This window comes from Coloeus monedula (genome assembly GCF_965178545.1).
Source record: "Coloeus monedula genome assembly, chromosome: 1".
NCBI lineage: Eukaryota > Metazoa > Chordata > Aves > Passeriformes > Corvidae > Coloeus > Coloeus monedula.
In genome coordinates this window covers 11563897-11708075 of record NC_138781.1, presented here as the reverse complement: position 1 = coordinate 11708075, position 144179 = coordinate 11563897, and the positions used below count along the sequence as shown (strand labels likewise).

The window sequence follows — 144179 nt, the reverse complement described above, 5'->3', positions numbered from 1 at the left end:
GCATCAAATCAGGCTGAAGGATGACTGAAGGATGAGGAGGGTCAGGGGAGGGGTAAGTGGGCCTCTTTCTCAGAAAAATGTTGATTTCTGCACATGGGGTTTTTGACCATCATTATTGTACCCGAGTGGGACGAAGTGAAAGGACATGGGTAAAACAAGAAATTATTCACAATACTGTATCTTCCTTTTTCTGCGATGAAGGACAGCTCTCTGACATGCAGAAAGCTCCCTGCACAGAAGGTGTTAACCTTTTGCAGTGACCCAAAATGGGGAAATGACTAAGAAAGGCAACGGATCTTCCCAGAAATTATAAATGTCACTCTTTAATGCGCATAAAGAATCTCTTTCTTTACCTTATTTTGCCTTTCATGATCCATTTTAGCAGCAGGTGATACTGAATTTTTTGGAAAGCAAAGGACTCCAGGGAGAGAGATGTAACAGTAAGAAAAACTGCAGATAAGCCTGTGAGTCACATTTTCTGTTGTTCGAAATCACTGTCATTCCAGCTGCCTTCATTAGAGATACACTGATTTACACAGGCTGAGGACCTTGCCCTGTATTTCCAGGAACTAACAAACAGTGATTCAAAAATTTGTATTATAGTTCTTATGTTATAACTCTATTCTATTTTCTGAGGAGGAGGAGAAGGAGGAGGAAGAGGGGGAGGAGGAGGAGGAGGAGGAGGAGGAGGATGGCTTTGTGTACAGTATCTATGTTGATCCATGATTATCATTAATCGTCTTTTGGTACACGATACCTCTCTTCTTAATAGATGAACTTCCCAGCTGTAAATGTCAAGATAAATTGATTGACCAGCTGGTACTTTGGAGATACAGTATTTCTCTAAAGTATCCAAAGCTTGAAGTGGGGGGAAGGGATTCATTCTGTTTTAACCAGGTTTCAGCATTTCTTCATACAAAGAGGACTATCAGAACAAATCTGATTAACACATCTAGGTTATGAAGAAAAAAAAGGCATTTTCCTTTAATTGTAGATTCTGACTTGCAAAACATTTCCTCTCCTCCTCCTCCCCCCAGCACACACACAGTAGATGTACCTTTGGTTTACTTTCACATATTTTATGAAAAATGCATGGTGTGGAGTGGCAGCGGGCAGCTGCCATCTGCCGGCAATTCCTCAGCCTGGGAGAGGGGGCTGTGCGCTGACATTGATCCAGACATTTCAGAGGTTACTACTGCAAATCAAAGTACACTTGGAAAAACAGAACAATAAAGCAAAATTATCAGAATCTAATCTGGGTGCAGTCTTTAGATACACCCTTATTCACATTGCAATTCCCTGTCAGACTGACAGCAATCACAGTGATCCTGATCAAAGAACTTTGGTCTCCAAGCAGAAAAACAGAGAACCGAACCACGAGCCCCGAGCAGGAATCCTTCTGAAAACTGTTTCTTTTTTTTTATTTAGAAGCTGGGAGGAGAAGTGATGGGGGAAGGAGAGAGGCTGCATTTCTGAAATTCTTTCTTTGTGAATCAGCAGATAGTGCTTCTGGAGCTGGGAATGTTTCCTCTTGGACTGACTCCATCTCCTTTTTTGGTCTGCAAACGCTTGAGGTTAATGGTTGGGGTTGAAGAAGTTGAAGCACATGGTAGTGCTTTGAATATGAAAAGAAGAATTTGCACAATATGGGTGCATTAGTCATTTGCAGTTCACTAATTATCTGTTTTATGTTAATGCTAATGCTCCATGTAAGTAAAGTAAATTAACACAATAACATAAAAGAAGCAATTAATGGAATATATAACATTTGTAGCTTTAATAAAACCGATTTCATTCCACACACAGAGAAAGTGGCTATTTAGGTCTCTGAAATAAATGAGGAGCTTGCTGAAACCTTGCTGCTCTAAGTAACACCAAGGACAGACTCACATGACATAATATTGTTGCCATGGTAACAGGGATGTGCACCAGCGGAATCATGCCCATATATCATTAATTTAGTGCTCTGCTAAACACAAAATAATACCTCTCCTAATTATATTGTGTCTTTGATTCTTGAGAATGTAACACCATTATTACCTAGAGTCAACAGTAGGACATTTGAGGCACAATGGCTATCAGAACATAGAACTTAACCAGAACATATAGCTTGTTGCACACTTTCTTGGATACAAAAAAAAGAAGGAAAAAAAAAAAAAAAAGAAAGAAAAAAAATCCCCAAAGAATCCACATCCACAAGTCTTCCATATCCACAAGTCTCCCCTAATTCTCCTATATATACCACAGAGGAAGCTAATTGGATGTGTGCCATTTGGCAACATCCTTCTTTACAGTCTTCCTGAGGCTCTGTGATATCAGCCACTTCCCAAAGCCTGGAGGCTCAGCTTGATTTAGAACCGCATCTGGTGCTTTTGGGAAGCGCGTTTGATATCAGCAATCACCCTGCACACACACAACTTCCCGAATATCACATCCATACCCAGAATACTCATAGCAGCAGCCAAAAAAGGGGGAGGAAAAAAAAACCAGCATAAAAAGCTGTGACTAAATTTCCTGATGAGAAAATGCTGATGTTGGTGAAGCCACAGGATGACTTGAAATGTTAGTAATGTTAAGTCACCTTAGAGGAAATCACCCTGCAGACTAATGTAAAGAAAGGCTGTTTTATGGCACAAAGGGTTTCATTCTGGTGATGAATAGTTTCCAGAGGATTCACGAGTTTCAGGAGGTTGCAGGATTTCAATTCTGTTACCTTAATTCTGTCACTCACTCTAATTCAGTCAGGTATTTCAGTGCATGTAGTGGAAATACACCATGTGGTCTTGCTGAAAGGAAGAGCACAACTCATCTCCACCAACACGTCAGTGTGAAAGTGCCTTCTGCATTTGGAGTCACAGTGTTTTATTTTCCTATACCTTGGTCCTCAAGCACATCACACTGCTTCCTCCTAAGTGGGTTTGCATGATCAGCTTGCTCATTTTGAATCTCAGCTTCCTTCTGATTTGCAGAAGAAGCACAGAGAACCCTGCTGAATGACAGGTTAATTTCACATCTCATTTCTCAGGATGGAAGAATTGTCCAAGAGCCTGCACCTCCCAAGTAACCCTTCTTACACTTCAGTCTGGCTGACCCATTTTGCAGGACAGCACCCATGTGCATCTCTCCTGTAGCCATCTTCTGATATTCCCCCCAAAATATGTATATATACTTTGACTGATTTTCTGCTTTTTCCACCAGGAGAGCTGGAAGGATTTTCCTCGCCACCCCTCCCCATTAATCTCAAACATCTTGTACTTCAGAAAAAAAAAAAAGTAATGCTGTGGGGGGATGGGGGAGTGCTGGGCGTTTAATATTCTTTTCTAATATGAATTCAGTTCTTAACCTCAGTTAAATACTTCATTCTCTTGAGGTGAGAACATAATAATCGGCATGTTACTTGTATGTATTCAAGTTCCATTTTTAGCACATTTTAAACTCACGGTTTTGGGGGTTTTTTTCCTGAAAAGAAAATGTAATTTGTATGCAGTTTTCCTAGTGATTATACTGGGGGACATTTTTCTTCAAACGATGATTACAGTCCTAACAAGGTTCAATACCTCCCGTCACTTCATGGCATGGATTTCGAGGACCACACTGTCACCTAGTGGAATGCTCCTGCAGCCAGCCCGGCACCCACTAACGGGGCTGCCCGGCAGCTCAAATCCCTGCTGCTGTGCTGTGCTGACCTCTGTAAATGCAAAAAAAAAACCCCAAAACTATATAAATAAACAATTGTTTAAATAAATAAATAAAATCACAGACAAGCTGAAGAAAGCCAGTAGGCAAAATCTGGGACTATCTGTTACTGTTGTTATCTCTAAGCAACCAAAAGCATCACTTGTATAGCTCCGTTTGGAAAAAAATATGTTGTTACACAGGGACTCGTGTCATTCACAGCACTGTAAATAAGAGCTTTATGCATGAATGGGTAGGAGTCTCTCTCTAGATTGCTAAACGCGAATCCACTGCAGGCAAATGCTAAATAAAATTTAATGTCATGTACTTCTACTTTCAATGCCTGCTTCCATTGTACACAGTATAGAAACAGCATGTGACAGAACTAAGTAACATGCTTTGCTTTCATCCTATTTTAAATTTGATTACTCCAGCTTTTATATTGCTGACGCATAGCAGGCACCTGATTTATAATATGATATTAAAAGGGAAATTACTCCTACAAGCAGTCTTAAGCAGCACTTACTTCTAGCCTCTGCGTCTTCCAGACAGGAGCCTTCTGACAGACCCTGGATTACAAGATGGATTTGCCTAAAATAACCTCTGATTTAATAAATCAGCAACAAGAATAATCAGCAGCAAAATTAGGACACGAAAACACTGTATTTTGGACCAGACTGTCCAATACCTGGCTAGATAGAGTGCTGTCAATGGGTACATGAGGTTCCTTTGTCTAAGAATCTGGTTGAATAATTCTCGAGATTAATCTGCGCAATTTTTTGGCAAGGGGAGAGCACAGGGACAGACTTCAGCTTTATTCTCATTAACTAAATGCAGGGACTGTACAAGAATCCTCCCAGTTCTTAGTAGAAGACAGATCTGCTTTCTTTGGTGCCCAAAGGGCACAGAAGAGTTACATTATTCAGTGCTCAGAATGTTCCCAAAAAAACCCTAATATGTCCAGTAGTGTTCAGCCAGGCTGTAAGACTGTTTGTGCCCAAGCTCTCATAAAGTATCCTCTGGAGACCACTTTTGCCTTCTTTAGAGCTCTTTTATACCTTAAGGATGGCAAAGAGAAGCACTATTATGAGGGATTATCTGTCCTTTGTCAGTCTATGCTGAGATCCTCTGGATGTGACCTGAACAGTAAAGCACTGGGTCACCATGTTTTCTGGAGTCTGGTAGGTACAATTCCTGTACAGCAAAGAAGAACTTCAGGCACTGAGGAAGGACAATATATTGCAAACAAAACAAAGTATAGTTTCATAGACTCTTTTTCATATTTCAGAAATGATTAATAAAGTAGTGATTAATAGTGGCGTTTATTGCGATTTTTTAGGCAAATGCAACAGAACTCTTAGCAGCACCTCAGCCATAGCAAGGAGAAGCAGAACATATTATTTTTCCAGAAGAATGAAGGCAAAATGAAGGGATACAAAGAGACAAGTGCTATAAATTTAAAAATCTTCCAATTATGCCATCTTGCACAAATTTCAGCTTGGGTGTGTGCCACAGCCAAACTTTTCCTCTCATTCTTTCAGTATGCAGCAAGACCCTAATGAGGGGTCATGAGGTAAAGATACCTTTTATTCTAGAGTTCAAAATTGCTTTCTGTGAAGTGCCTGGAAGAGAGATTCACCAAGTAAACCTCAGAGTAGACACTGGAGGACATCATCATCCACTTGCAAAAATTTCTGTCAACAGAAAGAAAAGCTCTATTTTTCAAATTGCATACCCTCTACAAATTACTCCCACAACTGTAATTAGGAACATGCCCCTAAGTACAAATAAAACACACTGTAAAAAGCAGAATTTCTCTCTGGCATTTGACAGGGGCATTTTGTGAGAGACTTATTAGGTTTCTTTGTACTTAAACTAAAAAATTGGATCCACACTAATACAGACTTGCTGTAACAAATTAGCCACTGAGACCTGGTTTCCTATCATAACCAGCTGAATTACACAATCATCTGCATCATTCCATATGAAAATTAACAGTCCATCTCACAGATCATAGTGCTGTTAATTTTATTTCACTCTACCTATAGTCTGCCTACATAAAATCCTTTTAATTGCCATTAAAAACTGAGTATCACCATCTTAGGACTGATTGTGCATGTCTGCTCTTCTGTGAAACATGATGGTGCTGCATGATTTTCTCGTAAAGGTTGTGGTTCTCAAATATTCTTTTTAGGCCAGTTCCAGCATCCTGCAAAATCAGTGGAAGTCCTTCCTTTGATTTCAGTTGGGTTGGATAAGATCCGTAATTTATAAATTACAAAAGCAGCTGGAATTTGAGACAAGCCCTCAGACTGAAATATACAGACGTCTGGGATATCTTACAATTACAGTATCTGAGGAAGGGTAACATGGGATTTTACTGCATAGCATTTCCCCTAGGAACTTACAGTGAATTATTGAAATAAGACATATGGTTTTGAACAGCGTTACATTCAGCATTTCATATTCTGAACATTTCTGGGTTTCAAATAAAACAGTGTGACATTAAACAGACATGATGTATTTTACCAAAGGGTCTTACAATGCTTTGGAAGCAGCAATTAAGCTGGAAAGGTATTTAAGTGGGGCTACAGATGGTCACTAAGGCACAAAGACATTTCCAAGGTCACTCAATAAATCAGTGACAGCAACAGAGCTAAACCCCAGGCATGCCTGTCTCCCCACTGCAGCCACATGTAGGGACAGCCTGTGCCTCTGCTCTGTGGTTTCACTGTCCCACACATTTTTCTTTTTTAATTTCTTGGAGGTTTTTGTGAGTGTTGGATGTTTGGTTATAGGAATCAGGCAAACTAATCTGCTGATGTAAATTGCCTGGATTTGATTGACTCCTGAGCATTGTATCATGTACAATGCAGCATTTACATTTAGCTTTGATACAGAATGATGTGAAATATGACAGTTTGATGCAGCTGGCTGCCATCATCCTTGGGTCCTTCAGGTCTGATTTAAAAGACACTGCCACTGACTTCATTGAAGCTATGGCAGTTGAAACCAGCTGAGGATCTGACCCAGTAATCTCCTAAAACCTTTGAAAAATACAGAAGCAGATAGAATTTCATACAACAAGAGTGCCTGATATATCACAAATCATAGTTGAGGACTTTATACAATCAACAGGCTGTTTAACTATTTAACTGAATTTAAAGATTTGGAATGCAAATAAAATAAAAAAAGATTGATGCCTTTAGTTTGATATATATACGTGAATAAACAGAAATGGAGACTTGTTGAACTCAAAGAAGCCAGGAGTAAATGAATATTTTATACTAAATGTTACTTTTTGAACAGTAGAAGAACACTGAAAGCATTCTCATAATGCCCTGCAATGAGACAATTTTAATTATCCAGAATAAATGTTTAGTTTAGATGAGTAAAGAAAATTTGCAAGGGGGAAACTGAGACTGAGAGTTGATGACCTTGCCTCTGGACACAGAACAGGTCAGTAGTGGAGCAGTGTTTAGATGTTACCATTCTTTAAATCCCCATCCTGCATTCATTCCTCCAGAGCCCAGGCTCCTAATTTAGGAGGCATGTATGTAGCGACACACTGTCAAAACAAGTCATCATTTTTCAGGAAGAGATAATGTGACTGGAATTTACAAGCACCAGAACCTTTGCCATGTTTGATCATCAGCATAAAACTCTGTCTGCCTCCTACTGCCAGATTTCCTCAAACCTGAAACTTTTCCATAAGCATGATTGCACAGCCCAGTAAGTCACCATTTCCTAGGTCAGCTCATCTGAGGCTAAACCCTCACCCACCTTCCACTTACAAAGAAGAAAGGGAATGTCTTTGTGGATTTTTTTACAATTATTACTCAGACATACATGTTTACCTTTAAAATCAAACCTAATAACATATAAAGATTGCTTTAAAAAGAGAAATACTGTGCAAAGATTATGGCCTTTCACATTAGCCATAAAAATACCTTTAGTTTCTGACTCATGACCAGAATATAACATGTGGCCATATTCTGGAGAGCAAGAGAATGTCTAGATGGTAACCAAATGTTATCTCATTCTCATACTATTTTAAAATTCTCATTAATGTGAACCCAAGCTTGTAAAATGGAATAATTATTTTAGTATTTTTATCATCATTCATAACATAGCAATTGCATGCTAATAAGCAAGAAATAGTCTCATTGCAAGAAATAGCCTCATTGTTGTAAAATACCTGAGAAAAACTACAGGAAGTTGAAACTAACTCATTTCAATGAAACTGTACAAGATAGACTGGAATAAACAAGAAAGCATGTGATGGTTATATAAAAATATTCCCTTGTTGAAGATTTATATTCTATTAAAGTCAGTTACGTTCTTAGCTCCTCATTCAGAGGAAAAAGGGTGAGTTCAACTTCAAAGCACCTTGACCTCATTATGATAGGAAATCGTTTCATGATAGAAAACCCATAAATATCATTTAACTAATCTGCTTCTAAGTACATCTGAGCTTCTAGCATCTATAGCTGTAAGGAAGTAGATGGCAACTCAACCTAGGAGTACATGAAGGGTTAAAAATGAAAAAGTCATTCACTAGAGCAGAATTATTCTTATGTTTATTACCATTTTACTTGAAATGCATTACCACCTTTGTAGACATGGTAAATTTTTCCAGACATGTTTTCTGAAACCAAACACCCCTTTTAATTTTTCCTTCTAATTCAGGTTGTTGATTCTAGATGCTGTGGGAAAAGAATTCTTGCAGTGATTTAAGCAAGCACCCAGCACCCATGTAAACATTTATCCTTCCACAAAGGGTGTTGCTATTGTTTGCAAACATTTCCATCTCTTTTATGTTCCTTGGTGCTAGGCTATTCAGTCCCATATGATTTTTCCCATTTTCTCTAAGGCTGCCGTCACTTTTTATTGCAGTCAGCAGTTTTGTTTGATTTGTAGGATGAATGCTCTTAGAACTTGGGGTATCATTCTTGGATTTAAACTTCACAAAATGTACGCTGAAGTAGGCTTATTTCATTGTCTCTGGTACAGAATTTCCCACAGTCTTAAAGAACATAATCTATTGGAGCACCAAAACTCCACACTTGGAATTCTATCTGGAGATTTGATCTCCAAGAATTGATTAAACAAGGAGTTAATTGGTTTGAGTAATTAAGGGAAGTTCTCCACTTAAATACCAGAAACTGAACTGAGAGGCTCAGCAAGAATTCAACATATGCTTAGCATTCCACATATTAACATGGGAGAAATGAAAAGTTTGAAGACTACTTTTGTTATTTGTGAGATATATGTCCTTCTGTAGGATGACCATCACTCTAAAAGTGAAGAAGGCTTTTGCTGGGTTCTCAAGTTGAATGTTTGAATTATGCCTCTTTAGTAGACACAAACAGCTTTTGAAAATCAAGAAAAGTTGAGAAAAATAATGAACACAGAGAACTGATGAAAGATTTTAAATAATAATTATTCTATGTATAATGCCAGACTTGAACTCATTTGCTTGCAGGGTAGTCAAACAAAGGAGTAATAAATGACAATTAATCCACAACTAATGTGAACCACGACCGTGTGTTTGAAGACCTCACTATGTACAACTTGATAGTGGGAATTCTTCACTATGCCATGATAAATGTGATGCTTGTTTACCATCACTGCTTCCTTTCACTCTATATTGACTTCACTCCACTGTAAGTAAATTTGCATCTGGCACATGGATTATAATGAATGGTCATTAAACCTTAATTATCATCTGAATCTTAATTATCATCTGTTTATAATAAAAACTTTGGGACAAGGCAGTGCTTAAAGACCAGGATGTGCCAATATTTCAAGTCTGAAGACTTGGCTAAGGTGAACAAGTGGTGATATGAACTGCTTAGGAATTCACTGGAACAAGCTGAGTTGTAAGCCATTATAAAGCACAATAGGGAAGGGAAGGTGTGGGAAGGTGTGGGAAGGTGTGGGAAGGTGTGGGAAGGTGTGGGAAGGTGTGGGAAGGGAAGGGAAGGGAAGGGAAGGGAAGGGAAGGGAAGGGAAGGGAAGGGAAGGGAAGGGAAGGGAAGGGAAGGGAGAAGGGAGAAAGGAGAAAGGAGAAAGGAGAAAGAAAGGAGAAAGGAGAAAGGAGAAAGGAGAAAGGAGAAACATTGTGGAAGAGAAGTTTGCAGTTCAGTGTTTAGTAAAGAGGAAGGGACAAAGAAGGAGAGACAAAATTTTGAAGAAGAGGCATACTTAGACATAATTCCTGAGCTTCTGAAGATCTCTATTTATTGTTCAAAAGCTCAAAGAAAATTCAGAGTAATAAGACAAGAAAATGATTTGAAGTGTTTCATTGCTCTGAGCAAAAGTTATGAATGACTGGTTTTGGAATGGTGCTTGTTCCTAGTGGAGAATTAGAAGACAATGAGGACTTGCCAAAACTGTCTGTCAAAAAGGCCAGTGAGTACAGGAGATGACTCAGAGGAGTTATGCCTTATGTCCTCTACTTGTCAGTATCCAGACTGCTCATGTCCAAGGTATATGCTTACATCCACTCAGATGAATCCGATCCAAGGTGCTTGCTACATATGAGCCAAGCATGTGAGACCCAAGTACAGCAGTCAGTCAAGTGCCCAAAGGGAACACTGCCAGGGCTGGAATAGTATAGACTGTCCATTTAAAATGTCATCTCAGTTTTAGTGCTCTTGAGAGAGTGAAATAATTCACCTGTTAATTAAAACGAACAGGATCTGACTAATCCCTCTGTACTTCTTTGCAAATCCAAACCCCCATTTCCTCCCACTTTCAAATGCTCACAATTTTATAAATCTATAAACCATGTTCCTTTAATATTGGGGTTTTTTTAATTTTAATTCACAGAGGCTGGATTTTTTAAATTTGGTCATATCCTTGAAAATGCATGATTCATGATCTGTGTATTTCAGAATATTTCTATGTCTTACCCCAACTTATGCTCTGCATTTCACTCTTTCTCCCTCAGAGATGCCTAAGTAAATCTCTCCTCCTGCAGCCCACAGTCCCCATGATCTCAGCTGCACCACAAGACTCATGACCATGAGTCAGGTTTTATCAACTATAATCACCTCCCTGGGAACAGGAAGGAGTGAAGGCTCAGGCCTTGGAAGCTCTAGTTCATTACCAACCCAGCTCCTCAGTGGTGAGGAACAAGCACTGGGAGGGTGTAATGGGATCTCAGGCTCTGTACCTGCCTGTAGCCTCAGCCAAAGAGTTATTTATATAATTCTTTATAAAACTTTACATTTTTAGAGTAAGAGCCTCTAAGGAATAAAGGAAACTCCTTAAATATCAGTATTATATTAAAAGACCATTTCTTCTCATAGGAACATCAGCCTCACTTGCAGACCTTTCCCAAGGAATCACCAGAAGCAGGTGGTTAACATAACACATAAAAACATAATGCCTGCCAGACAGAGTCCAGAGCTATGACAGATAAAGATTGTAACAAACCTGTGGCATGAAGCTTATTAAATCTTTCAGAATTTATATTATCATTCACTACTGTAGATGGGGATATTCCTGGGAACTATATAAACATACAGCTACCTTTTATCTTACTAAGTCTTCAGCCTTAAAAGCATTCTTTGCAAGAAGTTTTAATATTTACCAGCTCTGTGCAACAATATATTTCTTTTTATCTGTTTTGAATTTGTCACCTTTTAATTTCATAAAAGCCCCCATATTGTTGTGTTATGAGACAGGGAGAACAGATGCTCCTGATCTACTTCTATACTTTTTATTATTTCGCATTTTTTTATCACATTCCCTTATTCGTCTTTTTTATCCCAGTGCTTTCAATCTCTGTTATGAGTTTCTCCACTGCTCTATTCATTGTATAAATGAAGATTAAAAATGAAATAATTTTAAAATACTTAAATCAGATAAAATGGCTGAAGCATACAAAATAATAAAATTATAACCATTTGTGTTTGTGTTTGTGGTTTTGCTTTTTTTTAAAAAGGTTCCAATGATGCAGCAGACAGAAAATGGTATTAACAAAGTATTCTGTTTCAAACAATGGCCTCAATAAGGAAAATTAATCTTGTTGTTATTATGTACAAAAATGCAGATAAATATATAAACCCACTTATTCATATAGAGAGATCTAAATACATAGATGTACACATGTTCATAGAACATGTTTGACTTACCTCCAGGTATTATGAGTCCTATGGCCACAGGCCAATGAAAAGTTTGAATTAGAATTGTGGGTACAAAGATTTGACAGTTCATGATACACCTCAACATGCCCCAGACACTGATATTTATTTGCCAGACTGTTTTAATAGAACTGACATTAATATGACAGAATTCTAGTTAAAATATAATATTCATGGTGTTATACAGCAAGCAACACGGTGCCTATAAACCTGTTCTGTTAGTGGGAAAATTAAGGATGGATCTTACACCAGCTGCTGAACCCAGTCTTGCAATCATCACAAATAAGTAACTTTACTCAAATGCATTTATCTTGGCCATGTTAGCTTTCTCATCTTTAATCTAGGCCCCTGCTTCATTTGATTTATTGCAATCATTACCCTCTTAAATCACAGCCTGAGACACCTTTTGGAGCTCAAATAGATAAATACTCTGCTTTCCTACAAGTAACCCCATATATTTATTTATTTTCTTACTCTGCAGTTGTCCTTTTATGTTATAAATGACAGTGAAAGCACTGTATTTGAACAGTAAAACTGTTATTCAGTCTAGAATTTCAGCTTCCATATGAAACATGGATTATAACATGGTTTACAGCACAATCCTTGGCCACATTAGTGTCTTAAATCACCAGCAGCTTCCATCTGTCTCTATTTGATCAACACATAGAGAAAATGAGAGCCAAGATATAACAAGCATTTGCTGAAACTTTTTATGAACATGTCCAGTTTATTTTGCACTTCAAATAGATAGAAGCAAAACTGGGAGTGAGGAACACAATCTCATGTGATTTAATCTCAGTTCCCATCAGCATTCAGCAACACACTCCGTGTCAGTCTGCACACCAGGTTCATATTTGCTGAAGCAGAAATGAGCTCAGGAACCACTGTGAGTACACAGCCTGGCATTGATTCTGGTTCTTCCACACAACCCTGTGAGAGTTCAGCAGGAGGAAAGCTCCCTTAAAGAAGACCAATGAAGACCATATTTGCATTTATTCACTATCTTGTCTAAACCAAGGGACAGCCCAATGGTTTCTGCTGTCCCTGCTCACTTATGAGTCATTGGGCATCCCCCCCTTGACTTGGGCATCAATATTCGTGGAATCTGCTGAAGTCAGGGCACGATTTCCCAGAGAAGGAAAAGTCTTTTCTCTCCTGCTCTGTTCACCTGCACCACAGTCAGCACAGCTGAATTAGTCAGCAGTGTCTACCCAGCATCTGCAGTACAATAACTATAGCTGAGAAAAGACAAATATAATCTTTTCATGCCCAATGGCAGAGGAGATAGGACCAATTCCTTAAACTGCAAACTAAGAATGGTGGAAAACCAATACCTTTCTGTACTGCAGAGGCACCTCCTTGACACACATTATCTCGGGTTTAGCTGGTTTAATGCAATGCATGCTGACTTACACTCCATGATTATAGAGTATCTAAGAAGTGAGAATGCTGAAAGGAAAATAATGTCATATACTATATGAATACTATATGAATTCTAAAGATTTCCAAATGAGACCTGAAAATTTTTCTTTCCTTTACAGAACAGAAAGCAAAATGTTTTTAAGAGTCAAGCAGCTGCACAATTTTCATTCTCCACTTAAACAACTGATGACAGTTTGTTTCATTTTGGTTTATAAATATTTACAACAGAATACTTTTATTTTTGAAAGTTCTTCAAAATGAGATATACTCTAAGAGTGAGTCAGTTTTAATTTTTCTTAAAATACTGAAAAATTCAAGTCCAGTTCTGAAGATGGGAGGACTGATTAATTCCTTACAGACAACAATGGTTATGCTCATGAAATCAAGTGCAAGGTTTCAAATATACCTTTATATCACATCAACTTATATGGGTATGAATTCTTGAAATTACAGGTCTAGCCTATATCTACCTTACCCACAGTTCTTATAAGTCCAACTATTTCTGCTTGTGTGAGGAAGGCAGGTTTGTGTGCAAGGAAACAGTGCATGTTTCTAAAAAGATCAGTTTTCTCTCAAAGCCACATTCTGTCAATATACTTCAGGATGGGAAAAGTTGAAGATAGGCAGATGTGTCCTTGCTTGCAGATTTGGGGACAGCAAATTCAAGTCCTGCTTGGATCCACTGACAAGGGGCTTGACAACAGCAACAGCACAGCAAAGAACCTTTCCTTGCATATATGACAAAAGGAAGAGCTTGACTCTAAAGAGCCATTACTGATGTAGCCACTGAAGATGATTTTTTCTTTCACATGAACAACCTGCAGTAAAATTCCCTCATAGAAAGGAGTTAATTCTAATTTAATTCACCCACTTCTTTCTCCAGATGCTCAGCAGAAAGGATATCTGAAAGTCTGCTGGAAGCTCAGGGTCTGAGCCAATGCCCAATAAAGCCAGGAGGTTACTGCCCCAAACCAGAATGAATCATCCATCTTGCAGCATTTTCACACTTATGAGTTTGCCCAGTTGGTATCAGCTGATCAAGTCAGGTAGCCAAGTATTTGTCACACCCCACTCCACCCAGCCTGACCGCCCGGTTGCATAACATGTCTGTGCTGCACAAAGGAAATGCTAAAGCCTGAGAAGTTACTCCAATTCAGGTTTCCGCTATCTGAACCAAAACTGCTGGCAACTGTTGTAATAAAACCTGACAAGCTGTCACTCTGCCTACAGTGAACAGAGAAAAGCTGTGGTTTTACACAAGGACCTGTCCAAATGAAAGAAAACAAACACTGAAATCACACATTTAAGATGTTGCAGTGAAAACTGACTTGATAATTAAAAGAAACTTCTCAATTGAACAAATTATGCCACTTAGAGCTTTGTTGCCAGCTATTAAAATTCCTCAGAGGGACATTTTTAACCATGAATTTTAGTGTTTTCTGTAAGTGGCAGCTGGATACACAGAAGACCAAGGCACAAGGCCAGCACAAGGGATATGGGAGCTGGCTGCCTCTAGTGCCCTGCTCTCTCTTGACCAGGCAGACAGCTGACCATTAGAAATGAGTGCCTCCAAGCCTGTCCCATCCTGGTCTCTCTGTCTGCTGACATTGCCAGAGGGTCGTTTTCAGATAGAGACAAGAGTGCATCACAAATGCATAAACATGTCAAAATGAGACTGTTTAAAACTCTGTTTTATTACACTGGAGCTTGCAGCAGTGATCAGGAATGAGTGATGAGTCTGGGTTTCGGGTTTGAGGATGGCCAAGTTTTCATTAAGTTACATCATTTTTGGCCTTGACCATTTGCTTTTATGTTTTTAAACTTTTTTGCTGGCACAGGCCTTATTGATCCCCATCCAACTACCCATCTCAAAATAGGTTTACCTCATGCTTTTCAAGAGAGGTTTTATTAGCATTGTCTAGTGGTGAGAGGAAAGCTCAAAGAGCCCAGTTTAGCTTTTAGTCAGAAAATGCCAAGCCACTGATGTATTAAAAAACACTGCAGTAAGTCAGAGGAACAAAAAAGGGAGAAAAATAAGAAATAATAGTGATAAAAATAAGAAATGAAAGAGTAGATTCTTCCATAATTAATAGATCACAGAGCTCTTCACTATTACTATAAATTCAATTCAGCTACCTTTGTGTCCTGGACCTTCTTATTCTGTGTATGTAACTGTTTTTCATTATTAGCTGTTCCATCAAGTCTTTATATAAATGCTTTCTGTCATGAACCCATCTTACTCTGTGTCCTCTAGGAAACATTTGCTCATTCTAGGTGCAGAATGGATAATGAAGTCATCCATTACAGGCTCTGGTCTACTCTGTCATACTCAGTTTATTCAGCAGAGCAGTGGCTCATGGATACAGGCAGACTCTCGCACTCCTTCTAGCAGGAGAAACCGTCCTGGCTGATGGTATTTTTGTTGATAAAGTCCACAAGCCACATTCCTGTAGGTGCCTTTGCATGCTGCCTGCAGGCCTGCTACCTGCCAGCTCAGGCACAGAATGACACAGGCACTCCAGGAATCAGTTCTCAGTACAGAATCCTGTGTATCTCCCCAGGCTGGATGACAGTGCACCCCAGGGAGCTCGGGGTCAAGGGTCCTGCTCTGTCGATCTCTTTGCAAGGTGTTTTTCCAGAGTGCTATGCCCCAAAAGCTTTCCCCTGCTCCTTGCCTGGATCCTGTTTAAGCTAATAGCTGGAAATTTTGTTTTGTAACAGAGGAAAAACAGTTACTCTCCAGAATCCTTAAAAATTACATATTCTGTGTTACAAATCCAGACAGAAAGTCCAGCTATGGAGGTAAATTGGAAAAAAAAAATATTCCTGAAACCCTATAAATACTCTGCCTTCATTAGAAGTTGCAGTTTAATACTTAACACCAAAACAAAACTAAATGGATTTAGTTTCACTTGGGAATGTCAATAATCTGTATTTAGAAACTTTTTATTCTGTGGAAAATTTTAACTATAGTAATGGCCAAAAATTCATGTTTTAAAAAAAGGACTGAAATGAAGGGGCTTCCCAGAATATGGAAGATCCAATTTTCATTTTGTTCTAATTTCAAAATTCACAATTAAATCCCAAGAGATTCCTATCTGGCATAAAAGTCCCCACAAAGCTTTAGTGAAGGATGATGTATCACTGGTTTTAACTGGTTACAAGCATTCAAAATAGCTGACAAGTTCAAAAAGCTTCATAACAGAAACAGTTCCTATCACAGTAAGTTGAGAAGATGACTGAAGAGAGCAAGCAAATGCATTTGGAATTTCAATTCATGTTCAAAAAACCACTTAAGTACGTGCTTAGCTTTCAGCATGGCCAAGCTAAAGTTAAGTTAAACATGGTTAATATGCTTTCCTGAAGAGAGATAATTTTCTGCATCGGGTTGTTAATGAACAAATGGTAAGTGAGACTTTTTTTTCCGCTACACGTACAAATGAATCACAGTAATTTCCAACCAGCAAGTAATAAAACTATATTGTGAGGAATACCTTGCTAAGAAAAATCTACTATGAAATGTTATATAAAAATAACAGATTGTTCTGCATTTGATTTCTCCAAATGATCTCATTTAAATGTAAATTTTAACTAAGTTATGCTTCCCTTGGTGGTATTACTGTTTAAACTAATTGCTGGCTGTTAGAACTCAAAATCGTGTGTATGCAGCTGTGAATAATAAATTTCTATCATCTCACTAAAGAGCTCAGGTTTGTCTCTCTTGATATCTCTTTGTCTTCATGGCATTACTAGAACTAGTTTTTACACCAAATGAAATTCAAGAAAGGTAACACAAGAAATCTTAAAAAATAGATTTGGTAAGAGATTAGGTAGATCTCTTCCAAGGGAAACAGCCGTAAGTTTGCACAATTTTACCTAGAAGTCCCTCCAAGATCATTTAGACCTGTCAGCACAAAAAGACCTCTTGCAAATCTTTGATGCCTTGCTTTTAGTTTCCTTACACACTTTTTTTTTTCTCTCTAATCAGAGCAGTTTCATTTTTGGCAAAATTTACAATATGAGTAGAATCAACTGAACAGATTATGGATAAATGGTATTACTATGCTATATCTCTTTTTTTTTCCTATCAGATTCCCTCCAATTTGTAGTAGGGAATGCTGCACATTCATGGCGTGGTTCTGATCCCCAGGCCTGTTTGTGCCTTACAGTGGTGACCATGTGCAGAGACCAAGACTTGCCCCAGACAAACACACATCCAAAAACACTCCCTTCTGAGGTTTTGTACAGCTGTGAACATTCCACCTGTCCCCAGTACTTAGCTTGCTCTTCGAGAGAGCTACACAGCAGTTCAGTGGCTGCCATTTGTGCAGAAAATAAAAAAATCACAATATATAAATGATTTGGCATAGGAAAGACGTAGGCAGGAAGTGGCAGGTGATATAATCTTTTCCGAATTTATAGTTCTCCAAAGGGGGACCTTGGAGAATTTCCATTTTGTATTATGATAATTTATTTAGAAAATTACTCAAAAAATCCTAACAGGAATGCTATAAGTGTAAAAAACAAATCTTGTGAGGTACTTAGATAGTATGGTCACAAAAAACCCAAACCAAACAAAAAAAAATCCAAAAAACTAACAAAACACAAATAAAAAAAACAATCCACAAAAAATGCAGACAGATAAAACTCCAATGAGAGCATAAAAAGAAAACAAAGTACAAATTTTAGCTACTTCTGAGAAATAGGAGACCTTAAAAATAAATCCCTAGTTACTTGAAAAACTAGATGGTCTGACTGGAACACAAGGTACAGTTTACATGCACTATTTAAAAGCCATACTGCTGGTCTTCCTTTACGAATCTCTAGCCAGCAAAGCTGAAATATTTTACTTTGTCCATTTCCTTTTTTTCTGCCAATGCTACAAAATAAATTAATTCATTCATCCTGCTGTCACTTTGCTTTAAATGAGGTTTCCAAATATTCATTTAACTTAAAATATGAGCTGAAGATTGTAAGTTTTGACCACAGGTGGGAGTTTTAATGATTTCAGAAACCAGCAACTGGACAGAATCTTTCAACTTTGAGTACCTATTAAAACCCACTCAAAGTGTAAACTCTCAGGGGCTGGTTATGAAATTTATTGACACCTTGCACCTCATTCTTTGAGCAGGAAACCACTTTGTCACTGGCACTTACTGGGTTACTTGTTGGCAATCCAAGCAGAAGTTTTAAGATTTGAGACATTTCGAAACTGAATCTTTTTCCAGGAGTTGAAGAGTGTGCAAGATCCTTCTGCTGCTGTAGGTGACAGGGTGTGCTCCCAAGCTGGAATTGCTGGGAGTCCTTCCACTTCCCACATGGGCTTAAGTTCGCAGGTTTAAAGCCCAACTTCAACTTTTCTTGGCACTTTCTCTGGGACTGTTACCAATGACAGTGTCATTACTTTATCACTGTAGCTCATTTGCTGGTGGTGGATGTATTTTAAGGCTCCTGCCCATAGTGCTAGGAAAACACAGAAATGGATCCTCCCACAAATGGTATAAACTTTATGGTTGCCAAACCTAACACCTGTACTTAACACACCCATAGACAGTCAAATTGCACCCCAGTAGTTACCAAGTCACCATAGAGCTACAACAAACTTAAAGTGCTGCACCCTTTTTTATGTAAGTTCATGATCCCCCACATTCAGAGAAAAAGGATAGTATTTTACAGTAGCATCTGGAAAAGGTTGATTTCTCATGGTTGCTGCTGGAACATAAACTGTGATTATTGCAGTCAATCGAATTACATTTTATTTATACAATGATTTTTTTTTCAAAGTAAATTAGAACACTTCAATAACCATATATTTTGCTCTGCTTTCTAGTCTCCTAAAACAAATGGAAATTACATTAAAGTGTATCCCAAAGATATAAGGATAGTTTGGAAATTAATCAGAGAATACAAAACTATGGTTCTGACAGCAGACATTATATTTTTCACCTTGCAGAATGTAGTTGCTGCATAACTTGTTTCACTCACTTTAAATCAGAGTTAAAGCAGCTTAGATGGAAGTTTTATTAATGTTAACTTAAAACATGCCCATTGAATCTTCAGTAGCTTGGTAAAAATCTAAAAGAGATTTTTATTTTATTTGTTCTTGTTCTTGGGAAATGAAATTACATAATTCTAACAAAAAATATAGACTTTGTCAAAGGAGACAGCGTTTTTCACTTTGTAATACTGTCTTCATGGAATCAGATTTATCAGGAGAGTCAGCAATTGCTATATTATAAAATCAGAAAAACAGTGTAGAAAATCCCTTGAACAGCATAAAGCAGGATCTGTAGTGTGGAAACTAAACCTCAGCCCTCCTTTTGGAGAGTTGCTTGAACACTGAATACTTTTTTACTTGCTTTTGTGGACTGCCTATGCAGCTATGGAACATTAGTTAAATTGAACCAATATAGATATATCATTTTGTACTATTGAAGGCAATTTTCTTTAATTAGCATAATAAGAGGGAAATTACATATCTTAGCAAGGGCCACTTGTGTCCTTTCCCTGAGTACACAGGTCTTTCCAGCTGATTGTTTTCAATCAACCTAGAAAGCATCAGTGAACAAAGCTGCTGCAGTGGGGTAGCCTCACTTCCAACGTAATCCATTTCATACATGACATTTGCAAACAGGGTTTCTGAGATCCAGACCACATGAAAGGATTTCTTCTGACTGTTTCAGAAAGTTTGCGGTCTATCTGTTCGCTTACAGTCATAATGGAAAGACTTATTCAATGACTGCATGTTTTTAGTGGTTTGGATTTTTTTCCCCTTTTCCATCTTGTGAGACAAGATGAAAGAAGAACCTAATTACTGTAGGATTAAACTTCTTTATATGAAGGACACTTTGCTGTGACTTTGAACATTAATACCACTAGAAAACACAGAGACAATAATTCTCATTTACCACGCAGGTTCAGATGATGCAACACACTGAATGAAAGGATGTAAAACTATAATTATCTATTTATATATACACACACCTATATGTCTTGTCAGAAAGTAAAAGGAATGTTATAATAGCTGCTAATTAACTTTTACAGCATGAGCAAAGTTGTTAAGGTATTTTGAATTATGAGAAGGTGAAAAGCCATGCTGCTTCTGAACTGTGAAAAAAAGTGACATGAGCACTTTTGCCCCCAGAAAGATCACTAAAAAAACAGATAAATTTGTATTTGAAACTTGGCATGTGAAAAATGGCTAGTGATTTTGTTCTTTGAAGCACTGTAAAAGACTTGGTTGTCAAGCAACACAGGGTAACTAGCAGCTACAGAGGCATAGCTCTGAACTTCCAAAAATATGTTGTCATATATGCACATTAATAGTAAATCTAAGGATCTGTCACTGAAAATGTCCTATAGCAGTATTGTTTTTCATTTATTATAGTTTTTTTCATTTTCAAGAGAAAACTTCATTTTTGTTAAATACAAGAAAGAGAGCAATTTAAAGGAAATAAAATTAATTTTTAAAAGATTCCAGAAATTGAAAAAATGTAAATTTTTGTTGATATTTTAAGCTTATCACTAGACCATATAAAACACCAAAGCTTTTTTTGTAATTTTTCATCATTCCTTTAATTTTGTGTAGATGAAAATGTAACTTTTCTCAAACAAATGCAGTAGAAAATAAAGAAACTTCTGATAAAACACACATACATATATATATAAATACCCATGTAGCCATGATTCATAAGCTTTTAACAGTAGAAAACTAGGACATGCACATCAGGACAAGGAGCTAAACTCTGTCTTTGGCTAAAGGTTCTCATGCAGATAAGCCCTAATTACTCACTTAGAGCTTGCCTGATAACTTTATCTACAGTGAACAACGCCCAGCTTCACCAGGGATCTTACGAAGACACTGAAGGAATGCTGACTGAAAAGAAAAATATTAATATCCGCCTTACAATATGAATTCAATCAAAACTTGTATGTACCACAGCCTGCATTCATTTTGAGGAATCTAAGTTAGATGAAAACCGAAAGTCTTATTCGTGTCACTAAGTATTGCCCAGCACTTCCGAGCAAAATGTTAGTTTTATTTTAAAATGGCCTTTCTGTAAAAAACGATTAAAAAACACCAACAAAACAAGACAAAACAAAAATCACCAATGAAAATTCCATTTGCAGACAATTTTTGCAGGGGAACTTTTGCTCTACTTCCAATTTTCAAATCTCTCAATTGTTTTTAGATTTTTGGAGTCTTCCTTCTGCCCTCACGTGAAGGACATCACTCATTGACAGTGGGCTCATCCAATTTTCCGTATTTCAAGCAAATCAATTTTTTTCTTGGCACAAAACATGCAGGATTATTACAGCTTTGCCCAGTACCAAAGCAGTCCTGCCATAAAGCCATGTGTCACTCACACTGCTTACTGCCTGCAATCCTGAGGTAAGCTGATGTGCACTTCACAAGCCTTTGAGCCAAATCTTTCTGTTACTCATTACCGGGCTTTCCATTCTCTCCAGTACATGTGCAAGATTGTAACATTTGAGGAAACATACTATTTTCTTTTTATAATAATCAATATCAACATCCCCTCCAGGTTGCATCCTTTTCAAGTAAGAGACTCACAAGGAACAAATAAATACCACTTTATGCTCCATTAATTAGCATTTATTTTGCAATGGCCAAAGGCAAGGTCACGGGGACTTGGAAAGAAGCTGCTTTTATAAACTTCAACAAAGTTAGTACCAATGCTTCTCTGAACAAATCAAAAACAAGCCGCTTTTTTGCCTAGAATTTTAAAATGTGAATTACTCACAAAAAGCTTCTCTGGCTTTGATTCTCCATTTGGATTACCTGCAACTGCTTGCAAGCACTTAGATGCAAATAAGCACCATTTCCTTTCAAGATCAAAGACTTATTGGATGTCAGATTTTATCTCTGACAATCACAACTCTATATGCATAAGCCTAATGCTGTATGTTCGTGCAGTCAGAGTTCTGCATTACTGTGTTAAACAGAAAGTAGGTCATTGCCACATAGTAAGTGAATGAGCATAACAGTATAAGAAATCAATAATTCTCTCTTGAGGCCTCAACAAGAGAAGTAGGGAAAGAGATTGGATTAATTCTACTGAAACAGTGTGGTTGGTCATTATTCTTTATGTGGATCAATATGAATTGAGTCTGAGCTATTCTAAAACATACTGTTACTTTCCAGAAGGCAGGGAGCTATTTTGGTGATGTGCTCAAACCATAATAGTTACATTTGTCAGATTATCCATTACACCTCACATCTCCATAGAAATTCTCAGTGCTCTGATGTGCTGATGGAATAATCTTGGGTACTTTTACTCGAAGGTGAGATAACATAGCTGGGGCTATTTTGGGCAATTTTTTAATGATCTTTACTATCTTAATGATTCTTTAAAAAATACTGAGGACAATTTGGTTGTAATTATCCCTAGCCATTTTGGCTATTTTAAAAATTCATTTACTGTCTACTCTGAGTCTATTAGATTATGACAGGATTAGACCTTCAAATATCAGATGCCACCTTAATACTAGTAACAAAGTAGTAACTGCTCAGGTTTTTCTGCCTCTTTGAATCGTGCTTACTTTCTTAGCACCAGAATTCTGACAGATACCCTAGATGTATGAAATCCCAGCTGTCCCTTGGGAATATGTTTCATGGTGCTGCTGATACCTGCTGATCTGATCTTGTAACAAACGAACAGCTTCTGGAACTGTTAAATTCCTTCTTCTAAGGACTATGATTTTTGCAGGGGTAAACTGTTACTGAACCAAGGAGAAAGACTTCAATGGATCTACAAGAATTTAAATCAGCTAATGTTTTGCCACCACTTTCATGATTTCAGAAGGAGTTGCAGCCTTTCAACACCACATTGCAGGATGAAGCCCTGAGGAATAAAAGTTAAAAATCCCCTTACAACCTCTATCAGAGGGACTATGTGCTCAGAATGTATATTCAAGGAAGTGTTTAGAGCTGCATAATATATGCCATGAAAATGTCCTTCCTCCTTTTGACATTGACACAGATTGCCTCAACTCGTTGCAGAATTCTTCCCACTTACAGATAACTTCTTTTTCGTTTATTATCTTCCCTGTATCTAATGATAGTGGGTGCAATGTGCAGTCATTTGGACCAAAGCAGTGTTCTTATATTCATATCCAGTAAATGGGAATGAAACAAGGATGTCCAGAAGCAAAGAAGGACTGCAAGAAAGATATGGAGGGCACTGAAAAGTCAGCTTTTTGAAGGGAATGCGTAAGGAGATTATTGTAATCATCTTTATATGAAGATAAAGCACTTGACCTTTATCTTCACTGCAGCATTTAAAGGACGGGTGAAGTGTTTTGGTTTTTAATTCAAAAGACATGAAATAAAATGTGAAAAAAAGCACCTATTTTCAGTGTTAGCGACACAAAAAAAGTAAAACCCATTTTCTCATATAGTGTTTAGTAGACAGAGCTGGTCAGCAGATATCACTCAAAATGAATTAAAAGAGTTATGAACAGTGGCTAAAAATCTTTTCTTCTCTCATTTGTTCAGATTTCAATCTCTTTTCTCTTGACATGTCATAATTTCATTGTATCTCCAGTTACTATAGTGTTTTTTGGGATGAACAAGAGCTGAAAGCACATTAAAGAATAATAAATGGCTAAGCAAATAGAAGAAAAGACCTTTTTTTTTCTTTTTCAAAACTATTAATAAATGAGACTTTTGTTCCTAAGAAAATAAATACAATGGATTAAATTAAAGCAATGCTGACATTGTGACTGGAAAATGCAAGGGCATTATTCATTTATTACTTCCCACTGAGTCACAGAATTTAGAGAATGAGCACTGCCCCACAGTGTACTACTTAAGGTCCTTGATTCTGCTAACATGCACTTAAAACATGGGAGTAATTTCATGTGACTGCAACGGAGAAACTAGTATGCTTAAAGTTAAGAAGCTGCATATGTCTTTGTGGGCTGGAAACCCAGATGGACAAGGCAGCTGATATGAGTACAAAAATTAACCCAAATTTCTGCATACTAGATATGGAGAAATGGACCTTGAGTTTACTTCTGCTGGAAGTTTATAGGTTAATTTTACCTTTTGGATATCATTACACAAAAGGGATACATGAAGATTAAAACAATATATTAAATTTGCAAACTGAACCCCTTTAAAGTACAGAAATTCCAGCAACAGTGCTGCCTAAAGGCAACATTACACACTTCCTCAACATATTTGCATTCAGACAACAGGAAGTGGAAACAAGCAAAACTCCTAGGAACCAGGTCAGTGAGGCAAGTGACTGAATGTGGATTTGGGATTAGAATTTTCAACCAAGTTAGATCCCTCCTCTGCAACACTGTCCTCAAACCTAAGTGACTTAAATGACTTAAACACGTGAATCTTACTGCCCCTTCCTTTGATCTGCTGAAAATCCTAGTCTAGCATTGAAAACCAGGTCCCATGAAGGTCCATAAAAACCCACTCATTTGATTTCAACTGTGTTCCAGGATTTCACCTGGAATGTCTAATTTATCCACCCTAGGAACTTGTTTCTTTACCCAGTAATGACTTCATTTAGCACTAGACCAAGCCAGAATAATTACCTTGACTTCAATCCAACTTGAGGTGAACAATCTTTAAGGAAAACTATCACACAGTGACAATAAGCCATGAACAAAATAGCCCCAATAAAAATCACAAATTTCTGCAAGGACATGGGGATTTATGATGCTTTCTATGGGCAGAAGGCAGTATTGTTGATCTGTGCTGCCACCCTGTGTCATTCAGCACTCTGCCTGGTGATTTCAGTTGCTAACATATGGAGTACTTTCTGTGCAGCTCAAAATCCCTTACAATATTGGCCCCTTTTCCATTTCCTTTCTGTTGAACTTCGCCCACAGAAAACACCCCACACTAGATTCCATCAGTGAGTGGGATGTATATTCCAGTTGGACATATCTGATATCACCCTAGTTCCAAACACGTGCATGCATCAACCCTTAAAAAGTAAAAGCTTTCATCCTACCAAAGTCAAACTGCTATTTATTTACCACTAGGGACAGACACCACTGCGTGCTAATTGTCAAAGAGGTTATGCTCTGATTTAATTGGAAAACTGCAATTGAAAATGATGGAGAATGTTTTCATTGCATTTTTTTTCAAGGCGTTGCTTAATCGTAGTTCATAATGGGGAAAAATTTCAACTGGATTTCCTTTGGCCTGTCTGGGGACAAAAACTATCCTTTCATTTTCATGTGAAGTCCTTTAGGCAAGAAGATTTTGATCTTTAATCATGGCCTTTAAACATAACCACAATTAATAAATACATAGTTTACATATGTATACATATTTAGCTGGAAATTATAACTTTTAATTCTGTGCAGATGTACAGCAGCTTGAATGGCCATGGGAAAACTGAGTTGGCTGTTCCCCCATAGACAATTAGTTTCCCTCTGTTCAAGGGTGCAAAGGGCAGAAACATTCATTCCTTTCAACCACAACCTTCCGGTTCTTTAAGAAAATATTGTATATAAAGAATCCTACAATATATTTGTTAAAGTTAGCTGCCAGCCAACCACACAGTGTCCTCTCCCTTGGCAGACAGGAAGAGTTTTAATTAAAGAATGATGTTTTGCACAGGGCAGTATTCACTGATCAGTGAGTGCTTAAACTTTGTTTTCTTACATCTGAAGCTGAGAGGCCTCCACTCTTTTTTTGTTTGTGGTTCCCTTTGGAGCTGTAACAGCCAGGAAGTTTTACAGAGACTCTGCAGTCTTGGCTTTGACTCTTCAGGTTGTTTCTTCATAATTCAGTCATCTTTCTTCTGGAGTACTCTTGCTCAGACTGCCAAGTGGAATATTTCTCGTAGGTCCTGTCTCCTTTAGAGAAATAGGCATTAGGTACCAATCTTTGCATTTTATTTCACAAAACTAAGTTGAGAAAGTTCAAGTGGTACACAAAACCCAGCACAGAGAAAATATAAGACTGAAGATTGTTAACTAATTGTTAATTGATGAATAATGTCTTTGATCACGCACTGTTTTTTCCACAATGTTATTTAGTGCTGATAATAGCTATTACACCATAAACCCATATTCCTGATAACTGTCAGGACACTCAGCACTGTGACTTTATTTACTATGTGGTGTTTAAAGCCAAACGTGCACATAGGATGTTTCATTTCCTCATGGCCTTTGCATGCTATAGTCATAGCTCCATTTTTCACAAGTATTCATTAATTCCAGGTATGTCTGCACCAAGCAGTGGAGTGGTGGACAGGTCAGTCAAAAAACTAAAAGCATTACAAATGTATCAGTGTCACATTGCACCTTGTCTTAAGGAGATGTTTTTGCCATGGAATGAGGATCCCACAGTTTCTGTAACTCAGACAAATACCTCTGCACGGGAATGTGCTCTGCCCTTCAGCCGTACCAAACAACTTGAAGCTGGCAGAGGGATCTGGAACACGGTGTTGTCTTGTATCACACAAACATGGCCTTATCTTCACTCTGCTGTGAGAAACGAGGTATTGTTCTTCTTGGTTTAGGAAAAAGACTGTTTTTTCTCCTATAATGAAATACCTTCAGCTTGATTTTTCAGTGATGGCAGCACTTTTATGTAACTTTAAAATACACTTATTTTTCGCTCCAATTGCAAACCTAGATTTTGCTTCCAGTTTCAAGTTAAAATAATGGCATTGCAAAGCTTTGTCATGGCATAACCAGTTTTCTAGAAAGGTAAACAATGAAAACCCAGCCTAGACCACCTATTACAAATTTTGTATAATTTCAGAGGAAATCCACATCTCAACCGAGATCATTTAAAACAGCAAATCATAAACTGCACATGCAGTAACTGCCTTCACTTTTCAGACAAGGTTGTGAATAGCATCAGAGGAGTTTTATCACTTTGCTGCAGTGTCAGATTTTAGCTTTAGAATCTAATCCCACCCACCTAATGAGTTCTAAGTGCTCGGCTTGTCTCACTGCCAACTGTGTCAAACAAAAGCTCCTCCTGGAGGCAGCCCAATCGATAATGCAATTGGAGCAGCAAAAGGAGGGAAGCTAAAACAAGCAGGGTGACTGACAAGAAAGTGGAGATTAAGCCAAGACTTTGCCATAAAAAAAGGGTGATAGCATCAGCTTTAAATAAGACTGGGGTAGAAGCAATACTGCAAAACAGGAGTGAATCCTGCACCCAGGAGGTTTTAAGACCTGAAAGGGAGACCTCTTCCTCCGGAGGCCTGGTGACCAACAACCAGCCCTGGCTCTCTTGGGCTCACAGACCCTTCACTGCAGCTCATGTGTGAAAAGGCTCAGGTCATGGAAATTCCTGGGCTGCAGGGATGATGGGCAGGGCTCTGTGTGGTCTCAGAAGCTGTCCATGCTGGTTTTGGCTGGGACAGAGTTAATTTTCTTCCCAATAGCTAGTACGTGGCTGTGCTTTGCATGTGAGCTGAAACAGTGCTGATAACACACGGATGTTTTAGCTATTGCTGAGCGGTGCTTATAGCCAAAGCCTTTCCTGCTTCCCATGCTGCCCCACCAGCAAGGAGGCTGGGGGTGCAGAAAAAGGGGACAGTTGGAGGGGACAGCTGACCCCAGCTGACCCAAGAGACATCTCACACCATGTGACACCATGCTCAGTGTACAAAGCTGGAGGAGGAAGGTGGTGGGGGGACGTTCGGAGCGATGGGGTTTGTCTTCCCAAGTCACCATTACACATGATGGAACCCTGCTTTCCTGGGGATGGCTGAACACCTGCCTGCCCATGGGAAGCAGGAATGAATTCTTTGTTTTCCTTTGCTTGCACATGCAACTTTTGCTCCACCACTATAAAACAACCTTTAATTTAACCCATGAGTTTCCTTGCTCTTACCCTCCCAACTCTCTCCTCCATCCCACTGGGGGAGGGTGTGTGAGCAGCTGTGTGGGGCTTAGGTGCTGTCTGAGGTTAAACTCTGAAACTCACGGCAGAAACTCCTATTGGTCTAAACACTTAAGCTATCTGTAAGACAATTTAGGAACTTCTTGAGCTACAAACTTGAAGACTGTGACTTTCCTGGAACAAATCAGAGCAGGTGTCATTTTTCAATACCACTTCTTGAGCATTAAGTCTGACATGATCCTCAATCTCACTTAAAACTGATGTTATCACCCTTCCCATGGCGTAGCCTCAGTTTAGCTTTCCTCCCCTTCCCTGTTCTCTGTCCAGCTTAAATTTCCCCATGTGTGGCTCAAGTATCCACCAGCTTTCTCTTGCATTCTATTAGTTTTCTTTCTACCTTCTCCACAGTCTCTAAAGGTGTGGAAGATGGGGAAGTTTTTTAACTTTTCACTAATCCAACACCTGCTATCATACCAACCTAAAATTCTCCCCGTCAATACTGGCTCCTTAAAAAGTGAGCCATTAATATGTGTGAAGAAAGCAAAACTGTCATCCAAGGAATGGATTGGGTATAAAAAAACCTGTTTGGTTGTCGAGGACAAATAATTTTTTCATGGTTCCAAAGTCACCAAACTAAAAGAGTATTCCCAAATACATTAAAGCAATGCTAAATGGATCATTTAGCAGAAAAGTCTTAAATATGCATGGCATGTAATAGCACTTTGGAAGCAGTTTGTACTTTTATTTTTGAAAGATGTGTAAATTTGACCAGCTTTCCCTAAGGTGTAAATTTTAAGGCTCTGTTGAATTTTAATTGCTTACTAACAACATTATGTAATTCTCCAATTAATCTTCTCTCAAAACAAGCTTACCCATGAGATATTATTTCAAAGCATATTTGTGCAAAATTGGTATTTTTGAAAACGAAAATGTATTTAAATTCCTAGCTGGACTTAATATCTTCTATTTTTGAACAATGTGTTAAGCAGGATCAGAAACTGTAACTGTTCAGTTTTGCAAATGAATGCAGTTCTTCCCATGATTTAATTACATCAAACCTGCCTCTGAAAAAAAAGACGGTTTGAGGCCAACACTAAGAAAGTAGAATCTATAATCTATAATCTGAAATCTATAATCTATAATATCGAACTGGCATGTTGCTAATTTATTTAAATAGTTTGCACATGTATGACGTACATGGGTGTTTGATACATTACAAAGCCAACAGTTAAACAGTTTATTTTAGCCAAACACAGTTATCTGAAGGCAGAATGTGAGTTTGGTGAGCTCTATTTTTAATAGATAAATTACTGAAAGAAGGGTATCTGTAAGAAGGCCTGGGGCATGTATATTCAATGATTTTTGCATGTATGGTGATTTTTCTAATGGTTGGTGTTGTATCTGACATTCAGGATATACATTATTCCATTTATTGAAAGCTCTGTTGGTTCTGTTTTGAATGGCAAACTGCATGTGCTTGAGTTAACCACAATAGAAAGCTTATCATAATAATGGCACACAAACTGCAAGAGGGCAAAACTTTGGCCCATAGCAGCGCTTCTGTATGCCAAGGTTAGACATTGCCTCATCTGAATGCAATTGCACCCTAAGTTATGTTTAAGAGTTGAATAAGTCAAAGTTATTATCATGTTCACTTTTGTGCTCAGTTGTCACTCTAGAGACACAGTCTTCTGACACTTGCATGCTGCCTGGCCTTAATGTTTTTATTGGATATTCATCTTATAAGGAAAATTTAAAAATTATATTTGATGCTCCAGAAATAGGTGACTTTTTCAGATTTGTTAAGTACAGAAATGTGGAGTATATAGAAAGGGTAAAGTGAAAAATATTATATTTTATTGACAGTAAGATTTGGAGGCTCCAAGGATTCAATATTTCTAGCTATCCATTTTTTAATTAGAGTCTTCCAATTTCTTTTTAGTTCCCTTTTGTCATAGCCTCACAACTTCATGCTGGAATTTTTCTGTTTGTGACTATATACTCCATTAGTCATAGTTCAGTCCAGTTTCTCCTGATAAAATGAAAGGACAAACCCGTAAGTGAAACCTTGCTGTGCTAACCCTGTCTGCAGAGTGGTCCTTGATTTGATCAGCATTTTTTAACATCCTCTTCATTCTGCATTTGTTTGTGAAAGACATGGGAGATGACATTGCAAACAGATGGAAAGATGAGTGACATGTACATTCCCCATACATATGGATGCAATCCACACTGAAATGCTGCTTGTTTGTTTGTTTTAACAATGCAGGAGCCTGTAGCTACAAAGCTAACATCAGGAGTTCTTTTAACACTAATTTTGCTACAATTTTGGTCAAAATGAGCAAAAAGCAAGCTTTGGGGAATTTGCTGCTCTTGAGAAAGATTCACTACTGAATTAGTTTTCATGTTGCCAAGAAAACTAACACAAAAAAACCCCAAAGTTGTCAAAATGTATAAAATCACCATAGAGGTGACTTAGAAGTCTGTGTTCAAACCAGATCCATTTGTTTAGGAAATCCATTTATGCAAAATACATATTTCAGAGAATTGCCTTGTTTTGAAAGTCATAACGAAAGATTAAGAGCAACGCCTATCTGAATTTCAAATAGATACAAATAAATTTACATATATGTAAAAAGTGTGCCAGCTTTCCTGGAACTCCAGAAGAAGTTTCACCTATATATGTCAACACCTAGGTGTTCTATAATTCCGAGAAAGAAATTAATATTGTTTCTGAGTCCTACCGATCAATTAATGTAATTCTAGTATATAGAAAATGGATAATAATAGCAACCTTAACTCATGATTCCTCTGAGAAACAGTGAAGAACAGACAGATTTGATGACTGAAGTAGAGATTATAGTGATGCAGTAGTCACCATTAACCTTAGCAAGGTCAGGGTTTCTTTTTGAAAGTCACTGGCAAAGTTAAAAGATTCCTGGAGTCACGACATCCAGTCTTCAGTTTTAATAACACTAAAGCCATCAAAAATACTAACTCAATTTTCGTATTATTGGTGCAGGCAGTCATCCAACACTAAGCTTCTGTAGTAGGCTGCCTTCAATTATTAAGCAGTAAAAGGTGGCAGGTCTTTATCAGGAACAGAGATGAAAGAGAATACTCTGCTTTAATACATGAGGAGAGAGACATGTTGCTGAACATAATGAACTGTATATACTATGTGGAGTACATCATAATGGGCTTTTTATTTGGGCTACATGTGGAAGATGAAACAAATATGTTCATACATTCCAGAGACATGTTTTCAAAACTTCAAATCATCTCATTTCATTCACTCTGGATAGCATTTTACATCTGACAAAGCATGAGATCATGCACAGATTAGGTCACATTGCCTATTTGAAGACTTTATGGATTATTCAAAGGAGAGAGACTTACATGTCCTAAAAACTGTAAGTAAAAGTGAAATGTGCGTGATAAAAGCCCTGCCTCAGTTCTGCAACCTTACTTAGGTTTAGCTCCCAGGAGATTTACAGGAATGCCTGTACCCTGCCAAAACCACAAGGACTGCAGAAGCTGCAGCTGTCTGTCAGAAGGATGCTTTTCTGGTGGCAGAAGTATTTGTGCACCTCTCCTTCCAGCCAGCTGCCATTATAACTATAGCTATGGAGAAAGCAGCATAAAGAATAAAAGCCAAGGGACAATATTGCACTGGTCTGTGCTTCATGAAATGCTATTTATTTCAGTATATGACTGACTACAGCATATGTAAGTTAGCAGAAATTGTTTGACCCATGAGACTTGAAGATTAACTGAAAACAAGGTTTTTGAGAAAATTTTAAAAATTATGCACAATCTTCAACATTCCTGAAGTGTTTTGACTCCAAATCTTCAGAACAATGACCCACATTTTGAAGTTTAATTTCAATGGTACAAAATGATGACACGAAAAAGACACTTAACGAGTCTTGAAATTGTGTCTCGTGTCTACAATGTGTTTATAAGAGCTGGCCAACTGCACCACCATGTAGACATTAACAGTAGAAGATACAGATGGTTTCTGCTTAGCATTTGTTTGCAATAACAAAGTGTAAGTCAAGTTGCATTTTGTGCCGCATTTTAAACAGCTGTTTAAGACCCACTACAAAATCTAAAACCAAGTATGACTTAGAATATAAAATGCCTTACTTTTCTCAGAAAGAGACAGTGAACTGGAGGATGTTTTGATTACTTTAACTGGATATGATTTGTACATCTTGGTTTGCTAAGAAAATTAGACTTGCAGCTCATGCTTTTCCTGCCTATCATTGAGATCCCCTCTCTTCTGCCAACTAATTGCAATGGATCCTGATGAGAGCAAAAGTCCCAGGGATATCAGATTCCATGTTTTGTTAAAAGAGACAGATAAGCAACAGAAAAGCTGAGTGCTCAGATGAGGGAAAAGCAGGAAGAACATATCCATTATATATTCAGTTTGCTGAGCAACCTACCCGTGCATCACTCCAAATCAGCTACAGCATATGATTGCCCAGGTGGCCTACATGGTGTTCAGGTAGCCAAAAAGGCCAGTGGCTTCATGATTTATGTTGTGGTTTTACCCCAGCCAACAAGGCCCACACAGCTGCTCACTCACTGTCGCACCAGTGCAATAGGGCAGCAAATCAAAAGGGTAAAAGCTGGAAAACTCGTGGTTTGAAATAAAGACCCAGAGAAAGCAAAAACTGAGAAAAGCAAAACAAGGAATTCGTTCAGTGCTTCCCGCGGCAGGCAGGTGTTCAGCCATATCTGGGAGAGCAGGGCCCCATCACACATAACAATGACTTGGGAAGACAAACCCCAAATGTCTCCCTTCCTGCTTCTTCCCCCCACTTTATATACTGAGCATGACGTCACATCGTCTGGAATATCCCTTTGGTCAGTTGGGGTCACCTGTCCTGGCGGTGTTTCCTCCCACCCTCCCAGGCACCCCCAGCCTCCTGGCCACTGTGGCTGTAAGAAAAGCAAAAAAGGCCTTGGCTTTGTTTAAGCCCTGCTCAGCAATAACAAAAACACCACTAAATTATCAACCCTTTGTTCATCAAAATCCAAAATACAACCCCATACCTGCCACTATGCAGACAATTAATTCTGCATCAGTCAAACCCAGCCCAACTTGTGAGGCCAGCAAGACTAAGGAAGTTATAATTCCCCCGTACTCCACACTGGTGAGGCTGCACCTTGAATCCTGTGTTCAGTTTGGGCCTCTCCTGACAAGGCAGGCATTGAGGTGATGGAGAGTGTCCAGAGAAGGGCAATGGAGCTGGCGAAGGGTCTGGAGCACAAGTCCTGTGAGGAGCAGCTGAGGGAGCTGGGGGGCTCAGCCTGGAGAAAAGGAAGCTCAGGGGAGACCTCATTGCTCTCTACAACTCTCTGAAAGGAGAGTGCAGCCAGGTGGGGATCAGCCTCTTCTCCCAGGGACAAGACCTTGCAATCTGGTTTAAACCCCGAACAGCAAAGAAAATTAAGTGTCTGTCCATAAAACAGAAAGAACTTTGACGGTTCAAATTATACTCAAAAAATGTGATTAAAACGAAACGAGGTTAGGTGTTGGTGCCAAAAAATTGATTATGTTTTATTTAATAGTAAAAGAGGCAAAGAGAAAGAAAGAGAAAAGAAAGAAAGAGAGAAATAGAGAGAGAAGTGGGGGGGGGGAAGGGGGAGTGAGGGGAGACAGAAAGAGAGGTGACAGGGGTTAGGTGGAAGCACATCATCCATCCAAGGGTCCCAATGACATCTTGTTGCTCCCCTCCATCTGGTCTTGTGCTGAGGGTCCCCTGCCACCACACGCTGCCACACGCCGAAGAGTACAGAATCCCATGGATTAATACACACTTTGGGCAGGTGGGAATGCCCACACGTCTCCCCTTCAGGGGCCCAGTTTGACACTGTCCCTTGCAACACTGGGGATTTGTTGCATCATCTCTGGTGCTCTGGTGCAGGGTCGGGAGACCCCTTTGTTGGGGGGCCTTTGATGGGCCATGTCACAGCCTCTGTCCTTCATGTGGACGCAGCTTCTCCCCGGGTGAAGGGGCCCCTCAGCTGGGCTCCTCTGCACAGCTGAGGACGGGCAGTCACTGTGCCTCTGACCAGAGGCGTTTCCAACACACACTCAAAGCCTCTCTCCGCCCACCCTTTGGTGCGAGGGTCTGTGTGAGCCTGGCAGCTGATAGTCCTGGGGCTGTGGTCTCCACCCTGAAGATGCTAAGCTTGATCCTTCTGAATGTATTCTTCTGCCCCAGCCCAGACCCAAGTCACTTTCTTTTCTCTCCATCAGCAAGCAGTGTAAGGCCTCAGTCAAGGCATAGTGGTCTCCTCTGCAGCTTTTGTAATACAGTTCTGAAAGTCCTTAATGAAAATGTTTAAGTCATAAACCATATTTCAGTTTCTGACACAAGAGATGAGAGGAAATTGCCTTTAGTTGGACCAGGGGAAGTTTAGATCAGATATTCAGAAGAATGTCTTCATGGAAAGGGTTATCAATCATTGGAACAGAGAAATGGTTGAGTGACGAGTCCTGGAGGAATCTGAAAGACATGTAGATGCACTGCTCTGGGACATGGTCTAGTAGTGGACTTGGCAGTGTTAGGTTAATGGCTGGACTTGATAATCTTAAAGGTTTTTTCTAAACTTCATGACTCTATGGTTTTACACTGCTAGCACAGGAAACAAAAAATCAGAGTAGGGATTAAGAACATTGCAATATGGGGACAGATAATGGGGAATGGCTTCACTTCAATGTAATGTACACAACTTATGTAAGCACCTGTCTTTTCATATTACAAACTTCTGGTACCTTAAGTAGTCACAGATATGCAAATATGACATTTTTACTGTCACTGCTACTTCTGCATATCAGAATTCACCCAGCTGAGTACACTAGGTGTTCAAACATAATAAGGAAAGCTGAAGATCAGTAAATAATTGCTCCTCTGGGTATTGGAGTACAGACTCTGGCTATACCATCCCCTGGTGGTTCAGATCATATAAACGTTCATTCACTCTCAGGCTTTTGAAGTGAATAACCTAGTTATGGAGGTATTTTGCTCAAAATTATGGAGATAATTTGCTCAAAAACCTTTTCTAAAAGGCAACTGGAGCAGGACTTTACTGGGTTAGGCTGCCATCACTTTACACCACCTGTCAATTTAATCCCAGGGTTTTGCACTTCAGATTTCTTCAAGGCCCTTTTCCCACACACAGAGGGATGCAGCATAGTATCATATTATAAAAACACTGCCCCAGTAAGCTGTATTACAGCTCTCTCACTATTTCAGGTAATTTAAACTGAAATCCCCCTCTCCTCAGTTATATCATAGGGCCACAGAGGGACCTGAGGAGACCAAGGGCCAAGTGTCTTAATTTACACAACCTTCTCCAGCTTTGCAGTTAGAAGATGCTTTTCATTATGAGAATGCCCTGTAACACTGACACTTAAGTATGCAAAAATTGCAAGAAATGGGAGGACTAAATACTTTTTCTTTGCCTTCAGTCCTCCTCCCAAAATGAAAGGTAAGAGATAACATTAAAAAAGTATTTCCAGACTGTGGCAGTTGAAAGGTAAATAGATGCAGAGCAATTTTTCATCTACTCTGGACAGCATCAGACATGGACTTGATCTCACCTTCCCCCAATATATGTTTCACTTATAGTAAACCAAGGCAAGCATTTAATGTTTTTCCCATTACTGCACCTCCACAGGATCTAGAATGTGACTTTGCAGATATGGGCAGTGAGTTCCCTTTGAAAAAGAAATTTTTAACATACACTCTACAACTCCTTTATGCAGACATTGTTTTTCCCACACACAAAGAGTTTGCTTTGGCCTGTAGCTGCGTTATTCATGTATCTGCACTGCTAAGGACTTAATAAAGGCTCTCTGTCAGCAGAGTGACAGGAGCAAGACTGATGAACCTTGTTAGAGTTATGTGAGAGACCACATCTGCACAGCATTAATCTCTACCCTGGCTTGTCTCACTGTGGTTCAACAAAGAAGTTGACAAATTAAATATAATCCAACTAAGGTTAAATGAAAATTCACAAAATCTAGACTGCTCTGCAGTATTGAGAATATATTTATCGTCTTCTTGGTGTTGTGGACTATAATTTATGAACAGGTCTGTGACAACAACAGTGAAACTTCTCAACAGTGAGGCTTTTGGTTTTTTTCTATTGTAAAAAATGGACTTTGATGTAACTCATGATAATCTATGTTAGAGCTACCTTCCTACAGCAAGTAACATTACTAATGTTAAGTGGAGATATCCCAAAACATTTCTAAAAGGATGAATGAAAAGTCTGGTAAGAACAGGCAAGCCACATAGCCAAGTCTTTCTGGGTAATATAAGCAAGCAGCCAAGGAAAGTCCTTCCAAATAGAATAATACTCCTTCAGCTGTCGTTGTTAACAAGTGACTCACACAGAGTTTGAATATAGCATTAAATTGCAATTGGAGGCAGCATTCAAGTGGTGCATGAAGTTCTGCTTAACTCCTGAGAAACTGATGTGTTGAGCAACTTTCCACTTCTACATTTCTGATATTCTGTAGCGATGTTTTTCATTTATTCATTTATAATATCCTGCTTTGTGTAAATAACATTGATATGACTTTATGCGACCTCACTTGTATGTATGCATAATATTACAGGACCACATAATTTTTGTCAACTTTGACCCAACCCTTATTTCCCCTTTACCCTCCTGTCCCTGAATTCTTTACTGTCATATTATTTGTTAGCAGAAGAAGCAATCAAAATATTAATATGTTAAGACTTTTAAAGAGGATAGTAAAATTACTTGAAATGTAAACTATTAAGTGAGGTTTTTTCTTGACTGTAACCAGGTATTCTGGTCTGCTTACAATAACCCTAAAACACAGAAGCACTTCTGATAAACTACATCATCCAGGCTTTTAGCAAGGCACATGAGTTTCCTTTTCTCCTTCTTTAAGTCATTGTTTGGGAACAATTCTGCTCCTGGCAGTGTAGCAATGGCAGTATCCGTGTTCTCTGACAGGACAGTACAAAGCAGGACAGGACAGTACAAAGCACACGCCAGCTGCAGTCCTGCATGGCATCACCTAGCCCAGTGCAAAGCCTATTACCACCTCATGGGATCCCTTGAAATAAATTGTACAAAAATCACCCCCCCTAAACCACCAAAACCCTGGGCTTTGTTTTCATTCTGTTTTTCTACTGCAAAATCTTTGTGGGGAACATTCCTCTCTCTTTCACACTACCATGTATTTGTTTCATAATCTTCCAAATGCTACAGACAGGAGGCTGCTAGCAGGCAGACAGTCCCTGGGAAAGCCCCAAATCCTAAGTTTCAGGTTAAAGAGACTATTGTGAAGTTAGGAAGGAGGCAAAAAAGCACCAGCAGTACAACTATAAGCTTCTGTCTCTGCCTCTTGCAAACTTCTCTGGAAAAAAATACAGACAGGGTAAATGAGAAGGTGTGCTGAGGCATGGGGACGTTCCTCTCCACATGGCTTTGTAAAATGCTGATTTCAATGCCCCACTAAATATTGTCTGACAATTGTGATACAAAATCCTTGGCTGGCTGATGTTCTGTCAATGAAGAGAAAGATATCTATTAAAGATACAAACGAACATTCTTAAAGGGAGCCTACAAGAAAGCTAGAGAGGGACTTTTTATAAAGGTATGTAGGGGTAGGACAAGTGGTAATGGCCTTAAACTGAAAGAGGGCAAGTTTAGATCAGATTTTAGGAAAAAGTTCTTTACTGTGAGGGTGGTGAGGCACTGACATGGATTGCCCACTGAACCTGGGGATGCCCCATCCCTAAAAGTGTTCAAGACCTGCTTGGATGGGGCTTTGGGCCTAGTGAAAAGTGTCCCTGCCCTTGGCAGGGGCACTGGAATTAGATGATCATAAAAGTCCTTTCCAACACAAACTGTTCTATGATTCTATGACAAATTCCGGAAACAAAATTGATACACAAAGGGTACTAATAAGATTCTGTGATGCTCAAGGTACAGCTGAAGCTGGGATCATGCTCTCATCCTCTCAAAAACTTATTATTTAGCAGACCCTCTCTCAGGAAGGTGCTGGGTGGTGATTGCACCGAACTGGGGTAGAGAAGGGCTGCCATCTGGGATGCTAAAGCTCATTCTTCTCAACTCACCAGCTAACACCATTGTCACTAACTCCCTTCACTTCCTCATGGCCTTCAGAAAAAGGCTGGCAGGCAGAGAGTCTCTTCATTAGTTTGCTCGCTGACATGGGAGGGTTCTCTCATGGGAAGGTGAAACAGCCACAGAGGAAATAATTTTTATTAACTTTAGCCCTGAGAAGATCCTAGAAGGAAGGTGGACACAGTCTACACTCTATGCTGGGAGAACTGTTGTGATCTAAGCATGCTTGGTAGGAGACACCACAGAGAATACGGTTTTCCTGCCGTAACAGGCATCTACTAAGTATTTTTCACAGATTTTAACCTGGCAAACTTTGCACCTTATTGTCTGTGAAGATAAGACACACTTGTCAAGTGGGAGGGACAAACCTCTGCTCCAGAGGATAAAGAATGGAACTTCTCAGTTAAACACAAAAAAGCATTTCCATTCACGAACAGATGATGTCGAATTTTTTTGAAAGAAACAGCTTGTGTAGGCATGGGACTTTTTAGACCAAATATCTAATTTAGATAAACATGTGATTGAAAACAAAATCTTCTGAAGGAAAATAACACTAAGTAAAAGTAACTCTAATCAAACACTGAGAATTAAATTATCATCTCATTCTCACCATTGGAATAGCTCATTTGATGCAATTGCAGTTACATAGAATTTGTTGCTAAATAACTGAAAGCAAAATCTGGTCATGGTAATCAAAAGGGTTTTATGTCATTTATCAAGACAACTCAACAAAACTAATTTTATACCTGCTACAATTTTACATGCAAGTGGTTCTTCTGAATTACTCTTTTCTTAAGATGCAGAAATCATGTTACATATATCCATATATATGTATGTGACTATTCTTCACAAGGAATATAATGTACTACTCTTAAATTATCAGTGTAGCAGAAATCTTATACAGCAAGAAAATGGAAAAGAAAAAGAAGTAGTGTAACATGCCAGTTTCTGTTTTGTTTCACAGAAGAAAAGCTTTGATGTACAAAACATATGAGAGACAATAGCAGAAGAAAGAAAGAAAAAATATTTTAAAGTTGTCTAAGGGATAGTATAAAAGACTTCCATCTTGTGATTAAGTTTAGGAATGATGTTTGATGTATTTTGAAACTCTGATTGCTCAGACTGGTTAAGTTTGTGAAAGGTTGCCTGTCAAACGCTATGTCAGTGATATGAAAACAGACAGCCAGAAAATCATCCTTCCAATATAAACATCAACTAAAAATAAATAAATGTCTGCAGCAGAATGCCAGCCTGATGTTCCATTAAGATGAATGTTATAAACCATGAAGCAAACTAAATATTGATGACAAGAAATCTGTAAAGAGAGACAGTAGCTTATGGTCAGATTAGGAAACTGTTAGTAAACTAAGGAACTGAACAGTCAACAGAAACAACAGTATAGCCTTGAATACAAAAATTGCTGCAAGTTAACCTTACTGCGACCAATAATAAACCATAAGCATATGAAAACATTCAGAAATATTTGAAAACTAAACCATGGAGTGTGAACTCATGGTTCTACACAAGGCTCAGAAATACTTCTTTTAATGTACTCATTCTTTGGAGAACATTGTTCCTTATATGTTTACATCATTTAGTTTTAGTTTAAAAAATAATGTTGAAGTTCCTATCATGACTGGTTCTTCATGATGTTAGACAATTTCTGGAAATATATGCTAAAACATATACTGAAAATAAACATATAGTGGAAGCAGGTCCTATGAAAGGGGTGTGATTTGAACCTAATCTGAAACAAATACAGAAAAATAGGACAAAAGACGTGAAATGGTAGAAGGCAGGGAAGAAATCAGATAAAATGAAAATAGGGAGCAAAAATATGGCATTCGCTAGTATCCAGAATCTAAGCTTTACATGAGCTACTGGATCTTTGCACTAACCCTAAAAAGAATGAGAAAGATAAGTAATTAAGATAGATGACAGGTTATATGGGCTAATGCACAACATCCAGACATTAACTACGGCAAGCTATTGGCTTTTTTATTTAATTTAAAAATTAATGAAATGGGAAAATTACACGGAAAACACAAATGAGACAATCAGAGAAAATGAAGGGTCTTGGAGCAATCAGGAGCCATGTGGGCAGCGGGAAGGTGGCGGATGTGCCTAGGACAGCGTGCCGGCAGCAGGGCAGGACGGCAAAAGGGCAGTCAGGAGAGGGTGATAAAATCCCTACAGTGACTGACCGCAGCAGCAGCTGGAGGCAGGCAACTGCCTGCCAAAGAAGAGGAGGAAGAGATCAGAGACGGTGGACACAAAAATTCCTGGGATACTATAAATTCCTGTTTTTTTTTTTTATAACGTCATAGCCAAAGAATCGAGGACAAGCGGCGTGAGACATGCCGAGCACCTGCCCTTACTAGGTTTAAGATCCCATATACTCTCATTTGGCACCAGGCTTCTTATGCCTAAATAGATAACCGGACTCTTATATCCGGGAACAAGGGATGGGCAATTTGGTGGCCATACTTGACAGGTGCTGTCCTTCTGGGCAGCCTCATAAGCATGCAGTATGAAATCAAATTTCAAGTTACTGTCTCAAAATCCTATTCATTTGCAAAACAGAAGGAATAAAAGCCTAGGCACGTACAAGCACTTTCCTGCTGGGTACGACATCCTGTGAAGCCTCAGTGAGGACCCATTCCGACACTAACACGGGTACTTCCAAGCCTATCGGGACCGTGCAGTCCCTGCGCAGAGGCTTTGCGCGGCTGCAAGGGCTCTGCACCCGCAAGGGCTCTGCACCCGCAAGGGCTCTGCTCGCACAGGCACAGCCGCAGCTTACAGCGGCTTTAGTTGCTCACTCACTGCTGCTCACCTTGCCCATTTTGCTCACCAAGTGTTTGCATTAACCTATCGATGCACTGGCAAGGCATGGGCGAGCAGCGATGCAGCCCTTGGAACACACTGAACTCAGGTATTGTGTTTTATTTTGTTGTTGTTTTCTTTAATTTGGAAAAGCAAACAATAAGCTCTGCTCAAAGGTCGCTCCTTTCACAACCAACGACGCCTTCCATTGTCCTGAGAACTTCCTGAACAACGCAAAAGCATTTCCAAGAGATTCCCCTGCCACCGAGGCCAACCCTCCCCAAAATGGTAAACGGAGCCCTCACAAACGCGGCCCCGCAGCCCCGCTGACCGCAGCCCCCGCGCTCGGGGCGGCTCGGGGCGGCTCGGGGCGGCTCGGGGCGGCTCGGGGCGGCTCGGGGCGGCTCGGGGCGGCTCGGGGCGGCTCGGGGCGGCTCGGGGCGGCTCGGGGCGGCTCGGGGCGGCTCGGCTCCGCCCGGCGCGGGGCGGGGCGGGCGGAGCTGCGGAGCCGCCGCCAATGCGGGCGGGGCGGCGGCGCCTGCGCCGGTCCTCGCTGCGCTCTGCTGTGCGGCCGGGCCCGCCGGGCCCCGCGCAGCCATGTGGAGCCGCTACCGGGCGCTGCTGGGCCGCGGCCGGTGAGCGAGCGGGGAGCGGGCGGGGATCCTCGCCGTACGCTGCCCTGGCCCCTGGCGCTCGGCCGAGGGACGCGGGACTCCGAGCCCCTGCCCGGGGCACAGGGCCCTGCTCCCCGGGGAAGCCCTCGCTGGAGCCCCCGGGCGTCAGGGCCGGTGTCGGTCGCGGCTGTGGCACCGCCGGCAGGAGCGCGTTTGTTTAAAGGGAATTGTGGCGTTTCAGGTCCTTGAGTCGCAGGTCGTGGAGGTGGAAGAGCGTTGCCGCGAACGAGAGAGCGCTGCAGTACCGGGTGGGCGAGCAGATCCACGGCTTCACCGTAAAGCAGGTGAGCGTCGCCCGCCGCTTGCGTTTCCTCTGTTTGTGTGTACGTAAACTTCCCTGTGGCTGGAAGGCGCCTAGGTGAGGCCAGGGGTCTGCAGATTAAATACTTTGGGTGGTAAGTCATAAAAATGATACAGGAGTTCCTTGTAGTACTTGTCCGCAAATACTTTAGGTGCCATTATAGATACAATACATGTAATAGTATATAGGATAATAATAATATATATATATATAGGTATAGGGAGCTAATTCTAGAGTAAATAACGCACCCCAGGAGCTTGTGTGTCTGCTGCAGATGTGACCATTTGGTGTGGCCGTCTAAAAGTCCTGGCAGATAACAGAACTTCACAGTGATCGCTAGTGACAGCGCTAGTGGTTGAACAGGGTCCTTGCTCTTTTTTTTGCTGACCTAGCCACTGACATTTGAACATACACCTTTTCTTTTTGTATTTCTGGTTAAATTTTTATCTATGCCATAAGAATATGTTTTTTTGTGGTAGTATACTTTCATTGGGTTATAAATTTTATTTTCTATTTGCGTAATTACTTTTTCCTCTCAAACCATAGGAGCAAAAACTTACTTAATACTGTATAAGCCAGTATTATATTCAGGATCAACAAACTGAACATTGCTATATTATGCACAATTTATTTGACCTAGTTGAAGTCGCACTGAAATACAGATGTTTTCTTCCAATGTAGGTGACAGCTGTTCCTGAGCTGTTCCTGACTGCAGTGAAGCTTAGTCATGATGGTACAGGAGCCAGGTATTTACATGTGGCTCGGGAGGACTCCAATAATCTGTTCAGGTAAAACATTAATATAGGTATTATACGTTCAATCTCAACATCACCTTGTGTTTTTTCAGTTGTAATCTAGCATCATGGTTGGATTATTCTGTGGTAACAGGGAGGACAGTACTTCCTTTGTAGGGCTTCTTAGAATTTTTCAGGTGGGAGCAGATGTCGTGAAATCTGTTGTTCAGTCTGCCCCTCAAAACAGGGTCAGTATTTAATTCAGATGCAGTTGCTGCCTGGAAAACTTTCAAAAACAGATTATGCAACCATAACCTTACATGAAGTTTTTTATTTGAGCCTTTTGGGTAAAAATAAATGTGTTGACTTGTGTGCTGAAAACTTCCGGTCTGACTCCAGAGCTAGAAGAGCAGAAGCTGTACACCCTCTGAAAAAGATGGCTGAGCACTCAGGAATCTAAAAAACTCAAATTCTGCATCCTGGTGTGTGCCATGTTAGCTGTTAGCCACTGATGATACTCCCATAAGTCACAGGTGCAGGTAGGAGTGGGTGGACTTCTCCTCACAAATGGCTTCATCTCTCTCCATGCTCTCTCTGCAGTATCCAATTCCGAACCACTCCAATGGACAGCACTGGGGTCCCACATATTCTGGAGCACACAGTGTTGTGTGGTTCCCAAAAGTATCCCTGCAGAGATCCCTTCTTTAAAATGTTAAACAGGTCACTGTCCACTTTTATGAATGCATTCACAGGTAAGCCCAAAGGAAGTAATACCACTTAAAATGCATGAGGTTTTATTGCAGTAGAGCTGTCTGCTGGCTCTCCTTAAGTTGACTTTGGGGAGCCATTATTATTAGGTGTGAATGTTGTGCGTGAGATATTAAAAAACTTAACAAGGCAAGACAACAAAATAAATCTTGTTCATTTGTCAGTTGCAAAGTCCCAATAGAGCTGGAGCTTTATAGCATTCAACAATACATTTAATTATTTATAGGGATATATGGCTGAAGCAAAGTTTTCATGGTAAACTAGCTGCAGTGTCGAATATCTGTGTATTCCTCAGCAAAAATATATTTCATTTAGTACATTTCTTCTCTTCCCGTTATTTATACGGATGAGAAATTAAAAATCACTGAGGGTAAAATGCATCTTAGACTTTCTAAAATTCTGATTTATTTTTATGTTTATTTATATGCAGCTAGTGATTACACACTCTATCCATTTTCAACACAAAATCCCAAGGACTTTCAGAATCTCCTGTCGGTGTACTTGGATGCAGCTTTCTTTCCATGTTTACGTCAACTAGATTTCTGGTAAGACAGTTTGAGATGTACGCAAACTTTAAATTAAAAAAAAAAAAGGCCCCCCAAAATCAACAAACCCTTCAAATTCTCAACATTTGCTATTATTAATTTTTTCAGGCAAGAAGGTTGGAGGTTAGAACATGAGAACCCAGCTGATCCTCAGACACCTCTAGTCTTCAAAGGAGTTGTTTTTAATGAAATGAAAGGGGCATTTGTAAGTTTTGTGAATGTTTGGTTTAAGATCTTACAGATGGTGAAGTAGCTTCAGCTGTAGGTTATCAATGGCATTATTGCACCAGAGATTCCTGTTCCTCCTTCTGAAAATTTAAGTCCTCAGTAAAGTCAACAGTGTTGCATAGATTTTTTTTTTTTAAGTTAGCCTGTCAAAAGTTTGTTTATGTATAAACAAGCACCTTGTTAATGGATTTATTGTGAAATATTCTCTTACATTACCATGGAAACATAGGTAGTTCTATTAAAGTACATGGGACTACATGCTTATGTGAAGAGATTGTGTTACTGTTATTCAATAACAAGAGATTCTTGTTATTGAATGCCTTTTGTCTTTAAAATGTGTTTTGGTGGCTTTCACTGAAGTGTGGTGTTTTCCTATTAAGACAGATAATGAGAGGATATTTGCACAGCACATGCAGAATAAAATCCTTCCTGATCACACTTACGGTGTAATTTCTGGTGGAGATCCGTTATGTATTCCTGACCTTACATGGGAGCAGCTTAAGCAGTTCCATGCCACACATTATCATCCAAGCAATTCCAGGTATGTAAATTGGTGACTAACTTCCTAGGTTATTGAGTTAGTGCTTTGTTTGTATTTTTGTGAGGAGAAAACCAGCAGCACAATGTTTTTATCCACATGGCCAGCAATAAAGATAACCTGTGCCCTACGGCAGCTAAAACAGCATGGAAGCAAGGAATTTTTATTCTAGGAAGAGCAGTGAAGAGTGAATTGAAAGCAGGAAAGAAAGGTGGCTAGTTTCTAAGGTGTGTCTGTTTGCTTGATCATGAGTATGTGTTTTGGAGATTTTTGATTGATCTGAACTCATATGAGCTGGGGGAAAGGGAGAATACTAGTAAGTATTTAGCCATAATGTTAGGGGTTAAGATAAAAGTGGCGCAGATGAAGCTAAGTCCTCTTTGAAGTAACACAGGTTAAGTTAGAAGTTACAAATGAATGATTTCATTTCCTCCTGCATCACATATTACTGTAGAGGGTTCTAAATAAGTAATTTGATTCAGGTACTGATCTAGTTGGTATTAATAAGGTATTCAAACTGGAAGTCAATTTGAAAGTTACGTGCAGGGAAATAATTGTTTCTTCTGTACTATTTTTGTGGCCAGTCTGTTACTCTGATTAATTCACTTGTGGAACATCAGCTTGTGTCATAACAGTGAATTTACAGTCTGTTGATTTTTCTCATCATCCCAAGTATTCTGCTGTACTTGTGCTGAGATTTTAATCAGGTGAGGACATTTTCCTGAGGCATACCTTGTGCTCATATTTGGCCCAGTGGAAGTCCTGTAGGTACAGGAATGTGTTTGGTGAAGTGAGCCACGAAACCCAGCCATGTTTTATAGGCATACAAAACCTAGGACATGGATCACTGTATTTTATACTTAAAGCGTGAGGTCTGTAAGAATTTTGTCTTCTGAAACTTAGGAGCACACGGTTTCTGGCTTCAATGACTAATTTTTTTTTTCTGGAGCATTGTATATTCCTGCAGCTGAACAAATTTGAATATAATAAAACCGAATGTAATGAAAATAGTAAGGTGTTTCGTGGCCCACAGGCTGAGAAATGTGGATTTGTATCAGGAGATCTGAGTTTTATATACGTCGCAGATTGTAAGACCCCTAGGTTGAAGACCACCAAACTATGTTCCACTCCAGATGTAACAATTACTAGAAAACACATGAAATTCAGAGTATAATATAAGTAGCTACTATAAATTTCATAATAAATCAGATGCTTAATCCCAATATTTTATTTGAAATGCAGGTTTTTCACTTATGGTAATTTTCCACTGGAGCAACATCTGAAGCAAATACATGAGGAAGCATTGGTAAAATTTGAAAGAATTGAATCAAATACTGACATCCCAAAACAGAAACTCTGGGCAAAGCCTGTAAGTATAAAAAAACACACTAAAAGCACTAAACCAAAAAAACCCCGGATTAGAGTTTTAACCCAACCTGCTGGAGTAACTCTTTTGTTTAGAATTGTGTAAATGATCTGAAGTATTTTTATTTTTCATTACAGTGGGGAAAAACTACAGTTACTTTTGAGTTTCAGTAATGTAATGATTGCCTGCAGTTGTTTGGGTTTTTTTTATTTCCAGTTTTCAAGTCCCTTGTCATTTGAAGCACTGAAGAACTTATTAATGGAAAGCATTCAGGGCTAATGAAAAGAAATACTAAGACTTAGTGTCAGGAAATATGCTTTCTGATGGTATCTAATCTTCCAAACATTGGTGTCAAAAATAGTTCTCATGTTCTCTCCCTCCCCTTTCCTCCTTTTCCTCCCTGGTTGTCCAGAAGTGTAAACATTTATTTGAAAAACATCTCAGAATGTTCTTTATGGCCAGACTTTATTCAGCCTCTCCTATATTGTCCACTTTTAAAAATTGAGATACCACTCAGATTTTTCAAGATATCCTGTGTTTGTGTATTTGGATCAATATGGATCTTGAATTTACTCATGAGAATCTGTAAAATTATTTTTAATCATTGGAAAGATGATGCTGTGAAGATGCAAGTAGTCATTTTTTGTTTGTAACTTCTGCTCTGAGTTTAGTGTGTATCCTTTATTATACTTTATAGAGAGAACACAGGGTAACATGTGGCTTAGACTCCTTTGCTGCCGATCCTTCCAAGCAGACCACTGTCAGTGTCAGCTACTTGTTGACAGAGTAAGTATATCAAAATGAAATTCTAAATAAAAGGTTCATTTTAGATCTTTAAGCAAGGTGCAGGCATGTTGCTTGTCTCCAATCCCTCGTGATAAATGTCATCTTTAAGGGAAATAATGCCGTGGAAAAATATACAAATCTTGCTTTAGTAAATAAAAGTTTAATTGCTTAACAGAATTTGCTTTAGCAGACAAAAGGAAAATCAGGTGTTACTTTACAGAACTGTTCAGTGCATGAGACATTTGAACATCGTTTTTCTTTTAATGCTCTGCCATGTGCAATCTGTTCTGTATGACCTAATACTAACTTACTCCCCTTGCAGCCCATTTTGAATTGCTTTCCTGGTAATTATAACAAGTGGAAGACACAGAGCCCTCCTAGTTCCCTAAGGTCTGATGCAGGGTTCATAGGTGACAATTATTTCTCCCTTGCTTCCTCTGCCTTTGTTTTCTAGTTCTTTTGAAATGGACTCAGTGATACTGGGTGTCACGTATGGTTTTTAAGAACTAATAGTTTTTCTTCAGTATTACAGACACTTTTGAAACGTTCACCCTAAGCCTTTTGTCTTCACTGTTGGTTGATGGGCCAAATTCTCCTTTTTACAAAGCCTTAATTGAGTCTGGAGTTGGTACAGATTTTTCTCCTGATGTTGGGTAAGATTCACATTTCATCACTATAAGCAATACAGAAAAGCTAAAAACCACTATTAAGTTGGAAGAACTCATCTCTCATACAGGCAATTTACACCAGAATATCTTATTTTAATATTAAAACATCTTAAGAGTTTCTCCAGGTGAACTGTAAAGCATTCTCAAATGTAACTTTTGGCTTGTCAGAGTACTTAGAAGCTAAGTTGGTTTAACCAAAGTTGTATTGTTTGCAGCTTACGAACTATAAAAAGGGTTAGATGGAATAAAACATGGAATACCTTCAGTGCCTTAATTTACTTGGGTTTTTCATCCTGGACATGAAGTATTGCTCAGAAGAGTTTGCGAGCTCTGTTCTGTACCGTGTTGCTTTTTTTGCATTAATTCTATGGTGTAGTAGCAGGTAGGTTTGTCAGAATGCCCCTTTGTGTAATTAGGTGCTGTTAACTTGCCATCAGCTCAGTACAGAAGGGTGTTTCAGCTGACACTTGCGCAAACTGCAGCTCTCAGCCCTTGCTCAAACTCCAGCTCCCAGCGCACCTCCTGAGCACACTTTGCACTGCAGGCTGAGCATGGGCGCATTGTCCACACCAAACTTGGGCTCAGCTGCTCATCACGTTTTCCCTTTTTTGTCAGCACAAAGAAAGAAGTGCCTTAAGAAGGCATGATTCCGCTGACTGATTTTTAGACTTGAGGATGACAAAAATCATGCCTTTTTTTCCTGTGACTCTCTCAAGTGTTCGAGTGGGAAACATTATTATGCTCACCTGTGATTTTAGTGTCTTACTCTGCCTGGCTCAACTTCCTTTACATGAAGTAATTGGCTTCCTGCAAGTCCTGTCTCATGCATGCCTGTGCCATGTAGATGTCTTAATATTCCGGAGCATGGCAGTAGAAATCCATCTTTAGACACTGACGTAGAGATTGTTGTATTTTTTGTCTTACGGGCCTCTTCCAGGTTAGCTGGATTGATATGTGGTTGAACTGTTGTCTTGGGGTGACTTCATCATGTGTATCTATCTTTGTTTCCCCTTACGAAAAAGAACAGATTTTGTGGGGTTTGGTGCCTAGCCAGCTTCAAACCATGACAATTGTTCAGTGAGCTGGCTTTTATTTGCCTTAGTGACTGTACTGATGAATCTACAAGAATAAGTTTGAGTCCAGAGATGAGTATTGCGGAATCCAATGCCTGAGCCTGCCATTGAATTCGTTCTGTGATTTTTAGACATGGAATTGTGGTTGTTTATGAGTGGATGACCACCTATTGCTTTTTTGTTAGCTTTGGTTTGAACTGCAGGGTGTTCTGTATTTCTGCAAGTGCCAATTTGTCTCTAAAGATGAGCTCTGTGATTGACCCTTGCCTGACAGCTTGGACACAATTGTCTTTATGCTTGTAATTTTTTTTTAATACAGTTGATAATAATTGCAGCAAATATGGAAAACTTCACTTTAACCACTTTGCTAATACTGCTTTAGAAGTACCAGTCCACTCACCTTAAGCAGAAAGTATATTTGCTGTTACATGCAGCTAAAATTTTCACCTTAAAAAGAGAGACTTCTTTACCTGAAAGAAATTAGATGAATGGGAAGATGAACAGAAAATACTAGCTTTACTTTGTAGCTGTTTTTCTTAAACCATATGCTGTATGTTTTCTTAATAGTGGCTACTACTACTGAAATTGAACAAAAAATGCTTTTAAGTTCTATTTCTTGCCTATTTGGTAATTATTTTACTTTCTATCTAGCTTTTAAAATCTTGTGTGTGTGTGTATGTGGAAATGGCAGGTTTTTCCCCTTCTCTTGCCTTTGTTGGTAGCTTTAATGCTTAAGTTTCAGTACTTGTCACGGAGCTGGGTGTGTTTTATTCTAGGTTTAATGGCTCAACAAGAGAAGCTTATTTCAGTGTGGGTCTACAGGGTATTGCTGAAAGAGACATTGATACTGTGAAACAGATAATTGATAGAACAGTCGATGAAGTTATTGAGTGAGTAATGCTGAATTTTTAAGAATACTCTTAGTTAATGTAATAATATGTAGGCATGTAATAATACAGACTTGCATATAATAACATGCCTTAAAAATCTAGTTATATTATAATAAAGGCACCAAATATTACTGTTCAATACTCTTTAAACTTGCATCTGCTGCTTCCTTTATTGTAGCTTATTCTCATCAACATAACCTTCAGAAGATAAATGATGTTAGTTCAGTTTCTCTGAATGACACAACATAAGATTATTTCATATCAATTTAATTCAGTGTGAAAGACATTATTTTGTAATGCTGCCTTTATCGATATAATAATTCATTTTCATAACTTCACTTAAAGTGGTCAGTGTTAATGGATATGATTTTGTTCTCTCATCACTCCTTCCCAAAGGAAAGGATTTGAGGAAGACAGGATTGAAGCTCTACTTCACAAAATTGAAATACAGTTGAAGCATCAGTCTACAAGTTTTGGACTTGCCCTGACATCTGTAAGTCTGTGTGTGGTTTTTTTTAAGAAGGGTTTAAAAAAAAATCTACTACCTATGTATTTATAAAATATGGGGTCATTTGTAGGCTCTTGATATGTAAAACTTTCCACTTAAGGGCTCTTCTTTGTCATATTGTGTACATATTTCTTCTTTTCAGTAGCTGTCAGACTGTCTGTGGACTTCTCACTGTACGAGTTAATCAGGCAGTGAGCCTGTTGTCTTTGCCTGAATAGCAGCTTTGATTGCAGTTGCACTGGTTACTTTTGTGAGGGGCATATCATACTGGCTCTGGGAACTGTGTGTTTTGGCTAGATGCCTGTGTATTTTCTAAAAGCCAAATAGGACTGTATTTTTCTATGGACTTTAGGATTGTACTGCTGTAAGTTAATTTCTAGATTCACAAGGGAAAATGTACACTAATGCAGTTCTTGGCCTCAAATTTTGATACCAAACTGTTACGAAAAACGCATTACACAGCAGAAGGTTGTGTCTTGAAGAAGTCTGCAAGTCATATTTGGAATAAGTGAGGTGTAGTATTTGCAGTCACTGTGGAAATCAGGGTCTCCTGGAGCCACTCATTCTTTAATCTCCTCTGCTCCTTTCTGCTCTGCAGCAACCTCAGTTGCTTAGTGGCTCCTCTGCTTTCTGTCTCTTAGGTGATGCAGATTCTTTGCATGAGCAGGATTTCATGCCTAGTTATATACAGTTAGGCAAAGAAGCAGAGCCCTGGAGTAACCGGAGGTTTGTAAATGGAAGAGCACAAACAAAAGCTGTTTCAAACCAGATTGCCATGCAGCCAAATAGGCAAATTGTGGATATTTAAGTGCCTGTCATGTTCATGGTAGATCTGGGAAAATAGGCCTGACTTTGATAGCCAGTACTTTCTGGTATGTCTTCAGGTATTGGGAGTAATTCTGTCTGATGAAATATTTATGCATATAACTTTATCTTTCAACATTATTTAAGTCCTGAAGTTGATTAAACTGCTATGTCTTCATTCTGGAACAGAAAGCTCTTAAATACTTCTTGCTTTTAAACACCAGTCTTGCAGCATTTAGTGTTAATACTCCCACAGAGGAGAGTTGTGTTTCAGTTTGTTTCTCTGAAGTCATGTTTCAGAAGTTGACTTTGAAGAGGGCCTGAAAGGGACCTAGTTATAACTAAAGTGATCACAGAATCATAGAAAGGTGTGGGTTGGAAGGGACCTTTGAAGGTAATCCAGTTCCAACCTCCCTGCTATAAGCAGGGCAATCATTCACTAGGTCCAGTTACTCAGAGCACTTCTGACATGTCCTCAAACACTTCCAGGGAATGGGGCACCCACAGCTTCTGTCAGGAACCTGTTCCACTGTCTCACCACCCTCATAGTGAAGAATTTCTTCTTTATGTCCAGTCTAAATCTGCCCTCTTTCAACTTAAAACTGTTGCTGCTTGTCCTGTCTGGACAGGGTGTGGTAGAAAGTCTCTCTTCACATAAGCCCCCTTCTTACATTGAAAGGCCCCAATAAAGTCTCTCCAAAGCCACGTCCTTCTCCAGGTTTAACAACCCCAAGTCTCTCAGCCTGTCTTTGTAGGAGAGGTGTTCCAGCTCTTTGATCATGTCTGTGGTCCTCCTCTGGATCTCCTCTAACAGGTCAATGTCTGTCTGGCACTGCAGGCCCCAGAGCTGGATGTAGTACTTCAGGTGGGGTCTGATGGGAGTGGAGTAGAGGGGACAGAATCACCTCCCTCCCCTTGCTGGCCCTGATTCTTTGGTGCATCCCAGGACACAGTCTGTTCTCTGGGCTGTGAGCACACATTGTGGTCTCATTTCCAATTTCTCATCTACCAATATCCCCAAGCCCTTCACTGCAGGTCTGCTTTCAAATCTTAAACCATGCAATTTGTACTGATTATTGGTCATTGCCCCAGGCCCGGTGCAGGACCTTGCACTTGGCCTTGTTGAACTTCATGTTGTTCTTGTGGGTGCACCCCTCAAGCCTGTTCAGGTCCCTCTGGATTGCATCCCTACCTTCCAGAGTGTCTACCACATGTCTCAGCTTGGTGTCATCTGCAAACGTTCTGGGTGTGCCCTCACTGCCACTGGCTGTGTAAGTAATAAAGGTGTTGAATAGTATTGGACCCAGTACAGACCCCTCAGGGACAGACAGCACTTCTTACTGATCTCCCTTTGGATGCTGGCCATGGAAATGCAACTGCTTGCATGTCACTATCCAGCCAATTCCTTATCTGTCCAATAGTCCATCCATCAAGCCCTGTCTCTCCAGTCTAGTGATGAAGGATATTGTGTGGGACTGTCAAAGGTCCTGTGAAAGTCAAGACAGGAGTCATCAGTGTTGATATTAGGAAAAAGCTGTTCATGAGAGGGTGGTCAAATGTTGGAACAAGCTCTCCCAGGTGTCTGGGATAGAGTTAAATCTCTTCCAGTGGCTGGAAGGGGGCTGTGTTCGTGGTTTGTGCTGATAATGTGGGTGTTTTCAGTACTGCTCAGTGTTGGCACAGTGTTGAGGCCTTCTCTGCTTCTTACTTAACCCCACTCCACCAGCTGGGAGGAGACACGAGGGGACAGCTGACCCCAAATGACCCAAAGGATGTCCCACACCATGCTCAGCAGTAAGAGCTGAGGGAAGAAGAAACGAGGGGATGTTTGGAATGATGGTGTTTGTCTTCCCAAGTCATCGTTACATGTGATGGAGCCCTCCTGTCCTGGGGACGGTGAACATCTGCCTGCCCTTGGGAAGAAGGGAATGAATTCCTGTGTTTGCTCTGCTTGCACACAGCTTTTGCTTTACCTGTTAAAGTGCATTTATTTCAACACATGAGTTCCTTTACTTTGACCCTTCTGATCCTCCCCCATATTCTGCTGTGAGGGCAGGGAGTGAGTGGCTGTGTGGAGCTGAGCTGCCAGCTAGGGATGAGCTGTGACACCAAAGAAGTGGTCATGGCCCCAAGCCTGCGAGTGTTCAAGAACTGCTTGGACAATGCTCTTAGATGTGTGGTTAAACTTTAAAGTTGCCCACTGCGAACCAGCACTGAATTGTTGTAATGACCCCACAGAAGCCTCAAATAAAGATTGAATACTTTTATTTCAAGGGAACTTGAAATACTCAAGCATGTTATAAAAGTAAACTATTTTTGTATCATATTAGGGAGTTTCCACAGAATAGATAAAAATAGTTATTACTAAAAAATGCTGAAGGCTTATGATACCTGCTTGTAATTAAACAGATAAGAAAAGAGAAGGTGGGTTTGGCAGTTAGAGGCTTTTTTTTTTTTCATATGTCTTGGGATTTTTATACTTAGCTTTGGTTTTGGTTCTTTTCCCCATTCATACAGAGTAGAAATGGAGGAGCTTTTGTTATCTTACACTTGTGTTTTTGGAGCACTTTTGATAGCAACTTGAGCCAAGTTTATAGTCTGAAATTAGAGAATAAAAGAAATGTCCTGGGGATATTTCTGGTTATTTAGTATTTTCTTTCTCCAAAGTCCCATCTGTTCTACTATGTTTTACATAGTTTACATGTTTGAGTCACCTTCCTATACATCATTTCATGTAGCTGATATAAGACTGTAATATATATGTACTGCTTTGCTTCTACCACCTGTTTCTGTTTTCCTTCTTTCTTGAGCTGAAAAATTAATTTTAAATGTGAAGGAGTAAAGAACACTAAAGTATGTTTCCAGATATACACATGTATGCAAAAAAAAGAGTAATAATAAAAAAAAATGGTGGTTTGGTATGATGAAATTAGAGGCAGGAATGGAGAGAACAGGACACAGGAGATGATGGCATAGAACCTTATTCTGAACAGTATTTTTCCCCCTACACCTGCATTAGCACTACTCATTCTGTGTCTGCTAGTCAAGTATAAGTGATAAGGTGCTTTTGGAACTCAGACGCTGTCAGCTAGAGAAATGCAGGTGGATTGTCCTGCTTACCTAATTCTTCTTTCCTGTTCAGTACATAGCATCGTGTTGGAATCAAGATGGGGATCCAGTGGAGCTTCTGAAGATTGCAGATAAAGTCTCTCGGTTCAGGCAGTGTCTTAAAGAAAATCCCAGATTTCTTCAAGAAAAAGTTAAAACGTACTTCAAGGTAGGCCAGCTTATGGAAAGTTATCTCATATTAATTTTTAAATCACAGTTTTGTATTTGAAGTTAAACTGAAGGCTAGTTTTTTATTACCATATTGCCTGTTTCTAGGTGTAGATTGAACAGGGGCACATTGAAGTGAAGCATGTTAATTCTGAATGGTTCAAGTGAAAACTTTTCGAAGTGGAAAAAAAAAATCTGGTTGGCACAGGCCGCTGTGACTGGAAAAGGAACAGCACTGGGCCTCCCTGAGTGTCTGCTGTAGGTCTGGAAACTTCTAGGGTTCCAACCTATGGCTCAAGATCCTCAGGAGGGGCTGTCAGGCCACCACACACAAGCTTGCTATCCCCAGAGCGATGTTGAGCAGGATCACAAGTGACTGAATCCCCAGCGCACTAACCGAAGGCTGAGAGATTGAGAGGGGTCCTTTGTACAGGTTCCAAAGGGTTTTGTTCCTCAGAGGGTCCAGGTACAAAAGGCATTAACAAGGGAGGGTCCAGGGGTTTTAGAGGGATACAGTTCCCCAATCAGGTTTGGGCAAAGGAGAGGAGAGAGTAAAAACTGACTAATCTGGGGGAAGGTGGGAGGGAGCAGGGAGAGAGGGACCAATGGGTTATTGAAGAATGAAGAACTTTCTAGAACATATACATTTTCAACAGGGTGATACATATTAAAGAATATATACATAAAACAGGAAAACTATTACATAACAGGGCAAGGGATTGTGGGTGCTCATCATAACTCTGGGGGAGAGTTTAGACCTCTGAACCAGCCCACCAGGTACTCAGGGCTGCATTCCATCCCTGTGGCTCACCTGCCACTTGAGTGGTAGCAGCAACTGCTGCCACATCTGGTAGGTCATTTGGAACCACACTGGATAGAAAACTAATTAAATGCTAATATTTTACCAAACTGTGATTCCTGATGCACATAGGTGTTTCCTGATGAGAAGTTCAAATGTGAACAGAGAATTGCAGACCTAGTTATGTGTTCTTTAATATTGACATAACAAGGTATATCGCTTTTTCCTTGCAAAGGGTTTGGTTACAAGTAAGATTGTCTTGGTTCTCCTCATGTTCATTGAACTGCTGTCTGAATTTTGCTGTCAGTGCCAATTATTTTCTGCTCTTTTTCTTGTTTTCATCTCCATATGTTCTTCTGGAGTTTTTGCAGAAATAAAAAAAAGCAGTAAAGGCATTATAACACTTAATTGTTCTGAAGCTTTGAATTAGTTAATGCCAGAAAAAAAATCCCAGTGATAGCAGTGCAAAAGTGGTGTGGGTTTTTTGTTGGTTTTGTTTGTTTTGTTGGCTTTTTTTTGTTTGTTTGCTTTTTTTGGTGGGTTTTTGTTTGGGGTTCTTTTTTCCTAATCAACTTGTTTGAGTTGTTTTGAAAGGCAGATTTATTATAAGCAACTGTCACCCTGATTGGAGTAAATCTTGGTTCTAATATACTTAAAAGCAACAAGAGACAGTGGCATCAATTGAAATCAGTTTTCCTAAAGGCTTTCCTAGTGTCTGGGGGTAGTAGGGAGCTGTTAAAGTTTTGGCTTCTGTAGGGAAGAAAGGCAGGTACAGTATTTTTACGCATTTTCTTTACAGTTCTGTTGAGGGGGCTGAGGCAAAAGCATAACCTGGTGGGAAGTGATGAGGGTAGCTGGATGTTCTTACATCATAAGATTATGCACTGTTGTACCTTGTGCTGGGAAATTATTAAAGCAGGCAGGCAGGGAGCAAGGGAGAGAATGCCATTCACCCTGTCTGTTTTACTATGGCTGGTTAATTTTGCATTTCCCTCTTTAACTCTGTAGTCAGGTTTCTATAGTCTTTTCACACAGGCACGGGGAGATAAGCTCATAAAACAGAATCTGATTACAGATTACCATTGTCCCAAATTGTTGGCAGTGTCTGGCAGTGGCAGATGTTGCTGTTTGACTCCTACATTGAAATGGACAGTTTTTCAGGTCACTGTCTTTTGACTGGCCTACCTTTCCTATTAAGGAAAATGGAAGCTGCTTGAGTAATTTTGATATTAAGATTCCACAGTCTGGTATAAACAAGAATTCAACAGCGGTTGTGACTCTTGCATAATGCGTGGAGTTCTGTGGCAGCAAGGCTGATGTGGAAAGCATTTCTGAGCAGGATAAGGCATGCACATTTTACATCATATGGAATCTCTGTGCACTCAAGCTTGGGCAGGTTGAAAGAGGTGTTTAATCAAACCCTCCTGCATTTAACAAAATTGCCCATCTTAGAACACTCTCCAGATAAAACTTAGAGCATGTAGCTCTGTAGCATTATGTACAGTTGTTTAACCTTGATTTAATTAAACTAATGAATACTGTGTGCTGTTGACGGACTCTGACTCCAGAATGAAACTTTGGAGAAGGCTGTTGGTGCTTGTTCTTGTGGTGAGCTGCCTCTTCCCCACCCATGCAGCATCTTCTCCTGTATGAAGCCAAGGATTCAGTCTGTGTGGTTGGGATACTTTTGATAACCTGTAAGCCAAATGATGCACAGGCTGTTTTATTCCTGCTGATGGAGCAAAAATCTAAGGCAAGGAAGTTGTCCTCAGAATTAATAATGCTTTGTTTTGGGATCTATTTCTGCAGGATAATCCGCACAGATTGACTCTGTCAATGAGTCCGGAGGAAGACTACCATGATAAACAAGCTAAAATGGAAGCAGAAAAGCTGGAAAAAAAGGTCAATGCACTTTCTGAGGAAGAAAAAACCCAAATATTTGAAAAAGGTTAACTTGCTTTTTCACATTTTTATTCGTATAACAGTTTTTTAGCTGGAGTATCTTAAATTCTCAGGCACTCTCCATCATTTGCTCTGAAAGGGATGGGGGTTTTTTATTGAAAATTTGTGTACATGTGTTACAGGGCTGTGCAGTGCTTACACTACAGTGTATGACTGGTATATTCCATTAGTTTTAACACTAAAAAATGGAATGATCATTGTTTTCATTAGGGCAGAAGAAAGGAAGTTGTTTTAAAATACCAATCTGCTTATGCTTTCCCATGTTAGCTTGCGCTAACTGGAAGATGAATTCAGAGAATCCCAGAATGGGTCAGATTGGAAGGGACTGCAGTGGGTCATCTCCCTGCTCAGGCAGGCACATACCAGAGCATATGGCACAGGAGGCTGCCAGAGGGTTCTGGAATATCTCCAGTGAGGAAGACTCCACAGCCTCTCTGGACAATCTGTTCTGGTGTTTGGTCACGGGGCAGTAAAAGTTCTTCTGCCCGTTCAGTTGGAACATTTTTGTGCATCAGTTTCTGCCCATTGCTTCCTGTCCTTTTGCTCAGCACCACCAAGCAGAGCCTGGCCCATCCTCTTGGCACCCTCCCTTCAGATACTTACATAGCATTGTGTACCTTGAAGCTGTTAATTTATTGGCATGAGGTCTGCTTCATGCTCCTGTAAAACTTACATTTTGTAGTTACATTTCTTACATTTTCTGGTTAAAAAGCCAACTATAAAAGTAGTACTGTGTTTAACTTATTCTGGAGAATAACTTACACTTGAAAACCGTGGGCAGTCATCTAATTTTGTTACAGCAGTGTCTAGTAACAGAAATCCTCCAAGAATGTGGCGTTAATCTTCTGAAGCTTTGGTGTGTGACAGGAGATAGGGGAGCACGAAATCAGAGGAGGCTTTCTACTTACAGAGATAAATTGGAGAGTACTCAGAAGTGACCAGCTAGTATCTGAAAGGCTGAAATGTGAAAGTAATCACAACAATTCAGCTGCATCAGTGTTCTTACAGAGCACTTGAGTAAGAACTGGAGCAGACTGGGTTAGAAAGAAGCTTCTTATCTGCCAGGTCTGGGTTGATGGTTGCAGAACTGAGTGACAGGACAGATAGACAGGTGTCACTTCTTCAAAGATTAAATTACATGTTACTGTAGACAGGTTGTGAAGAGGGGATTGGAAAGAGAATCTAACAAGAGTGTTCTGTTTGCTGTTGTTACATGATAATCTGCAGAATTTGCTTTAGTAGAATATTTGCAAAATTGCAGATAGAAACTTGACTCTTGAGTTTTTCTGGTCTGCATCATCTCAGTAGGTTTTAGGTTTTGACAGTACTTTCACTACAAGCTGAAAATGACAATTTGGTATTCTCTCCTTACTAGGTTTGGAATTAATTGCTCTTCAAAGCAAACCTCAGGATACCTCTTGTCTCCCAGCTTTAAAAGTATCTGACATCGAGCCCAAAATCCCCTTCACTGTGCTGGAGACAGCGCTCACAGGTTTGTCTGTGTCCCAGAGAGCAGCACTATTGGGCTGTTTCCTGGCTGCTGGCCCAGCTGTGGCCCCTTGCCCAGTGCATGGACTGGCTTTGTGGCCCATAGCTGCTCCTTTTCCTCCAGCCCAGCCCGTTTGGGCAGACACGGCTGTGGATCCGCAGGCCCATCACTTCCGAGGGGCAGCATGGGGCAGCCTCCCGGCCTTCCCAGGGCTGGCAGGAGCTCCTGATGGCAGCTCCCTGCTGCAGGCACACTTCCACCTTGCCCTGCAGTCAGAGGAGTCTCTAGGAGGCTCTTGAGCAATCTCCCCACTTTCCAAAGGCTTACCCAGGTTGCAGAACTCCTGGCAGCTGGTGCAGCAAGCCTTCCTTACTGCAGTCCCTACCCATTTTTTGTAGAATATTATATACAGGAGCCATGGGAGGAAAAAAAGTTACTGTCATTCCTCATAACTTCAGTGCAAGTTTTTCCCTGCTTTGCTAGGGGTTTCCCTGATTGATAGGAGATGGTAGATCTGAATTTCGTTACGGTTCTGTCAAAATTTTGTAGGTAAATACCATTCTTTAATATATTTCTAACAGACATTTTTCTTCAAAAATTACCAGCAAGTGTGAAGACTGTATAATTCTGATGCAAAAAATCACCTGGTTTTGTGAAAATTATAACTTATATATTCTAATGTCCTGGCTTAGGAAGAGTGTACAGTGCAAGAAGCTGCTCTCCTCAGCTTTTGAAGTGATGAAGGCAAAAATAAGAGGGAAAAACTTCTTGACTTGTTCAGAAGCAAATTACTACTTTTTTTATTTGACTGTTACCTCTAAAATATGACCTCTGTTAGAAGAATTCTCTTTTCAAATTGTCCAGGTGTCCATTACCTTACCACGGACAGAAACAATAAAACCCCTTTGGTCCACTGTTCAGTATAATGTGCAAAATTTAAACAAGAACTGGCTCTGAAACACCAACAGAAAATTATTCTTAATGGGAAGTTCTTGTAAGAAATCATTTTGCTTTTGTGTTTTTGTACTAGGAAGCTTCTGGTTATTCTTTGCTTTTGTTTTTTTATCCCTAGCTGATGAAATTCCTGTCCAGTACTGTGCTCAGCCAACTAATGGGGTGGTTTATTTCCGAGCTGTTTCCAGCTTGAACACACTTCCTGAGGAGCTCAAACCTTATGTGCCACTCTTCTGCAACGTCATTACCAAGTGAGAGATTTACTTTCTTACACGCTGGAGCAACAGGCTGTAATACAGCTTGCCAAAATACTAATATTGCCTTTAATAATTTCAGCATCTGTTCGTAATATAAAAGGGAAATGATGATAAGTTGGTTTCCTGCAGAAAATTGTCTTCTTTGTTCCCCAGAGTTGCCAAATTGTTTCCCTTTCTCATTCACTCTCAGCATTGCCTTTTTGCCCAGTGTCAACACAAGCGTTCCCTCAACAGATTGGAAAATTTCTATAAATGAAAAATAGCCTAGGAGAGATTAAAGTTTTCACTTGAACAGACTTCTGGTCCAGTTTTGCCGTGTGGGGACAGAAACAGTGACCCCATCACAGGGGAAAGAGGAGCAAAGAGCAGAACAAGTGACCTGGGCTTGGAGGAATGTATTGTTTTTATTGATGAGAACAGCTCATGTGATGTTGTTAATGTAGTTCATATGGATGTTGGTAGCAAGCCTGCACGTAAAGCGTGCTTTTTAATACAGCATTTTAAATTAACAGGATGCCCTTATTGAAAAGCTTGGTGGAAAGCATTTATAAGGCATGAAGTATTATGTTTGCTTGATAATGGCCCAAATTGTTTAGTTGCTAAATTAGTATTGTCCTAAACAGACTACTTTACAAATGCTACATGGATTTTGGTTTTGGTATACACTGAAAAGGGAAACAAATCTCTTGTTTTTCTCAGGATGGGATGTGGAGCCCTTGATTACAGGGAACAAGCCCAGAAAATAGAACTAAAAACAGGTGGTATGTCTGTCAGCCCACATATCATTCCAGATGATTCACACCTGGATGTGTATGAACAGGTAAATTAATCATAACCTTTCAGATGTTACATTTGCAGTAACAATTGTGTAGTTAAGGGTCAGTCCAGGCTTCCAGGGAGAGGGTCAAGCTCATGTGCATTGAAAACTTGTGTATGAAAGGACTCCTGCCTTTTTGGTAAGATATAAATTAGATAATTACAGTAGCTTAGTACTTTGTGTTAAGGGGAGTGTTTGATGTGGGTGTTCTATCTAAGGCAGTGCTTCACTAGCATCTGTCACCGTATTTTTGAGTGCTCCAAAATATTTTGGAAGCAGAGGGCAGAATGGTGTAGTATTGCACTCAGAGATTGCTGTTGATGTGTTACATCACTGTTTGCAGCATCATTAAATCTATGTGTTGGGCATAACAGTTCTGGCAATATTTCTTGGGATTTTCTCAGATTTGCTGGGGGTCTGCTCCCTATGGATCCTGGAGTTAAATTACGGGGATTCCCTGGAGAAAGGTGCACCCCAGAACAGAACTTGTACTTAATGGGAAAAAATGTGAAATTTTGTTTCTCAACTGCTGCTTTCTGTTGAGAAAAAGGAATTGAGGAGTAGCCAGGCTTGCTATGCTAGAAGAGCAGTCACATCTAATGTCTGCTCTGATTTCAGTAGCACAGCCTGCATTAGAGTGATTTTGTGATGTGTAGCATTAGGTTGGCATCGTTACATCACTTCCATGAAAAGTTCCTGTGCATTTCTTGGGCCAATGCTGTGGTTGTCTTGTGTGAAGTGTTTTTTGTGTTTTGTTTATTTTTTCCTTCAGGGTGTGCTCTTTTCATCTCTGTGCTTGGATAGAAATCTGCCAGACATGATGCATTTATGGAGTGAAATATTTAACAAGTACAGTACATTGGGTTTTGTTTGTGGGTTTGCATGTGTTTTGGGGTTCTCTTTTTCACTCTTCCCCCAACTAGTCTCCTCTTCTTAGATATCCTATTTTGGGATTTATTTTCATGATTCTATCTCTAATGTCTTTCTTTTCTGTCTTTTCTCTTACGTATTGCATCAAGAGCATGACTATATAGTGGATTAAATGGACAACCAAAAGTTTAAAAGCACTTTGTTGAACTTGGGATGATGAATGATTCAGTATAATAAATTTCATTGGTGTCCTTTTGCATGAGACCTGCTTCTATTCTTTTTCAGCCCAAGATTTGATGAGGAAGAACATTTCAGAGTACTGGTTAAGAAGACTGCCCAGGAGCTGTCAAATGGCATTCCAGATTGTGGGCATTTATATGCCTCTATTAGAGCCAGCAAAAACCTTACACCTTCTGGAGAGCTGCAGGAGATGTTCAGTGGAATGGATCAGGTGAGAAGTTAATAATGCCCTTCAGCAAGGTCCAAATCCTTGACTGTGGAGTTACAGGCTCGTTTTTGTTAATTCTTCCTGTTGCTTTAGTCTGTGGTCTTTCTGCCTTCCCTTCGTGCACAGGTGAAGTTGATGAAGAGAATAGCAGAAATGTCTGATATTAAACCAATACTACGTAAACTGCCACGCATTAAGAAGTATTTATTAAATAGTGACAACATCAGGTGAGTTCCAGCTAAAAAGAAAAGGGACATTTTGGTTAAAGAGGGACCATGGCCTTTGAATGTGCTTTTCTCAGTGCATCTCATGGTGTACTGGGGTTTTGTGAAATGGGATGTCTGTGGAAAAACTACACAAATGTTAATTTAAATTCCCCTTGCTTACGGAGTGGTAGCTATGCTAGCTCATTTTGTTCAGTTTTTAAATGGTATGAGAGACTTAGAGCAAATTTCATAGGTGACTGTTGTACCCAAAGCTTGTAAGTGATCTGTGCAGTTTTACAGAAATAGTCAAAGATCTGCCTTTTTTTTCCCCTTCAAGGTGCTCATTAGACAAATACTGTTACATTGTGTTGTAACAGTTGAATGTAGTTTGCTTTTGGTTTTTGTTTTGCTCCTAAAAGGAAAGCAGTGACATTCTGAAACCTGCTTAATGCATATATTGGAAAAAGTAGAGGTCACATTAAGGTGTTTAATGTCAGATGCATTAGTTCCATAAATGGGTCTGTTTGAAGTGACAGCAGTTGCAAAATTTTGTTTTTTGAAGTATGAAATGATAAATGAACTTATGTAAATATCTGTACTGTTCAAAACTGTGGTAGGGCTGCCACTACAGAGAGGATACAGAGGGCATTATTTTCCTTCAGAGACATTTTTATTTGCAAAACTGAGCTAGTCCTGTCTTGTGCACCAAAGTGGTTTGACAGCTGCTGCTCAGCTTTGGTCTGAAAGTGTTCTAGGTCAAGCAAAAGAAAAGCAATTGGACTGTAATTTTTTTTCTTTTTCACATCAGATGCTAGATTGAGTATTTTGCCTTTCTCTCTGTTAATGATTATCAGCAATCACTGACCTAACATTCTGATGATTTAATAGAAAATGTTTGGAAAGACAAAGTGGTACAAATTATAAAAGAGTCTCTGAAAACACAAAACCGTATTTAAAAACTTGATACATATTTTTGACAGATGTTCAGTGAATGCAGCACCTCAGCAGATACCAGAAGCATCCAAAGAAATAGAGAAATTTCTAAAGGGCATAGCTAAAAGTAAAAAAGAGCGAAAACCTGTTCGTCCCCATGTGATTGAGGTGAGAAATTGTCATTTGTGATTAGGGCATCAGATACAGTTGGCCTGATAGTGTCAATACCATTGTGCCACCAAAAGTTTGACCTCAGATACTGTGTCCATACAAAGATGTCTGAAGAAATCTGGCAGTCATCTCTGTGCTCAGCTGCTCTGTGTTTTGCCGTGGACTGTGTTCACTGCAGTGAGTGGACAACAGAAATGCTGTAGGTCAGCTGTTAAGCCTTACTCTGGGGTTACTGCTTTGGCGTGGGATGTGGAAAAAGGTCTTCTTCCTTCCCCTGTTGCATAAAACTGTAACTTCTTTTTTAGCTGAGCTTTAGCTGAAATGTTGGCCAAAAGCAAATAGGGCATGATGTGCAGTTCCTCAGTTGCATAGGAATTTGGTTTGTTATCATGGTGTTCAGGACATTTGGCACAAAATATGCTTGGTTCAGTGGAGCTGACAAAGGACCTGCTCTGTCACTATGCAGATTTGTCTTAATTTCTGATGAGACTGGAATAAGGTCCCACTTCCCTACCCATGAATGAAATGATAGTTTGTAACTTTATGGGCCTCCTTTAATGTGGGTCTTGATGTCTCTCAGTGCCAGATTACTCTTGGAGGGAAGTTAATTTGGCAGTTGTTTCAGAAATATAAAGAAGGAATTTAATACCTTGTTTATGTTTGTGAAGGTGTGGTTTGATGATTGCCTTAAACAAGTTTGAGTGGAAGGGGTTGCATTTGTGGTAGTCTTGGTCTAAATTGTTAAATCATCTTGTAATATGAAGTCTCTTTCTCGTAGAAATCTTCAGAAGTGAAACCTGTGGGAAGTGAAATGGTTACTGGTTTGCAGATCACAAGGAAATTAGTTAATGTAAGTACATTATTGGTGGGGGATATTGGTATTTCTGGGCTGTTGCTGATGTAATGGTCCATCCTAAGCTGTTCCAGAAGTACAGCACTGAAACATAATTCATGCCCTTCAGTTCCACAACTGACCATCAAACTTAATCACTTCCAGTTAGTCTCTTCCTTTCCTTGGTCCCCTCTCTAAATGATTCTGAATGTGAATGACACCTGACAGAAGAGAATTAGTGAAAATGAGATCTCTATTTGGCTACAGGAAAGAAAAGTACACCATGAGCTCTCCTTTTAGAAGAGAGGGGCAGGGAGAGCTCAGCCCAGGTTTTGCCTGCTGACCAGTGCTGTAAATACACTGCTCTGCTTGGCCCAGCCAGCCAGAGTTGTGTGAGGGGCTGGGGATGGGGTTTCTGAATTTACGAAAGGATGGGAAACTCTGAAAGGGCGCCACTGGAGGTGTGTAAGGGTCTGCTTGTGCTTAAGTGAGCACACCAGCAGATGTACGTGTGGAAGAGGCAAAGGAATGAGCTCTGCAGAGGCCCAGAGACATGAAGAGGAGTGCAAGTTTGGAAGTGGGGTTGTAATGAAGAATTGAGTCTATTGCAGGGGGTGTTTGAGCAGGAATTTATACTACAGCTGCTGTCATAAATAGTCTACTTTTTCAGTGAGTTACAGTTTCTGACTCTGTTTTCAATGTCTAGAACTTAGTAGATGGATTGGGATATGATGTGGTGACCATGTTATGTGTGTGACACAAATGGAGAGTTATGAACATGTGTTTCAATCAAAGTAAATCCATGGCCAAATCCAGACTCCTTGGTAATGATTCAGAATGCATAGCACTGAGAAGTGAGGCTGCAAGGATGGGTAGCTGATGTATAGTGTCCCTTTCCTGTAGTTTTCCAAGGCAGTTCTTTGTACTGAATTGCTCATACAGGCACAAGCAAAATGCCACTGGTTGCAGGGTAGGATAAGTGGCAGCTTTAGCATTTGTGTGTCTGTATGTTTGGCAGAATTTCGTGGCTCTCAGAAAAGAGAGTTCTCAGATGGATAAATAGTCTCCTCTGCTAACTGTGGCAATAATGTGTTCTTCTCTTAGGATCCTACTTTCAAGCCATGCCAGATGAAGACCCATTTTGTACTTCCCTTCCCAGTGAACTATATTGGGGAGTGCATTCGAACAGTTCCCTACACAGCTGCAGACTATGCCAGGTGGGAAGCAAAACATCAGGGAGCTTCTCTGTGCACTGCACAGCACAAAACAAAATGGAAAGGGTTGGGCTGACTGAAGAAAATGGAGTGTTGGTAGAAAATGATTTGCAGTGCATTTGTTACAAAATCTTTATGAAGCAACTGTTGCATGGCTGGGCCCAGAGAAACCCTGTAAAGGCTGAGATAAAGTAATGAGGGGCTGCTATCCCCTACCTTGGAATAAACAGCCCTGCTTACTTGGATATGTCCTGAGTTGACAATCCTACTGTATGTAACAAAGTTTAGTGCTGCTCTTACAGTGATGTGACGTTATTCAGCTATTACTAAATACTGAGTATTGCTATCATTACTGTTGTGGATTGTAAGAAGCAATGCATTGCAAATGGGGATCTGAGTGAGCTTTAGAGGTAGTTGAGACCATTACTGTTGTCCAGTTCACTTCACATCTTCGCTGCTTCTATTTCTTTCGTTCCAGCCTTCGAGTTCTTGCACGGTTGATGACAGCTAAGTTCCTACATACAGAAATCAGAGAGAAAGGAGGGGCCTATGGTGGAGGTGCTAAACTTAGTCACAGTGGCATATTCACATTCTACTCCTACAGGTAACAGTGGGTTTGTTCTTGGTGGCTGAGGGGATCACTGACTGCATTTGGATGTGTCTTATTCTTGACTCATTGTAGCAGTCTTTCAAGAAGTGAAATAAAAGGGATGAAATTAAATGATTCAGTGCTGATGAAGTTAGATTGCCTAATAAACCCATCCTTGCTTTCTCTTGTTTGTGTCCTTAGGAAAGCTTAATTTATCTCTGCTGGTAGCAACCACTGCTGCACCTCTGCACTTCGGTGTTTACTGTCTCAGTATCAGATTTATGTAAAACTGGCTTTCACTTGTTTATTTCTGGGTTAAGGAGGCCCTAAAAGAAGGAAATTCAAGACTACTCTAAATTTGAGACCATGAAGTAGAATAGTGATGTTCCCTAAGGTTCTGAGTTTGAAAGTATGCAGCTTCCTTCAGCGACTGGCTGAAATCATCAGAGATTCAGCAGAAAGCATTGCTGGTGATGAGCTAGAACTGCTCGATCCTTTTTTTCTATTCCTCTTCTTTGCCAGTCCAGAACAGTTATCTCATATTTGGCATACCAAGGCACTTTCAGATGAAATTTGAACTGGAGGTATTGTAGTTGCAGTTCTCACTAGGAGTGTCATGTGGATGGAGTCCTGGCTTCAGTCGTTTTCCTAGCCCAAAGGTAGCCTGGCACAGTGCTTGGTCACGATTCCTAACTGAGGTTTGAGCAGCCTGGCCTTTCTGTGAAGCTTTAACATGGTAGGACTTGTCCTGGCAGTAGTCCTTAACTTGCCAGTAGTAGTTAACCTGTGGCACCTGTTTTACAGAGAGTAAAAACTGGTGTGGCAAGAAAAGCAACTGAGAGAAGATAGGGCATATCATAAATATTCCTGGGGTGGGCAGTAATGGCAGTGCTGCTTTCTGAGCCCACTGTGAGCAGTGCTGGCTTACCTGACCTGCTCCTTTTACACCACTTCTCTCTACACCGTCTTGGAACTATTCCAAATCTGCTTGGTTTGTAACGCTATTTTCTTCTGGAAAAGAAATACAAAACCAAACACCAAAACCTCTTCTTGTACAAAAAAGAAGTTTATAATTTATTTTTTCCCATGTATGTTTGTATGATGCATAGTAAATTATAAATGAAGTGAGAACAAAGGAATTCTAGTTTTTCATTTTGTAAGACTGAAGTAATTAATTTTTATGTTTTCTTTTTCTTCTAAGAGACCCAAATTCGTTAGCCACTTTGAAAACATTTGAAAAAGCAGTTGAATGGGCCAAATCTGGAGAATTCACACAGCAAGATATTGATGAAGCTAAACTAGCAGTGTTTGCTGCTGTGGATGCACCAATAGCTCCTTCAGATAAAGGTACCTTCTCATCATCCTCCCAGGGCTGTCAATGTTTATTTACTTTCTAGTTTACATTTAAAAGGAAGAAAATAGTTTGCTAAACCATGTCAGATGGTAAAATTTGTGTTTGGCAGATGAGAGAATGGCAATTTCAATGAATCAGTTGGTTCCTGTTGCTACCTTTCAGAAACACCTCATGCACTCGGGCTCTGCTGAAGTTTTGTGTTCATACTGCTCCTCTGCATCAGATGGAGGTAGATTGAGGAAATTACTTTAGGTTTGGAAAGCATTAAATGCAGACAGATGAAAAGAAATACTGGTCTTCTGATTCAGAAAGAGCTGAGGGATTGTTTCCTGACTCAAGCAGGCATAATTGACTGTGAATGTCACTAGCCTTTTGTGCATATGTTCTCTGAAGAAGTTAAAGCACAGAAGGCTGTCTGCTGGGATGGAGGGTGTTATCTTCTTTGCAGATCTGCACACTCATGATGCCTTGGTAGTGTTTTCACATCTTTCCAGTTTACTGATACATAGCTTTGCTTTCCTCGCTTCCTTATCTCCCTCATTCTCAGCTGAATTTCAATCCAAAACTTGCCCTGATAAATTCGTTTCCTTCCTATACACAAAGGAATTACAAGGTTAAGACCAGCGTTATTTTAAAATGTGCTTGTAGTAACACTGACTTTTTAATCAAGAGCACTTCAAATGAAGCTGACTTTTACCTGACAGAATCTGGTTTTGGTCTGGGTAGTTAAAAAGCAATCAGTGTGAGGTGCACATGAGTGCAGTGCCTGCCTGCTGGGTGTTGGTGTCAGTGAGGGATGACAAATACTCTTTGGCATTTGAACACAGATCTTAACAGAGCACTGAATAGGAGAGCTTTGTTCCAGAGGCCTGGGAACTGGTGCAAGGAACACCTTCATCCTTTTGAGTCACTGGGCCCTGCATATGGATATGAAAACCTTACCTGGCTGGGAAGTCAGCCCTGCCTTGGGCAGGAGGTTGGACTAGTTGACCCAAGTCCTCCCAGCCACCTTTATTTCCCTGACAAGCAGCTTTTCTATTACTATTTTGGAGTTCTCTGGTTGTTCAACAAGCCATTATATTAATTTTAGTATTAAAATGCTGTAGGCAAGTATTTCAACAAAAGCATTAAAGCATTTGTGTGCAGATTTCTGTGTGTAGTACAAGAAGGTGATCAAACCTTCACATTGCACATACATGATTGGAAATAAAAGTTCTAAAAATAGAAGGTTCATGAAATACAGTTTGTTTAAAAAGTTGTTAGAAAGAACCCCCACTCTTCAGAATGAATTACATCTAAGTTTCCTGGACCACCATTATGTTCAGATTTTTGACAAACTAAATCATTTGCCAAAATAATTTGGTTTTTTCCTAAATAGGAAACCTCACCCTGGTTTTAACTTAAAATGCTTGATTCAGTTGGATATTCTCTCAGAACAATGGTTTGATGGTAGTCTGTCTCTATTCCTTTCCAGCACATGTTCCTATTGTAGTTTGCTCTTACTCCTGCATGTCACTGGGACAGATTCCAGTGCAGTGTGTGGTTTTGTCCTCTTTTTTGTAGGAATGGGTCATTTCTTATATGGGATTTCAGATGAAATGAAGCAGTTGCACAGAGAACAACTTTTTGCTGTCAACAGTGCTAACCTGGTTGATGTATCAAACAAGTAAGCCTGTGCTCAGTTGTCATATTTAAGTCACTGGATTTCTTCCCTTGGCCTTTCTTACTACTTTCAGTATTTTCTTCTGTAACCTAGAAAAGGATATGTTAATTATATCCTGCTTATTGCATGTTTAGCAGATGTAACTCCCTCCTGCACTCTGAATTTGTGGGAGATTAGGTTTGATTTACTTCAGAAAGGTCCAGAAACTGTCTGGAGCATGAGTACACTCACTGTATGAGCTGGTTCTACCCCACTGGTAGCATTCTGAATTCCACTGTAAATGTAAGAATTCCAGTATGGCCAAGTACAAGGTTAAGGAGAGACTGTTGTGATGACTGGGCAAAACACAAGCTGTATGTAGCAAAGGATGCCTTCCTGAGATGGGAGTATTTTTAACCTGTAGAGGAGAGCTATGGTTAACTGAATGTGGCAGCTTCTCACTTGTTCATGGATTTTTTTTTTTTTTCCCAAGGTACCTTGCAGTTGGGAAGAGCACTCGTGGTCAAGCTGTACTTGGCCCAGAAAATGCAGATATCACCAAAGATCCCTCATGGGTCAAACGATGACTTTGCAGCTGAACATCCACAGAAAACAAGCCAATCTGTGTGACTACAGCATTAGGGGTTTTTTAGTAACTTTTAGCAGTGCTATGGTCCAGCTGCAATACTCACTGCTGTTTTTTAACAGTGTTCACCAAACCAGTTAGAAGCTCCCCTTCTCAAAATAACGATGTGAAACATTTTCTAACCATACAGTATTTGAGAGCAAGAATTACATGCTCTACATGGCAAAGACAGACCTTAATCTTTCACTGAAGCCTCATTCTTCCAATCGCACATGGATACTATATAAATGAAATATTTTTGTATATGGAAAAGTCTAGTTTTAAATGGTGTTTTGTTTGAAATCATGTCTGCAGTTGGATAAATAAAGAACTGTCTCTCATACTGACAGATTTCATTCTGTGGTGTGGTAATTCCAGCTGTCTTTGCATAAGCCTGACCAGTCTGTGACAGTACATTCCACCAAGCTGAGAGTGCAGTGCAGTGGGCGAATCCCTATTCTGTATAAAGTTCAGTTCAGCTTGACAGTTGGGCAACATCCAGTCCGATTTCAGTATGTCATGACTTAGTATTTACCTTGTTGTCGTGGTCCAGGTAACATAAACTGGCATGAGAAAACATTTTTGGCTGTTTGTCAGCCTCATTACCCTTTTTCATCAGTATGGGAGGGGGGTGTTAACAATCTTGAAGAAGCTCTGAGAAAAAGGAAACATAAAGCAAGGGCCAGGTTACACCCTTCTGAATCTCAAGTTGCTAAAGCTGCTCCTCCCCATTCCCAAATCTGAGAACTGGTTTTATCATTCCTGTAGGAGGAGAAAGGATTCCAACTCCTGGCCTAATCCTGAAGCAGCAATGAAAAACACTTGCCCTGGTGTGACTACTTCCTGCAGGGTTAGGGAAGGAAAAGGAGTGTTTCTTTTTTCCTTCACTGGCTTGTACAGACAATCCTGAAAGTGCTATTCCCCCAGTTGTTTAAAAGCAAATGAACACACATGTGATGTTTGCAACAGTATTTTATTTCACTTCAGAAACATTAAGCACATCCTGTAACTCAACACAAAAACTAGCCATCTACACTTATTTTTGGGGTGTAAGTACTCTGAAACAAAGTGCAGTAGATGAGTAACTTACGGAGTGCATAGAACGGTGTTGCACTTGCTTGTTAAAGGGCAGTATCAGTAACTGGTGTTTTCCATTAGATGCAAGGGTTTGTTTCAAACATAACACACAAACAGGACAAAATCTGTGTGACAGCTGAACGTCTTGTTTCACGTAAAGTGCTGGAACAATAATTTAAATGTTACAAAACAAAGCTGTAACAATTCTAAAGCATTGTTACTCACAATGTGCATCTATGACAACAATCTAAATGTGGTGTGTTTAGATGGCTCCAGTCTCAGCCTCCTTTGGGAGCATGGCCACGTGTTCCAGCTGGCCTGAGTCTGACACATCGTAGCTGGTCTTGTACTTGGCCAGGATCTTCATCAGTGGTCGCAGCTTCAGCCACCACTGCTCCTTGGGAATCCTGTGTCTGTGGGGAAAAACAGGGAGGTGAGATACATGTGGGATCAGGCACTGCCTTCCTGGAATGATGTAAATGCTGACCCAAAATGAGGAGAATCAAGGACACACAGTCCCAAAGGAATGAACAGATCTTACTCGAAGGTGTTAAACATAATACCTAATTTGGGACAAAAATGCTGCCCCACTGAACTGAAACAGAAGTAATTCTAGGCATCAGGGCAAAGGCAATCACATGAAAGTTACTTAACAGGACAGCAGAGTCCCAGATTTCACCAAGAGACTCTGAAGTGTAAGGAGGATGAAGTAAAAGCACAAAAGGAACACAGAGAAGTGAACAATCCAAGTGGAGCTGGGAGAATGCAGGCCCAAGGCAAAAGCAGTAAGGTGGGGGGAAGTGTTGGAAGTGGCGCAAGGCAAGCTGTGGTGAGGGTTCACCACCAGGCAGTGCACACGTACATGAAATCTGTTTCACTCTTGAGCTCAGCCACGGGTTGGAAAACGAGGTTGCGTCTCCGCATTCCCAGCAAACAGACTGAGTCATCGGTATTGGCAAATACTTTTCCTAAAAAGAATGAAGTAATTCAGCATCTTTCTTACATGTATAAGGGCAAATACAATTTTTCTGTAATTAAGCTGAATCAAAAACTTACAGTAGCTTAATTTCAGCTACTGATTATTTAACAGAATGATAAAACATCAAATTAGTGCTTTAATAGGGTTAGATCTTTTTAGCCTAACTTTGGTGATTAGCAATGAAATTGTAGTGCAATTAAGCAACAAAAGGATTGAATTTTAGCATCCAGTTTTAGCTTAGATTTTAGGAAACAGTGCTTTTCAGAAATTCCCAAAGAAGACATATTACCTTCTTCTGTCTCCCATGAAGGCAGCATGAAACAAAAAAGAACAGATGTAACTATACAAGCATCAATTCCTGCATGCATGAAAACCTGCAGTCACACTGGCTATTTTGTTTAAGAGGATGATAAAACAGCTATCTGAATTATTGACCTCACTCAGGTGGAAATGCTCATACAGCAGGAAGCACAGCAAGGCACTACTGAGTAATAAAACACCAAGAGGGGAAGAAGAATGTTGACTAACAAACATTCGTATGTTTGCAAAGTGGAGTAGTCTTATATACTGATAGACAATCAAAGACAGTAATGAGAGACTGCACCAAACATTTCTGCACCTTTCCGGTAGGTTTCTTTCAGTTTTTTGGAGATCCACTGCATAGCTTTTGCTGAAATTTTTGTCCCAAAATTTCTATCAAACGGTGAAGGTGCTCCACCCTGTGCAAAAATTGAATTTTGGGTTAGCTTATCAAACCAGGATTGGTGTCTTGTTTTATCAGTTATCTCTGCTAATGGCCTGTTCTACCTCTTATTTCCATTTCCCCCACTTAAAAAACAAACCAACCAAAAGCCCCGCCCCATAAATCAATCTAAGGTGTTTAAAATTTGTGTTCAACAGCTGTAGTATTCTCACAGAATCAATACTACTTCTCACTTAGACGAATGGAGGGGACTGTACACTTCCCTCCACCTCAGCCTTGGTGATGAGTGTAGCCAAATCAGGAACTCCCTTTGTCCACTAACAAGCTGCTTAGTGAGATAAAAGAAATGCAGGTAACACACGCCAAAGGAGTAGCTGACTTCTGTCTCTTCCACAAAAACAGCCCTTTGCACAATTTTCTTACTGAAATCTCTGCTCTTCCAGGGTTCAAGAAGCAGATACATTATGGATGGGCAGGTCAGTGTATTATGAAGAAGGTATTACAATTAATTATAAGACAAAAAGTTCAATATTGATTTATTTAGACAGGAGAGGATAAAAATGAAAATCATAAAGAATCTAATGCATTTTTTCCCTAGATTTTTCAAAAGGGTTTGCAATAAAAAGCTAAAAAAACCTTTTGAGTTGCCTACAAACAAAAATACACACTTTTTTCCCTTGAGTCAGACTTGTTTGAAATACTTGAACACTGTATGTACTTTGTGCATACAAAGTCTTGTCTCTAACTTTAGGGTTTTATTTACCTGCTGCATATGACCCAATACATTTTTTCGACAGTCAAACACTCCTTTTCCTTCTTCAGAATACAGCTGATAAATGAAATCAGTTGTGTAGTTCTCATTGCAGTTCTCATTTCTGTAACAATTAAGGCCAGATAGTTAGCAAATTTACTATAAAGTACTGGATCTCTTTACAGGCACTGAATGGTAAGTGTTTTCCCTTTTCTTGATAGCAGTAATCCTGGCTTGGACATTTTTCATCTCATCACATACACTCACTTCCATGTAACAGGCTCATGATTTTTAGGATTCTTATAGCAAAGGTCATAGTGTATGTAATGCACTACCTTTAGTAAGAAAGAATCTAGAATAAAAGACAAACCCGATGAGAAAATAGACTGAAAATAGGGTAAAGTTTTAGAGCAAATATATTTACATAGAAGTAAGTTTTGGACTTGAACTTCCAGACAGGTCCCAAATTGCCTTCTGGAGCAGCAGCTTTACTAAAAATCTCAAGTTAAAGGAATAATCAAGGAATATCAACTTGGAGTGTCATTCCAAGTGGCCAAGCAGCCTACCTGGCTGGGAATGCTCAGTATCACTGATGCCATCTATTATATCTACTTTTACCTACCTCAGCACTAGACCACGCTGGATACTGGTTTTCATTTTTTCAGTCAAGTGTTCCACATTAGCCTAGAAACAACAGAAGTATTTTTGAAGGGCCATGCAGAACTCTAAAACAACCTTAATGAGCCTACATTTCCTGAGAACTTCTGTCAAATATTCCACAAAAAGCGTTACGTGCAAATTCAAATTATTGAGATTTTTGGAGATTCAGGATAGCATACTGTGCATGGCTGTTCATCTTGGGTTAAAACTAACACCTTTCTCCACATCAGAAGTAACATATTTTATTAACTCAAAGGTGGTTTTTATATGCTTTACTGCTACAGCATCAAGCTTGATGCACATAAAAATACAGAAATTGCCACTGAAGTTCACACCCTGCCCTTACTTCCAGTCCTGCCAACAGCTGAGTGGGGGTAAGTTCTGATTCATTTCACATCTCTCTGCTTTTCAGAAAATAAATTTCTATCCTTTTAGCTTAGTATTTGTCCACGACTGGAGCTAGCACTAACCACCTCAGATGTGTAAAATCCTCACAAGTAAAGAAGTTCCATATCAGTGTATGTACTACACCACAATCCATAATCCTTAAAGCCTGAGGGCTTTATTTTAGTAACACCTCCAGACATGTTCTGAATAGCTGTGGTAACAGAGTCAGTATTTAATAAACTTGACATGCTGGTCAGTTCCTGTCCTGAACAGCCTTCTAACACAATCCTCCCATCATGGAAAAATAGTCTTCTCTTGGTTTTGGCTTTATTTTAAAACTACCCAGGTCTGTTCATTGAATTTGAATTTCAATCTGAAGACTAAAAATGAAACAATTCATCTAGTGGTGCTTAATGGCCAATACAATTATTTTTGTCATTTTACTGAACTTGGGTGTCAACAATAACTCTGTCTACATTCCTTTATATAATGTTATGGCACAGGAAGTGGCATGACAAATGCAGCTTTTAGGCCCAGTCTAAGCTGAGCCATCTACTTCAAGTGAACACATTGTGATATACACATACAACTTTAGGATCTACTTAAAAATGAGCAAACGGTGGTGAGTACCTGGAGCTCTCTGATATCAAACTGCTCTTCGAAGATGTAAGCAGCATCAGCTCCTGCTGCCAGGGCGCCCATGTTGGCCAGGTAGCCGCAGTAGCCGCCCATGGTCTCGATGATGAACACGCGGCGCTTGGTGCCGCTGGCCGACTGCTTGATGCGGTCACACGTCTGCTCAGAGACACGAGAGCCTCAGTATGCACTAAAACCCCTGATTCTTTATTTTTGTGTGTCATGCAACTTTGTGTCACTGACTGGTAACAAAAAAAATTAAATATAAAGCATTTATAAAAAATTGATCTTTTAAGGAATTCCAAAATGGCATAATCCACATAACTATAATAATTACCAAATAAAGTATTTCTTATAAATCATAGACTGAACACCAGAGTAAAAATAAAATGTTTATATCCTAGCAACTCTTAACATCTACTTGCTTCCTGCAAATACTGAAGCAAGAATTCATTTTGGTTTGTAGTGGCATTAACCAGTTGTGTATCTGTGTTTTTAACACAGATACAAATAGATATAATGAAGCTTTTTAATGAATTCTCGTATGAATAAACTTCTCTTCTTTAACTCAATTACTTAAGCTTACTTCTTCTTAGCATTGTTACTAAAATTCACTACATTCCTATCTATACCAAATTTCTTAAGTCCTTAGCATGTATAGCCCAATTACTTTCTGGTAATGATTTCTACATAAATATAATTAGTTCTTTCAAGCACTTCTGCTACATGTTTTAAAATGTTTTTGTTTTTTTATTAACAGGTACATACTTACTATAAGAAGACTGCAATCTTCACTTGCACCTTACTCTGACCAGCATAAGGAATGTTCTCTACAATGAGATCTGTTGCTTACATGAAACCAGTTAACAGCCAAATTTATTAGAGCTGCCTAAGAGATGGGGGAAGTAACAAAGACAGAGACAATCCCCAGTGTGGCAATACCCAGGAATTTTAGTACAGAAACTTAGGAACTAGGTTACTATCCACCTCTAGGTTTTAATAATACTCAAAAATCTATTTGATGAACTCACCTCCTGGAATGAATTTTTCTACCATTCAAAGTTATTTTAAAGTTGTTGATTAATGTATCTTCCTTTCAGAAAGCAAGTAAGAGAAATAGATACTATCTTCTTGTCTTAGAAACAAATAAATAAATAGGATATACCACATTTTGTGACAGGAAGAATTTCGTGAAACTGATGTACTGTCCCAACTATCAATTTAGTAAAAATGGAAATGAAAGTACCGGGGAAGCTTGTCATCAATTGAAACCTGAATTATGGTAACTTTAAAAAATCCCCATGCCTTACTGATTTTCTGAATGAGTAACTGTAGGTGCTGTAATATTTGAGGTATTTCTGTTTCAGTTTTTTAAAACCAGAACCTTCATTCAGCTAACTGAAAATACTACTTCAGGCTGAAATTCAGACTGTGAGCAATATGGTCCTTAAAACCATACCTAACAGATCACAGAACAAATAATTAACTGATACATGAGAAAACTTAATATAAAAACTCTAGAACTTCTAACATAATACAGTTTAATGCATATAAAGACTAAGACCAGTGTATGCATGTATTTAGGTCAAGACAGAAAAAGATACAGGTAATCTAACGTATACATATTTTATGTATTTGCCTATATGCATACTATGTGCTTACACACAGAAGTGCAGCGTTCACGTGAATTTATTCAGAATATGGATGTTCTGCTATCCTAAGCAGAAAAGCATCTCCATAATAAGCTACATCACAAAAGTCCATGTTGACTTTCCATCAGTTTTTCAAAATGACACTTTTACATTTCTTGGGTTTTACAGTGTCCCCAAGCACTTTACTTTCTCTTTCCAAACACTGTTTCATTAAAATTTTTCCAGAATACTACAGCATTGAAAATATTTTAACTCATTTTTTGAAAAGCTGCCTGCAACTGGATAGGTACTATGTCTTGTCTTTAGACAATAAATAAATACACACATGCAGATTTCCACCATTTTCAGAGACTTAAAATATTTGTAAACCCCAAGATTTCTAAAAAAGGTTTTCCATCTGCTAGTAGTAGAATGAAATTTTCTGCCTTTTGAGAACCTCCAAGTACTAAGCAAGGAGGTAGATCAGTCATTGTGTATGGGACTAATCACTTGAAATCTACTTAGAAGGGTTTCTATCCTTGACTGTACAAGAGAGGGAGTAGAAACTTTCTACTATTCTTGCTTTCTCAGAATGACTGTGACAGAAATACCGAGATGTGAAATTGGCACAAATGGACTTTAACGAATCATTAATTCATACACTACCCTACAGGCTGGAAAAGCCAAACCTAAAACACCTGGTGCATGTTTCAGACATCTTAAACAAGGCATGTGGAATCCTGGAATTGCATTACTACTTGAGCTTTCATATGAACTGATCCAGCTTAATGAAAAATCCTAATATTTAAAACTTCACCAAATCAAATGTTCTACTATTAGCATTAACTAAACATCCTAACGACAATATAATTCAGAAGATACAACCATTTTCTTATTACTGAGAGCACTACTGAAATCTATACAAACTGTAATTCAATTAGTACCAAAAACCATTAAGAGGAAGCAACACTATATGTGATCATTTGTTGTCCCACTGTGTTTTCATTTATCACTTTTAAACGTGCATCAGCCACAATTAGCAGATTTACCTACTTCTGTAAATGTCAGACCAAGGGGGAAACAGCTAAAGGACTGGTAAAGTACCATGTCCTCCCTATGAACATGTGGCTACATGATGTGCTCACACACCACCTTAGGACATCTCACCCCAGGGATGCTGCACTGCAGCTCCCAAAGGCCAGTCCACCCTGTTTTCTGACACAGCTCTTCCAGTTATCTACTGGAGCTTTTTCACTCTCTGTGTAAGTAACACTACCTAAAGCAGAAAAACAAACCTGCCTTTCCCAACCCCCTGGATCTGTAGGCTTGACTTTCTTGGCCAATTACTTCATAATTAGTTATATGGCTTGCTAATGATGGGTTTGATGAAAGAGCTGGTAAGATTTACTCATCTGTTTGCATTACATCTCAGCTCAGTTCCCTTTGCTGTACTGTAAGCAGAGTAAACAGGACTGAAAGAGTTCATACAACAGTTGTACCCAAGGGAAAAACAATGGCAGACTTAAACTAGAACACTGATTGTTCTGACTCTGCACTGTTTAACTGAACATCAGTGACAGACTTAACTGCTTATACTATCCATGCATTTATATCCACTTAATAGATGTTAAACCTAATGGAGTCTATGGGATTATTCATGTGTTTGGTGCTAATGTACTTTAAATGCTCTACTGCACTGAGCTCAGTCAATAGTTCATCCAATAAATGGGGCATTTATCTATAAAACATGAGCTTTCATCTTTTACCTAAGTAATACGTAAGATAAAAACTAAACCAAAGAAAGCAAAGTATTTTATTCTCAGTAAAAGCAAATACCTTAAGCACTAATGCAGCAGAGTCTTGAATAACAAGAGAGTACCCAAAAGTTCAGTATATAACAAAATACTTTTCTAAGGTTAATCTTTAATCAGTCTTGGAAAACTTCTAAACTATTAAATAAATACAGTAACTCTATTATTTAAGAAAACCAGACATTTCAAGGTCATTAGGTATCCTCCTCTTATGCATTTTATCATCTTAACTTCTAAAAGATGCGCAGTCTTACCTCCACAATAGCATTCAAGGCAGTGTCAGCACCAATGCTATAGTCTGTGCCTGGCACATTGTTGCTAATAGTAGCAGGCAACACACACATAGGAACTTTAAACTCCTCAAAGCTGGAACGAGCCTCGTAGAGCTGCAGACAACTTTCAAAGGCCTGAAGCAGTGGTACAAGCGTGAGTGAAACATTCCTTCTCTTTGGACTGCTCTGCTAATGACTCCTGGCATGTGATGGTAAATGTGGCTGTCCATTGGCCCAAGTAAACACAATTGGTGAGATTTGGGGGTGGAAATATCCTGTATATACCACAACAGTGCACTGGGGTTGCATTGGCACAATGCTCTTTGAAGAAATGCAGAGGATTAGCACAAGTTAGTATAAACTGAAAGTGAAGTGTGCAGAGAGGTCGGAAGCAGCTAGGCAGGAAAGGACGGCAAGAAGCTAGACTGGAAATCATTCCACAAGAAAGGACTTAAAGAACAAAGTCTGATTCATGCTAAGGAGCTTAGAAAGTTAACTAGTAAAAACCCTTGCAACTTGAGGAAAATGCTTAAAGAAAGATGCTTTTTAAAAAAACTATGTTATCCTAGAAAGTCAAGACACACATCTATTTCCACCAAGAGAAAGGAAAAAAAGGTTCACCCATGCCTTTGAAGTTTCTATCAATGTCACGCATCTACCCCTGTGCACATAGACTGGATGTAGGCTCAGAAAAATCCAGGAACATGTGCACATGGATGAGTTAAGAAAATCTGCAAGTATAGTTCAAGGAGTCTTTAAAAAGCAGTTATAGGTCCTTGGAAAGATTCCAAACTCTACAAAAGATGTAATCATATCAAAAGGATTAGGTGTTCCGAGTACATGTCAAAACAAAGGCTAAGATTTTGCAGCTGTTTTAAGTAAACATACGTTACATTATTCCAATTATTTCTAATCTAAACTAATCAGCATCTCTCACGATGTGTGGCAATTTTTCAAACTGCCTATGTAATGGCTCTCCACCAGAAAGCCTGATTACACAGCACACTATTTTTTCATCTCTTTCTCCCAGAAAGGACTGATATTCACAGAAGTCTCATTTTCCTGATTTCTCAAATCGGTACACAGAAGCAAACTATTGAAGATCAAAATTAAATACCTGTAGAGGTATCTCCACGCATATCTGCACAGTGACTGATTTAAGCAACAACTTAGAAGAAAATTATGAGAAAACCCCCTACCTGTGAGAGTTCTCCTCTCTGGGCTTTTGTCCTAGACAGAGCAGATCCTGTTCAGTGAGAAGATGGGATATTTATAGCCATAGGTGCATAAATGCAAATTGACTTTCTAAAAATCTCTCTCTTCTCACATATTTTGTAAATGCGACAGCTCGGTGCTATACTTTCAGTTTGAGGCTGAAACACAGCCTAAAAGATTGCACTTTTAGACCCAAAGAGCTGAGAAGCAGTACAGCTCAGAGCAACAAACAGGTGGGGTTTATTTGGGATTTGGTTTTTTGAGTGGATCAGGCTTCACTTAGGAAATTTCAGTAACTGCCTGGCCCAACTCAGCTCAGTCAGGTTGCTTTGAACATTTATTTTTACTAAAAGAATAAAGACACACAAAGTAACAGTGGTTTGGTAAAACCACACAGCTTTCTGGAGATCTGCAAAACATGAGTTTCTCTAAGAAGTTTTATATTAAGACTTCTGGAAAACCAAGTCAGAGGGAGATTTAGAGCAATAACTAATGTAACTGGTTAGTCTGCGTTTATGGTATGTTAAGATGCAGTTAAGATATGTTTTACTTGCATTAAATATTGCCATTTTATTTGATGCAAGTGATTTCAGCCAACATATCCAATGACTGTACCTTCACCAAGCACGAGCATTAGATGATTATATGCAACATCTTTGCATCACTGTGGCAAAATATGAAAATGCTTTTAATATATTGTCACTTGATTATAAAGGGTAAATAAGTGATCAATGGTTTTAAAAACTGCTATGCTATTTTTTTTTAAAGAATTACTACAGTAAGGTCATAGAGGGATACTGCACTATGTTAATAAAATGGTTTAATAATTTCCTACCCTTTTATTGGATTTGTGTTACTAAAAAGGTTGTTGCAATAATCAACATAACCAAGGATGCTTTATAAAAATTCATGCAGTCAAGCAAAGACTACTGTTCGTTGACTTTGAGTTGATTTAAATACAAATGGCCATTGAAGGTGATGGAGTTACTGCCCTTACTCCATACCAGCTGTTACTAGGACTGAAGGAGATGAAAAATTAACAGGTTAGCTGGTGGCCAGGGCTAATTTTCAGCTTCCTAGTTCAGAGTAATGCAGAACCACATATTCTACTGGGAAGGTACAGGAGTCTGTGTTTTCCATGGGAAATGTGTGGAGGCTGCCTTACGGCAATCTGACTGTAGCTTTCTTTGCTCCTCAGGGATATTTGGGGGGTTTTTTTGCCCACAAACCCAAGTCATCAGTCTGTACCCCCTTTTCCTTTGGTGAAAGGAAAGGTAAGATTGCCAGAGAAAAACGATAGCAAGTTTTAGCCTCTCCCTTTTTCAGGTTCCATTTTTCTAATCTAGCTGATACCTTTTCCTTTCATTTCCCCATTTAATTCTACATCTCCTAAATCAAATGAATTTTCTTCCATAATTTTTTGTGGCTTACTCCTCTTTCCATCAAATTTCCTCTAGCCTACCAATAGTTTTTATTTCCAAATTACATGTTCATTCCTCCACTCTTTTTATGTTCTGCTGCTGAAAGAAGCTTTTAATTTATTCTGCCTAATTACAGACGAGGTTTCTACTTTTCAGTTCCACCTGCAAGATGTACTGTAAATGTCTCTTTGATCACTATAAAGTAATCCAATTTGCATTTAAGAAATTTCTACCCTTCATCCCTTCATGGTTCTGTAAAAAAAAAACCAAAAAAAACAAAACAAAAGAAAACAACAAAACAAAACCCAAACCTAACACTTCCTGATTTGTCACATTCCTGAGGTCTGGTATCCAAAATAACATTCTATTAATTTCACTGAATTAGCAAAATACTTGAGAATATAGGTATTTTTATTATGGTAGTTATTTTAGTGATGCTTCATTTCACAGCAAATTCAAAGTTCATGTTCTTATCTTGCAATTCTAAAAGATTTACTTTGTATGCCTACATATATAAGCCTTAAACACAGCCTCTTCAGGTAGGAACATCCGGCTTTTCCCTCAGATATTTTAAATTTATGCTGTCATTAGCAGTTTTTCTAATACTCTGAAAACAGAAGTGAAAAATACAGTTTATCATAAATACAGAACACTATTCAAAAGATAAATCGAATTTGAAGCCCGTGTTTTAAAACAAAAGTGGAAAAATGGAACATTTCAAAAGGGTCCCATAATCTATTATAGAATCTAAATTAGTTTTGAGAAATGTATCCACTATCTATGTCTTTGTGAAAAGCACACTCTTGACTAATCTCTCATACAGAAGTTATGTATCTGTTAAACCTGTTTTTTAATTTTCTTTTTAAATGCAGAATTTTAACACATTTTATCAGCAAATGTTTCAGGGTACTATTTACACAGCTTGACAAGTTTGAACAACTGACAAGTGTCTAATGATGCCAAACAGTAACAAGCCCTCATTACCAGCACAATTGTACTTACCTTACTAGAGGCAGGAAAGATCACATAAGTAAGAACAGTACCACAGAAAAACTAAGTGTGGTAACACTTTGGTGTTCAGAAGAGGATCTACTGCTCTGAGAGCACTGTAAACTATGATGCATTTATTGACCTAACAGTGGTAAGAGGAATAAAAAACTATATATAAACTAGATAAAATGGATATTCATGTCCACATCCTGCTTTTGTTTACCACAGTCAATTGTATGATGTGTATTGAGCCTATCTGGTCACATTTAACAGTTGCTACTGAACCTGATCTGAGCATGACGTAAGAATGACAGGATGGATTTTGCACTGGCAGTTTTGGTGAATCATGTTCAAACAATCAGAGCAGAAAACTGAAAAGATACCAAGCAGAAATGTTTTCTGAAAGCAAAAGTCTGCTCCATCCCAAAAAAAAAAAACAAACAAAAAAACCCCCTCAAATTTAATTTTCCACTCAACTGAATCTAAATCTTACAAAGACATTCCTTTTCATATTTATTCCAGAGAAAAATCTAGGCAAAATAAAATGCAAAACAATAAGAAGAAAGCCATTAGCAAAAAAAAAAAAGCTTTCAAAAAGTTTTCAACTACCACATTAAAATATGGAAATAAGAACATTTTACCTAATGAAGGCAAATGATACCTAGAAACCTAAATAGAAAGCAAACCACAGCAACAAGGAGAGACTGACTGACTACGACATATCCCCTTCGCATGAAATAACCTATAAAAAGAAGTCAGTTAGGTTAACAAAGCTTATGAAGGTAAGAGGAGAAGGAAAGTAGATGTTATGCACAATCATTTTACTCACCTTAGTTTGTGATAGTCATTTTGGAGGGATATTTTTATTTACCAGAACTGGAAACAACATCAACATTTATAACCCAAGTTGTCTATAAGAACACATTCAATGAATTTTAGTTGGCTTACAGTCTTATTCAAGGCAATACTTCAGGAAACTGGTATTTCCTAACTCAACAGTTTCTTTTGATGAAGATAAAATTATTTATGTTGGAATGGTTAAAAAAAAAGAAAAGAAGAAAATTATGGCATTCGAAGTTGGTAGCACTCGAAGAATCCTTGAAATGAAAAAGCTATCATAATTAAAATTTTCAAATACATTTAAATGATAAGGGAACTGTCATTTAATTTTCAAAAGCAACTTGAAACTCTTTTTGTCCAACTGACTACACTTTCTGTTCAACTGAGATTAGAATTAGAAAACTGAGGAATGGCTGGGGTTGGAAGGACCTCTGGAGATCATCTAGTCTGACTCCCTGCCAAGGCAGGATCACCTGAGCAAGTGATGCAGGAACAATCCAGGTGGGTTTGAATTATCTCCACAGGAGACTCCACAACCTCCCTGGGCAGCTTCCTCCAGTGCTCTCACACTCGAAGTAGAGAAATTTTTTTCTTCATAAGAGATTAAACATTCAATTTTTACTTTATGTTGTATTACAGGATTTGATTTTTAAAAAAATACTTCTTCACGTGTCTCAACTCCTTTTATTAAATCTGCTATTAGCAGAAAAAATGTAATTCCTCTTATTAGAGAAATACGGATTTTACAGACTCTTAGAAAAGTAAAGATGTTACATAACTAACGACCTCCTTCTCAACAGAGCAACTTTCCTTCAGTGTTCATTGCAGCTGGGTATACTGCAGCTCTCCATATAGTGAGTGTGGATTTTTTCCCCTCTACAGTGCAAATGATCATCAGGTCTCAGCTTTAGGTTCCTTTCTTCCTTATACAGATATATGCCATCTTATCTTGCACTTTAAAAATTTAGAGGTCGTTGTAGTTTCAGTAGAATTTAATGGAGGAATTTGGGATCCTAGACTTTCTCTTTTTTAAACTGATGTCATGAATATGGCTATATCAAGGAACTGTAATTCCCAAGATTACGTTTCCGAAGTTCTGGTCTACAAAAATATCCAGTTGTAGTCAACTGATTAAGTTTTAAACAACTGTTAGTATGTGCACACACCAGAGCAGACTTACATCAGTTATAGTGTTCAGAGCAGTATCTGCACCAATGCTGAAATCTGAACCCGGTACATTATTGGATACAGTTGCAGGAACCATAACCATTGGAACACAGAATTCGTCATATTTCTCCCGGGCAGCTGACAATTCCAGAAGTCCAAGGTAAGCCTGTTGGGCACAGGCATTGGATGAAAAATTAGGATGAATGAAGTAAGGGCACAGTTGGGAGTGACAAAATGGGAAGGGCCACAGGGGGAGCCATTTCTACCACAGCACACTTCAGCAAGTCAGAGCACTAAGGAACCACTAAAATCTAACACAGACAAAAAAGAAAGCATTAGAAACAGGCATACATTTGAAAACAATAAATAGAACATATGTTCTCTTGAAAACCAACAACTTAGACACAACAAAGTGGTTTTCAACAAAACAAACTACTTCCCCAATCTTCAGGTACTGTTACTCTTGATTTAAAAATCTTAATATTCCTGAATTAGGGTCACAGCTACCAGCTTGGACAAAAAGGATCATACACTCTTTATCAAGAAGCAATGAGCACATTCTTCTCTGCAAAGAACAGGCAAAATACTTTCCTGAATCAAAATTTCAGAAATTAGTTACTTTTCTAAAACAAAGCAAACACGAAATACAGAAGAAAAGAATACTTCTCTAGATCGATTAGATTTTGAAATGCACTATGTGAGAAGAGTGGCTTAAATAAGCAATCATAGTGCAATTTCTACTAAGAGTCAAGAACTTATGTAAGTATATTCTAAGAATTGATACAGTATAGACTGAAACTTGCACTACAGAATTTATTAATTTAATACAAAGAACTATAATGCTATCTCACCTCATTTACCCATTTAGCACATCTGTTTAGCAGTTCTAATCACTGTCTTCTTGAATATCAGCTTTCCAGAGAACCGCTGAGTGACAACACTTATGATTTTTAAACACTATTTGTGTCATGTATCAAATACAGATATAGCCAAATGCACCTTACATGAAGATTGGGTAAAAATCAAAACAGACTATTAATTTTGTTAGGAATTCTACTCTACTTAGACATAATTAGATATTTCAGTGTACCTCAAATCCACCAATAACCATAAGGGCGTTAATGTTGTTAGTGCGCATCTGGTCAGCAATCTTCTCCAAATATTTTGCAGGAAGAGTACTAAAAACCATTAAACCAAAAGAAAAATAAAAACAATTTACAGACTCTGAAGCAGTAAAAACTAATTACTAAGATGAAACCATAAACTGAGAAGGCAACGCAATGTTTTTTGTTTTACATATTTATCCATACAAGTAATTCTTCCAGACAAGCAATAAGGAATCATGTCAAATATAAAGAAACTGCAGGTTTGCAATCCTTTAAAGTTTAAGGACCTCAGGAAATTCTTGAGTTGAGGTCCCAACTCCCACTGTTCAGAGCTGGTTCAGTACTATAAAGATACTCAAGTTGGAACAAAAGGATTTGAACAAAAAACAAATGAAAAAAACCCCAATATACAAAAATTGAGGTCTTAAAAACATTCTGTGGAACAAAAAGAGCATGGAATCATACAGTGGTTATACATAACACTACAATTCATCATATCAATTGACAAAAATATTGATGTTACCGTTTTGTACCAAGAATTGATCCTCCTTGACCAGTCCAGCCTCCAACATCTCCCCAGCTAATTTCCTTGATCTTTGAATAAAAGTAAAAAAGGAGGTTTTGTTAAGTGATTATCCAATTACTTCTCTTGAGTTGCAGCTAACACCACATACTACTTCATGAAAAGCTGTTGGAAAAAGTTGTGGGGCACAGACATCACTAAAACTGAGGGCAGCAAAGAAAGAAAGCAGCACCAAGAGTTTAACTTCATTTCTCTTTAATTACTACCAATCCCTTTACATTCCACTTGTTCTTTCTGCTTCCACACCAAGATGAACCCTGCCTCCGTGTTTCGTATCTCGATCTTATTTTCACATCCTCTCCCACTGAATGTGAAGTACAAAATCCTAAACCTAGGTCTTTGATGTACATTTTGGGATCTGTGGCTCCAGCCAGGCATAGAAATCATTAGTCTTGCATTCAGTTTCTCTTCAGTACATCAACTGATGCTTAACATTTAAAAACAGGGGAATAGAAGAATGGGGATGGGGCACATACCACTTGGTAACGCACACATGTGATACTGACCTTCCCTCGAGCGAACCCTTCAAAACCATCAATGACAGCAAATATTTTGTGACCTTCAGTCATGCCAACTCTCACTGCAGCCCTCACTGCAGCATTCATTCCAGCTGCAGGGGCACCAACATTTAAAACTGCCACATTGAAATTAGTCTGCAAGATAAAAATAATGTTTAGTAAGGACTTTAATTTCTACATCGTGGTTTAATTTGTACATCATAAGCAGTTGCTAAATACTGAAATGCAGGAAAGGAAATTTCAAAGCCCCTAAACATGCTGAAAATTTAAAGTTAACAAGAAGGTGCAAACACATTTCCCCACTTGCAGAATATCAAAGAGACAAACAATTGAAAAAAAAAAAAATGTTCGTTTTTAAATAAGACTTTATCATACTTCCATTTGGTTTGCAAGTTAAGTTATTCAGGATTTTATATTCTAGCCCAGGTTTAAGAAACATAAAACAGAATCTTAGAATGGTTTGGGTTGGAAGGACCATAAAAACCATCTTGTTCCAACCCCCTGACATGGCCAGGGACACCTTTCACTAGTCCAGGCTGCTCAGAGCTCCACCCAACCTGGCCAGTGTTACTCAAGAAGCTTCACGTTACTAAAGCAGTAATTTTTTTTTTTTCCAAACACACCAACAATAGCAAAAAAAAAAAAAGGCAGGAACTGATTGTAGCACCACAGAGTTTGTGTATTATCAGTACAATGCCGAGTGGAACAGATGAGTTTTAAAATTAAGCTATTGGCCAGTTTTTTCAAGCAGCTGACAATACAGTAGCAAAAAAGAGCACTTCACATCTTTCTCAACACCACACATTTTCAGATTATGGCATTTTTCAAAACATTTCTTGATGACTCAAAAAAACCTGCTTATACAGAGTGTCTCCCTAGGTTTAACGAGTATCCAGGTAAGCAGCTGATCTACTCAAATTGAAAAGTCTAAAAAATCAAAAAATACATTCGTAATTTAAACTACAGGCAATGTAAGAGAAAAGATTCTATTTAAAACATAATGTTAAATAATAAGTATTTTAGTACATAAAGCAAGAGTGCAACTGAGTGCAAAATGCTAGTAAACACCTTTGATTGAATTTTAACCGTAAAGCATGAAATGCACTCCTTGAAATGGAATTCTTCTTTCCAGATAAATCACAGGCTACTCTCTGTGACTAAGAAATTGTCAGGTAGTATAAATCAATACAGTTTCACTGACATCAATAGCAGTTGATTTACAACAGATATAAATATAATGAATAACCAAAAAATAAAGAAGGCACTGCTATTCAATAATTCTGTTTAATTTTTACAGCTTCTTAATACTAAGAGCAAAATGTAAGTTAAGAATTTAAACTTTACATGCCTGAACTTTCTGGAAACGTTTAACCACTTTGTATGAATTTAGCAGAGACAATTTAAATGACAGGAAAGTAGCAAGAAAACTTGACAGCCTGATTTTATACACTAAAATCCATCATGGTTTAAGTCAGCAGGATGACCCTAAATTGTTTACAATTATTGATATGACACAATTGTAACAATCTGGTCCTGCAGAAGAGGTAGAAGTTATTTAGCTTTATTCTGGAAGATGAGAACACAAAACAAACAAAAAAAAGTAGAACAGTTGTTAGATAATGCTCACGGAATCTCATCTGATAAAAACAAAACAAGCAAACAAAAACAAACCACCACCCACAAAAAAAAAAAAACACAAAAAAAAAGAGACACAAACCAGAGTATATTTAGTTTCTTTTTTTTGGCTCTGGTACAACTGAAGGAGTTGTAGAAAAATGCAATGGAATCACAAACAGCAAAATATAATGTGTGCAGAAGCACTGCTGAAGCAGAGCATTCAGCTGGCTCTCCTGATCTGATCAGCTTAGCTCTTTCCTCAGTTCCTGTGACATGCACATTTCATCTACTTTTTAATTCCCATTCAACCTCTTTTGCTGAAGGTACACAGATTTTGTTAGTATGGTCAAATCCGAGTAGTCAGTAGTTACACGAGGCCTACGTTTCCTTCTAATACCATTTATCACAGAAGGTATGACAAAAGTATTTTAAAAAAATACTTAAGTCCAAATCCAGCTAACAGTCCTGGATTTGCACTGATGTATAAAAAAATCCCACCACCCAAACACCTGATCTGCCAAAGAAAATGTTAAATATCCACCTAAAATATCCTGAATTCCTTTATCTCTTGAAGGTCAATCTTAGGTCATTACTGTATTGTCAATACAATTTTGCTCCTTAATAATAGTGAGAAGCTATGAGTAATCATCACTCAAATATTTATTTGGGAAAAAGATTTCTAAAAAATGTAACAGCAACATCATTATGCAAATAAGGCAACAAATGGTCACAAACCACAATTAGAAGAGGAGTTAACAAGTGAGACGACATAGTCCCCACTATGAACAAACACAGAACTATTCAGTAAACTTTCAATAAAAACAAAAAAAATCCTGTCTAAAATTTGTTTGCACACAAAATTTAGTGTCTGCTTCCTAAATAAATCCAAATTTCCTCTTATAAAAATCTTAGCAACTACAAAGAAACTATATGTCCATTACTGTATTATGCACAGTGATTTATTATTTCAGGTAAAGGTGATGCATCTGTCCTCAATATTGCTTCCCATGAACTCCCAGATTTGCCCTTGCTCTTGAGTTTTACCCTTCAAAAGGGTTAGAATTCTTTTAATATAGAGTCTTCCTTTATCTTAAGATTTTCAGAGTCTTAATCATGATCTTAAACATCACCCTTCCTTCTTGCCATGGTAAGGAACAGAGGGCAAAACAGTAACTATTAGGACCAGACAGTCTAACAACTGGGACCAGATGTACATGCAAGACAGAAAGAAATTGTCTACACAGGAATTTTCTAATTACCATGATATTCCACTTCAAAAAATGCTACTTATTATTTGAACAAACTAGCGTGCTTCAAGCACCTTTATAATTTTTAATTTATAAAGTCTCCTACAATACAGATTTGAAGTGATTTATTAATGTATCCCAAAAGCAGACATGCATTGCACACTTAACAAACTCCCTTACCTTTGGAAGCTCAGAATCTGGCTTTTTGTGCGACAGTAATTTGTACGTGTTAAGGTTGTTTTCAAAGCTCCTAAACAAGTGAGTAGATAAGCAAATAAAACAGTAAAATTATAATCTCATAGTTACTTTAAAGGAACATTTGAATTTTTCAGAAACTTTAAAAAACCTGTATGAAATGTTACCACCACTGTTACTACAAATGCAAAACATGACAAAAACTGGAAATGAGAGAAGAATGAAAAATATTCAATTCTTTAAGATGAAGAGTCATAAAATATAAAACAACTATGTAGCTAACAAATTAGTTTTTTAGACGGGGAGAAATGAGTTTATTATCAAATGACTTGAAACAGAAACCACTTTCCTGACAGGACTGAAGAATACCTCCTCCAACATTACTGCTGGAAAACTATCAACTACTTACAAACAAGCTCACAGCACTGGCCTCAAAATCATGAATAAACAAACTTACAGTTGCTACCAGTCAGGTCATACAGCACAGAAGCTCTTTGCTTTGTGACCAGTCAGCCTAGGAACAGTCACTAGTCTGACACAGCAGTGAATTATAGTTTGCTTTGTTTTGCATGTTTTTGTGCAGGTAAGAATTTCAATTATTCTATTTAGGCAAATCTTCTGCCTCCTCTCATTCTCAAACCCATATAACCATAAGTTAGTAAAATACTTAAAATAAAATGTCATGTGCCAGCATAAGAGCAAAGCAACTCAGTTTTTCTACAGCAAATAAACTGATACAAACTATTGGCCATACCTTCCACGAAGCCTCACAGCCTCAAGAAATCTTCCCTCATCCATGGCTTTCTGGACTTCTTGAGTCTTGAAAAAACAAGATGATTACTCAATATGTTTAAAAAACACAGTGAGTTGATTATTTAATATACTACATGTATTAATATATTTCCACAGTGGAAAAAGAAATACTAACAATTCCTCAATTTATGAGCTACCTCCTCTCATAGCATAAATTACAGGGTACAGGAGAAGAAGAAAACAGAAACAAATACCTAAAGCCTTCATGGGACAAAGAAATCAATGTATCTGTTACTCATTTTCTTTTTACAGTTTAAACTGAGCAGTTTTAGTGCAGAAACCAGACTTGTGAATGACATGTAAATGGATGCAAGCATCTGAAGAATTTGTTGTAACAATAAAAACAGAAGATCTGAGATGAAATTTTAGAACAAATTAAAAAGATATGTATTTCTTATTCCTTGATAGTTTGCAAATAAATAGTAACACATAGAGAACATACATGACTTCATTATTCATTCCCAGACACGGCTAAGTGCTGTGCACATTCCGTCAATATCCTAATGAGAACAGGCAATTACTGTACATAGTAGTCTGTTGTAGTAAATAAATAACATAAATTGGCTCTTTGCCAGAACCTCACCATCTGCACGCACTCCATCAGAGGCAGACGGACAGCCTGGTTTCCAGACAGGGACACAACACAGGCAGGGGTATCTGGAGTAGCTTCTAGAAGGGCAAGCACGGCTTCCACACCCATACGACTCGCCTGGAAGTAGGGAATGTTTGAGTGTTCAAGCGAGCACTTAAAAAGCACAAGGCTTCCAATCTTGACTTCTCTGTTAATCAAGCTGACACAAATCACTCCTTGGTAAGTTGAAAATGTTGTGGGCTGTTTATATCTGTAAGTATGGACGATGAAGCTTCGCATTTTAATCCTAATACAGAATCCTTTACACAAAGTGCTTCACTACTCTGAATCCCACCTATTCACACAGTTAATGTGAGATAACAGTTTGATTTGTCAAGTTCATCAGGTAGAGAACCATCCCACCCCCAAATAAATAATCAAAATGAAGTTGCACTATGTGGTGCCATGAGCAATTATTTTGGAAATACTCACAAGAATTCTGTCAAAAGCTGAAGGGGTTCCACCTCTTTGCACGTGACCCAGGATGGTTACTCGGGTGTCAAAACCAAGCCGCTGAACCACAAGCTGCATAGAATTTCAAAATACAGTGGGCTTATCATTATCATTATTTTATATACACGTTAGCATCGTGTACACTTAACACCACTTGGTGCTAAATGTTGCTTCATAAAACTGCAACTCTGAATAAAGACAAAGGGTTCTCTAAAACCAACAGCTATGGAAAATAGAACATCATAGTCACAGGACAGATAAACCCCAGGTAAAGCCAAAGCTGCTTTGAAACAATGACTATTTTTCAATCTGTTTTCTTAATGACCCCTTCAAAAAAAAAAAAAGGAGAAAAATTCAGCTTAAAAGTTTTCTTAATCTTAGACACCAATGAAATTTTTAGCAAAGCAACCACTTGGAAAAGTCTTTGTCCAAAGCACACACTATTACTTCACTGTGAGACAGACCAATATCGAAAATTTTACAAGATATACAAAGTAAAATAGAATTATAAATACTGATTTGAGCTGATTTCAAATTATCAGTTAAGGCACACGTGAAGCAGATGGTTTTGAACGGTTCTGTTGTATTACAAGGAGAAAAGGTTCTAATTAATTCCAACTGAAAACACTGTCCTTTGACTATGGAATTTTAGATAATAAAGCATAAGCATAAAATACAACTGTGTGATAAGCTACTTTACAGGAACAGATTTACTCTACAGAAATGTTATTGGTAACAGTAAGCCCCATCCTATGAACAGAAATCTTTTATCATAGGGATGTTGACACTTACATCCTTAACCTTCTCTGATGTTATAGGTTTGTTGTGACAATCAATAGCTCCTTCAGCTACAATAATAATATTCAGCCTTTTCTTTCGTGCACGATTCTGTAATAAAAATAAAAGCACATTTGTGTAGTTAAAAAAGAACACGAGGAATTTACAGCATAATTTTATAATCAGTTGCTCTACATTAAGCTGCTAGGATTTGAGGAAACATTTTTTGTATTTGATTACTCATATGTGTTCTCACACCTTTTGTTTTCATATATGTCTTTTCATTGATGAAGTAACATGTCTTACATCAAATTACTGAGGAAATGTGCACATATTGCTTATATTGTTATAATTTTATGCAATTCCCAGGGTGGGTCATACAATTCTTCGAAACAATCACAGAGTGTGGGAAAAGAAATGTACAATATCACACAGAACTTTATGTGGTACCAAAACCAAAGACTTGCTGAAAGTCCTGATCACCTTTTTTCATCACTGCTTTCAAATAAACATATGCAAAGATATTGGGGAATCTCAAACATACTAACAGATTACCTCTGAAAGCTTAACACACATTGAATCCTCCCAGCCTTCTTCTGGTGGGTATTCAGGAATAAACACCCAATCTGCACCACAGGCTAAGGCACTAACCAGAGCTAGATACCTAATAAACAGAACAAATGATTATATATTAATGGTTCAAATATTTTACATAATTATACATATATAAGACACAAAATGCTGAAGACAATACATACCCACAGTGTCGCCCCATAACCTCCAGAACAAATGTCCTCTGATGGCTGTAAAAATAAGAAAACAAATTAACTGAACCTAATATCAGGAAACAGCTTGTGTTTACCATGCTTACTGAACTCCAAATTCATTAGCAAAACAGAAAAACATTAGGAAAACAAAATTATTGTCACATTAAACAATATATTTAAAATTAACTATCTTCCAAAGCATAATTCATTTTCCCTGCTTTCTTCCAAAACATGTATGGGCAGCTACAAGAGAAGAAGTGAATCTTTACTGGAAATGTTAATGATGCAGACCCATAGTTAAGAACTGCAAATGATATAGCTGTATTAAAAAAATATAATTTAATTGCTTAATTTTTACTAAAATAAAGCTTATATAAAACAGATGCTATTGTGTACTCATGTATTCATGGTGTGTCTGGTTCTTCTCTAACAGACTATGTCTGTGAAAGACTAAAAACATTAAAAACCAAGTATGCCCCTAAGGCTGATGCAGTCTCTGCGATCACATACTTAAGCGCTGCCATGACAGGAATAATGAAAAAGCAGTTACTAAGAAAAAAAGAAACCAGGACACTTGGAAGATGCAGCCAAAAAGAACTTTTATTTCCATTCTAGAAATATTACAAATCCCACTTACCTAACCTTTATTTAAAATGAGCTTAAACAAATGCATAAACACCTGTTTATTTGTTATCAGTCTCTATAATATGCTCAATTTACCTCTGAGCAGTGGTCATGATAGCATCCACAACTTCAATTATTCTGTGCAGAGCTGAGTCAGTACCTATGGTCATATCAGTGCCACAGAAGTCATTGTCTATGGATCCAACCATTCCCACAATGTTAAGGTAAGCATATTTCTTAACAGCCTCTGCATCAATCTTTCCTGTAAAGAAGTATTCAGAGAAAGAACTGTAAGACTATTAAAAAGAAATATTAGATATTGCTTGGGTGCTCTACTTTTATAAATTAAACATATCCAAACATTAAATTATGTTTAGATATTTTAGGTAACAAGGTTAGTCAAAACTACAAACAAAAGCCAATCAAACATCCAAACACAAGAATCCCGCACAGAACTCCTTACAGTAAGGAAGGAAATAAGAGCTTTTCAGTCCATCCCAAAGTGTCAAATAATTATCAGGTTTTCTAACCAACCTTAAAATTGATGGCTTCAACTCAAAACAGTATTATTCAAATTGTAGTCTCAGTGTATAATGTGCAATGAAGAAGCAAAAGGATGCAAACTGGATGTGCTTATGGGCATATGTGAACAATTAAAAACCAGCATCCAACTTTTGAAGACTTCTCTTTTGCAACACTGAAAGGCTCTGATTTCATGATTAATAAGCAAACAGAACAGAAAAGCTCCTATTCTAAGCTTTAGCGGTGTCTCCCAAGACATCAATGAAAATGTTGCATCATCCAAGGATCTAAAAGATCTCAAGGATGAAATACCTCAGCTGCTTAAGCACTTAAAACTACCTTACTATCTGTGCATTTGCATAATGCCAAAGTTTTAATATGTGATTCAAGAACTATGTATCAGTGTGTTTAATGTCTACATTACAGAAAAACAGTAGAAACCATAATGAAAAATGTAACTAATGTCCATGAAGATAAATATAACATCGTGAAGAAGAATCAAAATGTTTTCTATGAATGTATACCATGCATTACAAACCTTTTCTAGAGTTCCAAATGTGACTTAACACATGAATAAAGGCTATCTGGTTGACATATTCTACTTAGATTTCTAAAAAGCCATTGATAAAGTCTTTTGCCAAAGGATTTTGAGGAAACTAAGCAGTCACTGTGTAAGACAGAAGGCTTTTCACAGAGTAAATAATATAAACCAGAGGGTAAAAAATACAAGACAGAGGGCAGTGGTAAATGCAAATTCTTGTATCTTGGAAAAGTAACCAATGGAGTTCTACAGGGATCTGCGCTGTTCAACACACTCAGCAATAACCTAGAAAAGGGAATGAGCAGCAAAGTGCCAAAGTTTACTGATCAAAGTGAATTATTTGGGATCTAAACATATGGAGTGTCTGAGAAGAAATGAAGAAGACTAGCAAGACACAGTGAGCAGTAAAGTATCAGATGGAATTCATTGCAGATAAATGTAAAGTAAGACACATGAAAAAAATGTGCCCTAACATCACAAACAAAATACACTATTTCCAGCATAATATAATAATGCTGTTTTCATTAATAAATCAGCTTCAATGCTCAGTAGCAGTAAAAAAAAAATCAAAATATTAGAAAATATTAGGAAAAGAATAGAGAACAAAACAAAGATCATTATACTACTGTGTAGATCCATGGTTTGCCCTCATCTTGAATACTGGGTGCAGTTGTGGTCCTCCCCACCTCAAAACAGGGTAGAACTGGAAAAGGTTCAGAGAAGGGCAACAAAGATGATCAAAGATATAGAACTTACATATAAGGAACAACTAAGCAAACTACAACTCTTCCATCTAGAAAAAGAGATGATGAAGGGAAAATAAGACAGCTGTAAAATCTCAAGTGGCATGCAGAGAGGAAGGAGGACTGATCATTCACTGTTTATTCTAACACAAAAACTATGGGCATCAAATGATCTATAAGCCAGCAGGATCAAAATAAACAGAAGATTCTTCACAATCTAAATTTATTATTCCGTAAAGCTGCAGAACTCCTTGCTACACAATGTTTTCAGCAAAACTCTGTATGCTTCAAGTAGACTGTATACATTCATGGAAGAGAAATTCATTAAAGACTGCTAACAGCATCCGGTTCAGGAAGTCCTGAAGACAGAAACGGATGGAAGCTATCAGAGTATTTATATATTATGAGTAACACGTAACATCAACATAGCATTACTTTACTCTTTTACTCTTCCCTATACATCCTCCTGGATTCTATCGAAGACAACTACGGGGCTGGCTGTACTTTTATCAATAGCCACTTAATGTTCTGATCTTAAACAAACAGTGACATACAGGCAAGAAAGCATCATAATTTAATAACATACAAATGTGTAACTTGTTGTAGGAAAAGAACTACCACCTCAGTTTGGATACGAGGGCATAGGGCTTTTCAAGCAAAAGGTAAGAAGTTCAGAGCCTGAAAATGATTCATAATAGAGGAAGTAGTCCACAGAGACTGTTGTACAGTAACTAACTTGGCCTTTTTTGGACCTTTATGATATGCATGAGAGGATGTACAGAAACCAAAAGCTATTATTTTATGAAGAACCACGCCATTTCCTAGAATGAATGCATTTGATTTTTAAACTTTAGAAACACCCTCTGGATACAGTTTGCATACCTACAGTGAGGGCTCATAACTTCCCTGCAGACTGGAGTGAAGTCCAGAGGGCCTGAAGGCAAACTCACCCTTCTGTGCCAGCTCTTCCAGCAGCCCGCTCCATTCCTCCCGGAATAGGTTGGCGCCGGTTAAGCTGCCGTCGCCGCCGATCACGCACAGGTTGGTGATCCCTCTCTGCACCAGGTTGAAGGCGGCCTGCAGGCGGCCCTCGCGCGTGCGGAAGGGTTTGCAGCGCGCGCTGCCGATGACCGTGCCTCCCTGAGAAAGGGAAGAACAGCGCGTTTAGTTCATAACCTGGTATACTGCTGTATCTTTCTAAGGTGGATTAATGATGAATTTTGTATCATAGCCTCCCTTCTTTTAATTTTACACTGACTGATGATAGACAAAAAATTATCAAACCCGTGGGAATTTATGTTCAAGAGCAGATACACACACAAGGGAAAAACAAAAAAAAACCACTCAAAAATGACTGATAAAAAGCTACTCTGGAAGGAAAATGTTAAATTACACGGGATTAATTTTAGCAGCATTAAAATAAATAGGTTAACTGTTACTTATATGTAAAGGCAAGAGTAAAAGTGATATACTAAGTAGTTAAACATTTAGATGAATTTGAGTCAGTGTGGTATTCTTCCCCCTAAAACCACTAAATACATAAACAGTAAGAGAAAAGATGTATCCCTGAAATGCAAAATTAGCATTCATTGTCATTCCACAGATATGGAAATAACTGCCTTTAAATCCTTATAGATCAGACTAATGCTACATTTTCTGTTTTACTGATTATCTGTTGCATTTATTAATATGAATTTAAAAGCTTCTTTCAGAAATGGTACTGGTCATTTTTAAAAATAACTGAATTTCCCGGTCACCGAAAATTGCTGGGTGTCTTTCTGGACACACATTATTTACACACCTTCTGTGTTTATGTTGTTCAGTCACTCAAGAAGTTTTAATCTTTGCCTTATTTATTGTCACAGTAAAAAGTAATATCAATTAAGACTGAAAAAACTATTTTTTTTCCTGCAAACAAATCTGGAGATGATTACATCACTTTTGCATAAACATTCCCTTTAACTCGTAGTAAATCTCTCACATCCATCTAAATTTGAACTTCAAATCTGCACAGGCTGTACTGACATGATTTACCCTATCAATAGGTGTTTCAGCTCTCAAGCCAGTTTGCCATCTGTGTTGCATAGCTACTAGTGGAGAGAAAAAAGAAAGTGGAATAGAAGTTCAGCTGTCTTCAGACAAAAAGGTAGATGTGTACACACAGAGATACTCTTAAAAAAAGAAAATTGAGACTAAAACATATATCTAAAACTAGGTATTTTCCTACTTAAAAAAACCACAGCTGTAAGTGAAAAAGAACTATGTACTTGAAACAAAGTGCTGCTTCTTCTGAATAAACAGAAATATACAATGGGCTGAAAAACCTTTCTCATCAAAACAACTAAACAGATTCTGTAAGATACATGGTCCACTGCTGGTCTGTTGAACTACCAGCAAAAAAGCTCAGAAAGATGTTTTTCTTATACTATGTATGGTACACACATGTATAGGATGCCTACACCCTCCTGCTCCTGCCTATGTTCTTGTGTGGCTTGGCCAAGAGAACTCAATATTCTCGTAATCGTTAAGATGCATCTGGATGATGCTCTTAGTCATATGGTTTAGTTTTAGAACTCAATGATCCTTATGGGTCCCTGTCAACTTGATACATTCTATGACTCTATTTACAGATTCTGCAAGATAGACATGGGGAAAAAAAAAGAAAAGAAAAACAACCAAACATGGGACAAAATACTTCACAGTACTCCAGGGCACTGGTTTTAAAAAAAAAATTGTCTCTGCTAACTGCTTTATGTTCATTAACTTTACAAAAAGCTCCAAAGAAACCCACGCTTCACCTGGAGGTAGTTTTCAGAAAGCTTGGCAAGCAGTAAGGCCTCTTCGCCAAACATAGCACCTGCTCTGGAAGAGGTAATAACATTACCATGCTGAGCAAAAGCTGAGAAGATCCAAATGGCCACAGTGCAGGATGTTGTATTAAAAATGTACAAAGTCATTGGCAGTATCTGAGCTCTGCAGAACTGCACTGTAATTACATCTGTTACTATAACTCTAAATTCACTTACACAGAAAGCCAACAGGGTTTCATAAGAAATTATTTGCCTTACAAAACACAGCTATTTCATGTTTTGGCCCTCTAATGTCTTTTTTATTAAATATAGACTTGTCAATATGGCTTTAGGAGGCTAATGACATGTGATGTTGCAAATCCAGAACAAAGGTTTACAAGATTATTTCTGGGCACCAAATTCAAGACCATACCAAGACCTTTAGAAAGTGTCAGCCATCCACACTGCAGAAATCAGGCTCTGCTGGAAGGGGTACATGCTGGTCACTCAGTCATCACACAGTCCAAATACATAATTACAGTGGTTGCCTGAATCCAGAAATTTGGCTCTTCTGTTTGAATGAAGAGGGTTTGGGTCCCATTCTCACCCCTTAGCACTTACCACTTGCAGGATACTTGAAACACTTTCCCATGAAACTTCTACAATATTATCACCTCCATCAACCATTCCCTGGTAACCCTGAAAAAGGGAAAGTATTTCTTAAGTCTGGTTTTAAAAACTGCATCAAATTTCCACTACAGTAATACTCACCTTGTGCACTTTCATACAACTTTAATTAAAAACACTGCATAAAAAAATATTCAATTTAAATGAAACAACATTCAAGCAGGTATCACTGCTTCTTTTAAGGGGAGAAAAGCAAAACAAACCCTCTTCCTAAAGGATCAGTTCCAAAAACAACTTCAAGATAAGGTAATACTTTACACAGATTACACAGCTATTAAACTAGAATGGTAATATGCTTCTTCTTTCTTAAGAATAAATATTCAATTAAAAAAACCCAAAACTACAAAGAATTTTGAAATGCATTATAAAATACGGTCCTTAAAAACATAACCTCAGCCAGGGGCCATGAACTTAGGAAATCTATCTTTGTAACACATTGTACTTTTTTTCTCCCCAGTGCTGGTAATAAGCAAAACAAGACAAAGAGCAATAACTGGAACTTTTTCATAAAAGAAGAAGAAATCAGGTGACACAAGCTTTTTTCTTTTTTTTTTTGAGGCAGTCACACAATAAATAAAAAGAGATTTAACAGGAAAAAATACAATTTTTAGTGATGTATTTAAAAAATTCTTAACACCATAACTCAATGGTCTTCTAAAACCACTGCATTCTGTAATACGAGAAGAACTACATTTATCTGAAAGAAGAAAAACTATCCAGTAAGCAGCTAAGGGGTTTTATTATGCTTGGCTTTATTACCTCTCTACAAAAACACTAGCAGAATGGCAATTACAGATTCTTTTCCATTAGGGGATATTGTGAACATTGATTAAAACAAAATAAAAACGGAACGGAACGGAACGGAAAGGAAAGGAAATGCAGAGTCAAGTCCTAAGTCTGGAAAATTCTAACTGACAGAGAAACCAGAATAAAATAACCATGACTATGTTTATGTCTCCATTTTTAGATTATGTGTACATATTGCTAAGGAACAATTAGTTACCATTTTTTCTCTGGGCAGCTTTTGCAAGACTATATATTAGTTTCAGGGTTTTCAATAATAAGTCAGGAACAAGAAAAAGAAGGGAGTTCAGAAAACAGCAAAACTTACATTACAAACTGGAGAAATTTAATTTGGCATGATTCAGAATATATGCAGAATTTACTCAGTAAGCAGTAACTTGGAAACATACTAAGCCTAAAGCGGCTTAGTATTCATATAATATATATAGCTTTTTATGTCAAACTTTGAGTCCTCACCAGCATGAGAAACTAAGAATGTAAAATAACCTGGACACAACAAAAGTGTAAGTTACTCAATTAGGCTTTTTAGGATTCCAGTACAGATTCCAAGGTGAAAGCATGAAAGTTTCTGCTCAATGAGACTTGACTGATTAAGTTACATATTATATGATCAAGCAATAGCAAAAACATCCAGATGGAGAACTACCTATATCTCTAATTTCTGCCATCCAATAGACCTTTTCAATATTCGTACACTCTCCAGATAACTTTGACATGTGTCTAATGTATACACATAGAATGGTGTGGGTTCAAAGGGACTTAAAGATCATCAACTTCCAATTCCCCAGCCATCAGCAGGGACAACTCCCACTAGACCAAGGTGCTCAGTGCCCCATCCAGCCTGGCCTGAACACTGCCAGGGTTGGGGCATCCACATCTTCTCTGGAAAACCTGTTCCAGTGTCTCACCACTCTCACAGTAAAGAATTTCCTCCATACATCTAACCTACATTTCCACTCTTTCAGTTTGACCCCATTACTCCTTGTCCTGGTTTACCAGGAACTGTAGTGATATCTCCCCAGCTCTCCTATGGGTCCCTACATATAGGACATACTCTTTGTATGCTAATGTATACACACAAAGACTTGAAGAGGTAAGCCATTAAGTACACAATTTTTTCAAAATCAGAGCAAGGTGGAAAAGGAATAATGCTTAATCTACCTATCAACTCAAAAAAAAAAAAAAATCTCCCTCAGATAAAGAGCAAAGATGTTCAGACAGAAACGTTACAGCTTGATGATGGCTAAATTACTAAATCCACTCATCACAACTTTGTTGGTTTGGTTTTTTTTTAAAGCATAGAATTCTATGTTCCTTTTATCATTCAGTAATGGAGTGAAAACTTTTCCTATCAGTATTTCTATTGACAACTACAATAACTCAAGAGATCCACTGGTAATAAATCCTGAAAGTGTAGTGTAATGTTGCATCTTAATTCATTTTTTAACAGAGACTACAATAATCTGCACTGCAAGCTGACAAAAATATATACAGTATTACATACAGGAAATACATACATAAATAAAACTAATAGATTAACATTCCCAATTTGCAGATTAACAAATCTAAAACACAGAAAAAAGCAGAGAGATAAAATAGTAGTTTAAGTTGTCTGTAAGACTTGAAAAACATCATAGCCAAGCTAAGGATGAGCTATGACCCATTCGTGCACCATGCTTCTTTGAAGTAGAAAGAATTCATGCATTTTGGTCAGGAGTCCGTATCTGTGCCAAGTGAGAACTGAGCATGTATTAACAATTCCTCCCACTACAAGGTAGGACAGGGAACTTTTGGAATCATAATCTGTTTGAACTGTTACATAAGCTTTTTGTAATTCAGTTGTTTGCCAGGTATCTGTAAGTTACCTCTGAATAAGGTAGCTAGAACTGACACATTGTTTTCCATACCATTAAGATACACAATACAGAATTAAAACAGCTTTCTAGAAAAGCTACTGGGGAAAAAAATTAATTACTAATTACAATTGAAGTATTAATAATGATCATGATTTCCATTTACTGTTTTAGTTACGTAAGCACCGATGAGGACTGGATAATATGCTTGAAGGTTCACCACTGTTCCAGATGCATGGTTACCAAAAATCACCAGCAGATGTGACTCCAGACCTTAATATGAGGGTGGGAATCTGTCAATTTACATTAAAAAAGTAAATCTTACTTAGATCCTAAAAATACAGGAGCTTGGGTACTGAGATACTAAAACTATGGGGCAAGAATGGAAAAAATGAACTGTCAAAAATACATCAAGCACAGTTTGTGAAGATCAGCTCCGTTTTATGTTTAGTCCTTCATGTACCCAAAATCTAAATATTCAAAGAACAAGAAGAAATCTCTGAGAGTCCAATTTTCACAGGGTACATTCACAGATACTGCAACTCCAGGAGAGAGTGGCAGGAGCAAATGTGGCTTCCAGTCTAAACTCTGAAGGCAAAAGCTTTCAAAAAAGAACCAGCCATCTTCTGACGCGTTACATGCGAGACACTTGGGGCTTTAACAGTTATGTGAATTTACTTACTGAGAATTCTTAGCCATTGCTCAACAACATAAAATACTATTGTCACTGAGTGCACAAACCACCATGGAAGAGACATGAAGTTTTCCTCACAGAAATCCATGACTGTAGTACCACTGCACTCCCAATGCTGGCCTCTTGACAAAAAGACTCTTAATCAAGATGATGAAACTGAAAGTTCCATAGCTTAGTAGCAAGAGCACGCAGCCAGCGGGAACTACGTGCTTCAATCCCAGAAAAAGGGCAGGTTATTTGTACAAATATTTAAGACCTCAAGTACCTAAAATGAGTTGCCATAAATGAGAGGCATCACTTTTTCTTCCCATTCTCAATTTAAAAGAAAAAACAAGACAAAACAAAAATCAACCTGACTTTAATAGCTTTTGATTAGTGAACAAAAATTCAACAAGCCCCCTAAAGCAGCCTGGTACTCTACACATACTTTCAGCTCCTAGATTTTCATACCACGAATGAAATTAATCCACAGTTAATTCAAATTTTGATTCAGACTGGAGAAGATTTGAGGAATAATGTGATGATAGTCAAGACGGGTAACTACAGACTAAAATAAAATACTGTAAAGTATGAAACTGTGAAACTAGGGCAACTGTATAGATTTGAAATTAATAGCAAAATTTTGAAATGTGCTAACTTCAATGAATTAAGATAAAACAAGGGGTTTTTTTTATTTTATAGCTATAAATTCAAAGGTTTTATATGAACCATAAAAAAGATATAAAAAATTATAGCTTTTATATAAATTATCTTCCAGTTTTCATCTCATGAATTTACTTTTTCTTCCCTTTTGTGACTGGAAGTTAAAACAGCCCATGAAGTCCAGTGTGCAACTGTTTCTTTCTTTGGGCTTTCATAAAACCAACTTCAAAAAGGCCAGAAAATGACTTAGCTCTAATTCATTATTAATTTTTATTTATCTCAGTAATCTCTCATAACAAAATGAAGAAAAATGGAGTTAGGAAAACAGAGTTACTGTTTTACTTAGAATACAGAACTAGTGCTGGCCACAGCTGCAGAAGACAGATGGTTTTGCAGTGCAAAAAAAGTTCCTATGACAGACACAGCTACAGGAGAAACAGAGCTTATGACGATTACAGCAAAGTCTGCTTGAAAAGGCTGAGACCTTTAACTCAATTTTTGGATCCAAATAAGAAAACTTTTTTTTCCTCTTTTGGGTATTGTCACTCCAGGTTTTTCCTTCACTTTTTCAGGGCAGCTTCAATACAGGTATCACTTTACCCTGACCTACGTGTTAAAATGTCTGCTCAAAGGATAGGCCGAAGATACACGACTCTCTTTGCTTAACACACTCAAGTCGGCATTCAGTAAACTGTAATTCAGAAGAAACACCTTATTAAAAGCATTAAATAACCTAAAGTATACCGAAAAATATATCTCCTCTTTAGATATCATGCAAAGGCTTATAACAGGGACCATTAGTGACAAGTCTCACAAGATTTTTACCTTCACTTGTCACCTTCATCTGTTTCCCATTTCAAAAGGGTAAAATTAAGCAGCCATTTCATTTCAATGTTTGCAACCCTGTTTCTCTGAAATACTTGGAGGCATTGTGAAAGAAAACTGACTTCATACTTCAATTACAAGCCAGAGAAGAACAAAGCTTAGCATTCGGTACTTTATGAAACATAGAACTGAATGGACTAATCTAGAAGTAAATAATCTTTTTCAGAGCCCATACTTAGAGTGAAATGTGCATTTCCTCCCAGACCCTATTGTTATACTGAAGACAGAAGGACAATATCTAAGGGAAACTCAAAATTCCCAATATTGACTTGTTTTTTACAATCACTTTCCATTCAGAAATATCTGTGACTTCACACTGGCCAACTCTACCAGTTAACATGGGAACATGATAGCAAAATAGCACTATTTAAGTTCAGAAAAAACAAATATCCAAATTTCTCTTGAAATGTATCACTCTGTGATAACAAGTATTTCTAAAAGGTGATAAAAGATGGCCATTCTTGACTTAAACCTAATTAAAAAATAAATTAAAATCCAAGTTCTGGCCTTGAAGATGGCCAAAACCGCCTCCTTACTTCCACAGAAGTATCTGACCCATTTCAGCAAGCCTGCAAAGCAGCTGAACACTGAAGGAATTCCAGAGATTGGCCATGTAATTAGCACACACTAAGTATTCAGAGCAACTTGCTGTACCACTGTAGTAGGAAAGAATTTTGGAGCACAGTCCTCTGCTTATTTGCATTTCAATATACTTTGCATCTCATTAGTAAATGAGCTACAGAAAGAAGGATAAACAGCAACTTTTTAAAGATAAATTGTGTATTTGCCATGCACAGAAGTAAAACAAAATTATTTTCTGAGCACTTCTATGAATTCTAGTACTTCATATTTTTATATTAAAGTTACACTTTACCGGGGACCTACCAAGCTTTCCCCCATATTGACTTTTTATTATGATTTGTAATAATCTCAAACTACTAATGAGCTGTACAGGAATTCCAATGGGAACAGGATCAATATATTTACTTTATTGTTTAATCTGCAAATTGTATAAAAACTGAAAGCATCCTTTATAAGGAAGTCTAACTCCAACAGTCTTCTAGGAAGACAAAACACATGGAGCATCACCTTGGCATTGACATTAAACTTGTCCCATGTTTATTTCTTATCACATAGTTGTTACAGAAATTTACAATCTTTCTGCACATACAGTTACAAGCTTCAACCACAAAATCATGATGCCTGGACAGACCAGTGATGGTCAGGTTTTTGATGTGGCTTCTTTTTGTTTGTTGGTTGTCTCTCCAGTTACAACTTTCTGCCTAAAAGCCAGGCAAGATGGCACCAGTGTCACAGTACTCTTGATCAAAACAAAGCTGTGCTATCTGTGAAATGAGGGTGAGGACACATCCTATCATAATCTAGGAAAATGGAGTGGGGGGAGTCAAAGGATTAAGCATCAGTATAAGAAAACATTTATGAAGTACAATAAATGGGGCCAAACATCCAACAAGTGCACAGTTATGTAGCTCACTGCAGGGTGACAACCACCTCTGTTTTTCTCTGTTTTCAAGTCTTTGGTGGCACATAAGGAATTCCATATATTTAAGAAATTACAATTAAATTACATCATTTTAGAATACACCTTGTGAAAAGTAAATTTCCATAAAAATATAAAGTACTGAATAAAACACAATGAAAAGGAATGGCACCTAAACATTTTTTTAATTTATACTATTTACTCTCCATGGTGTTTTCAAAAAAACTCAAGTTTAGTCAGAAGAAAAAATACAGAATGAATGAAACAAAAACTAACCTCATAAATAAAATAGACTTTGGCATTTACATAGATTCCCATGCGTACTACTGCGCGCACAGCAGCATTCATACCTGGGAAGAAAAAGCAAAATCACAGTTATAGTCATCCGGCATTTTTTGTATACTAAAGTATTCATTGTCTTGAAAATAAAGCGAACATTAATTCATTCCTAAGAAAGACAATGACCAGCATCCATTAAAACAGAAATTTGCTTAATGACAGTGCAAGCAGCCCATGAGCATGAAGGGTTCAGAACTATTCTTTGTACAATAATCATGTGAATGACAGAGTGTGTGTTAATCAGAGATTAAATTGCTGCTGACTGCAAAATAGCATTGTAAAAGTTACAGCTACGGAACAAGAAAGTAAATTAATTTTGCAATAATGGTTACTTTTCAGTCTGAAATGCAAAACATTCAACAAGTTAAAATTTAGCTTCTTCAAATGAGAAATTGTATTTGAACAATTTTTATAGGATTTCCAAAATAACACAGTATGTTGTGGGGAACAGAGCCAAAGCTGACCTGGACAGATGCTCATTTAAAAGGACAGAAGTAGCAGTAAATTAACCAAAAATGCTACATGGACTCATTTGACCAAAAGAAGTCTGACCACCACTTTGGTCCCTAACATGCAAGCTCCAATTGGAATTCCCTGCTCACAGACATCTGACAAATTATACTCCCATAAAATCTCCCATTTAAGTCCCATGGTCAAACACTCAATCTCCTGAGCAACAGTGGAAGTTCCACTGGTCCCTCTACACAGGTCAAATGAATTTCTGTTAAAACCCATCCTTTCAGATACCGCATTACCTTACCCATTATTCAGGAACTTTTCAAAACTAATCAACTAATTGTTTCCATACCACTAAAACAGACATAAGAGATTATGCAAAGCATGAAGAGAGAAGTAGCTAGGCTACACTGATAGTCTCGGCACATTAGTAGAAAAGGGATGCAATAAGGATGACAATCCAAAGTACTAGGCAACAATTCTCCAAATCAGATGCATTTAATATCAAAATAGCCAGGTAGTAGGTAAGCGCTGCTGCTTGACACAGGTGTTAAGCGTTCACCTCTCTGAAGATATAAAACGTTGATAACTAGAATAGATAAACAACACAGCAAGCCACAAAGATCTCATCCTGCAGTATCTACCATTATTGGAAAAAATACTGAGCTGTAAAAGTCAACCTGTCTAAAGAATGAAGCTGAGATTTTCTCAAAGATTCATTACTTATGAACACATCAGGAAGTCCCTGAAGTTGCTGAAGGTTAAACAAAAAATTTAAGTTTGCCAAAATCAAAAAGTTGCTTTTGCTGTTTGTGTAGAAGTCACTTAAGATAAAAATCACAAATAACAGTGTTTTCACATAAATTCTTCTTTAGGAAATTGTAGCAAGAATTCTTCCAGCCAGCATCAGCCTTGCGGCATAGCTGGAAAAAGTTCCCAAATGCCAAGACAGCTGAAAGCACAGCTTTAGACAAAGAACTGGATGATGTCAAAGAAAAACAGAGAATCTCATCTCACAGCCTGTACTGAAAATAAGTTAGCATGCTAAATCTCAGATTAAACAGAGTGAAGTTATCTCCTCAGTGAAACAGTTTTCGTAACAAAATTAACACCCCTGAGAGACAAAGACCTTTAAATTTACCAAACTGACAGCTCATCACAGCACTGCCATTTTCCACAAACAGGAAGACTTAGCACAAGGTACTCCTTTCACCAAAGCCCACAGCTTGCTTCTATTAAAGCACATGTTGTGTGGGAGGCTTTTTTGTTGTTGTTGCTTGGTAGGGAGGTTTTCTGGCAGTTCTGTTTTGGCTTTTGGTTTTGATTTTTTTTTTTTGGGATGGGGGTTGCTGTTGTTTGGTTTGGTTTGTTTGTGGAAAGTTTATATATACATGTATATATATTCTTAATACAGCCACCTATTTTCTTAATGAGTACCTTCCAGTTTCCATGTTTCTTGCATGAAAAATAGGTAAAATTCACAATTTGCCTGCTCCATGAAAGGACAAAAGCCAAGGAAAAAAACCGATTACAGACAGAAAGCATCTTCCCAGTACCACCACTGCAGCTTTTTAAGTTTATGTAACATACATTTTTTTTTTTGTTACTTCATGTCGTGTATTTTATTTCCTTACACAGAAAAAAGACTTGGCTGTCTACTGGCAGGCTCCTGGCTTAGTCCTCAGCCCTTCTGAAATGTAAGACATGTTAGAATTTGACACCTACAAAATACAGTTAACACATTGCAGCTTTAGACTTCTACAATTTGGATGTCTAAACTGCAGTAATTCAAGAAAAAATACATAAAAATTCGTGAAGCTTCTGTAGGACTGTCTAATAAAATGTCATTATTTGTGGAGTCTTACAACAGCATTTGTGAATGACCATAATATCTATGAAATGTTATTACTCATGCATATTACTTCAAAAGAGATTTATCAGGTTAACCATGGATTTAGTCCTGAATAATAAATGCAGTTTGATAAACATATAGGATTAGAATAGCAGCTTCAAAAGAAAGCCACAAGCAAAACCAGTATTTTTTTTTAAAATAATATAAGAATTACTTAAGATCTTCCTGAATTACTACTTGCTTTTGCATTAAAGCCTTGGAAAGAGGGAAAGATTTATTTTGGCCTTTTGGACTCAGCAAAGATGCAACTACTTACACAGCTTTACATAACATTTGAATTAAATTTAAAAGTTGATAATTTATCAACTTACTGATGTTGTCTATTCAACTGTCCTTAAAAGGAGCAGTTGGTTTTCATAACAAGGTTACAAACAGTACTGCAGAAATCTTTAAATTATTTCAGAGGCACTCCCTGCCTCCAAAAGAGCATCCCTCTCTCATGCCTACATCCTGGTCCACATACATACGTACCACTACAACAGAGGAGATTCTACAAGAGTTTGTGTTTAAGCCAAGTTTGCCTTGCTTTAGTCAGCTAGTCATGCCTTTAAATACATAACTGTAATATAAACCATTCAAAAGCAAAATCAAAACGATGCATCTTGGACAAGCATCAAGAAATGCTTAAGTACCACCAATTTTAAAGACAAACATTGGCTTTAACACAGGCTTAATGACTTAGCACATATGTTTCAGTGCTACCCTGAACAAAGATTCAGACTTAAAAGACTTTATAGCAAAAATCACTACGGAAAATGTCTAAACATTACCTTAGGAAGACTTTACTCAAATATGTAAATGGTTATGCCAGTAAGAGCATATAATCATTGAAAGAGAAGCAGTCAAGTACAAGAACTGAGCAAATACTTGAAAAAATAACTTGGGTTTGTTCCATTTACTTTTTATTACGTTACGGATTTTATTTTATATAATCACAATAATTATTCTAGATACCTGAAGAAAACATTAAACAATTTTCCTGAACATTAACAGTGTATTAGATCAGAACATTCTACTGCAAAAATATATACAATAGCATAACACCTAGATGAAAAACGTACTTCCTTCTTAAAAATTAAAATAAAAATCTTAGAGACCAGTTTCAATCAGTGAAACAACTAATTATAGAAGCAGCTTCTCAAAAATAGAAAATGCATTAAAATAGTTTCACTCACCCATTAATAACTACATTTCTTAATTTTACATGCAAATAGTACTTATTGTATCTATAGACACATAGATGTGTATTTCATATACGTCTATTTGCATGCACTACTCTTAGCTGGAAAAGGTGCTTTTTGGGGGGGCTAGAATTCAAAAATTCCTTGAGACTATGTTCAAACTACATAAGTGTTAACAAATAAACTCTAATTTGGATGACATAAGAAGAGTGTGGGTTATTTTAGTTTGTCTGTGACTTTAAAAAAAATAATAATTATCTATTTCACTGTATTAGTTCAGAAGTTTATGGCAGAAAAAGAAATCTTGCCACCATGACAAGGTCAGTACATTTGCACTACTATATTTAATACATCCTACGATGTTTCCCAGCTTGTAATACTTCAAGAGCAGAAACATGTAAATCTTTGTTTCTACAGTCATGGTCTGTAGTATTGCAAAATTCTGGAATCCAAAAGGCTTCTTTAGGGTTCTTTTTAAGCTGTTTTTAAATCCAGTATTTGCTGAAGGAGTTGAGCTTTTTCATTTGTTCAGTGCCAAGACTTCTTCTTCCAATCTACGTCACCAGGACAAGAGTTCTATATCTACAGTACTAAATAAGCCTTAAACTAATAGAACTTTGGGAAGCCTGGAATGCTTCAAACGTAGAGACATGTAGCTCCTTACTTCAGCAGGATGGGCTATGATATTCCAGACCATTACATCCCTTACTTACGCTGTCCTCCACAACACCAAATCTTTGAGTTTACCTCAAAAACAACATGGTCCTACTCAAAGACAAGGATCTTGAGTCAGTTGGCTGGGCAGCGACTCCATAGCCACAAACGCATCCTTCCCCAAGAGTGCACAATCACCTTCTGTCCACGGCTTTCCGATGACTCTTCCTGCTGCAGAGCCGTAACCAGCACGGTCCCGGAATAGGCTGTTTGGAGGCTGTGTGAACTCCAGTGACCTATGGTGGCCAAAACTGTCTCTAGCAGCCACTGGCAACCCACAGAAAATTCAACCAGTGTACTTCATGACCTGAAGCAGACCATGGCCAGAGAATCCCACAAAGTGAGAAGCATAACCCATTAAATCTCATTTATTAAACCACCTTCCTGAGCTGCAACCAGTACAATTTAGAAATAGTCCACAAACTGAACCAACCCATAAATATTGAGAATTGACTGTCAGAACTTCTTCTGCTTCTCAAGGTTCTTGTAATTACAGTGGAAAGTACATTTTTAGTTCACAATTTAACAGCTGGCTAGCTAAAGTGATACACTGTCAAGTTTAGCACTTATACATATTAAGTGTACTAAATACAGATCTCTTTTCCTGTGAAACAGATCACTGATAAATTCTTTAACTCCACCAAACAAAATAATGGTGAGTAAACCATAATAGTTCCAGTATGACACATATACATTCTACAGTCTTTAAAATTCTACAGGTAGAAAAAGAAAACTTTCAAGGAAGTAGCACCAATGTGAGGAAGTAACTGAAAACATGCCCTATAAATAGAAAGCCTTGTGTAATTTACATAATGCTACTTTTAAATTATTAAAAAGTACAATAACAGCAAAGGCAGTCATTTCACTTAAAAATAATTTCATGTATATTTTATTCTATGCTCAGATTCACAGTCCAATCTAAATCCTGGAACCTATTAAGATTTTGTGTTTAACAGGTATTTTTACTACTCAGTTGTTTGTGAGTGTAGTTCGGATTACAGATACTCTGAAAACTTTTAGTTTCTAACAAATCTAAAACAAAATGAAACATAAGACTGGAACTCTTTTCCTAATGCTACAATTTTTTTGCCTACTTCCGAGTTAGTAGCTTTGCCTCACCTACACTTTGCTTTAACAAATTATTTTCAAATAGCAGGAACAGCAGCATATTTCCTTCTGCGTGTACTTCATGACTTCACTCCTCTCACACATTTGCACCCTGTCCTACAGAGGGCAAATGACCTTGACAGGGCATGACTCATTCTGTCCCTTCTTTAACTCCTAACCTTCAAATTGATTTGAGGTTGCATATTTTACACCTCTCTGCTGTTACCAAGATAGTAAGCGGTTATGGTCACACACTGTTGTGTGATTCAAGTGAAATGATCAAGTTCTAAAATGCTGGGGGGGTTTATTTTCCTATTCTTCAAAGTTAGGACGATAACGCTGCCAATGAAACAGCTTGGAAGGCATCCAGTTTACTTTTTTTGGTCTTTGTGACAACCCCACTCCTTAGACAGCAACTTTCACAGGGTGTTACTTTGGAATCCTCCATGCTTCTGTGGCAATCTGCCAGATGTAAAGTCTAGATGTTACCCGTGGATTCTGCAAGTCCTTTAGATGCCTTAATTCACATAGCGGCAAGTGCAGATTAATAATTTATAAAAGGAGATGCATCTGCTGCTGCATTATATAATCTCCAGCCACGCGGAAGCAAGTTGCAGGGCTCAACCTCTTGCTGAACCATGACAAGAAGCTACGGCTGCTTCAGGCAGTACCCTGCCACAGTTTTAAATTAAAATGGTGATTTGGCCACCAGACCATTGAGACAGAGATGCTCTGATTCCCAGTTCCTCCTAGAATCATTTAGCAGCGGAATTGATGTCACTGACGGCAAACTGTGGATAAAACTTGAACAAAGTGCAGCCCCACCGAGGGGCAAAAGAGAAGCCATTTAAACGCATCGATTTTTTTCTCTAGAACTGCAACATTCTCCTCCTCGATGGTAACAAATCCCTTTCATCCCGATTAGAGTTTCGGATAATCCTAAGTAAACCCGGGGGCTCCCCGTTATTCCGGCGGGCAGGGGGAGGGAGGATGCTTCTCCCAGCCCAGATGACGCAAAGAGGCGGAATCTGCAGCGACTCGCAGCGGATCACGTACACACCGGCGGAGGGAGGGAGGGAGGGAGCGTGGAGACACCGGTCCGTGCTAGCTACCACCGCATGGACGCGCCGGGAAGCCAGGGCAAGATGAGAGGGGAGGCTGCCCGGCCGCGGGCTGGTCCCGGCACCTCCCCGGGCAAAATGTGGGGAGAGACTGGTCCCTGAACTACCGAGAACGCGCAGAGAGGAAGTGAGAGGCTCCCACCCCCCATCCTCTTCACAAACGCGAATGACTGCCGCTTCTTGTAAAGTACTCTCGAGACACTCCCGGAAAAAAAAATTAAATAAAATAACCGTAAGTTAAGGGAAGCTGCTAACAGCAGGTATCACTGAACAACTCTCCTGGTATAAGCAGAACAAGAGTCCTCTCGAACTGCACGGTACATTCCGCGTTTGAAATCTTAATTAACTGAAACTTCAAACTATTTGCACAGAATCACAGAATATGCCGAGTTGGAAAGGACCCATCATGATTTTCTGGTAGGAAAGGGGAAACTAAAGTGTACAAAAAAAAAGGATTCTTGACTACGTATATTGTGATCAAGCTTCTTTTCTTTCCCTTCCCTCTTAATGTCTGTAGGTCTTTTGTTCGCCCCGTCCTGTAGTAGCCACGACTTCCTCTACACTGAAGAGATTTAAGAAGGTGAGACACGTTTCTAACATACTCCTACGGGGGGAGAGTAAACCACCATCTGAGCGTTCTAAACCACGGGTAAGAACATAAACGTGTTCCTGGTGCCAAAACGAAGTGAAAAGCAGATGAGGCGAGGGCTGGCAGAGCCCCAGCAGCGCAGCCAAGCCTCCCACCCGCCGTGCAGGGCGGCACGACCTCCTCCTCCCCCGCTCGCATCAGCCATCCCTCCTCACCCTCCTCTCCCCACCATCTCTCCAGAGAACGAGACATCTTGGTAGTAAAAGTTACTGCAGCGTTTCTACCCTCTCCCTTGCCCAGCCTGGGTCAGAGGAAACGTGGCGAAGAAGGGAGGGAGGAAGGTGTGAGGTGATGTTTGAACCTCAGGTGCCCAGGCCATGCAAAAATTATTTATCTTTTAAATGTGCTTAGTAAGAAAACCGGGTCGAAGGCCAGCACGGAAAGAGGAAGCCGAGCACCGCTGCAATCTCCTGTGTCCCGCTTCCAGAGCCCTCTCTCCACTCCCTCCATGTGCCGCACCGTGGCTTCCCGACACCAGCCCTGGGGCAGCCCACGCTGCTCCCCCGGCCTCCCGCATGGGCGCCCTGCCAGCCGGGGAGGCCCTTCCTTCCTGCCCCTCACACCACCCTCGAGGGGCTCCTCGTCCTCTCCTGCTGCTGCCCCACTCCCCACCGTGCCCGCAAGTCCCCCGCGTTCTCCTTCCCCTCGTCTTCCCCGTGCTCCCGGAGTGAACGGCATGAGCCGCTACCTTGGGCATCGCCACCGCTGGTCAGCACCCCGATGGCCTTCCCGGCGCCCGAGAGGTTCTCGAAGAACTTGGGCTGGTGATCCATGGCGCTGCAGGAGCCGCACCGGCGGGCGAGGCGGAGCGCTGTCGCTGAGGGAGCCCCTGGCCGCGGGGGTCTGCCCCCGCTCCGCTGGACCGAGCGTTCGGCCTCTGCGGGAAAAGAGCCCGAGCAGCCCGCTGTAGGTGTGTGATTACCGACAAGTAAATCTCTGCAGAAAACCTGAGGGGAGGGGGCGACTGTGTGAAAAAGCCCGGGGGAAAAAAAAAAAAGCGAGCAAGAGCAGCAGCGCCCGTGCTCCTCTCACCCCACCACCCCCCGCTCTGCCCCGCCGCCGCGCCCTCCTCGCGCGCCGCTGACAGCGCGGCGCGGCCCCGCCCCCGCCAGCCCCGCGGGAGCGGCGCTGACGGGCGGGCGGCGCGGCCAATGAGCGGCCGAGTGGCGCCGCGAGCGCGGCGGGCGGGGCGGGGCGCGGGCGCTCGCAGGGCGCGGGCAGGTGGGAGGGGGCGGTGGCGCGGCCCCAGCGGGGCGGGAGTCCCGGCGCCGCCTCCCGGCCTTCCTTCCCCCTTCCCCCTTCCCCCTCTCTTTCTCTTGGCGGCTGAGGTGGGGGCGATGCGGGAACATGGCTGGCGCCTTGGCACGGCGGCGGCGCGGGGGAGGGAGTTGTGTCGGCTAGAGCTGGCTCATCCTCCCCGCACTAGCTGCTGAGGAACGCCGCGTGTCTCCGTCGCGCCTGCGGCTCCCCTGGGTAGCCCCTTCAGCGGGGGCTCTCCGGCGGCTTCCCGGCGCCTGTACGGCTCTGCCGGAGGCTCGAGTGGGGAATCCGCCTCCAGCGTGTCGGTTCCTCGCAGCCCGATGCCTTCGGGGAGGCTCGGCCTCGCTGGCCTGCCCAGCGGCTGCTCGGAAGGCTCCGGCAGGGAGCGGAGAGCGCGGCTCCCGCTGGGAGCGCAGAACAGTCGGACGGTCGCTCCTGCCGCCGTCTGGCAGGGTCCGTGTCACGGGGGCGGGCAGGGAAACCCAGAGGCCCCGAGCTCTGTTCTTTCTGTGCTTGCTCTCATCCTTCCTCAGGTGTGTCTTCCCGCTGAGGCATCTCAGCACCGCAGTGGGTGTTCAGGCGCCGGTAGGAAGAGGAAGTTGCTTCAGTGAGTATTAATGGCTTAGAGACAGAGTGAGTCAAAGAGAGCAACAGAGGCAAAGCTGGGGAGGAATTGCTGTAGGTAGCAATCGCAGTCTTTGTGCCTTTCTTTTTTTCTCCTGTTATGCACTGATGCTTTTGCTTGGAGAGTGGTTAGTACTAAGTGTTACTATTTAAGTACGCTCATAAACTCCCTGTATTGTAACACCACGCTGGCAAATAATTCTGTTGATCATAGCAGTGTATGTAGTCACAGAAACAGTTAAAACGCCAGGTTTTGGTAATTTAAGCAAATAAAGCTGTATTACCCTGTATACAGTTGTTTGTGGTACTTTGCATAAGTAAAAGTATTTGCAGAATCAGGCCAGGTTGCACAAAGTAATAAAGCAAGTCAGGGAGAGAGTCAGGAACAGCATCAAAATGCTGACTCGAGTTTTATATTTTAATTGCTGTATTAATTACTGGTTTTATTCAACATCTTCATCACATCACAGACAACTTACATCATAAAAATACACGTGCTCATCCTGTCAGCTTTCACACAGACATGTGGAAGTACAGTCATTTGAGTAGTCAAAATTACTCATAGATAAATGTTTGAAGGCATAGCTGAAAATGGGTATTTATACCTAGCATGGGGGCAGTTCACATTAGCAAATATACACTGAGACTGAGTATGATTTGACAACAAAAAAGATCCATTGACAAATAGATTGCATGCCATGAACATTTATGACTCTGCAGGGAATTTACTGTATTCTTTCTAGAATCTGAAGAGAGCTCTGAGTCATAGATTATAATGAACATGAACTTCTGTTATAGACGTATGTAAGCATCCATAAAGTCAAACTGTGTTCAAAGGGTTCTGGTTCGAGTTTAAGTCACATTAGTTTCTTGGAGAATAACTGCAAAAGCTAAATTAAGGTCTGTGAGTGATTTGGGGCTTGATTCAAAACCTGTTAAATCAGGAAGATCTTTTACTTAAGAAACTATTATGACTACTTTAAGATCATGGACCAGTGACCATTGTCATTTCAGGAGTGCTTTGACGAAGACAACAACTTGTTGGTTATGTTTGGTTTGGTGCAGCCGTTTTTAAGAATTGGCTATTCCCTGTAGCTAAAGCATTCACACTTTGGAAGTAGACTTGTCCCTCTTGCTTCCAAATACAACCTCAATTCTAAGGAGCTCCTATTTTCCAAAAGTATTTTTTTCTTCCATTGCTCTGTGGTACAACATAAACTTATAAGTGATGTATTTTTTCACCCTTGTGTAACTAGGAATCTGCCAATGATTTCACTGTTTTCATCATTTATTATAGCTACTCCATGTTCTTCAGCAGAGCTGTTGGGGAAGAATTTTGTTTTGGCTGTGTCAGGTTTTTAGAGGTGGGAGGAGAGGAAAGGATGTGGAACTGTGTGTTTCTGAGGCTATCTTGATATACTTAAATATCTTCCAGCAATACAATTGCCTGTAGTCATAACAGAAGTGAGTGACTGCCTGGCTTAAGTGTTGAAGATTGCTGGGGAAAGCAGTGTTAGCCTTGTGGGATATAGTTAATGTAGCTAGGTACACAAGTATAAATCATACTGACACTAAGAGAATAGGCTCTTTTGAGATATGCAAACTGATAAACAGAAACTTCATACCTGAGTAAAGCCTCAGCAGGTCATTTGCACACTACATTGTGTGCTATAATTTTCCTGTTACTGTAATACTAAATGAAACCAGTTTACATGGAATAGGGAGAGGACAGGTGGGTTTGACTGTTCTCTGATACTGACCATTGCAGGTGCTCTGGTGCATGCATTTCTCGTTGCCTGTTTGTTCCCTGTGTTATACAGGTCAAGCCTATCTGCCCATCTTTGAATCATACCACTACCTAAAAAATCCTGATTGACCTTTAACATACTTTGGATTGCTACCCACCTCCCCTTACTGCACCAGCATCATTACAGGTCCTGCATTTAAACTGTACAACAGTTCACATCCTGGGTGTAGTACCAAGATGTATCCAGTACTACATTTGGCACAGTGTTTTCCATTGAAATTAGGTTCAGCTGGGAAGAACAAGTTATGCCCAAAGAGAATGAGATTACTGCATGAATACTAGAACTGAATGAATGGGTGTCCAGCCAACTGAGACAGTTTTCTACAGGTAGACCTTTCTTGGGTGTGGATTCTCTGGCATCTATGATACATGAGCCCACACTTCCAAGTTTGTCTGAGGTGCTTGGAGGAGCTGTCTCTTCTGCTCAGCTGTTGCTTTTTCATGAGACTTCTGAATCATAAAGAAAAGTAAGTTCTGCATATTCAAGCTTTTAAATATTTTTTAAAAACAGGCAAAGAACAGAAAATGAGATGGAAGGATTTACGGAAATTCTGGAATTTTAAAATTATGCAGGCTAGTCATGGAATGCACAGATAAGCACGAAAAGAAGGTACTAATAAGTCATTGAGCTATAATTTCTGGGCAGATGGTGACAGTGATTTCTTCAAGAGAACTGACTGCTTGCTTTCAAAATAGTCCCCTACCTCCCATACTACAATATTTCCTGGTCCTACATGTCAACTATAGAGGATTTTATTGTTTTCTGTGAAGAATGGTAAAACATCACCATATTCACCATGAAGGAAAATCATGTGTTGAACATGAGCTACAACCTTTTTTTGAATGTCAAAAAAAGGCTGTTGCTTTGAATTTGCTGTAACTGACTCTTCAGTTGAGAGATTAGGTACAAATTTAAGTCATTGAGTAAATTCCCACTGAAATAAAACTACAGGAACTTTTAATGGTAATGGAATCTGGCCTTCTATAAATGAAAAGCACAAATTTAATTGCTATGTTTACTTAATTATAACTGTTCTTAATTAAAATAAAAAAGGCAGTGATTGAATAGTATTTTTGTAGAAGTTATTTCCTCCAATGTGCTTTTATCTTGGAATCTAAATGTAAAACATGATAAATCACTAGCAAATTAATTCCTAGCCAAAACATTTTGAATGGAAATGTTGTTACATAGCTTTAAAACCAAAAACTATTGTTCAGCTTATAGTAGATTTGAAGCCTCCAGGATTTTATGGAAAATGTTGTATAAGTAGTTATCTGGAAAATATGTCAGTGTGGTCTTTAGGCTTGAGAGTTATTTCTTCTCTGATAAATTAATGTATGATTTCTTAAATGACACATACTAAAACTTTCAATTTGCGCTCAACGGTTCATTATGTGTCACTGTTTTTCCTTCCTCCTGCTGCCAGCTCCTAAATTTACTGCTTGGTGCTACCATCAAACATGCTATGTATTTCTAGGTTATCTAACTTTCAAACTTTGATTCTTGAAAAAAGGCCCAACCGAGTTCTAAACCCCTAAAAACACATCTTGCTGTGATTTGATGTGGCCTGGAGTCCACTTCTTAATTGAAAAGTGTGTTCTTCATGTTTTATTGGGTAGGAAAATTGACAACTGAGCTAAATACCACCCAAAATTATTGCAGACCAAAGAGGATTTGTGTTGTGAAAGATATGTAATGTAAGATACACTCTTTTTGGAAAAACTGAGCCGTGCTAGTCATACATGATTGCTCAGAGGTTTAAAAAATCCTCAGAAACAGGAAAAAGCCCTGCCTAACAAATAAAAGGAAACATTATGCTAATTAGACAATTAGTGAATCATACAATTTTCTAAGCTATTTCTCCATGTTTGGGGGAGAAGAATACATAAGCCCTTCTCTCCTAGAAACTTCCACAGTGAACCATTATTGGTGCCACCAGGTAATTTGCAAACTTGCCATACTATGAGCCCCAAAAGGTGTATGTCTCGTTGGAAAATGGGTAGGGCCATGTATATATGTTCATAGTCTGCATTAAAAGGGTATAAACTACTCATGTATTCTCAGAATGTGGTAGCTCTGCAGCTTTCTCCTTAGTAGCGCAAAAGAATTTGATACTAAGGAGAATTCTTACTATTTATGGGATAATTCTCAAATTATGTTTGTTTACTTTAATGCTCAGTGTAAAAATATGAACAATAACCTTAGAACATTATCTAAAATGCAGAACCTTCTTTTAGATGAGTGCCCTAACTAATTGATTATAGGTGGTATTATCCTTTGTACAGTACTTCTGAATTAGTGAATCCTTGGAACAGCTTCAGCAGGAGTGTTGGGAGTGTCGGCATCCAGAAAAAATGTTCTTTTGATTCGATGGGGCAGATTGCAGAAGAAGACTTCAATATACTTGGGTAAAACTTACCTCACTGATCATCACTTTGTAGTCATATTCTGTAATTGTCAGGCTATATATATATATATGTATGTATATATTTATATAAAAGTTGTGCACTGTGGAATTTTACGTGGAGGTCATTTCTGTTGGAGGGTGGGTGATATTAGGGAGTTCTCTGAAGATTTGTTATACCATATTCCTTGACAAAGTTTGGTTAGAATAATGTTTAGCCACTTGTTTCCGAAAAGGCACTAATACAGAACACATCAACTAAGTGCTTATGTGGATTGGGGCCAAATGAATAATTTGGCTGAAGCTTTCTGTTTCTTTCCTTAGCAGAATTGATAGAAATAACTGCAAGGGGAAAATTCTGAAAGAACTAGGAGAGATAAAGAATATATATTATTTGTGCAACTTAGGGCTGATTAAGGAGACAGTAGTCTCTTCCCCCTTTTTATGACCTTGGGGACCATTTCTATGTGTAAAAGAAAAACAACCAAAAAACCACAGGAATGTTTTTCTACTTAAAATTATGTGCAAGATCTTAACTATATTTCAAAAAATGGTATCATTAGTAATGATCTGATCTAATTAATTCAATTGGTCAGTGTAACTTCATCCGTAAATGTAAGCTCTGATGTTTTACAAACATCACAATGGTTATTCCTTTCCACAAAGAATAGAATTTTACAGAGTTAACATGGCAGTATAGTTAAAGTAATATAAATGTAGTTACATGGTTACTGATATGATGAATTAAGAATGCAGTCTTCCCAAATATTTGTGCAGCAGTTCCCCCAAATATTCAACAGTTCTCATGATACTGGAGAATTTTAGTTTATTTTAAATTAAACGGATTGTGGTTTATAATTTGCAATCTTTATGTTTTGTAATACGTCAAAGTTAAATAGGTGAACTTGTTCTCTGTTGCAGTGTAAATACTCAACTTCCTGCTTACTGAATGGTTTTGCCCAAGTTTAGGAATTTGTAATGCTTTTATTTGTACTGTTAAGCGATGGATTTGATATATATTTCTCGTTGGATTATTTTACCTTTGAGGATAGATTTCACTCTTTAAAATAGAGATTGTGCATGTTTTCTTTGCAGTTTTGTGCTTTGCCTGAAAATGGAAGCTTCAGCAATGCTTAAAATAACTTAGGTGCTTGTGGAGACCTCAGGCAGCCATTAGACTGCTCAGATGGACAGAATGATACATGACTGCAGATTTTATTGTATGTGCTGTCACCGCAGTCTTTCAAAGGCTCTTGTTCAGTGTGGTGTCTTTGGATTGAAAGAGGATTCAAAATTTCCTAAGCTTAATGGAGACATTGATTTGGGGGCAGTGAGGTGGAGGTAGAGCATAACTGCTCTAAATGGAGTGTGTTCCAGAGTGTACAGAACATCTTTTTTTCTCTTCCACAAACTGTCTGGGGAGTACAATGCCACAGAGTTGTGTTTGTAGGACTGAGGAGTCTAGAAAAGCAATTTTGGTACCAGAGCAGATAGTGGGATCATCATTACTTGTCTGTTAGCAGCCAGTAGGTTCTGAGAGAGATTACAAGTACTTAGAGAATGAAATCAAGTAAGGTATTCCATCCAAATAATTAACATTTCAAGAGCAGTCTTTACCTTTGTTTTTTTTGGTGTTTTATTCTGTTACAGTGTCACCATAATGTGTAACAGCAAAGATTGTTTCTTCTAGAGGACATACTTATTTTTACCTGCACTGTTCACTGGTCAGTCAATACCTCATTTCCTAGCATTTGCTGCTCTTTTACTCTTGTCCTCACTCCAGCCTTCCTTTCCTTCCTTTTATGTATTTTTCTTATCATCTGTTTTCCTTTTCTCCTTGCTTTCACTACTTTCAACTTCCTTCCCACCTCTTTCCTCCTTTCTTCTTAAATTGGAGATAATGTCAGGAGTTTTTTTCACTCCCATTGCTAGTTTTAGTATAGTAGTTAACTGGTACAATTTTCATACTCTTGCTTGTAAATATTATTATGACATTGATTCAGTATCATAACAGATGATGAAAAATATGTAATGTTTCACTTAGAGAATTTAAAAAATAGCTTTTAATAACTGGCAGAGCCATTTTCATTTGCAAGAAGCCAGTCTGGATGCCTTATTCAATGTGATCTGTTTTCTTCCTGTGAGGGGAATTAATAACATCTCATTTCTCCTTGTCTATGAAATTTAATTAGCAAAGATGTATTTAATATTGAATTCTTTGGAAAGTGCGTTTGTGTGCATCCTTTGCACAGAGCAGCACTAGAAAAAGTCTAATCTCGCATTGTGTAGCACAACCCCCACCCTCCTGCCTGAAAAAAAAGTCAAGCAAAAAAAAAACCCAACCCAAACATATTGCTTATGCCAGAACCTACAGTTCAGACATACTTAGACAGGCATAGCTGAGAATTTAAGTAATGTATGTAAACTATGGAACAGAGCTGAGAAAAAAAGCCCAAAACAGATTGGTTTTGCTTTTATTTACAGAATTAATAGTGTTGTAAACTTCTGTGGAGTGTAGAACTTAAGAACTTAAGAGTTTGAGGCAGTGCTATGAACATATTAAGTATCTGGCTTCTTCCTTTTTTATTTTTCTTTTTTCTTTGCTTGCATTATAGTTCCTCAAATCCCCTTAGAATTCTAATGAAGAAAAATTGATTCACTTCATTTTTTTGCAAGTGACCAAAGTCCTTTTAAAATACATCTGGATAATACCATTAGGATCATTGCATGAAAATAAACAGCATATTGTGAGTAAACTGAATGGTGATTGTTTGGATCAGGCATAGATGGAGCACGTTTAATGTTTACAATCAGTTACCTTAGGCTGATCATTTCCCTTCCAGGAAGACACTGAATATCTCCATTTGCTGCTGAGGCCAAATGCCTCAGACAGCATCTTGTCTGTAGAATCTCGGTGTTGTAGGGAGGTTGGCACAGGTCTCCCATTGCTTTCACAAGTGTTATGGTGTAGTTCTCTTCAGCTTTTTTTATCCAGGGGATCAGAAGGTCCATGTGACTAATCTCCTCCCCTGTGTTCCAGTGTAGGATGTACTTTGGGGTATGGTACAGCATCTTCCATGGAAGGGGCGAACATCAGTTGCAGGCTAAAAATATTGGATGGGGCTTACACACGTGGTTACACTGCCAAGCGAATTGCAGCTGGTCTGAAAATAATTTTGTTTTAAGAAATAACCATTGTAGTTTTAGAAACTTGGGCTGCTGTGAGGAAATTCTTACTATGCAGCTGTCAGGGTGAACAGCATGAGTCACTGCAGGATTGTGATTAATGACCAAAGAGGAAGCACTTCATAGCTGGCAGACTCAGACCCAGGGGGTACCTCGTTGTCCAGGGAAAAGAATTGTTAGAAGCATGAAGAGGCCAAAATTATTGAAATTACAGGCATTTGATTTGCTGGTGTTAGGGCCACGATGTCCCCGAAAGGCGTGAACCCTGACAGGAGGCCACAGTCCATGCTGCTGCAGATGGTGTCATTAAAGGATGGGATTTTGCTGCAGTTAGGCCAGTAATGAAAATGAAAGTGGATATAACTTATGGAGTATGCAGCCAAGTCGGGAGCAGCACTCCCTTCCATGGCAGCCTTGAGCAATGTCAGTCAGCAAACACTTGGGCAAAGAGCAAGAACCATCCTTAAGAGGGAAGGTGCTGCGTGGGTGTTGGAGGGAGAGGCTGCTGAGCACAGGTACAGGACAAGGATCACACTAGGAGGGCAAATGGGAGGAGATTTGTACTCTGTTGTTCCTTTATCATGGAGCTAATTCAGTCTTACAACCTTTCCAGCCTTGTAATGTGTTCACATTGTCAGGTTTGCAGCACAGTTTCTGCACTGCTGTGGGTTAAGCCTTCAAGTTAAACCTCGTTTGGATGAGATAACAATCTTGTCATAAGTTTCCAAATTAAATTTAAATAATTTTGCCACCTAGATCTTGTACTTAAAAATAAAGATTGCATCTATTTTTCTCTTTCAGGACATGGGAGTTTAATAAGAACATTTCTTTGACCAGAAATAAAGGATTCAGATGTAAGAGAGTACCATATGACAATTAGTATTTTCATTATTTTCTCTGTAATGTTTAATATTCACTAGCAATTTTAGCTGTATTGTCTATATTTCTCAAGAGGCAGAAGTGATCCACAAAACAGAAAGGTGGACAGTGGTTAAATAGCAGGAGCAGAATGTTCATTCTAGTCAACAGGAGCAATAGCTCATTCTAGCCAACAACATTAACAGTTCTGTGACAAGAGAGGAAAGTCACAGATCACAGAATGGGTAAGGCTGGAAGGTTATCTGGTCCAACCCCTCTGCTCAAGCAGGGTCATCCTAGAAAATGTTGCACAGGATTTTGCATCTAGATGGTTTTTGAGGTCTTACCTATGCAAGTTTAGCAGTAGAGACATTGGGCACCATGTGTCCATTGAAGTTTAAAGGCTTAGTGTAGAAAATTGTGAGTCTGCTGAGCTGGACAAAGGCCAGATATGATCTTCTATGCTGGACCTTCTAGAGGGGAAATCTGGGGTTCCAGGTAAACCCAGTATTTCTGGTGAGACTGTCATATGAACTCAGGTGATAGAATTATTTTCAGGACTCCATGCTGCAAGAGAAGCCTTACTTGGGAAATGATTTGGTATCTCAGCTAGACTTTGCTAGGTTTTTCTGATGTGCAGCTGTGGCATATTCAGGGAAAATGCAAGTGAAGCAGGAAGAAAGATGGGGTGAGAATATAAAAACATGGAAAGGAAAGAGCTTTAGCTATAAAGTATGACTTCTTTATTGCAGAACTGCTGTTCCATTTGTCAGAAAGAGTGTTGTCTGTGAGCAGTTTCCATTAGAAAAGAACATTTTGGTATTCCAAGCTAGCTAGAGACAATGGGACTATTAAGTGGTACTGGAGTTGAGTGGTTTCAAGAAGTGGAAATTAGTAATGTTGTAGTATCACAGTGGATGAAGTAGTAAAAGTAAATGGAAAGAACATGGTTGTTACAAAATCCTTAACATCTTTTTCTCTAAGTATTTTAGAATAATCTAAAGCAAATTAGATTTAGGATGATTACAGCAATAAGGTTGTCACGTGAAGAGTGTGTTGTTTACAAAGTCCAATAAAACAATATAAAATGATCCCTTTATCAAAGCACCATAAACTATTAGTGTTTTGGTATGCAGAGAGGACTGATTCATACAAGCGTAAGCTAAATGGAAGCTCTCTGTTATGATCAGGGAAGAAGGAGAGTTCTCTGGAGTATAATTCAGAGCAGCTATTTTTTTCTTATTAGCTACAGAGAGCTTCCCCAGCCTGTGACAGGCCTTGCTATAGCAAGGTTTTTTTCCCTTGTATGTCTGAGTGAAGATCACGTAAGAGGGCAATGTGGGGTTGCTTTTTTCCAATGTTGTGGTTAGCTCAGATTAAACTGAAAGCCATGTATTCTCATTAAGGTCTAGAAACTGGTTTATGGCGCTCATTTCTTGTTTGCAGCTGTGAGTTCACTTTACAAAGCCGATACACAAGTGTTGTTGCCTAAACAGCTCAGTTACCATAGCTGAGTAAAATCACCCATAAGCAGAATTTTCCTGTTCATGACTTTGCCTCGTGCTGTTCTTCCATGTCTCTCTTAAGATGCCTCTGTGCAAATGGAGTGGATTAAAACTTCAGACTTTAAATGACTAGTGTATATTTGGTTTGTCATATGCTAATAACATAAATATGTCTATTTTCACTTGTTCTCCCTATTCTTGGCATTCCTATATGCCACCAGGTTCCTTTCTCCTGGGTCAAGGACAGCTGCAAGCTCTTACTGTATTGGGTACACTAAAATATTCACTGAATCTGAGCAACAAACCAAACTGTGCTATGTGCTTCGTTAAATTAGTTAGTTCAGACTATAAGAAGGGTGCCACTAGACTTTTAATGTGATGTTGGTTGTCTGATACAGACTAGAGAAGAGTTTCAAATCAAATTACATCACATGATATCGGGAAAAGCCTATGGAAATAAGAATGCAGGTGTGAAAACGTTCAAAGTCATCATGGATCTGCACATGCCTTGGAAAGAGTGACCACTCTCATTCTTTCACAGGCTGGAATTAGAGACTCATTAATCTGGTCTTAGTAAAAATGGTATTTAATATAATGCAGTATTGTCAGTCAATTTCCAGTATTGTACCTTAAAATGCATCCTTTACTTAAAAGATTGTGCTTGCTACATCTGAGGATATATACATTTCTTGTAATTATCAAGGCTGCTACTGAGGAATGAGGCTTTACACAGACGCTTTTAAGATGAAATTTTGAGTGTGAATACTTAACTGGTGAAAGAAACTACGCTTAAATTTTGATATTAGAAATTCCTCTTGGCAGATGAAATCATATTTGCTAGACATAAATAGTTGTGATAGAAAACAGTACTTTTAAATTTGTACATGCTACTGACTTCAAATGGAAGAGAAAAACTAAATCTAGTCTATTCCAAAGATGTTGTTTCATAGTGTATTTAGACTGCTTGCTTTATTTATATTCTGAAATACTTTCATGTTGAAATACTTTGTAAACATATGCTAAGTAAGATAACATATATTTAATCCTATATCTACAACTTTCCAAGAAAAAGTGTAGGCTGTTTAATATGATAACTCTTTCATATTTTTATTTCTCTTCCTTTTAAAAATCTTTTTCCTCCAGCCTTTCCTTTTTTCTCTCAGTACGCAATTAGTCTTTTAGAAGATGCTAAATAGCTTCTGTCTTTTTTTTCCCCCAAATCTTAAAAATCTTTAGCAATTCTAATGCTGGTTTTCAGGGAAAATAAAAATTGAATAAGCCACTCATGAACAGTGAATTATGCATTGGTTTTTTTTGACTCGTTAAATTTTTGTTGCATAAAACCAAGATTGCTGTTACTCTGTTCTTCACAGCCTGAGTGAAGTACTGATACTATGATCTGTACCCTGTGTTTTGATCATTCTATGGCCAAGTGTTTTAAAGTTAGCTCATGTATTTTTGGAATACCCTGTGCTGTAGAGAGTTTTCCTCAGAATGGTTCCTAATGGAGACCTTATACCTGCTAGTCCAAACTTTTTGTCACTGTCATACAGAGTGGATTGTGGCCATGACTTGTGATTGATGTCCCCAGAAAGAAGATAACAGATGTCTTAGTCTCATATATTGCTTTAACTTGCCTGCAAGTCTGCAAATACACAGAAAAATGTGTTCCTGTGAAGAGAGCACAGGTTGGTTTATTCATTCAAGATCAAAGAAAGTTAGAAATTGCAAACTTTTCCAGCAGGAACTAAAGTGTCTGTCATTGGCTTCTATTTGAAATGCATAGTATCACTGCTAGATGCCTAAAGATTTCCTAATCAATCTTCCTCTATGGCAGGAGACTGGGATAGATACTGTAAAAATGATGCATTCATCAAATTATTCATTAGCTGAAACTTGAAAGCCCTGTGCATCTCTTCACTCCTTTATTTTTCCAAAGTTGTTTTTGTCTGCTTATATTTTCTGCATTGAATATTTTAAATACTTTTTGTACTTTCCAGTCTGATTAAAACAGGTTATGACCACTGTTAAAATAAATTTTCAGACATACACATTAGCATAATAATCCTACCCCAACTCAGTTTACAAATGTCTACATGTTAAGGAATAAATACGTGTATATTTTAAATCGAACTATAATCAAGGGAGCACATTGGAAAGGTGATGTTAAGACTTTAAAAAAATTATTATTATTTTCTTTTTAAGCATTTACTGCTATCCTTATATATAATATGCTTACACTGGCACTGTACCATTTATGATGGAAAGGCCGGATCATATCCAAACAACACTAATATGTACCAGTATCTGCCTTAGATGGTCGTGAATGCAAAACACTCCCTCAGTTCAAAGATGTGGAAATTCTGTTCATTATTTTAATTTATTATTTGGCTTAATGGGATTTATTCATTGAAGAATTTTGATTCTTGTACTGATTTCTGTGTGACTTCAGGGGGTTATTTTTTCAGCTGGAATAGTGTCTGCACTCTCTCTGCACACTGATCAGGTCTCAGCTGAGTGAACACTTTCCAATTATATAATGAATATGTCATGAAACAACACAACTGTGTTTGTTGTAAAACATGGTGACATAGTGATCATCTAAAAGAGTTAATATTGATTAACTGATTACTCTTACATTTCTTTATAAAACATTAAAGTTTGGGGGTTTGGGCTTTTTTCTGAAGCCATTTTTTGAAAGGAGAGATGAAGGGATCTTATGAATTTGGGAAAGTCATACTGAAGTGAGGCACTAGGCTGCCTGTAAAGACTCCAACCAGATTTGAAGAAAAAAACCAAACAAAACCAAAGAAAATGCCACACATAGGGTGTTACAAATATTTTTACTCTTTTCATCTTTGTGCAATCTAAGTGCAAGTATTAGAATCTTTTACAGTCTCCTGATTTGTTTTAACTTCGTTTCTCTGAAGAGGCAGTTTGAAAACCAGTGCCTAGAAATCAGGAACCACGGGAATAAGGCATATCTCATTGCTAAAAGATCTTATGAAACACTGTTCATTCACTGTACCCCTCCTCTCTCTCCTTCAAAACTGTCAGTTTCATAGATGTTATCTTCTGTTACAGGCTTTCAAATAATCAGTGAGCTGTTTGGAAAAATGTGCCAGTATGCAGTGCTGCCAGTGCCTGTTGGATACTGTGTGACTACTTAAAGGTGTTTTTCTGTTTAGGAGTCTCTACAATAGAATGCAGAGACTTTTTGTTTGTTTTGTTGTGTTTTTTTTTTTTTAATATCTATACATATATAAAATTTACATCTGGGTGATCAAACTGCAACATCAGAATTCCTGAATGGCTGTGGGAAGCCTGGCAGCATGGTGTTGTGGAAAGAGGCAGATCTTTTCACACATGAATGATTAGGGAGCCTTGTGACTGCAGTGGTAAAAGTGCAAGAGTGCAAATGTGTGCTATGAGATGTGCACTGGAAAAGCATTAGGCTGTCAGAGGTTTGTAATCCTTGCTTGATGAATGTTCTGTGGAATCAGTGTAACTGATATGTTTACTTTTTAGCTTGGAAACAATTTTGGAGGGCCTTATCTATGATACCTATTTTATGAAAAATGTCCCCTTTGTTTTTTTGAAACAAATAATTGCAAACATATTTCCATAGGGTTTTTTTACATCCTTTTTATTAAGGCTTAAGTTTTCATAGTAGTTTAGAAAAATATCTTGACAAAAATAAGTTAGTCTATTTATAGTCTTAAATGCAAACAGTGTGTTTGCTTTTTCCTTTAACTTTTACATCTTGACATGATAGTAGATCCTTGAAGTATGTGATGGAAACTGACTTTCCTAATGTGTTGCTCTTCTCTTGAAAGAGTAGTTTTCAATTCTTTGGAGCATCTCTCTGGACTGTGCATGAATCTCTTGCCAAATGCAGTGGTCATTTGACTGTGAAAAAAAGGTTGTTAAGAAGTGTGTATTAACTGGTTTGTAAAAAATTACATCCAATATTATGGCAAGCAAAATGTGAGTTGAGAACAAGCATGTAATTTAAAAGAAATTTAAGAAAAAATGGATACTAATTTTTTGGAAGTCAACTAAAGTACAAATATTCCTTGGTATAAATGATGATCATTTTTTTTTCCCACCAACAGACACATGGCTAATCCTGACCCATGTGATGTAAAGTTCTTCTAAAAAGGCACAGAGTGCCATGGGTTTTGGTGCTGAATTAAATGTTTTTTTAATAGCCCATGATGATACATTGGCCTTGAAATGGGTGTGGACCAAAAGATTTTCAGTGAATGAAAATTCATAGTGTGTGGAAGTGGGGCATAATTTCACAGTTATGTACAGCTTTGATCAGCAGTGGGACTTCTTGTATAAGAAGCTGCTTTTTATCTTCAGAATTCCTTAAATTGAGCTGGAAAGAAACAGCCAACTTACCTTGGTCACAAAGTCATCCATTTTTTTGAAGCAGTCTTTCACTATAGACTCATGGCTAATATTACGTCTGGGCTTCAGCTGTTATTTTAATGGAAAAGAAAAGAAGCTCTTAAGTTTGAACAATGACGAGCAAATAAAAGTTCAAACAGTGCCCTCTGATGGACATGGTCACCGACTGAGAGCACTGTAGCTCTGCTGCCATATGCAAGCCTGCTGAACCTGTTAATGCTAAAGGTAGTGCAGCACACTGTGTCTGCAGAGAGGTCAGGAAATGAATATATCAGTGTTCAGGCCAAGGCAAGGGTCTATGGATCTTTCTGTTTTGTGACAATTCTGGTCTTGTCAGTGTCTGCTGTCTGAAGGAAGCAGATTTCAGAATAACTGGTGGTCATTGACATTCAGTGTTACAGATGTACAGATGTAATTATGTTCGATCAGTAGAACTAAATAATTTTTGATGTGTGTAAATATTTACACACACATATTAAGCAGCAGTTGTTGTCCGTAGCTGTATACACTTAGTCCTGGGGCCTGGCCTGGTCAGGAGCAGCAGTGTGGGTTTGAAGGTCAGTGCTCCTGTGCTCCTCTCAGGCCCATGTCCAGTCACGGAGAGCTCTCTCCCCTGCAGAGCTGTGCAGTGGATTCCCTCCCCTGCAGCACAGAAGGTAGGGTGGGGTGCACATTTGTACGCTCAGGTTTGCTCTCCTGCAGGTTTGTTGGCAAATCTGGTGCCTGGAACAGGCATTAATTGAAGGGAAGCTACAGTAAATCTGGGGCTTTGTCCTCTGTAAATAGTTCTTAAGCTGACCCCAACTGAGTTAACTATTTGTGCATATGCTTAAGTAGTTTACTTAGCTGAAGTAGGCTGAATGCAGACCTAAGATTTTTTACCTACAACTTGCATGTCATTCTTTATGTTAGCTTGTCTTATGACAGAAGTCATAAGTACTTAAAGAAAAACACATGAAATTGATATTTAGTTAAAATAGTAAGTACTTCTGTTTAGAACTAGTGCAGTCTTTAAGGAGAAGAAAGTGAAATACTGGTTTTAGACATCACATTGTTAAATAAACCTATAAATATAGCGTGTGAATTTAAAATTGCCTGTATCATACAGGTCTGTAAAAGTGCTGAAAAATGCCTGTCATTACTTTCAGACGTATGATTTAGGTATCATTAATTGAAAATGTAATATTTTAAGTTTTCTATTGCATTTTCAACATACTTATCAGTTTTATTCACCATTAATATCTGACTTGAATATCATGCAATATAAATAAATCGTACTTACACAAGTCTTGAGCTGAGCATGAGCCTCATACATTCCTCTGAGAAAAATGTTCTTCTTCTGAAAAGGAGTGTCTGCTCTTTTGAAAAACTCAGCAATTTCCTGCACTATATGAACAATGGCTGCATTATCATATTTAACCTGTGATGAAAAAAAGAAGTATAGAAAAATTCATTTTCTAAAGTTTGCACTTAAGCGTCAGGTAATTTTTCAACTACCTGAGTGTGGTTATTATAAATTGTTAAACAATTTTCACCACTTTCCTGTGTTTTTCTAAACTTTTTAGTACAAAAGTTTTAGCTAGTAGTATGCATTGCAAAGTGGGTATTTATTTGAAAATCTGGAATTGCATGTTCAACTTCCAGTTGCAATTCATAAGTTGCTTCGAGTTGCTTTCATAAGAAGGACCCCTATTTTGTAACATAAATATATCTTGCATTTTTGGGCTGCATTTATATGCTTAGATATTTGCAATGTATAAGCAATAGTCAATAAAAGGCCGAGAGGCAAAAGGAGATCCTTTGAATTCAGGCCCAAGACATCAGACTGTACCAGGCTTTCCTCCCAGGCACAGCCCTTATCTAATGAAGGGCAGCTCCCTCTGCCTCAGAGAAGATGAAGTACAGGAGAGGCTGATACTGCTATCCATCCCTTTTGTTCCCTGGGTGCAGGGAACAAAATCTTAGATCTTAGAAGCTCTGTTGCAGAGATGAGCAGAAAACAGGCAGAATTAATTGCTCGGGTGCAATACCACATTCTCAACCAGTACCTTATTTTGTGGCATTGCAGATCTGGACTGAAAGTGAGCTGTGCACATGAAGGGATATATGTGCTGAGAAACATAAAATTACCCCTGCACTGCCTTTATGGGGTCTGCTTCTGACTGAGGTCAGCATGCTGTTCTGGTGGTTTCCAGGCTACCAGACTGATTCCAACTAATTTTCCCCATTTAAACAGCAGGACTAACAAGAAAGCATCTAACCCTTTTCTTGTCAAAGTGGCATCGTGACTTAAATCATAGGAAAAGGAAGAAAACGATGATTTCCATAAATAGCCTCTCCAGGAAATAATTTAGACTGAAAAGTCAACAGTCAGAGTTATCATTTGAGCCTGTAATATAATGTGGCAAAATTCCAGTGTAAAAGTCTTGTGACAAAGTGCATAAGCTGTGTGAGGTAGAGGTGCTACAATGAGATAATGTCAAGTACATGTATTTTACTACTTACTGCTTTCAGCATCTGCTCAGGGAAACACAAATCTTCATTGCTCACTTCCTCACACTCCAAAGAAAAGCCTCTTTTGTTCTTAAAGAAAACATAAGCATAGAAACTATAAGCATGTGCAAAACCAGGTTTATGATGTAAAAAATTCATAGAAGTCTCTTCTCAGTTGGTTTCTTAACAATGAAGTGAAAGTGTAAAAAGTGTAAAAGTGATGACATTGACAGAGGACACTATATCTCATGAGTTTGAAGAAGATTCGTTTTCTTCCCAAGCCTATCTGAAATGGGAAGAATAGCCGCTTGTTTCACCTTTTCTCAAATTTTGCAGGGATGTCAATACATACAGAGTTGAGGAAAGGGCAGGCCACAAAAGAAGACAAATTGGGAAAGGAAACTTTTCATATAGCTGATTTCAAAAATACCTTCAGAGAGTATTTGTACCAAAATCTTTGCGTCTGTGGATGTCTTTTTCTTTCAGTGGGATTATGTCATGGTAAAGTACATTCTGGTGTTACAGCTGATGCCAATTAGAAGGACTCCCAGATGACTCTGTACTGTTCTTGGGAAGGCACACAAATGTCATATATTCAACAGGATGTGTGTGAACTAAGAAATCTAAATTTAGGATTTCTGGTTTTGTAGAGAAGGCACATCTGACTCATAACTTTTTAATTACGTGAAAAAATAAATTTGTAATCTGGCAGTTACACATTTGAGAATCCCTTACACCTAAACTGAAGAAAGACGGAAAACAACATCTATACATTGTGGCAGTGTTTTACACTTTGACTTACCAGTTCCTCAATCTCCTGTAAAAGCTCACTCCAGCGCACGCTTCGGAAGCACTGGTGGCTGTTGTGTAGGGGGTTACCAAGGCATGTAGCAGTAAGGCAGGCAGTTAAGAGGAAGAAGCAGCTCCCAGGGCAATACATTGTCTAGTTCTGGAACTGGGAGAAGAGAGGAGGCTTAACAAAATCAGGAAGGCTTTGCAGTTTTGTTAAGTCCCACAAGTGTAGGTGATTGTCAGCTCCTGCTTGTTCACGATGCTCTGTATTTACAGGTGTGCTGTGATAGGTGTAACGAGTTCAGATCTTATGGTGGAACATTTGAAAGTTAAATAAATTTATCCAATGAATAAAGAGTAAAAAAATGTCTGAGAAAACCTCTTTTTAAATACTATTTATATAATATGTAAAGGGTTGCATGTGTGGTGGGTTTTTTTTCCATTTCTGTTTTTCTGAAATACATATTTTGTTTTATATTTCTATGTGGAGAAACACATACAGTACCTAGAAAACTGGCATTATTTGCTGTAGTAAGTTTGACTAAATATAAACTATTTCCTACTAAATAATGAATTAAAAATGAGATTTTCCAGTTTTCCAGCAGTTTGCTGTAATTCATAATAGCCTGTAACTTTGCTGCCTGTAATTCATAAAATGATTTAGAGCAGCTGCATCTAAATATAAGGTTGTATTTTAATCAGACCTTTTTTTCGTAAATTCATTTTGCATTATAGTCGTAAAGTAAAAAGGAAAAAATGAAATGAGCAAATTAATCTCATTTAGAAAAATCATTAATAAAATCAGAGAAGCCTACCTTGCAGATAGTACGCAGCTCCTGGTTGTGCACTTCTGTAGGGCTCCTGGGGTACCATTCTGTCAGCTGTCTGAGCCCCTTTTAAATACCCTTCTTCCACTTCCAGTACTTGCAGTAGATGATGCAGAGTGAAACTATCTTCTTTCAGTATTCCATCCTTTCAGGTGTGTTGATTTCCAGGCATTGGGGAGGATGTATGTGGGTGGCATACATTTTGAAGGTTTTATTTAAACAGAAAAATACCTAAAATCTGTAGAACAAAATGTTAAATTTTGTCTTACTTGATTTTACAACAACTTTATTGTTAACAGTTTGTAAATATTCACATGCAGGTGATAAAATACAGAGCATGCTGTTCTTCTATATGAATAGTATTGTCTTCTGTATTTACAATATGAATGTAGAATTTCATATAAGTTGCTCCATGTGGTTTATACTTGTGTAAACAATATCGAATGGTAAAAATGTTTAACTGTACTCCTTCTGTGTGAACTTCTAACTTCATATTTCTGTAACTATTGTATTAACTTTTGAATGTAATATAGAAACTCACATGCACACATGTAAGTATGTGTCACATGTATGTATATATAGACATGTTAATTCCAGAATCTGCACCAAGTACTATGAGGTAATCTGCAGAAGTTTTTATTTGACCGTAGGTTGGAGGTACTGAGGAGAATTAACTTCCAAGAGAGCTAATCCCTACAAAATCAGAAAATGTACTACTAGTAGTAATAAGAATAATAATAGCAACAGTAAAATTTCATTACATTTTCTCCCTGATGATTTTAAATCTCATTAACGCTCAAAGCAGGTCTAGCATCCAGCTGTACTGTTTTTGTTATTTCATACCTGTCTGAGCTCCCTCATCTCACTGCATAAAGTTTCTGTGTAGTAGTTTGGCCCAATGTTTAGCACTGCATCACTTGCAGACAGAAAGGGGATTGCACCATATTTTTAAAGCTCTTTCTGAATGGATTTGCTTGTCATTTTAAAAGTCCTTAGGTATTTAACATCCAACTTCTGAAAATCACATTAATAACATATTTGTAACTTTCGTTTGTAATATTTTGTCCCTTTACAGAATCTTAATAATTTTAGTGTAATAATGCTATTGGATGTTAAGTCTCTATATGCCATTCATAAATCATCAGGAACTGTAATATACCTAACATCTGGAGGAAAGGGCAACTTCTGCTATTTGTCTGAGAATAAGTAGCTGGATGGGTGTGGTAAAACAGGCCTCATTTTATCTTGTCTAGAAGATGTCTCATGAACATATTTTCAGCAGTAGTTCCTGGATACAGGTCTTGAATATTTACCATAAGATACCTGCAGCCACTAGGGAAGGGTACAATTGAGGATTCTGCTGTCTTAGCATAGTGCCTTGTCAGAATTGAATAGAGGGCAGTGGTAATAGGGCAAAGTGGACATCAGTGCTGGAGGTTGGAACATTTTCAGACTTGATTGCCCATTTCAATGTGATCACACCTTTCAGTGTGAGCCCCCTGACTTCCTAACTTGATGCTGCAGATGTGGACCTAAATCTTAGGGATTCATTTATATTCAGGATTCTTGTGTAGTATCTTGTAACAAAATCGTAACTACTCTTTCTAGAATTTTATTGTACCTCCAATAAAATTTGATTCAATGACTTCGGTGAGTATATTCAGGGAAGGAGTGTGGTGGGGCTGCAGCTAAAACATATCAGCTTTCAAAAGGTTTTTCTTTATGTTTTGTGTACTGGTAGAGGTTGTTTCTTAGAAGACTGATTAAATAACCATATTGTGAGCCTCCAGTTCACCTCTGTGAGTGGCTGTAATAATCTGTTATCTCCTCTCTTGAGGAAAAAAACCCACAAAAAATGAAAGAGGAAACTACATTTTTTCTAGCTAAGTAAATAACTTTATTTGAACCTACAAATCTTTCAACACCAGATTTAAAAAAAAATATATTTCCCTTTAAAATTAGACTATCTTAACAGCATAAATACTATTTGTGTGTTGTTAAAGTGATAGACTTCGCTTGGTCTGAAAGATGACTGACAAATGTCTGCATTTGAAAATTTGCCACTGCATTTTTTCCACCCGCCTTAGCTTTCAACATTAGGCATCACATTTCAGGATAATAGAACTTCCTTTTGTGTGCTGGAACTCCATTAGTGGCTGGGGCTGGCATCTGAAATGCTTTAGCTTTTTTACTGTAATATTTTCTTCCTGTATTGTGGTGTTCCTTTTATAAGGTTCTCAGCACTGATGTGGTAAAACTTTTGCTCTGCTGTATTTCTCATTAAAGTATTTGCAAACAAACAAAAAGACTTGTAAAATAATTAAATAATGGAAAACATTTCACAGAAAATTTATTGATCATAAGAACCGTAGTCTTTATTGTATTTTGGCCCCTTTCTTCTGGTTTGACAGAGGAAACAGCTCATGTTCTCAAAACAAGGTAATGGAATCGTGTCAGTGTCACTATGGGACTATAGAAATTCCTTGTGCTAGAAGATCCCATTCTATTTGCGATTAATGTGTGTGAGAGGCATGTTCCTGCTCTGCCCCACCTCTTCTTTTTTTTTAGCTTTTTTTGAAAAGGCACACCTTGCTGCATGAAACTTGACTGCAGAAAGTGAAAGTGACATCTGAAAGAAAGTCATTTCCTGCTCTTCAGAAAAAGGAACCCAAGCTTGGAAATTAAACATCTAACTTAACCACTTGGAATTTCAAAGTAAAGACCTGTTAGTGAAACGATAGCATCACATCGTAGCTCTCAAAAAAAATTTGCTTTCACTAGTTCAAGAAGATGTATAGTGAGGAAATGATTAACCTTTGTTAGGCCTCATATAGATATAGGTTCTAAATCACCTTCGAGGCACCAAAATGGAACTTGAAAGATCTGGACATTCAGACTTTCTATTTTGGTGACATTTGTGCAATCACGTTTTTTTTATTACTTTAATCTTTATCTCTAGAAAAGTGTCCATAGAAAAGTTTAGGATTGTATCGAATTGGGAGAATTTAACAGAAGGCTTTCTGTCTGCAGAAAGCAACCTGAATATTGTTAGAGAGTAAAACAGAAAAGCCTAAGTGAGAGCTTATGTAAGTAGCAGAGCCAGAAACAGCAAAATCTCTGAAGACTCAATAATGTGAGACTCTTTCCTATCATAATCATATCTTTCCTATCATATGAACCTACCATTCCTAGTGGAGAAGACTGCAGCATGATCTAAACCATGTTTGCATTTTCATTTTTGGTTTTCACAAGGCAGTTGTCTTACCAATTCATAATAGCTTAGAATGATAAATCCTAAAACTAAAATATTTACCAGGAAGGGGAGAGAATATTAGTATTTTGTCACTGCTATAGGTACCTGAACTTCATGGAAAAGAAATTCAGGTTGCTTAAAAAAACCAACTCTATTAAATTGTCTCACTTTTTAACTTCAGTGACTATTAGGACATGTGACATACGAGAGTCCAAAGGCTGAAGGTAGAAGACGAACAGTGATTTAATAACCTGACATTAATGATTATGGGGTTTTAGGAATATTTTATTTGATTGTTAGTATTGTCTTGTTTCAGCACACTACATTTTAGAACAAAAGGCAAATGTGATTAAATTTGGATTGCACACCAGTGTTTAATTTGCTTTGAAAGGAAGGTATTGTTTGAATACTGAAGTTCTGAGTAAGTGGCATCACTGGGTGGCAGGGGTAGGTTGTAGAGAGTGACAGTCATGACAACACATCACTCCAGAGATCTTGTGCCTTCCTATTTGCAAGAAGCTGAAGGAATTTCTCTGCAGCTCAAGAAATTGTGCAGAGACTGATGGCTTCCTGATTTCACTAGGGCCAGGCCTTCCAGGGTACTTAGCATAGCTGTTTTGAGAGTCACTCTACTACAGAGGGACCATTTTAAGCATACCAATATTTAATTGTCATTCTGAAAGTCCTCTTGGATTCTGGAACAATTTTCTAATTGGAGTAGTGATAATTATATTTGGCATTAACATACAACCTTTATAAATTGATGAAAAGTATAATGAAATCCAATGTGTGCCAGAGCTGGAAGCTGGATTTGGTGATTTAAGAAGTTCCTGCATATTTTTTTCCACATTTCTGTAAGCTAGAGTAAACATTCTTCAGAAAGTTTTCACTCATCCAGATTTTATTGTGATTAGAAGGCCAGAAAATTACAATAAAAAGGAGCTGCCTCATTTTCAGATGTTTTCACAACTACATCACTGCCTAATTAAAATAATTGTACAAATGATCAGATGGTTTAAGCGTTGTAGTGGGGCCTGAACTCATTTGAAAATGGTTAATCCTTACCAGTTTTGGTATCATTTCCTTCCATAGCATTTAATAATCCCTGCTTTCTATTCCTGAGGTTTATGTATCTGTTTTAGAATTCTCATTCATTTCTTTCTGTGTACAATTTTTCATTCAAAGATACACCTGACCTCATGTTTGGAAGGACTTTGTTGTTTATATAATCTCTTTCACCAATATTGTAATATGAAGCATTATAGATGTCATTTTTTTGGCATCCAGACCAAGGCACTTTCAAAAGGCCTGGCTTCCTGGAAGTGTTGATCATCCAGTCCCTGGAAATCATATTTTTAATAATTACAACATAAAAAAACATCAATTTTCAAAATCATGGCCACACACCTTTTAACCTTTTGTTAACATTTTAAAGATTATCTTTTGTTAAAACTTTCTCTAAACTTACCCTGTCTCTGTGTGCATTAATGTAGGCCTTGCTAGCATTTAATTTTTATTAATTAATTCAGTTCTGCCAGAAATAATACAAAAATGTTTCTGAAAAATCTGTTAATTAGCTATATAGTCTAGCTGTTCCCTAAAGTGTGACAGTTTATCATTCAAAATTTAAAATTAAAAACCTGATCAATTCACTGTTTAATTCCCACCAAATTCTATAGGGTTTCTCACTTATTTAATGGTCAATGCAATTTTAAAAAATGTACTTCTTTGTTAAAAGCAAAAATGACTGACATTTATGGAAAGATGCACAGAAACCTGTACTGACATACAGGAGTGTAAAAATGGTGGAAACCCACTAAATTCTCATCCGAAAACCTTATGCTGTGTGATTGGCAGATGAAATTCCTGTTTTGGGAAAGAATTAATGAAAGACTAGAAAGGCCAATAAAATAATGGAAATAGAAGTAAAAGAAGAAGGAAACCTAGTCATAGCAAAACTCTACCAATTTTCAAATCTCTACAAGCTTCTTAAGCCCCATCATATTCTTCATTTTATATATTTCCTAATGTGAAGTCTTGACTCCTGAGCTAGGCACAAAGGTTCCAGAAACTGTACTTGGAAAAGTCAGCTGCTATAAAACAGATCTGGAACACCAGATACACTGAGAGACTGAGTTAAAAAGGGAATTTGTTCCTTGCCATGGGTAGTGTCTGCTGCTTAGTGACCAGGTGATCTGAGGAGATTCCCTTCCAATCTCAAACATTCTGTGAGTCTGTGATTGAATACAAGGGCAATATTTTTTGGAAAAAAAAACAATTATTTTGCTTTACAGTGTAGGATAAAACCAGCCAGAAACATAGGTGGCGTTCCTCAGTTTAGGCTAAGGTATAACCTGGAGATTTAAGGAAGGCTGTACCAACCAGGGATGAATGTAGTAGCTAAACATCCAGCTTAACTTTTTAATTAAATGTTGGGCCTGCCCAGACTGCTTGCTAAGTCAGTACAGGCAACGTGAGAGCTGCACAGCCTTCCAGTGCAATTTGTGTTTCATTTGTTACACAAAGGGGAAGGGGCACTGCTGTTCTTCCCCAGATACCTGTTAAAACCAAAGTTCATTAACTTCTCTCGAGAGTTGATCCATTTTGTCCTCCCACCAAAGTAGAGTTGTATCATGTTGTCTTCTCAAAATACTAGACTGTCTCTCTTGAGAGTTTCAGACACTGGATCTGTGCCATGCTTAAACATGAGATTGATGTTGGTCAGGCTCAGTAGCGTACTGGGGAAGAACATTACATGGTTTGAATAAATGAATTCGAAAAACTGAAGTTCTGATTAATTCAGGCACCTCTAAGGCTTCCAGAACTGAAGTTTTCAACGTAAGCATATGATGTAGGAATCCAGTATTCATTCAATCCTTTTTGGAATTGTTCCAAAATAATCCTTTTTATAGAGCAGACATTACTGCCTAATGTTATAGCTACTTCTTTTTTCCCTTCCGAGTATATATGTAATGTGCACTGTAATAGCTGGTCAGTATGCATTAACCTATAACTTGAAAAAACTCCATTATTCACCAGATTCCACCAACCACCTGCAAGAAAATGTCATTTAAGAACTTCTGACATTAAAAAGTCAATGAAATTAGAAATACACAGGGGACTTTCAGCCTTTCTACAGCTGGTTGTTTATTACTAATTACTGCATGGAATAGCTTCAGGATTAAAAAAGAAAGGGGGACAACAATGAAGAATGGATAATACAATCTAAAATGAAAAGGTTTTTTTCCAGTGACAATTTAATGTCCTTGGTTCTGAAGTGCTGCTCCAGAAATGAGGATTTTTAAATCTATAAAAATATAACAGATGAATGTGGAAACATCTGAGGTGGTTTCTGCTATGGTGACTTTAGCTTCAATTTTCCATTCATATCTGCAGATTTGATAAGGTAGCTGAGTGGGTGGTAAAAAACAGATGCTCCTATCAGTGTAATTGGAAGTCTCCAGAGACTAAGGACCTTCATTTTGTTTTTTGGGAAAACTTTGGATTACTCATTTCTTTAAAAATTCATAGCAAGTCATTCATATTTATGTAAAGCCCGGCAAATAAACCTGCAACCTGATGTCAGAGATCTAAGCTTGAAACTCTCCTCTGCTTAATAAAAGGCAAGCTCATAATCCAGGTGATGCCAACCTCATTTGTAATAAAATATTTTAGGCTTATGGCACTTTGTGCAGGTATGCTTAAATTGAGGAGTAATGTACACAAGGCAGATACATTTGTATAATAAAACAGATTTTTCACACTGTGCTAAGCAGATCAAGGTAATTTTGGAATTGTTGATACAGGGTTTTGGACTACCTCTGTCCAGTGATTGCATAAAAAGACTGAATTAAATTAACGAGAATTTTCATAAACATTAATGTTTTTAATCATTTTCAGATGGCAAAATTATAGAAAATAATTTTTAAATTGCTATATGTAGAAAGCGCTCTATAGTTTATGTTAGGAAAGCTTAACTTCAGTGCAAAACAAATGGGAAGAGGAGGTAACACATGTGGAGAGAAGGAAGCCAGTTTATTTTCAGTTCCCAGAAATGGACATTTAGAAGATCTGTACAAGCCACTCAAACTTCTAGATTTCTCAGTAACAAGAAACTCTGTCCTGACTTGCAGTAATAATTACAGTCTTGAGTCTTATTTTCTCTTTTTTTAAACAGTGTGCTTATAGGAAAATGCATCATCATTGCATAGGCATTTTATAAAATCTGGCCTTAGACAGCTGTATCTGGATATTCATACAACCTAGAAAATGCAAAATATGAAACTCGTATTTCTGAATAGAAATATATAACAAATGTGCTTTCAATGAGTTTATACTTGTAGCACAAATTTGTTCATGCTTTTTAGAAGAGGTATTTGAAATAACATTTATTTATTAGGTATTTTTAAATTGTGATTGTCATGTTAGGAACAGATAGAATTTTCCCAAAATCCTAGAATATTTCATGGCATACAGATTTACCCATCTCATTATGCAAGATAAATGGGATATGTTTATTTTCATTCTTGCTGTTATAAGAACTCAGAAAGATCTTTTAAATGGTGAACATAGAATTGCAAGATATTCTAAACGTATGTGTATGTATATGGATATTGATCCATACATAAAAATGTTAGTTGCAATATTGATTTACTGTATTATATAGAAAAAATAAGTAATTTGCCAGATCTGAAAATGGCAGTTGGTGAAATTTTTTAAACCAAACTCTTATAATGACTGGGTTTTTCTTTTAACTGCAGAAGTAAATGAGACCGTAAAAATTGTTAGGTCATGTATTGTTAATAAAAGAAAACCAGTAAATTAACTTCAAAGGTTGCCATTTTTTAAACACTTATTTCTGAGTAGAAAAACATATTTGTTTAATAAGTATTTAGTCAACTTTACCATCTTTGAAAGCAGTGTCAGTAGTGTGACATGGATAGTTATATACAGTCTTCCCACATGTACGTACCTAAGACATTTTATATAGAAAATCTCTCATTTCTTATGGTTTAGATCATTCCAGTTGCCTAACAGACTTAATTTTTCACTGTGCAAAATCAGAATGTTTAATTCCTAGCTTTCATTTTTCTTGGTCAGAGTAGCACTGAATGGTTTCACTTTACTCTGACCAGCAGCTGGAAAATACTCTCCACCCTTCCCACAAATTAGACACCTCACTTTGCAATAATTTGCAGAATCTTTTTAATGGCCAACTCAGTTTTTGTTTTGTTTTATAGTTGCATTTGATGAAATGGACAATTGTTTGTACAGTGCATTCCTGCCAGTTCCAGGTTGAGTCGATATCTTTTTTAATTCACAGAATTTCATTAATGGGTTTCCTGGCAATAAGTGGAACATCTCTGATGATGGTGATGTAACAGTGAGACTTGGGGAATTTCACACTCCTCCACACTTCATGACTCTACATTGAGAGAAAGTCTGACACATTTACTTTCCTTTCTTTCTAGTCTACCCCTGACCATTTCACAGAATCATCTAGGCTGGAGAAGACCTCTGAGGTCATTGAGTTCAGCCTATGACCCAACACCACTGTGTCAACCAGACCATGGCACTGACTGCCATGTCCAGTCTTTCCAGGGATGGTGACTCCACTACCTCCCTGAGCATCCCATTCCAATGTCTAGTCACTTCTTCTGTGAAGAAATTTCTTCTAACGTCTAAAATTCCTACTAATGGCCAATCTCTTTGCTATATGCTAAGTTCAGTAGGTAGCACTGGGCTTTGTAGCCTGGAAAAAAGCCTTGTAACCCTTAGGCCAGCTACCTAATTTTGTCTGTGACGAATTCAAGACCCCAGAGAATATATTTTGAATAGTGTCAAGGAGTGACTTTGCAAAGTACTCATAACTTCTACCCATCATCCCAAACTTGGTTTCAAGGCTGCCTTCCAAAATGCCATCTTTCATGTAGGACTGATGTGTTTGTCACTCGTGGATCTTGGGGGATCTGGAAAGTTGGAATTGATGGGAATTCTTCATATTCCTGGTGTATAACTGAGTTGAAAATGTAAGTCATTTAGGTTTAAATTCACTGTAAGGCACAGAATTTTGTACAGTCATCTCACTGGCCTGTGTAATTTGACAGAAAAACTCTTGCAATGTCTCTTACCATTGCTACCTATACTTGCCACTGGATACTGAAAAAGCAAAAAGTATGTTTTTAAGTTATGTCATGCCACATTAAAATGATAATGTTGCCTGGCAAAACTTGGTATGTCTTTATTAAGTGGAGTTATTTTGTTTTATTGTACAAATTTGATGTGGTGAAGGTAAAAGGAACACCACAATCTGAACAAACCTTGAAAAAATGAAGCAAACAACAACAAAAAATATAAGAAATAATTAAACATACAACAAAATCATATGGAAATAAATTATTAAGTCCATTACCAGTGAGTTATACCCCCATCTGTTCCCAGTGATCTGTCAGTGAGATTTCCAGTAGATAATTTTTTTTTTGATTCAATCATTTTACTTATCATTCACTTTCATCTGAATTGTATAGAATTGTATAGGAGACTGTGACTTTTGAAACCATTTCAAGTCTGGTAGACCTGATTGACTGGTTCTCCCTGAAGTGAGCTTAATCACCAGTCAGTTCATTAGAATTAGTATCATGCCTACAAGACAAGGTTTCATGGAAGTACATGGGGAGCTAGAGAAGGTCATAGACTTCTGCTCTGTCATAGGAGGGTTACTTTTCAAATTCATTGTAAAGCAGGACACAGGACAACTAAGAATTGTTGAGAGGAAAAAAATAAAAAGTGCTCCTTCCCCAAGGGCCCTCAGGGAAGCAACTGTCTCTTCAACCTCACATTATTAACATGACATCCACTGGGACCTTCCAAATGTCAGTAGAAGGCCACTGTGAAGCTTTTGATATTTACAGATCAAACTTTTTATGTCATCGTTCTTCTTTTAAGTAAATAAAAGAAGTCAATAAAGGAAGACAAATTTTAAATCACAAAATCAATTGAGAGCTTCAGTGACACCTCATTCTGAAAACTGGAAGATAAGCTCATGGTGGCATAAATGAATAGTCTTTAACATGAATGAGTTGTTAGTGACTGGATTTCTAAAATGAGATTAATCTTTGTTAAACATATCGGTCTAAATTTCAGTCATGGACTATGTCATCATTAGAAAATGATGCAAACAGTAGGAATGAATCTGTAGAAGCCAAGCAGTTGATTCTGAGGAGTGGAGTTCTACCTTATCCAAGTTTGGTAGCAGTTATTCCTGATTAACTCTAGTCTCAGTAGAAGTATTCAGTTGTGATCCTGGAATGCACCTTCTGGTTGCAGATGAAAGCAGTGCCCTCACTCACAATCCGACATTTGCTTTAGAAACAGCCCTGACCCAAAACAACAATATGCCCTTACTCTGAGTTAGTCACCTGGGGTTTTTTAACAATCAATGAAGGTAAATAGGCAACTCCAGAATGTGATTTATTGGCACTTAGACACTCTCTTAGGATAATTGTCTAGAAATGTCTAGCTGTTTATCAATATGAAAGGAATCTGCAATGAGTAGCGCAGGCTTAGATGTCTAGCAACTAAAATTGTAGCTTTGGGCTAGGATCCAACCTCACTAATGTATAAATTATATCAGTCTGCTTAAAGTGTCTTATGTAGTTGTTCAAAAGAAAAAAATCATCTTAACACTTAAATCTGTTATTCTCAAATTGATCAGTACCATTTACTTTGATCTATCTCAGCTGGCAAGTCTTTGGGATTTTTAGCCAAAGCCATCTCCTAATGGATCTATTCAAAAGCTTAAAGTGTTTAAAGAAATCATTATTGAGTGGTTCTGTAATATATTTATAATTTCCAATATATAAATTAAGGAGTGTAGTTTTGTGATTTTTATTGGCCTATGAATTTGAATACCTAAAATGGATTTTGTATACAAGAAAATGTATTTTAATAGAATTATTTCTACTTCATTTTCTTAATCCTCATTCTTCTCATGTAAGGTTTAGTTTGTTTTTCTCCAGAATTTCTGGTTTAAATTCATGATTGTTCTGGGTGTTAAATAACACACCAATTGTGTAGGGTTTTTTTTTTTTTTTTTATGAGAAATTTCCTGGATGAAAACCAGTAAAGGCTGAATTTATTTGTGTAATACTTGTCATCTACAAGATAGCAGTTATATAATTACATGTTTTCTGTAATGACAGGTAATGAAGAGAGAGGGACTTAGGGTAAGTCACTTCATTCTGGAATAGATGGGAAAAATTTGCCTATTCAGGAATCTGTCTTCTTAATAGATGAGAAAAGACCTCTGGAGGTTATGTGGTCCAGCTCCCTGC

The 144179-nt window shown here is 38.4% G+C and overlaps 2 protein-coding genes across 6 annotated transcripts; one reads left to right on the top strand and one right to left on the bottom strand.

Moving 5' to 3' along the window:
• The first annotated feature begins 41601 nt into the window (after positions 1–41601).
• PITRM1 (pitrilysin metallopeptidase 1) lies at positions 41602–69760 on the top strand. Of its 3 annotated transcripts, XM_082277829.1 has the most exons (27): positions 41602–41723; positions 41944–42046; positions 42745–42851; positions 43398–43549; positions 43996–44110; positions 44219–44315; positions 44719–44879; positions 46119–46245; positions 46940–47028; positions 47553–47681; positions 49546–49659; positions 50056–50152; positions 54114–54248; positions 56856–56994; positions 58384–58500; positions 59570–59702; positions 60408–60528; positions 61298–61374; positions 61681–61846; positions 61970–62070; positions 63030–63150; positions 63932–64003; positions 65090–65202; positions 65678–65803; positions 66990–67135; positions 68706–68808; positions 69278–69760. In XM_082277829.1, exons 1-27 carry the CDS (start codon positions 41686–41688, stop codon positions 69369–69371), a joined length of 3093 nt encoding a protein of 1030 aa, XP_082133955.1. In that variant the 5' UTR covers positions 41602–41685; the 3' UTR covers positions 69372–69760. The 3 variants fall into 3 exon arrangements, with proteins under 3 accessions (XP_082133955.1, XP_082133956.1, XP_082133957.1); XM_082277830.1 differs by lacking the exon at positions 47553–47681; XM_082277831.1 differs by lacking the exons at positions 41602–41723; positions 41944–42046; positions 42745–42851; positions 43398–43549; positions 43996–44110 and having other exon boundaries at positions 44241–44315; positions 44723–44879.
• A 657-nt stretch (positions 69761–70417) lies between these two features.
• Positions 70418–113459, bottom strand: PFKP (phosphofructokinase, platelet). 3 transcript variants are annotated; one of them, XM_082293807.1, is made up of 23 exons: positions 113109–113459; positions 105218–105291; positions 98497–98574; positions 96037–96226; positions 93377–93542; positions 92648–92692; positions 92445–92553; positions 91905–92000; positions 91092–91184; positions 90612–90737; positions 89970–90034; positions 89201–89270; positions 86145–86291; positions 85579–85649; positions 85040–85127; positions 83963–84115; positions 78299–78451; positions 74597–74761; positions 73542–73603; positions 72932–73043; positions 72085–72184; positions 71349–71454; positions 70418–70899 (listed from the first exon to the last, which is right to left on the bottom strand). In XM_082293807.1, exons 1-23 carry the CDS (start codon positions 113191–113193, stop codon positions 70749–70751), a joined length of 2505 nt encoding a protein of 834 aa, XP_082149933.1. In that variant the 5' UTR covers positions 113194–113459; the 3' UTR covers positions 70418–70748. The 3 variants fall into 3 exon arrangements, with proteins under 3 accessions (XP_082149933.1, XP_082149931.1, XP_082149932.1); XM_082293805.1 differs by lacking the exon at positions 78299–78451; XM_082293806.1 differs by lacking the exon at positions 83963–84115.
• Positions 113460–144179: the final 30720 nt, after the last annotated feature.

Excerpts from the sequence above, each read along its gene's own strand:
- PITRM1 (XM_082277829.1), top strand. The coding sequence starts at position 41,686 with ATGTGGAGCCGCTACCGGGCGCTGCTGGGCCGCGGCCG. Across the intron at positions 58,501-59,569 it reads GCTGGAGACAGCGCTCACAG|CTGATGAAATTCCTGTCCAG; the intron begins GTTTGTCTGTGT and ends TTTTATCCCTAG. Across the intron at positions 59,703-60,407 it reads TTCTGCAACGTCATTACCAA|GATGGGATGTGGAGCCCTTG; the intron begins GTGAGAGATTTA and ends TGTTTTTCTCAG.
- PFKP (XM_082293807.1), bottom strand. The coding sequence starts at position 113,193 with ATGGATCACCAGCCCAAGTTCTTCGAGAACCTCTCGGGCGCCGGGAAG. Across the intron at positions 90,035-90,611 it reads TGATGGAGTGCGTGCAGATG|ACTCAAGAAGTCCAGAAAGC; the intron begins GTGAGGTTCTGG and ends TGTTTTTTCAAG. Across the intron at positions 70,900-71,348 it reads AAGAGTGAAACAGATTTCAT|ACACAGGATTCCCAAGGAGC; the intron begins GTACGTGTGCAC and ends TTTTCCCCACAG.